Below are 143,510 nucleotides of genomic sequence, written 5' to 3'. Positions count from 1 at the left end.
TTCCAAAACTGAGGAACTCTGGGCCACTGAAGAACAAAAAGATTTTCCAGAAGAAATGCAAAGATGGTAATGAAAGAACTTAAGACTGTACCAAATGAGGGATGGCTAGCGGAACTGTAATGGTTTAACATGGAAAAAGGGACAACATGGGAGAATTTAAAGATAAAATTTATTTTTGAGTAGGTTCCAGTAGCTTCCCTGGTGGCTCAGCTGGTAAAGAATCCGCCTGTAACGTGGGAGACCTGGGTTCTATCCCTGGGTTGGGAAGATCCCCTGGAGAAGGGAACTGCTACTCACTCCAGTATTCTGGTCTGGAGAATTCCATGGGTCGCAAAGAGTTGGACATGACTGAGTGACTTTCACTTCACAGGCTCCAGTAAGTAGTTATTCTGAGGAATGTTGTATGGCTTGAAATTATGAATATATCACAATTTAAAAAAAAAAAAACCTACATAACTGAATCTCCTATATCCATTTGGTACCTTTTCCTGTACTGTTTCATTTCTTCCCAAATTACAGAAATATGAAGAAAACTTTCTTTATACACTTGTTACTGTAAGGAAATACTGTGCTGATTTTGCCAACATTAAATGTTTTATTATTATTTTGCTTTTGGGGGAATAGAGAATTCAAGGCCCTTAAAAATGTTGATTAGTACTATCATGGACAGAAATTTAATGTTTAATTTAATATTTAAATATTAATATTAAATTTTAATATTTAATATTCCTAGTGGTGAGCCATTCCAGAGAACCTTAGAAAAAATTCTTTTAAAAATGACAACCAGAAATTCCCTGGCAGTCCAGTGGTTACAACACGGATCTTTCAATGCCAAGGACCTGGGTTCAATCCCTGTATGAGGAACTAAGATCCCACAAACTGCCTTGGCATGACCAAAAAATAATAATAATATTAACCTTTTGGGCACATAATCTTTCCAGAGTAGGTGTAAGTTGGGTGACTGATCAGGTTCCCCTTGTTTTCAATGTATGTTCTTAGTTCTACTTGAAGGGAAGGTGAAGATGCCCTTTGCCATTCTATCAGTTTTGCTGTTTAACACTTGTATTAAAAATGAGAATTTAATCCAGTGCAATTGATTTCTTAGGAAATGATTTGAGCATGATGCAGATTTGGAATTTGTATGCAATTTTGTCTGTGAAAACACTGGGTGAATATAGAAAACTCCATGCAGCTGAACTTACTCTGAAACTACCGGTTTCCACCTAGGCTGTGCTTCTCATGGACTATTTACAGACAATGATTGAGTGGAGCAGAGAGTAAAGATCTAAAGCACCAGTTTCTAGGAGATGGGGACGCATCTGACATGTCACCTTGGCTCAAAAATTCCACACTAGCTTTGCTGAAAGTTTCTTAAAGTTGCATCAAGGTCTAAGACTTTTCCTGCCTAACCTCCCTTCTCTTCTCCACAGGGCTTAGACCTTCCCCTGCAGTCTGGCACTTCTAGCCTCCTCTGGCTCTCTTCCGCTTTTCCCTCAAGTATTTTCCTCAGTAAATCCTTTGTTCATCTTATTCTGCCTTTACATTTGTTTGTCAGAGTACCAAACCTAACACAAGAATCAAAGGGGAAAGAAGGGTGAAAAAATGGCCACATAATGATGGCAATTGTTGAAGGTAGACAATGGGTCTGTCTGACCATCCACTATACTCTCGAATGAATAGGAAGTCCATTATACTTCCGTTTTGAATCTGTGTTAAAACTTCCATAGTGAAAAATTCAAAATGGAAGGAAAGAAGCAGGGAATAGAGGAAGAGAGGAAGGAAAGAAAAGAGAGACAAACCCGAATGAGATGGTCACTCAGGCTTAAAAGACCTTGCTTTGTGACCACTGATTCATCACATGAGAACAAGAATTTTATTCTTATCATTTTTATTATTTTTTCGGCTGAATGGCATGCAGGATCTTAGCTCCCTGACCAGGGATTGAACCCTCAATCCCTGCAGTGGAAGGATAGAGTCTTAACCACCCGCTTGCCAGGGAATTTCCCCAAATGAGCATTTTAAATGCAAATGAACTATGGGGACTTCCCTGGCGGTCCACTGGTTAAGACTGCTGGCTTCCATTGCAGGGGTCATGGGTTCAATTCCCGATTGGCGAACTAGTATCCCTCAGGCTGAGTGGCATGGCTTAAACAAAAACAAAAAAAAAGAATTGTGAAGTCTTGTATATGTGGCCTTGAACAATACCCTTTAGCAGGCATCCCTCATTTCTCCCTTCTCCAAGTCCTTGGAAGTCACTAATCTACTTTCTTCTCTGTAGAGCTCTCTATTCCAGACACTTTATGGAAATGGAATCATACAATGCGTGCCTTTTATGTCTGGCTTCTTTCATGCATAATGTTTTTAAGGTTCATGCATATTGTCGCCTGTCTTATTCATTGTATGGATATACAACTTTAATACATCCATTTATCAGTTCACAGACATTTGAGTTGTTGTAACTTTGGTGCCATTATGAATATTGCTGCTATGGACATTTGCATCCAAGTTTCTGTGTGAAGATATGTTTTTAGTTCTTTTCAGTGTATATCTAGGAGTGGAATTGCATGGAGATACAACAGCCTGCATCTTTCTTGGACATATATGTCATAATATTTAAAATTCAATAAGTTGATCCTTATTATTCATGGTAATGATGATCTATACTGTCTCCACAAATAATTAGCTGTTGAGGCTCAGAGAAGGCCACCCCAAAATATGCATGCCTCAATGGGATATTGACTATTTTGATTAAAGTTACTTGAGAAACAGCTTCCTAAGTGATCAATGCATAGAGGAAAACAATAGAATGGGAAAGACTAGAGATCTCTTCAAGAAAATTAGAGATACCAAGGGAATATTTCATGCAAAGATGGACACAATAAAGGACAGAAATAGTATGGACTTAACAGAAGCAGAAGATATTAAGAAGAGGTGGCAAGAATACACAGAAGAACTATACAGAAAAGATCTTCATAACCCAGATAACCACTATGGTGTGATCATTCACCTAGAGGCAGACATCCTGGAATGCAAAGTCAATGGACCTTAGGAAGCATCTCTACTAACAAAGCTAGTGGCGATGATTGGATTTCAGCTGAGCTACTTCAAGTCCTAGAGAATGATGCTGTAAAACTGCTGCACTCAATATGACAGAAAATTTGGAAAACTCAGTGGCCACAGGACTAGAAAAGGTATTCCAATCCCAAAGAAGGGCAATGCCAAAGAAGGCTCAAACTACTGCAAAATTGTACTTATCTCACACATTAGCAAAGTAATACTCAAAATTCTCCAAGCCAGGCTTCAACAGTACATGAATCATGAACTTCCAGATGTTCAAGCTGGATTTAGAAAAGACAGAGGAACCAGAGATCAAATTGCCAACATCCATTGGATGATAGAAAAAGCAAGAGAGTTCCAGAACATCTACTTCTGCTTTATTGACTAGCCTTCAATAAAGTCAAAGCCTTTGACTGTGTCAGTTCAGTTCAGTTCAGTTCAGTCGCTCAGTCATGTCCTGTTCTTTGTGACCCCATGAATCGCAGCACGCCAGGCCTCCCTGTCCATCACCATCTCCCGCAGTTCACTCAAACTCACGTCTATCGAGTCGGTGATGCCATCCAGCCACCTCATCGTCTGTCGTCCCCTTCTCCTCCTGCCCCCAATCCCTCCCAGCATCACAGTCTTTTCCAATAAGTCAACTCTTCGCATTAGGTGGCCAAAGTACTGGACTTTCCGCTTTAGCATCCTTCCTTCCAAAGAACACCCAGGACTGATCTCCTTTAGAATGGACTGGTTGGATCTCCTTGCAGTGCATGGGACTCTCAAAAGCCTTCTCCAACACCACAGTTCAAAAGCATCAATTCTTCAGTGCTCAGTGGATCACAACAAACTGTGGAAAATTCTTAAAGACATGGGAATACCAGACCACTTGACCGCCTCCTGAGAAATCTGTATGCAGGTCAGGAAGCAATAGTTAGAATCAACGTAGAACCAGGACTGGTTCCAAATTGGGAAAAGAGTATGTCAAGGCTGTATATTGTCACCCTGCTTATTTAACTTATATGAAGAGTACATCATGCAAAATGCCAGGCTGGGTGAACCACAAGATTGCTGGGAAAAATATCAATAACCTCAGATATGCAGATGACACCACCCTTATGGCAGAAAGCAAAGAAGAACTAAAAAGCCTCTTGATGAAAGTGAAAGAGGAGAGTGAAAAAGTTGGCTTAAAAGTCAACATTCAAAAAACTAAGATCATGGCATCCAGTCCTGTCATTTCATGGCAAATTGATGGAGAAACAATGGAAAGAATGACAGAATTTACTTTCTGGGGCTCCAAAATCACTGCAGATGGTGACTGCAGCCATGAAATTAAAAGATGCTTGCTCCTTGGAAGAAAAGCTATGACCCACCTAGACAGCTTATTAAAAACCAGAGACATTACTTTGCTGACAAAGATCCATCTAGTCAAAGCTATAGTTTTTCCAATAGTCATGTTTGGATGTGAGAGTTGGACCGTAAAGAAAGCTGAGCACTGAAGAATTGTTGCTTTTGAAATTTGGTGTTGGACAAGACTCTTCAGAGTCCCTTGGACTGCAAGGAGATCCAACCAATCAATCCTAAAGGAAATTAGTCCTGTATATTCATTGGAAGGACTGATGTTGAAGCTAAAACTCCAATACTTTGGCCACCTGATGCAAAGAACTGACTCATTTGAAAAGACCCAAATGCTGGGAAAGATTTAAGGCAGGAAGAGAAGGGCACGACAGAGGATGAGATGGTTGGATGGCATCACTGACTCAATGGACATGAGTTTGAGCAAGCTCTGGGAGCTGGAGATGGATAGGGAAGTCTGGCGTGGTGCAGTCCATGGAGTCGCCAAGAGTTGGACATGACTGAGCAACTGAATTGAACTGAAGCCAGCCCATTCCTGGAGTCATCTCCCTCTCCTCTCTGTCTTGCTCCTTGAAGTCAAGTGGGCCTTAGGAAGCATCAGTACAAACAAAGCTAGTGGAGGTGATGGAATTCCAGTTGAGCTATTTCAAATCCTAAAAGATGATGCTGTGAAAGTGCTACACTCCATATGCCAGCAAATTTGGAAAACTCAGCAGTGGCCACAGGACTGGAAAAGGTCAGTTTTCATTCTGATCCCAAAGAAAGGCAATGCCAAAGAATGCTCAAAGTACCACACAACTGCACTCATCTCACATGCTAGTAAAGCAATGCTCAAAATTCTCCAAGCCAGGCTTCAACAGTACGTGAACTGTGAGCTCCCAGATGTTCAAGCTGGTTTTAGAAAAGGCAGAGGAACCAGAGATCAAATTGCCAACATCCGCTGGATCATCAAAAAAGCAAGAGAGTTCCAGAAAAACATCTACTTCTGCTTTATTGACTATGTCAAAGCCTTTGACTGTGTGGATCACAACAAACTGTGGAAAATTCTGAAAGAGATGGGAATCCCAGACCATCTGACCTGCCTCTTGAGAATCTGTATGCAGGTCAGGAAACAACAGTTACAACTGCACATGGAAATAAATAAATAAAGATACTTAAAAAGAGTATATGCCATATAATTAAGTATTTATCCCCCATTTCCGGTAGGAATTGTGTGATCAGGGCAACTAAATCATCTCAGGGCAACCAAATAATCTCAGCTAATGAGAAAAGTCTCGTCTTTACAAAAGAATGACCACTAATACAGATGTAGAAGAAACAACAGAGCTAGACAATAACCATTTTGGAACCCTTAAAGAAAAGACTACTTGAAATGAGGTCATCCATGAGTGTTGAAACCATCAGGTCAAGTGATGATAGAAGATAGGATGACAACATATCTGTTGCCAAATTACCACCCATTAACTATTTGCTGGAAAAAAGAAAAAGGTAAACCATAGCATTGCAATAATGGAACCTGGGTGTCACCACTCTAACTCAGTGATTAATGTTAGCATTCCCTTTTAGTCAACAAACAGACATGATGTGTTTCCTAATGTATTGGAATGTGAAGCACATAGAATTACATATGAAGTGTTCTTGCTTAAAATATTTAACCTGAATATAAACAAGCTATTGACCTGAATCTAAACCAGGTTTAGACCTAAATTCTGGTTTGCAGCATACACAAAAAGTAGAGAAAAATGTTAAAACAGTATCTAAAGAAAAAATTGGGCAAATCTAGAAACGGGATATTCTACAATTATCGTTAATATTTTAATGACATGAAAAAGTGATGGGAGGGCTTTATTAAGATAAAAGAGACTAAAGAGACAAAAAACTAAAACTCAAATGCAAAGCAATGGGTGGTTTTTAAAAATTAAATCTTACTTTTTATAGTTCAGTTCAGTTCAGTCACTCAGTCGTGTCCGACTCTTTGCAACCCCATGAATCCCAGCACGCCAGGCCTCACTGTCCATCACCAACTCCCGGAGTTAACCTAGACTCACGTCCATCGAGTCAGTGGTGCCATCCAGCCATCTCATCCTCTGTCATCCCCTTCTCCTCCTGCCCCCAATCCCTCCCAGCATCAGAGTCTTTTCCAATGAGTCAACTCATCTCATGAGGTGGCCAAAGTACTGGAGTTTCAGCTTTAGCATCATTCCTTCCAAAGAACACCCAGGGCTGATCTCCTCTAGAATGGAGTGGTTGGATCTCCTTGCAGTCCAAGGGACTCTCAAGAGTCTTCTCCAACACCACAGTTCAAAAGCATCGATTCTTCGGTGCTCAGCTTTCTTCACAGTCCAACCTTCACATCCATATATGACCACTGGAAAAACCATAGCCTTGACTAGATGGACCTTTGTTGGCAAAGTAATGTCTCTGCTTTTCAATATGCTATCTAGGTTGGTCATAACTTTCCTTCCAAGGAGTAAGCGTTTTTTAATTTCATGGCTGCAATCACCATCTGCAGTAATTTTGGAGCCCCCAAAAATAAAGTCTGACACTGTTTCCACTGTTTCCCCATCTATTTGCCATGAAGTGATGGGACCAGATGCCATGATCTTCGTTTTCTGAATGTTGAGCTTTAAGCCAACTTTTTCACTCTCCACTTTCATTTTCATCAAGAGGCTTTTGAGTTCCTCTTCACTTTCTGCCATAAGGGTGGTGTCATCTGCATATCTGAGGTTATTGATATTTCTCCCGGCAATCTTGATTCCAGCTTGTGCTTCTTCCAGCCCAGCATTTCTCATGATGTACTAGGCATAGAAGTTAAATAAGCAGGGTGACAGTATACAGCCTTGACATACTCCTTTTCCTATTTGGAACCAGTCTGTTGTTCCATGTCCAGTTCTAATAAGCCAGCAGTAAATGGCATGCTGAAGACAACTGGAAAATTTTTGATATCAATAGAATATTCTATGATATTAAGGGAATTGCAGTTAATTTTATTAGGATAATAATTGTATTGTGGTTATGTAGGAAAATTATTTGGAGTGAAGCATTATGATGTCTCTATTTTATTTTATGATCAACCAATCACTTTCCTCCTTAGAAAGGAAAAAATCAACCGTACTGATTTATTTCCTACAGGATAAAATTCAAACCCCTTCCTGTGGCACAGAAAAATGCTCAAACTCTGATCTCAGTTTACATCCCTAGTCACTTGCTCTCACATAGCTTATGTTCTGAAGTCACTAAATCTCTCAGTTTTTTCTTTGTCTATACCACAAGTCATTTTTTTTTCTATGCAAGCTGCCCTTCTTTACCTTCTCCATGTAACTGTTAAAACTGATGTCCATGTATATGTGTACCTTCACCCATAAATACATGGTCACCAAAACCAATATTAAATATTTTAATGGTGTTACATATTGGCCATTATAAATTTATAAAACACACAAAGCCAGAAGGATTCATATATATCATCGGGAAGAGATTGGAAATCAAACTGTGAGTGGTTGTTAAAGAGGACTTAACTGTAAGGTTTCTACATCTTTTTGATAAAAAGGAATATACTAGAAGAAAAATGACCAAATGGTAAAACTTAGATCAATTCAGGGTGCTTAGGATGAGTACTTGCATGTATCAAATTTTCTGTTTTTTAAAAAAATTGCGTATCTGCAGACTACATTAGTTTGAACTAAATTGAAATTAGTCCAATTTATCAGTTGATAAATTCAGGCAATTTTCTTGATTTCTTTTTAGCCTGAGTTTCCTCATCTTTAATATGGGGATAATAATAGTAGGGTTATTGTGAGGATTAAACAAGTTGATATGTGTGAAGCACCAAAGCATTTAGCCAGTGCCTGACACAGAGTAAGCACCTAATAAACATAAGCTATTATGTGTTGAGATGTGCTCTGTGGCCTAGTTCATGGTCAGTTTTGATTAATTGTGAGCTGGAATAGGATGCTTGTTCTATTTGTTCAACCTGCAGGTGTATACACACTTGGTCAAATTTGTCAATTGTGTTCACATCTTCCATATTCTTTTCCATTTTTCATTTGCTTAATCTTTCAACAGAGAGATGTGCTGTGGTCACACATCACAAATGATTGTGGATTTGTCCATTTATACTTACATTAATAATTCTCTTAATTTTTAATACATATATTTGAGGCTATGTTAGTAGGTACAAAAACATTGTAATTGTTAAATTTTCCTTGCTATTTGTTTCTTTGGTTATTAGGTGTCTTCTTTCTGTTATAGTTTATAGCACTTATTGCCTTTTTGGTTAAAGGGCTTATTTTAACATGGCTTCTTCAGCTTTTTTTTCAGTCAGTTCAGTCGCTCAGTCTTGTCCAAATCTTTGTGACCCCATGGACTGCAGCACGCCAGGCTTCCCTGTTCCAGCTCCCTCAGCTTCCTCAAACTCATGTCCTTTGAGTTGGTGATGCCATCCAAACATCTTATCCTCTGTCATCCCCTTCTCCTTCTGCCTTCAATCTTTTCTAGCATCAGGGTCTTTTCCACTGAATTGGTTCTCACATCGGGTGGCCAAAGAAAGAAACTGAAGTCACTCAGTTGTGTCTGGTTCTTTGCGATCTCATAGGCTATAGCCTTCCAGGCCCTTCCGTCCATGGGATATTCCAGGCAAGAATACTGGAGTGGGTTGCCATTTCCTTCTTCAGGGCACCTTTCTGACCCAGGGATCAAACTCAGGTCTCTCGCACTGCAGGCAGACTCTTTACCTTCTGAGCCACCAGGGAAACCCCAGGTAGCCAAAGTATTGGAGCTTCAGCTTCAGCATCAGTCCTTCCAATGAATACACAGGACTGATTTCCTTTAGGATTGACTGGTTAGACCTCCTTGCAGTCCAAGGGACTGCCAAGAGTCTTCTCCAACACCACAGTTCAAAAGCATCAATTCTTCAGTGCTCAGCTCTCTTTATAGCCCAACTCTCACATCCATACATGAGTACTGGAAAAACCATAGCTTTTACTAGACAGACCTTTGTTGGCAAAGTAATGTCTTTGCTGTTTAATATGCTATCTAGGTTGGTCATAACTTTTCTTCCAAGGAGCAAGCATCTTTTAATTTCATGGCTGCAGTCACCATCTACAGTGATTTTGGAGCCCAAGAAAATAAAGTCTGTCATTCTTTCCATTGTTTCCCCATCTATTTGCAATGAAGTGATGGGACCAGATGCCATGACCTTGGTTTTTCGAATGTTGAGTTTTAAGCCAACTTTTTCACTCTCCTCTTTCACTTTCATCAAGAGGTTCTTTAGTTCTTCTTCGCTTTCTGCCATAAGGGTGGTGTCATCTGCATATCTGAGGTTATTGATATTTCTCCCAGCAATCTTGATTCCATCTTGTGCTTCATCCAGCCCAGCATTTCTCATGATGTGCTCTGTATATAAGTTAAAAGAGCAGGGTGACAATATACAGCCTTATTGTACTCCGTTTCCAATTTGGAACCAGTCCAGGTACCGTGTCCATTCTAACTATTTCGGTTTGACCTGCACATAGATTTCTCAGGAGGCAGGTTCGGTGGTCTGGTATTCCCATCTCTTCAAGAATTTTCCACAGTTTGTTGTGATCCACACAGTCAAAGGCTTTGGCATAGTCAATAAAGCAGAAGTAGATATTTTTCTGGAAATCACTTGCTTTTTCAATGATCCAATGGAAGTTGGCAATTTGATCTCTGGTTCCTCTGTGTTTTCTAAATCCAGCTTGAACATCTGGAAGTTTATGGTTCACATACTGTTGAAGCCTGGTTTGGAGAATTTTAAGCATTAGTTTGCTGGTGTGTGTTCAGTTCAGTCCAGTTGCTCAGTCGAGTCTGACTGCGACCCCATGGACTGCGGCACACCAGGCCTCCCTGTCCATCACCAACTTTCGGCATTTACTCAAACTCAAGTCCATTGAGTTGGAGATGCCATCCAACAATCTTATCCTCTGTCATCCCCTTCTCCTCCTGCCCTCAATCTTTCCAAGCATCGGGGTCTTTTCAAATGAGTCATTTCTTTGCATCAGGTGGTCAAAGTATTGGAGTTTCAGCTTCAGCATCAGTGCTTCCAATGAATATTCAGGACTGATTTCCTTTAGGATGAACTGGTTGGATCTCCTTGCAATCCAAGGGACTCTCAGGAGTCTTCTTCAACACCACAGTTCAAAAGCATCAATTCTTTGGTGCTCAGTTTTCTTTGTAGTCCAACTCTCACATCCATACCATAGCTTTGACTAGATGGACCTTTTTCAGCAGAGTAATATCTCTGGGTTTTAATAAACTGTCTAGGTTGGTCATAACTTTCCTTCCAAGAAGTAAGCGTCTTTTAATTTCAGGGCTACAGTCACCAACTGCAGTGATTTTGGAGCCCCCCAAAATAAAGCCTGTCACTGTTTCCACTGTTTCCCCATCTATTTGCCATGAAATGATGGGACTAGATGCCATGATCTTAGTTTTCTGAAGGTTGAATTTTAAGCCAAATTTTTCACTCTCCTCTTTCACTTTCAACAAGAGGCTCTTTTAGTCCTGGCATGTGAGATGAGTGCAACTGTGTGGTAGTTTGAACATGCTTTGCCTTGTCTTTCTTTGGGATTGGGATGAAAACTGACTTTAACCCTTCCTGTGGCCACTGCTGAGTTTTCCAAATTCCACCATTTCCAAATGGTGGTCACACTACTGTGGTTATCTGGGTCGTGAAGATCTTTTTTGTATAGTTCTTCTGTGTATTCTTGCCAGCTCTTCTTAATATCTTCTGCTTCTGTTAGGTCCATAACATTTCTGTCCTTTATTGTGCCCATTTTTGCATGAAATGTTCCCTTGGTATCTCTAATTTTCTTGGGAAGATCTCTACTCTTTCCCATTCGTTTTCCTTTATTTCTCTGCGTTGATCACTGAGAAAGGTTTTCTTATCTCTCCTTGCTATTCTTTGGAACTCTGCATTCAGGTGAGTGTATCTTTCCTTTCCTCCTTTGCCTTTCGCTTATGTTATTTTCTCAGCTATTTGTAAGGCCTCCTCAGACAACCATTTTGCCTTTTTGCATTTCTTTTTCTTGGGGATGGATGGTCAGTTTTCTTTTAGTAGGTTTTAACATAATATACATTTTTTCATTCTTTCAGTTTTTTTAAGTCTTTAGTTTTAATGTTTTATAGTTTTATTTTTAAGTGGCTGAGTTTTCCTTTCTTTTTTCCAGTGTGATTATCTCTGTCTTTTTATAGGCAGAATCAATTACAGTTATTATGCATCTCATATTTTTGCACAAATGTCTCTAATTTTTGTGTTTATGTGTGTGATTTCTATTCTGATTTTCTCTGTTCTCTTTTCTCCTTTTAGTTTAAAAAATCTCCTCATGACTTGATCAAGCTTTTACTTTTCTCTTTTATTTCCCTTGACTGATTTGAAATTTTAAAATTCCATTTCTATTCCTTTAGTAGCTTACCTTAAATTTTTAACATGAATTACTCTATTTAACAGAAACACAAGTGAGTCATTATCTCGATTCTCCTATTGAACATAAAGGTTTTATATTGCCTTAACTCTAATTCCTCTCTACTAATTTGTTATTGTTTTACAGGATTTTAGTTCTCCCTTAAATAGTAACTGTTGTTACATTGGTTTTTACTCCCATTATTCATTATCATTATTATTATACATGTATGTAGGCAGTTATTCACTTAAACTTCCCAGTTCCTTTGCTCATGGTTCTTTCTTGTATCTTGATCCTTTCAGTAGAACATCTAGAAATTCTTCACCTGGACTTGTTAGTAGTCTGTTTTTATTTTAGAATGTCTTTAGTTGAGTCTTTTTTTTTTTTTTGGCTGCACCAGCTCTTAGTTGTAGCATGTGGGATCTAGTTCCCTGACCAGGGATCAAGGCCAGACCTCATGTATTGGGAGCATGAAATCTTAACCACTGGACCACCAGGGAAGTCCTGAGTCTTATTCTGCTTTGCCAATTCTCTCTTCAGCTATGTCAACCTGCTAAATATTGATAATTTAATTCAGGGTTTTAAAATTTAATCATTTAAAAACTGAGCAAATGGCAGTTCTGCTGCTGTTGCTGCTAAGTCATGTCAGTCATGTCCGACTCTGTGCGACCCCATAGACAGAAGCCCACCAGGCTCCCCCGTCCCTGGGATTCTCCAGGCAAGAACACTGGAGTGGGTTGCCATTTCCTTCTCCAATGCATGAAAGTGAGAAGTGAAAGTGAAGTCGCTCAGTCGTGTCTGACTGTGTGACCCCATGGACTGCAGCCCCCCAGGCTCCTCTGTCCATGGGATTTTCCAGGCAAGAGTACTGGAGTGGGTTGCCATTGCCTTCTCCGAAGTGGCAGTTCAGGTGTTCCTAATTGAAAGAAGATAATGCTAACAGAGTAAAAACAAAGACCAGATAAACCCTTCCATCTAAGTGTTTGGAACAAGACCAAAAGAAGGACCCTCTGCAGCCACAGAAATAACATAGCCTCCTTGACTAATATGAGTGCTTCTTTGCCAATGATAATTTCAGTCATGCTTTAATACTCCTGCTTTTCAGATTAAAATTATCAAGATACTCAGTCACCAAATTTCCTCCACTTCTTGACAACATCTGATTCAGAACCAATCTCCGCTTTCTTAAACCCTACATATTTCACCTAGTTCAAGCATAAATTCTATAGTTAATCCCTCTCACGACTGCTCTGGTGTACCTTCTCCTTTGCCCCAACAAGCTAGATAAAGTGTGTGTTTTTGACTACAGGTGTGTTCCTGGTTAATGTCTTTTTAAGCTCTAAATGTTCTCGTTCATTATTTTGTGATTCTGATTGTTCTGTCTTCAATTTTGATCATGTCTTTTCTGTCTTATTCCTTCTTTTATGGGGCTAGTTATTTTAAATATACTTAATTTTATCCAATTCAACTCTTTCCGACACTTGTCTTTTTAAATATTTGTTTATTTATTTGGCAATACCAGGTCTTTGGTGTGGTGTGTGGGATCTTTGATCTTCATTATGGCACATGAGATCTTTAGTTGCAGCAGGTGGGATCTAGTTCCCTAACCAGGGGCTAAACCTGGGATAACTGCATTGGAAGTATGGAATCTTAGACTCTAGACCACGAGGGAAGTCCACTATCCAATACTAGTCTTAACTGAAGTTGTAGGGATAGTAATACCATCCTGTAGTTTATTATATGCTAATTTTTGTTCAAGGTGGATTATTTCTCTATGTGTTTTGTAATTTTCACTGTAACCCCATCTTCATTTTGAAACTGCTTCCAGAGTGAGTTTGAGTTTGTTTCTGCCAGCTTGCACTAGGAATATTACCATCTCTATGCCAACTACTTTTTGGCATAAAATAAAAAACAGTTAATTTTTTTGGTAGGATTTTGCACAGAATATAAATACCTTGTAAAAGTGTGTTAGGTAAGATTTGACAAATGTATACATTTGCATAACTATCACCACAGTCCAGATATAGAACCTCTCCATCACCCAGCAAGCTTCCATGCCAGCCCAACTTTGAAGATATTTGGGGGATTTCTGGACCATGTAGTAGTATGAGGTATATATGTGAAGTCCTTGACTCCATGAGGCTTGGGTCTAGATTACAAATTTTCCAAAGAGATTTTCTTTTAAACTCTGAACTCAGTTTAAGGCAAACAGTCTTCCTTGTTATCTTCCTGTTTCCCCACCTCCATCCCTGCAATCCAGCCTTTCAGTGTGGTGTAGCTCTTGGACAGGCTGCCATTTTATAGGTATCTTAGTTACATCTTCCTGCCTTATAAGGCCCAAGGCCTCAAAGTCCTATCCCTGATGGACATTAAACTCAACTATGGTGGTTAGAAAGACTCACAGTGCTACTGCTCCTGTTTCAGCTACTAGGTCACTACTCTGGCTTATAGTACTCTGCTCTTCCCCTTTTTTGATTTATACATTTTATTGAAGTATAACATACATATAGAAAATCATACAGATTATAAATACTTAGCTCAATATCACAAGTGAATATACCTAGGTAACAAGTACCCAGATAAGGAAAAAGGTTACTAGACAGAGGATCCTGGTAGGCTGCAGTCCATGGGGTCGCTAAGAGTTGGACACGACTGAACGACTTCCCTTTCACTTTTCACTTTCACGCATTGGAGAAGGAAATGGCAACCCACTCCAGTGTTCTTGCCTGGAGAATCCCAGGGACGGGGGAGCCTGGTGGGCTTCCGTCTATGAGGTCGCACAGAGTCGGACATGACTGAAGCGACTTAGCAGCAGCAGTAGAAATTTCCTAATATTCTTTCCGACCAGTATCTCCTTCCAAGAAGAATCATTATTCTGACTTCTAACACAGATTAATTTTGCCTACTTTTGAATGTTATATAAATGCAAGCATATAGCATATATTCTTTTGTGTCTGGTTTCCATCGCTTATCATTGTATTCCTGTAGTTCACTCATATTGTTTCATGTACTTGTAGTTTGTTTATTTTCGTTGCTGTATGTTATTTCATTGCATGAATACAACAGGATTTATATTGTAGGTGGACATTTGGTTTGTTTCCAGTTTTCCCCTTTGCTCTTGGAGCCTGGAATTTCCCTTTCTTTCTTTCAAGCTCTGCTGTGTATTTAGTAGGATTTAAAAAGCACTTCCTGCTCAGTAGTCCTGCATGATCTGTGTCAAGACATGTTTTAGGTTTTGTAGATTGCCAAATCTTCAGACATATAAGTCATATATTTCATTTTTTATTGTTGAAATCCTTGATTCTCACCTGATTTACTTAGGCTGATGACTCATTTCTTTAGACTGCTGTTGGAAGAAATAGTCTTGATTCTTGTGACAAATAATGAACAGAAATAGCAGGATACAGATGAGATATGTAATTAATTTTTAGGTTTGATCTCTTGCTTGCGTGGATTACTACATATGCAAGGCTAGATAAATGTTACTAAGTATAAAATATTGAAAAGGCATTTTAAAGAAATGGGTAGTTGAAGGCAAACAAGAGTGAGAAGTGTGGATGAAGCTATTTGGGTGCAGAATCTCTTCGCTAGTTGACACTGGGAATTTGAAATGAGAGGGAACCTCTCTTAATGGCTCAGTGCTATGTTATAAAAATGTTGCCAGAAGAGCCACTCCAAAGTGGGCCTGCTTTTGCCCTCCAAAAATGATTGTTTCACAAGATCAGTGTTTCTCAACTGTGGGCATTTTCCCCCCCTCAGGGAATATTTTGAAATGTCTGGAGATGCTTGGTTGGCACAGTACTTGTATCTAATGGGTAGAAGCTGGGAATGCTGCTAAACATCTTACAATTAATTCACAGGACAGCCCCTCTGCCCATGCCCCCAATGAAGAATTTTCCAATGGACGTAGAGATTATCATACTAAGCGAAGTAAGCCAGACAGAGAATGACAAATAACATATGATATTGCTTATATGGAACCTGAAAAAAAAAAAGATACAATGGGGGGAGGGAGAAATTAGAAGAACAGGATTAACATATGATCAAGGACCTATTGTATAGCACAGGGAACTATATTCAATATTTTGTAATAATGCATAAGGGAAAAGAATCTGAAAAAAGAATACACACACACATATATAGTTATAACACGTCTAATTATAACTAAATCTTTGTGTTATACATCTGAAACTAACATGATATTGTAAATCAACTATACTTCAGTAAAGCAAACAAACCAAAAGAATTTTTCAGCTCAAAGAGTAAATAGTACCAAGGGTGAGAAACTCTGTTCCAGACCTAGGAACTAGTTGTTGTTCAGTCACAAAGTCATATCTGACTCTTTGCAACCCCATGGACTGCAGCATGCCAGGCTTCCCTGTCCTTCACCATCTCCTGGAGTTTGCTCAAATCCATGTCCATTAGGTCGGTAATGCCATCCAACAGTCTCATCCTCTGTTGCTGCCTTCTCCTGCCCTCAAGCTTCCCAGCATCAGGGTCTTCACAACAGGTAGCCAAAGTATTGGAGCTTCAGTTTCAGCAGCAGGCCTCCCAGTGAATATTCAAGGTTGATTTCCTTTAGGATGGACTCATTTGATCTCCTTGCTGTCCAAGGGACTCTCAAGGGTCTTCTCCAGCACCACAGTTCAAAAGCATCAGTTCTTTGGTGCTCAGCCTTCTTTATGGTCCAACTTTCACATCCATACATGACTACTGGAAAAACAATAGCTTTGACTATATGGACATTTATTGGCAAAGTGATCCCTGCTTTTTAATATCCTTTAGGATGGACTCATTTGATCTCCTTGCTGTCTAAGGGACTCTCAAGAGTCTTCTCCAGCACCACAGTTCAAAAGCATCAATTCTTTGGTGCTCAGCCTTCTTTATGGTTCAACTTTCACATCCATACATGACTACTGGAAAAATAATAGCTTTGACTATACGGACATTTATTGGCAAAGTGATCCCTGCTTTTTAATATGCTGTCTAAATGTGTTGTAGCTTTTCTTCCAAGGAGCCAGTGTCTTTTAATTCCATGGCTGCAGTCACCATTCTGCAGTGACTTTGGAGCCCAAGAAAATAAAATCTTTCACTGTTCCCATTTCCCCCCCATCTATTTGCCATGAAGTGATGGGACCAGATGCCATGATCTTCATTTTTTGAATGCTGAGTTTTAAGCCAGCTTTTTCACTCTCCTCTCTCATCTTCATCAAGAGGCTCTTTTGTTCCTTTTTGCTTTCTGCCATTACCATGGTATCATCTGCATATCTGAGGTTGTTGATATTTCTCCCAGAAATCTTGATTCCAGCTTGTGATTCATCCAGTCCACATTTCAAATGAAGTACTCTGCATATAAGTTAAATAAGGAGGGTGACAATATACAGCCTTAAGGACTCCTTTCCCACTTTGGAACCAGTTTGTTGTTCCATGTTGATTCTAACTGTTGCTTCTTGACCTGCGTACAGGTTTCTCAGGAGGCAGGTAAGGTGATCTGGTATTCTCATCTCTTTAAGAATTTACCACAGTTTGTTGTGATCCACACAGTCAAAGGCTTTGGTGTAGACAATGAAGCAGAAGTTGATGTTTTTCTAGAATTCTCTTGCTTTTTCTATGATCTAATGCATGTTGGCAATTTGATCTCTGGTTCCTCTGCCTTTTCTAAATCTGTCTTGAACATCTGGAAGTTCTTGATTCACATACAGTTGAAGCTTAGCTTGAAGGATTTTGAGCATTATCTTGCTAACATGTGAAACAAGTGTAACTGTACAGTACTGTGAACATTCTTTGGCATTGCTTTTCTTTGGGACTGGAATGAAAACTGACCTTTTCCAGTCCTGTGGCCACCTCTGAGTCTTCCAAATTTGCTGGCATATTGAGTGTAACTGTATCATCTTTTAGGATTGGAAATAGCTCAGCTGGAATTCCATCACCTCCACTAGCTTTGCTGGTAGTAATGCTTCCTAAGGTCCACTTGATTTCACACTCCAGGATGTCTGGCTCTAGGTGAGTGACCACACCACTGTAGTTATCTGGGTCATTAAGACACTTTTTGTAGAGTTCTTCTGTTTATTCTTGCCACCTCTTCTTCACCTAAGAAGGCTTTCTTACCTCTCCTTGCTAGTCTTTGGAACTCTACATTCAGGTAGGTGTATCTTTCCCTTTCTCCTTTGCCTTTTGCTTCCCTTCTTTACTCAGCTATTTGTAAGGCCTCCTCAGACAACCATTTCGCCTTTTTGCATTTCTTTTTCTTTAAGATGGTCATTTCTTCTTTTTGGTCACTGCATTCTATACAATGTTACGAACCTCCGTCCATAGTTCTTCAGGTACTCTATCAGATCTAATCCCTTGAATCTATTTGTCACTTCCACTGTATAATTTTAAGGGATTTGATTTAGGTCATACTTGGATGGCCTCATGGTTTTCCCTACTTTCTTCAATTTAAATCTGAATTTTCCAGTAAGGAGTTCATGATCTGAGCCACAGTCAGCTCCCAGTCTTGTTTTTCCTGACTGTTTAGAGCTTCTCCATGTTTGGCTGCAAAGAATATAATCAATCTGATTTCAGTATTGACCATTTGGTGATGTCCATGTTAGAGTTGTCTCTTGTGTTGTTGGAAGAGGGTCTTTGCTATGAACAGTGTGTTCTCTTGGCAAAACTTTGTTAGCCTTTGCCCTACTTCATCTTGTACCCCAAGGCCAAACTTGCCTGTTACTCCAGTTATCTCTACTATCAGTTACCTTTCAAGAAATAATAGCACTACAGTGGCACAGTCTATGATTCTATTCAAATTCAGGCACTCTGTGAAAGCCAGGTCATATGTGGCTCACTCTAATTATTATTATTTTTTGATATGTAAGAGGTAGATTTGAGAGAAACACATTCTACAGTCAGATTGTAAGCTATCTCAGAAGGCAATAGGCCACTCCAGTTCTTTTTAAAACTGTATTGATGGATTCTGGGGACTTCTTTGGTGGTCCAGTGGCTGGGACTTCATGTTTGATCCCTGGTAGGGGAACTAGAACTTAAAGGCCGCCCAGACCTGCTAAGCTAAGCTCAGCTAAACTAAGTCACTTCAGTTGTGTCCAACTCTGTGCGACCCCATAGATGGCAGCCCACCAGGCTTCCCCCGTCCCTGGGATTCTCCAGGCAAGAACACTGGAGTGGGTTGCCATTTCCTTCTCCAACGCATGAAAGTGAAAAGTGAAACTGAAGTCGCTCAGTCGTGTCCGACTCTAGAGACCCCATGGACTGGAGCCTACCAGGCTCCTCCGTCCATGGGATTTTCTAGGCAAAAGTACTGGAGTGTGGTGCCATTGCCTTCTCCGCTGCAGCCAAATAAATTAGAAACAAACAAACAAACAACTGTAATGATAGGTTCCGCAACCACCATCTATTCAGAGCTTGAGTGAAATCACTTGTATCTAATGCTAATGTAATAGGTACAGCAATTTATTGTTAACCATTAAAAGTTAAACAAAAATCACCAGTGATGTGTGTCTATATTTTAACTTTATTATTATTTTTAAAAATTTAAAATTTTATTTATTTATTTAGGCTGGACTGGGTCTTTGCTACAGCATGCAGATTCTTCATTGCAGTGCGCAGACTCAGTTGCATGTGGGGTCTTAGTTCCCTGACTAAGGCTGGAACCCGCAGCCCCTGCACTGGAAGGTAGATTCTTAACTGCTAGACCACCAGGGAAGTCCCTTAACTTTACTATTGAACATTCCAAGGCCACAGAGTAAATCAGCTGAATAAATGGCATTAGACAAAGAGACGTTGTACCTTGCAATTAGACTATATGTATTCTTTTTCTTTGTTGTTATATTTTTGCGGCTTGCTTTTTGGACAAAGGTAAATCTTGTTATTTGTCCAATGGAACTGATGGTCCGTATTTGTTTCTTCTTCCTCCAGGCAACACATACTACCATTTATTCTTTTGATTCATTTCCCCGGGAAAGCTGAGAAGAAATTTTATAATGATATTATTGATTTTGTAACTAGTGTTTTCATTGTAATTCTATTACTGAACCAATGTTGTGATAAATGGTCTGTTTATAAGGGGAACCACTTTTACAAGAAGTAGAAAATTAGACATGCTTCTGCTTTGCAATAACAATAAAAACCACAGTGAAAAAGTATTCTCCAGTTTATTCCCATCTGTATCAGCAGGGAAGCTTTAGAAGATGACTTTCTCCCTGAGGCCTTCTAAACACAGTTACTGCCTGTGAGTATCATGTCAAAATGCAGTGTTCCTCCAAATCCAATTCAAAACCAATCCATTTTAAATTAGAGTAACTGTGGGCCCTTTAAGAAAGTCAAGCACTTTAAACCCCACCCCTCTGCCCACTGGTAGCAGTTAAGTCCTCTCTTTGAATGCAGTTGGTGATAAAGCTAAGAGAAAGGCAACTTGTCTCCTGAGTGTTTCTAAGTAAGCTCTAGAGGTGGAAGCTTTAAGATACTATGGGATAGGGAACAATGGAAACTTGTGAAGAATGGAAGCCAGACTGGCTCTTAAAAGATTCTATCACAGTGCTGGGTGAAGTGGAAAGAATGTTAAGTCTGGGTTTCCCCCTGTGGAGCTGCTCCCTGATAGCTTTACTCCTCCATTTCACCCAGCAAGTGAGTTTTACAGAAGCTGTTTCCAGTTTAACGAGCTGTTTGTCTCCTCTAGCAGATTCCCAAAAGGAAAAGTCAGAGAGAAGATCAAGTTTCAGCGAAAATGATTAAACTGGTCACTTCTAACAGTTATTTACATTGGCTGAACGTTTCTGAAGAGCAAAGTCGACTCTTTTGTTGTTGTTGTTCCTGCTACACCAACAGTGACTAACTCAGAAGTTTAGTATTAAACTAAAAAATAATTAGAAATTTGGGGTTTGATTGCGGTTGGCATTTTGGAGCCGGCTGCCAGAAAGCAGCCATCTTGGTAAAGGATGATGTCATTTGGAATACTTGGAGGTTTCACTTTATTCCTGGGTACCGGTTTTCATTAGCCATTGAATAACTGTAATCATTAGGCTAAATTTAGTTTTAAAGATAATGGAGGAGCTGAAATAAAAATCATTAAAGCCACTTCTTTATCCTTCCTAACACATTATAAACTTTCCCCAAAGTTCAAAGCAATAGAAAAAACTTCACTCCATTTTCCCTCTATATTTTGCTTCCATATGTTTGTTCTTCTGTTGACTAAGCTTGGGTAATAAAACTAGTCTGGTCGGTTTCATTTTCTGATTTTCATACATAAGTGAAAGTTGTTTTGTGTCAACAGTGTAAAGTGTTAAGAATTATCTCACCTGCTGGGCCAATTTCCTGTAAGCCTTTGTTTGGGAGGGGAGAAAGGGAAATGCAAGTTTTGATTTTGAATTACTTATTCTTTAAAACTAGAACCCCGAATTAAACCACACTAGCATAATTAATCTGTGTTTAGTTTTGACCTACTTAAGTCTTCTAGGAGTGGGCAAGATGATGGGAAAGAAAATGATGGTTGTGTTGCATTCCCACTTGCATTCATCACTATTCGTATAGCAGAATGCTCTGCCTGCAGTTGCTTTGGAAAACTGGCACTTCAAAGAGATGTTTTAATCCACAAAAATTGTTTGTCTTTTTTTTCTTTTTGGATTAGATAAATGTTACTGTCTTAATCCTATTGCCCAACAGGTCCTGGCATTGTCTGCAAAATGCAGAGAGAAAAGAAAAAACTTGCACCTCGTTTAGACAATTGAGCGCAGGGTGGTTTATGGGATTATTAGGAGAAGTAAAGAGGGCGGTGTGTCTCTTCTGCAGATCTTTTCTTAACGAGGTTAACCTGTGGCTCCTGTCTCGTCGCCCTCCTCCGCTCCTCGGAGGGGAACTTTCTGTTCCGTGAGCGCTATCCGAAGCTTCTCAGGCAAGCTCACTGAGAGATCAAACTAAAAGGGCTGCGTGTCTGTTTGAAACAGATAGAGGGAGACAGGAGCACACTCGGTCAGCGGAAGATGGGGCCACGGAGTCGGCGGGGGCTGGATCCCCGAGCCGGGCTGACCTTTCCACGTGTCCCCAGCACCTGCGAGGCTAGTGGGGCATTAGGTTTCTTTTTCCCAGGAGCGGGCGCGAGCCCGGAAGAGGCTGGGCGGCCGCGGGCTTAGGTCAGGGGGCTGGGAGGCCCTCCCTCAGAACACGTGCGGTTGGCGAGCGGCTGGTGCGGAGGCTGGCCTGGCTTTCCCGCCCGGGTCCGGCCAGCGCGTCCCCAGCCAGCCGGCGGACGCCAGGAGGGCGGCGGCGGGCGAGTCTCGGAGCTTTCCGCCGGCTTAGCCGAGCGGCCTAGCGAGCGCGCCAGGCCCGGCTGGAGCGAGCCCCAGTGCAATACTGCCCGAGCCCGGGCGGGGTCTCTGTTCTCTGGCAGAGGAGGTCCCTTGGCAGCGGGAAGCTCCCTCTCTTTCTCTCGCCGCCGCTCCGAGTCTGCGCCCTGGTGCCAGGCGCCCAGCTCGGCGCTCCCCTGTGCTCGCCCCGGCGCCCACTCATTCGCAGCCCAGCCCTCGCCGCCGCCGCCTCCCTGCTCCTCCTCCTCCGCGTCTCCTCAGCCCGCCGCGGCCATGGCGGACAGCGCCAGCGAGAGCGACACGGACGGGGCGGGGGGCAACAGCGGTAGCTCGGCCGCCATGCAGTCGTCTTGCTCGTCGACCTCGGGCGGCGGCGGCGGCGGTGGTGGCGGCGGAGGAGGCGGCGGCGGTGGGAAGTCGGGGGGCATTGTCATCTCGCCGTTCCGCCTGGAGGAGCTCACCAACCGCCTGGCCTCGCTGCAGCAGGAGAACAAGGTGCTCAAGATCGAGCTGGAGACCTACAAACTCAAGTGCAAGGCGCTGCAGGAGGAGAACCGCGACCTGCGCAAAGCCAGCGTGACCATCGTGAGTGCCCCCCCGGGGTGCGCCGCGGTGCTGACCTCCGCCCGTCCCTGGGAGATGCTGCCTCCCGACCCGGGGCAGCCCCCGGGCTCTTCAAGGCTTCCGATGACCTGCAGCGAGCACACTCGCTGCTAAGACCCGCCGGCCCCAGAGGGTGGAGGGAGTGGGAGGTGTCCCTTCGGAGCCGCGCGGGTCTGCCCTCCCCGGGGTCCAGGCCCCTCGCGGGGTGCTGGAGGAGGCTGCTGGGACCACCCCCACTCCACCCCCACCCCCCACGTTCCCTTGTCGCCCCTGGGGGAGGAGGCTCCTCCGGGAGGAGCTGGAAGCTGGCGGCGTGGCTGGGGGGGGGGGGGCGGGGTGGGACTTTTTTCAGTCCTAGTTTGCTTGAGGGGTGCGTCCAGAATCGGGGAGTCCTACGCTGAGGGAGAGGCAGGAAGCCGGGGCCTGTTCCGGGGGCCTGGCCGGGGGTGCGGGGGGTGTGCAGCTGGGCTGGGCACTTGGTTGGCATCAGAACGGCGCTAGCTGGATCGCCCGGGGAGGGGGCGGGAGAGAGTGGCCGGGAATCCGGGAAGTGCAGTTTTTCTGGCCAGGATCGAGAGGGAAGGGCGGGTACCGGAGCTGATGCTCCCACCTCCGTTGGAAGTCCTTTCCCTGGGTGGGGGGTGGCGGCGGCCGTGTACTGCTGGGAGAATGCAGCATCTTACACCGGCTTGGACGGAGCGAAGGGTATGAAGCCTGGACCGGCTGAAACCGGGGTGAAGGGAATCGACTGACTCCTTCGCCGAGCAAGAGGGAGTTGTTGTTTTTTGGTGGTTTTTTTTTTTTTTTTTGCGTGTGTTTGCTTCCTTGGCGGTGGAGTGTCTGTCTGGGGGATATTTTGGTTCGGCGTCTAGATACTTGACGGGAGAACGGGCTGTCTGTTCTCTTTCCACCTGGTCCCCGGAGGCTCCCCCAAAGAGGATAAGATTAGGTGTGTAGGTCCTTCTCGTGTAGCAGGCCTTTGGAAAGGCCACTATTAGCTGTGATGAGGCGAAACATAACTGGGAAAAGTACAACGTGTGCTCTCACCTACTATCCCTGCCGGCTAGCCACATCATTGACATGCAGAATCCCCATACTGGCAACCCTGTTGAGATCAAAACAGTTTCCCAGCCAGGAGGAGAGAGGAAAATGTCAAGAAAGCAAGGGGATGAATTGCCATAGTTACTCCACAATAGCTGGTTAGGTTGAACCTTCAGATGGAGAAAAAATCGTGCATTCGGGGATGGATGGAAGATCACAACTCTGCAAAGGAAATGCGGCAAGTTTAGGATGTCCCTGTACCAGAAAAAAGTCTTCAGTGGAGGATGGACTGTGTGTATCCACCAACCACCCCCCCCCCCCCACCCCACCCAACCCCCCGCCCTCTGCTGGCTTGCACTTGGGGACTGGATGGCATTCTGAATTTGCTTAGAAAGCAGGTTTTCACCAAAGTTTCATTGGGATGGGCAGCCTAAATAGAAATCGATTGCTGAAAGACACCCCGCATGCTCCGATCCAGCTCTGGTGAATGGCATTGGAGCAATATTCAGACTGTAAAGTTCTTGAAGTGCCCTTTTGGTAGGATGGGGAGGAATTTGCAGAGGCAGCCACTTCCAAGCCTTTTCTGAAGCTTTCTTGGCTGAGAGAGATGTCTTTGGTGAGTGGAGGTTTGAGAAGAGGGGGAAGTTGGTGGAAGCAGTTTATTTAAGATTGGAGTTAGTAAATGAGAGGGTGAGTCTGGTCTCTTGGAGAATGTGAACCACCGAAAGTTGTAAAACTTGCATAAAATGGAACCTCTGGCTTCTTGCATACTGTTTTTGTTTGGGAAGGAGGATGGCGGGGTGGAGAGACTGTGAAAGGGTTAGCTGTTTGACACTTGACCATATTAAAAGTAGGTCTGTAAATTGCACACAGTCACATTCATTCCTAGTGTGTAAGATCACAGGCCACTGAGCCCTTGGCACGAAGAGTTGTGCGAGGTGGTGGCTTCCTTGGAACTAACTCCCCTCAACTAAAACTGACATCTCACCAAATACGCTTTGTGAAAACTTCTGAGGCCTCACTGAGTCAAATTTTAGAATTGCTTTGGATGACAGCCTATAGGTACCAGAAACCTCTCCATTCTTTAATCTCTGATGAATATATTCAGGGAGATAAATAAAAAGTGCTTGTGGTTTATTGAGTTCCCTGATACCTGGCAGGTGTTACTCAGGCAAATGCAGAGTAGAGATTCCTTTGAGGGTTCTGTTGGAGTTGACTGACTTAGGACACAGATTGTGGTGAGTGGGTTTGACCTTCAGGGTTTGTAATTTGGGAGGAAAAATGTGTGTGACTACATGAAGTAAGTCTGTGGATGTAAGGATTCCGTCTAATGTGCAACACTGCCATAGTCTGTGTCAAAGTTAAGCTGCATGAAATTTGCTGCTAGCAATCCAGGAAGTTTGTGAAAAGACTTAAATATTCAGTTAAGTGAAGGCCTTGGTAGATTTCTCACTAATTTTATTTGAAGAGAAGATGGTACCAGAATCTTATATTTGTCTTCATGGCTCTTACTAGTTTCTCTAATTATGATATTAACTTTAATATTTTTGAGCACAGAAGGTGATTGTGGATGTCTTTTCCTTGAACGTATTCAGCAAGGTACCTTGCTGATCAGCTACACCCTGGGAAGAGAGAGGTGTTGCTTTTTTTTGGGTGAGGGGGAGTAGTTTTAGGTTAGCAACGAACTTAAGCAGAAGGTACCAGGATTTCCCAAATACTCCCTGCCCTTCTTCCCCTCCTCCATTATCAACATCCCCCACCTGAATGGTACATTTGTTAAACCGATGAACTAACTTTGAAGCAACATAATCACCTAAAGTCTACCCAGTTCACTCTTGGTGGTGTGCATTCTATGGGTTTGGGCAAGTGTACAATGACTTGTAGCACCATGATAGTGTACAAAGCAGGTCCAGTGCCATAAAAATCCCCCGTGCTCAGCCTTTTCATCCCTCACTAACCCCTGGCCACCACCAGTCTTTTTTCTGTCTTCCATCAGTTCAGTTGCTCAGTCGTAACCGACTCTCTGCAACCCCATGGACTGCAGCATGCCAGGCTTCCCTGTCCATCACCAACTCCTTAAGCTTGCTTAAGCTCATGTCCGCGGAGTCGGTGATGCCATCCAACCATCTCGTCCTCTGTCGTCCCCTTCTCCTCCTGCCTTCAGTCTTTCCCAGCATCAGGGTCTTTTCCAGTGAGTTAGTTCTTCACATCAGATGGCCAAAAGCATAGTTTTGCCTTTTCCAGAAAGTCATATAGTTGGAATCATACAATCTGTAGGCTTTTCAGATGGTTTTCTTTCACTTAGTAAGATACATCTAAGTTTCCTCCCTGCTTTTTCATGGCTTGGTAGCTCATTTCTTTTTTCTGTTTTGGCTACGCTGAGTCTTTGTTGCAGCACGCAGGCTTCTCTAGTTGAGGTTCAGGCTTAGCTGCCCTGCAGCGTGTGGGATCTTGGTTCCCTGACCAAGGATTGAACGCATGTCCTATGCATTGGAAGGCGGATTCTTAACCACTGGACCACCAGGGAAGTCCCTCTTTTCTTTTTAACATCCAGTGATATTTGTTTGGCTGTACCACAGCTTACTTATCCATTTAACTACTGAAGGACTTGACTTGGTGGCTTCCAAGTTTTGGCAGCTATGAGTAAACCTGCAGTAAACTTCTGTGTGCACATTTTGGGGTAGACAGAAGGTTTCTGCTCATTTGGGTAAGTAGGGAGGAGCTAATTGCTGGTAGTATGGTGAAAATATTTTCATTTTGTTAAGAAACTGCCAAACTTAACAAACTTAACATGCCAAAATGTACCATTTTGCATGCCCACCAGCAGTGATGAGAGTTCCTGTTGCTCCACGTCCTTGCTGGTTTTGGGTGTTATCTGTCTTGGATTTTGTCCATCCTAGTAGGTGCGTAGTGATATCTCATTATTGGGCCCTCATTTTTTAAGCCAAGTCCAAAGGCTAATAGAAGTTCTTAACCAGCAGTCATTTCTATCTCTTTTGGTATGTAGGTGCTTCTTCTAGTCAAGCTACCCTTTTAATAAAGGATCGGTTTCATGGTCTGTATTCTCCACATCTGTGGGGAAGAATCAACTGTACAAGGCCCTTCATCCTTGTCTACAAGTGTCCACTGCCACAGCTTTCCCCGGTGTGTTTTATTTGGGTTAGGGGTGGAATGGAATGTTTTGAGTGATTATCCAATTTCTCCCAGTAAATCAGCAGTGGAGCCAGACTGGTGATTATCAATCATAACTACTTCTTTGGAGTGGAGAAAATAAACCAAACCAAACAAAAAATGCTCAGTTACACTGTTGAGTAGCTTTCAGATGTTAGGCTTGATCTTTCTGACTTGTCCTGTGGGTTAAAATGTAATAGGAGATTATCTGAGTCAACATAGAGGAATCCAGGGGTCGCGGTCTCTGGGAAGATGAAATGTAATTGTGGGCAGTAATTGAATGGCTTCTAAGTTCTGGACTAGTTTCTCCAAGTATAAGCAGGGTCTTATTCCTGGGATGCTAGTTCACCAAGGTGTGTTTTCTGGACCAGTTCAGACCTTTGCCATGTGTTTGGTTTGGAAGTAAAGGCCCATGACAAATTACTAGAATTTAAGTGTCTTTCTCTATCTATAAAATTCGTCTTTCATTATAGAAGTTGAGGGAAATAAAGGAATACAAAGATCTTTTGAAGTTATAGAAGAAAAATGTGTTGGTATGGCATTTAGATTAGAAAACTTGGCTATTTTAAATACCAACAGTGTAACAATTTCATTAACCAATAAAAGCCACCATATAGTTAACGTTGTGGATTTCGGATTATTTACTCTGGAAGCCCAATACACTATTTTCCATTTCTTAAGACTTTGTTTTGGCAGATTATGAAGCTGTCAGATCAACATTGCCCTTATAAAAAGGGGTAGTGTGTGACTTTTTTTTCCCCTTGCCTTAATTTTTTTTTCCCCCCTTAGATTCTAGTGAAAGCACCCAACTTTAGGTGCAACTTTGAGAAAAGTATGACCTCACAGTTAGGTCTGATTATACACAAATCCAGTCTTCTTACAGAGGCTATTCTTAGATTTCTTCTGTGTGTTTCATATAATCTCTTTGTATTTGATTTTTTACAAAGCCCTACAAAAGTGTAGAGGAGGTCAAGACAGTCTTTTCTAGGGCTTTTATTTATTTTGCTGAGGATGGGGAATAGTTCAGAGAATCACCAGTATCTGGTTTGTGCTGACTCTTGTTCAAGACCAGAGACACTGGGCTGGAGCCGAAATCTGAAGGGACTGTTGATTGCTCAGACTGTCAATGGCTTCCATTGCCCTCTGGCTCCGTGAACTTTCTGTGGTTTACCAGGCTCTCTGTGATCTGGCCCCTGCCTGCTTCAGAGACACACCCCTCACATTCTCAAAGCTCTCACTCTACTGAACTGCCGGCTCCTGAATCTCAGTAGGTTTCTCTGGCTTCTCTAAGATGTACCTCCTTGCCCTTAAATGTCCTTCCCTACCCTTCAACCTGTAAATCCAAACAGACTGTACTTCCTTCTGACCTCTGTGTGCACTAGTACCGCCTCTTTGCCAGCCACACGCTGGGTTAGTTGCCCATTCATGAGACCGCTTCCTCTCCAGACCCCCAGCATGTAGGTCTCTCCTTTGGGAGCAGAATTTGCCTTGTTCACGTCCATTCTTCAGTGCCTGGCATGCAGTAGACACAAGAGTATGTTGGGCTGACCTCAGAGGCATTAAGTTATGAAGTTTTGTTTTGTTTTCTCTTGGGCGAGGGAGCCAAGACTGTCTCCAATCCTTGTGCTCCTAGAGCTGCTCTCCTAACTGTGTCAGCAACAACAGCAAACACCATCTTCACCATCCTTCTATGGATGAATGGATACACTGTATACTTTGGGGGGCCACCTCAATTAGTGTGTGTCCCAAACCTTTGCCTTCTGATTATGGGTGATATTGTGGGCAACCTTGGAGCTCATACCTAGGCATTTGTGATAACGTTTTCACCTCTAAAAGGGGACACAGTGTCTTTGGGTTCACTTTTCCAAGGGTTGTTTGAACAAGGCTTAGAGGAGAAAGGGCTCTGTTGGAGGGGTTCACATTTGCCACTTCCGTTTTGTTGATGGTGACAGGTCACTCCAGGCATTCCTCACAGCCTTATTTGATGTTGAAATGCCCCATGGTTGCTTCTGGAAAACAGTCTGTGGGCCATCACATCGAGGAGGTATCAGTGCAAATAGCGGGCACCTGAAGCTCCAATTGGGGCGGTACCTGCAAACAGGACGGCGAGATTTGTTGAATCCTGGTGGATTTCCTTGTGTGGTTTGCAGAGTGGATTTTGGGGGGGTTGATAGTGTCACACAATGTATACTTGCATTCTTGTTTTCTTCTTCCTCAAATCCTGCGTTGCAGCATTTACTCCTAGAAATGCTGATCTGAGCCTTTGGATTCATACAGCCAGGTTGAGGAAGGAGTAAGGTCACCTTCTTTGTTCCCTCATGTACTTTGTCCCTCAGTGGTTAGGTGTTGCTTTTTGTTTTCAATCATAGGCAGTTAGTTGCTTTTATTAATAGATGGATTGAATGATCGTCAGAGCTGGCGATCACAGGTTCAGGGTGTTCCTGCTCAGTGGTGGTTGAAATTTTCCTGACAGTGAAACGAATGCTCTGAAAAGTATTTCTAATAGTCAGGATCTTGGAGAGGTATTAACTTGCAGACTCTTCCTACCTCCCCAAGGCTATCAGATTTTCTTACCTTTTATGCTTGTCAAGCCCACAGCTATGGATTTTATCCCAGTGCTCCAACTCATAAATTGCAAATATCACTTTGTGTAGGTGTTCTTTTTTAGGGAGAACTAACAAAGGATTAATAGTTTGATGGTTGTTTAGAATGAATTCACCCCCTTATTATTATTCATCCCTAGATCTGAGGCATGGGGTGCAGATTAGTGCTTAAAATTCATTTTGATACTCACTTGTTTAACGCTGGGAAATTTTCACCTCTTCAGTAAGGCACAGAATGACGAGTCATAAATACAGCCTACAATAGGCAGGATTCAACCTACAAGTACTTGGGAACTGCCTACCGGGTGTCAGATGCTCCAAAATACCCAGAAGGAATGTAAGGGCTTCTCCAGCAGGATTGCACTTGACTGGTGTTCAGCTTGGCCTTGGCTGGTTGCGGCAGGGAATTCAGAGCAGAGAGAACTGGCCTTCCCTCTCCAGCACTTTGCAGCCCAGAGAGTTGTGAGGTGCGGAAATAACCAACATACAAGTGGAAGCCAGAAAGGCGGTCCAGGCTGACAGGTGCCAAGGTTCCAGGGAGGGCTGGCTTACCTTCCACCTTCCAAAATAAAGTTCATCTCTTATGGTGAATACCTTTAAGGGAAACAATGTGTCGTATTCACTCACAGTTTAATTAGCTTAGAGTTTATTTTGTAAGGCAGCGATGGAGAGAACTGTTGCTCAATTTGTCTGTATCCAGGTGGCACCGAAAGGCTTTTTGTTTGTTTTTAATTTTCTTTTAATGTGGTGATGATTGAAAAGAAATGTCAGTGATGTTTTTAATTTCATAATTTACATCTGCCCATAGACAGAAATTATCTGGGTGGTTTTTTCATCTATTCCTATTACACTCCGGGGCCCACCCACTTTCCTTACACAGACATTATTGGATAGACCAAATTTCTTAACTCTTTAATGGTAACTGTGAAAACAAAGCCTTCTTAAGGTTAAAATGGATTAGAGATACTAGTTTATGGGCAGTTGCAAACTCCGGTTTTGTAAAAAAGCAGTGTTGATGGATGGGATAATCTTGCACACGCATCTGCTCCAGATCAGACCAGCCTCCATGGGTGCCAGGTGTGTGTCCCGAGTGAGCGGGTTAACACCCTCCGGGGCATCTCAGGCCACTTGGGATCAGATGAGGCCATTCGGTACTGAGTAGCAGAGCTGGGATATTTAGCCAGACAGATGTAGCTCATAATTCAAAAAAGTTTTCCATAGAAGGAAGGAGGAAAGTGAGAGAAGGAAAACAGCATGGGCTAAGGGTGAGGCTGAGGAAAGTTCTTAGAAATCTACTACCTGCATTAAACCCTTCCCATGTTTATTTCACTAGTGAGCTGAGTCTTGGGCAGTCAAGGATTTTGAGAATGAATTAGAAGGGCTAAAATAGTCCTGAGAGGATGGGGAACACATGTATACCTGTGGTGGATTCATTTTGATATTTGGCAAAACTAATACAATTATGTAAAGTTTAAAAATAAAATAAAATTAGAAAAAAAAAATAGTCCTGAGAGAAAAATTACTTGGTGTTTTAATTATAGAAAGAGCTTCTCAACGTATGAAATTATTTGCATATAAACAATGTTTTTTTTTTCCCAGTTATCTTAATACACTAACTCAAATAATAACTTATTCTATTGAGATTTTTTTGTTTGGGTTTTTTTTTGGTTCTTCACTAGGCAGGCCTTAATTTATCTAAACAAAGACATTTGCTTAGAGTCAAAGCATTGTGCCTCTGCTTCGTTTAGTAACCTCTGATTATAGAAACACAAAAATTTGAGAGAGAAAAAAAATCGGCTAGATGATTTTAAAGTCTTTGTTAACCAGAGTACAATTTTAAGTGTATATGCTATAAAGTAGCAGTTTGGACTTCTTTCGGTCCAGGTGACTACCTGGTGAGGTACCATGTCTTTTGAAAAACGTTATTAACTGTTTCACATCATTTTAAACCTTGAGTGCATGTAGCTTATCATTTTGAAGTACTGAAGATACAATGACGTTTTTTGGTGGTAATATATACACAATATAAGTGTTGCCCCTTGAACCATTTTTCAGTATACAATTCAGTGACGTTAGTTAGATTTACAGTGTTAGGCCACCATCACTACTATGCATTTCCAGAACTTTTTCAACATCCCAAGCAGAAACTGTTTACATTAAACAGTAACTCTTCATTTCCCTCCTACCTCCAGCCCCTGGTAACCTCTATTTCTAGTTACTTGAAAAAAATTTTTTTTTTTTAATTTTTAAAGGAAAAATGGAGTCTGGTGTGCAAAAGCAGCTAGCTGCTTTTTCTTGTCTTAGTGTTGAAGTTGTGAATTAGGACCTAAAGCTTTAATTAAAATGCTGGTTGATATCTTGCTCCAACTTCAAGTGTTATTGCCTCCTGGCTAATCCGTATCTGGTTCTTTTTGGTCATTCAGCAAACATATGGTACCCTAGCTCTAGGCTCCACGCCATAGGTCTGAATCTGCTCTCAGAGGGGGCACCCAGATGTGGAGAACTGGGGAGGGACTAATGCACAGGGAAAGGTTGTCTTCTGGGAAAGAAAAAGGATTTAGCCCTAGCACCTTGTAGATGATGTTTGCCATTAAGAAAAAAAAAATCTAATGTTTAATTTCCTTGATAGCATTGCAGATAAACCATCCTTTAAGAAAGTCTGAAAAAGAAAAAAGATGCTTGAAATTCTTCCTTATCAGCATTGAACTACTTGCAAGTAGTTGCTATGACAACCACCCATGTTTACCCGGTGCTTATTGTGGCGTGGGTACTGTTGGGAGGGGTTTACTTATATCCTGATTTAATCCGCACCTCTGATGTGTAGCCTTACAGATTTGCAAATTTACACCCAGAGACCTTCTACAACTTGCCTGAGGACCTGTGGCTAGAATGGGAACTCTGACCTCAGAGTTTAAGCACAAGGCTACCCATAAACAAAGTTATGAACAGTTGTGTCTTGATCCTGTTGGGGGCGTTTTTCTCTTAGCTGTGTTCCCACACTATCGTGTTCCTTCATTTAGAGTAGTCAGGGCTGCCCCATTCCCGCCGCACATTCCCAGGATGCCAGCCCAGGCCTCAGGGAGTGTTTCCAGGGTTGCAAACTCTCTGCTTTGGAAAAGAAACAACGATAAAGAGGGTGCCTTCAGTGCGTGGGGTGTGCAGACTTTCTGACTGACTGGCCTCCAGTGTTGGGTCTGGGTCTGTTGCACCCCTTACCCTGTCTCGTGTTACTGCAGACTGTGCCACCTCTGCTGATAGCTGTGCCATGGGGGCCCCCCTCCTCCGCTCTCCCGCCTCATCCAAGGCTGGAACCAGTCTCTTTATACTTAAGGTATAACCTCTACTTAAAAATAGTCTGACGAGCACAAGAGGAGTGGATTTTTTTCAGCCACTGTATTGATCACCCGCTGTATGCCAGGCAGTGCGCCACGGATAGCAGCTGCGAGGAGAGCTGGTGGAAGGCCCCTGACTCAGGCCGGGAGAGGGGCGGCCGTCACGGAGGGCTCTCTCTCAGGAGGTGGTGTAGAAATGAGAACCTGAAAGATGAAGTTCATCTAGGCGCAGGCGGGAGTGGTGGAAGGAGGAGGCCTTTCATCAATGTGGGGAAAGAAAGGAAAGTGGGGGGTGGTGAGCAGGGCCTGGCTGCCTCTGTTCTTGGGTCCCTTCTGGGGGCTGATGACAGAAACGGGCAGGGACGGGGACACAGTTGGAACGTTTCTGGATGTTCAAAATCTGCTCTGGCTGCTTAGTGGAGACATTTGTGTTTTCCTTCTAAACTGTGTTGTCATCTATAAGATGATCTGTCTTATCCCATGGTAATAACAGCTCGGTATTTTGGTCTCGCTCTGTGCCTGGCGCGGTTCTAAAACACCTTACGTTCAGGGCCTCACTTGATGCTCACTGCAACCCCTTTGCTTCCTCTGTGTCCTGGATGAAGAAACAAGGTGGAACAGCCTCGGAGTCCTGGTGGTGGTGCCGGGAGCGGCGGGACAGTGATTTGAGCCAGGTAGTCTGTGACGGTAGCTTGACCAGCATATAAAACCTTGCCATTTGAAGCATCATTTGCCTTTTTCCACAGTCTTAGCACAGCCACTGCTCAGTAAAGTTCATGGAATGTATTTGGGGGCTGTCCAGGTTTACTTTGGTTAAACTCGCTAGTGGAGTATAGCATACAGTAAAGCAGGGGCCCCCAGCTTCCCAGCCATGGACTCACAGCAGCAGCGTTAGATTAGAAACACAGTGCTCAGTAAATGTGATGCGCTTGAATCACCCCAGACCAACCCCCCACCCCACCCCACCCCGGCCCTGTGGGAAAATTGTCTTCCACGAAATGAGTCCCTGGTGTCAAAAACGTTGGGGACCACTGCAATGAAGTCTCCAAGCTTTGAATGCACAAACTGATGCAAAAGTGCTCAGTGAATTTACCCGTAAATTCACCAGTGTAAATCACTACCCCACTTAAGATGCATCTAGTATCAGCACCCCAAACACCCCCCCAAGTTCCCTTGTACTCTGTTCCACTCACACCACACCCCCAGAGTGACTTGTTCTTACTTCTAACTCTGTGGATTAATTTTGTGCTTCTTTTTGAACTTTATATTGTAAGTAGCTTTATACAGAATGTATTTTGTATGCGTGCAGATTCTCTGGTTTCACATCCTAGTTCCTACATTGACGAACGTTAAACAGCGTCCGTGTTACCTGTGGCAGTGGTTCTTTGCAGCAGCTGTGCAGTATTCCACTGTGGAATTGCCTTTGGCTTAGCTTTGCCCCTTGCGTAGCCCCGCCTCCTTCCCTAGTGTTGATCACTGGACATTGGGAGGCAGCACGGGCCCTACGGAATGTGGCTTCCAGTTGAGGTTCTAGCTACATTGGTAGTTCGTTATGCTGCCCTCAGAGCCTTTGAGCCTCCATGGACTCACCTGGTAAAACCATAGTCTCTAGGGTTAATACTAGTCTTGCTTCCACCCACTGTCATTACGAGGATCAGATGAAACAGTGCACGTCAAAGTGTTTTGATAATTTGTGAGTTATTCTTGTAGAAAATAATATTAAAGATGATTCGTAAACACCCACCCCACAAATGTACATACATGCTTTCTCTTGTTCTCCAAACTGTGCTTCAGAATCAAAAGTGTTCTTGATAACCCTGTTTATATGTAATATGATGGTGCAAAAAAACGTCTGAATTGCTGAGAGGGGGCGATCTCTCTGGAAACCTCAGGCTGGGGAGCTGTGCAGTCTGACTTCTCAGGGCCTGTGTTTTTCTGGTGCTTGGGGATGCCTGGGAGCTGGGCTGATTTCCTAGGGTTTGATGAGTCAGGATAAAACTGACCTGTGTGGCTGTGCGTAAGTAATGAGAGGCAATCAAGTTTCCTAAAAGACCCATTTTTTCTTTAGGCCGGTTGTCGGGCTCTTTCCATTATTTCATGAAAAAAGACCCAATGTGCACCTTTGCCCAGTTTTCTGCCTTTAGCGCCGTGGGCAGCAGGCAGACAGCCTGCTTCTCTGTTGTGTGACTTTTGACCCTTTTCCGCGGGGGTGTGGGTTCCAGAGGGTGGACTTTGATGGCGAGACATGCGTTCCACTCCTGCTTAGCGGCTGCTCTGAAGCACAGAAAGCACAACAGGACTCTTTGAAGCTGCCCGCCTTTGCAGGCTTGCAGTGCCCCTGTGCTGGAGGGACTGCGTGGCCTGGGAGCCCAGGGCGGGTCTGTGGAGGTCTGCGGTGGGACTGGTTTTCTGTCTGTCACCTCTGGCTGTCTCTGTAGCAGTAGCAGTGGCAGCCTAGGGGTTTTGTGAAGGTTGAAGGAACGTGCTTTTCACCAGGGCACTGTTGGGCTTTTAGTGGCCTGGTATGAAGGCTTTTGTTGTCATGAGAGGGGGCAAGAAGACAGTTGGTGTATTTCAGGAAGTCATAAACAAGTTGAAGTAAGCCTTCTGGGAGCCAGGAGTGCCCTTCCGCCTTTCTCACCTGTCTGCTTCAGCCAAGGCTGCTGGGGTCTCTTGGTTTCTCCCTGCCTTCTTCCTAGACCACTTGGGGGGCCTGCCTGTCAGATTCTTTCAGGTTGAAGGAGATCAGCGTTGATGACTTTGAATCCCTGATTTGTGTGCTTCTTTCTTGGCCCCGTGCCTTGCAGCTCTGGGTACTTGGAACCTGATGGGGATGTGAAGAGGCACCTGGGGTCCACCTGCCAGCCCACACTTAAAAGCCAGTAGGCTGCACTGCTTCTCATAAGTCCGGTGCATTCTGTTCTCAAATTCCCATGGGTTCCACTGCTCCCCCTTCTTTGTTCTTTAGCTTTAAGTTGATGTGTTGCAGATTAGCATCCTCCATAAGGCTGTCTGTGTGAATCATCCCTGTTTTCCTTTTATTCATTAACTCTTTTCTATTTTTCCACACCGGGGTTCTTGGAGACAGCTTGGTATAATGAAGACTCGGAAGCCAGATAGGGTTGCCACATTCAGCAAAAATACAAGATGAGGAGCCATGTTTAAATTTCACGTAAATGATGAGTAGTTTCTTAGGGTATATGTGTTCCCACTGTGGAACATATATGTACTAAATGGAATATATATGTACTAAAAAAATTATTTGTAGTATTTGTCTGAAATGCAAACTTAACTGGGTTCTTGATTTTTTGTTTTGTTTTCTTTTGCCCTGCCTCTTGGCATGGGAGATGTTAGTTTCCCAACCAGGGGTGGAACCTGACCCTCCTGCATTGGAAGTATACAGTGTTAACCACTGGACTGCCAGGGAAGTCCCCGGGCATCTTGTATTTCACCTGGAAATCCTGAAACCCTAAGATTTAGAAAAAAAAAAATCTCAGTTCTGCTCCGGCCTCCCTCTGTGATCACATGGCATCTTATGTGACCCCTAAGCCACTGTATCTTCTCTCAGAAGGGTTCATGGTCTCTCAGAACTCAGGTTTGAGGGATACCTGATGAGGCTCATGGAAGCCCTCAGGACGTGTTCAGTATCTTCCTTTTCTGCCTTTATGCAGTGATGGTGGGTTTGCTTCTTGCCTGTCTTCCTTTTCCTCCTCTCCTCCCCTGTGAAGCCAGCCCACTGTCCTCTCCTTTAGTGTGGCTATTTTGTTTTGGTTTTTTTTTGGCTGTGCCGCCGGCATGCAGGATCCTAGTTCTCTGACCAGGCATGAAACCCATGCCCCCTGCAGTGGAAGCACAGGGTCTGAACCACTGGACTACCTGGTGTAGCTTTTTGGGTCTTCTCAGGGTGTCACCTCCTCTCCTTCCTCAAGCTGCTCTGAATTCGCTTTCACTTTTTCTGCCCTTCCTCTACCAGCTTCCTTTTTTCTTTTTCCCTGGAAGCCGTCTTTGACCGTACGTCTCAAGTAGCTCCCTTTATTTGGCTGCATGTTACCGACCCTCTTGTTCAGTTTCTCCTTTCCTTCTGAGCCTATAGTGACTCAGGGAGAATGGGACCCTTTGGCCTTACTGGGGGGCCAGGCAGCACACACACATCCTTTCAGAGCCTTGGTTTTCGTCTCGGTTTGCTGAGAAGGCTTGTTGAGAATTCAGGGGTTGCAGGCTGGCGGGCTGCCTTTGGCCCACAGGTGAGTAGTTTGGAAAGCCCTTGAAAAGAGAGGTCTTAAGGAAGGAACGGCACGGATGCTCTCGCCTGCCTTGGGCAAACCTCCCTGTCAGCTTCTCAGGCTGATTCATTTTGTGCCCTGATGGCACTTGGGTTTGAGACTGCTGAGCTCTGCTGCAGATAATGACTGATGCAGCCAGCATGCAGTCCTTCACGAGTTGAGCTCTTGAAACAAAGCCACAGGGCACAGTTGGTGCAAATTTACAGATTGGGAGAGCAGAGGTAGAGGGAGGTACCTTGCCAGAGTCATTGGATTGGCAGCCCTTGTTCTGAACCACTGTGCTGTATTTCTGTGACCAGGTGCAGCTGTGAGGGTCTATGAAATTCCTTGCAGGAGTTCAGACTAGAGCACAGTTTGCTTGTCTTTTAGATTCATAATCTCCAGTCCTTGCCTTAGAGTCTGTATTCTTGGGTAGTGAATCCTTAGATTCTGTTTCCTCTCAAGGATCATTCTTCTTTTTCTTCGTATCCTGAAAACCGGCTTCACATCTTAGTGGGTGTTGAGCCACAAGACAAAGCCAAGCCAGTGATCCACAAAAGGAAGGATTTATTTGCAGCAAGTAAGGAGAACACCTGGGATCTTCCCCAAAGCAGCGACTCCCCAGTAGCAAAACTGGGGAGGTTTTAAGCTAAGGGTACATGCATATTCAGGGCTTCCCAGGTGGCTCAGAAGGTAAAGAATCTTATCTGCCTGCCAATGTAGGAGACCCAGGTTCGATCCCTGGGTCAGGAAGATCCCCTGAAGGAGGAAATGGCAACCCACTCTAGTATTCTTGCCTGAAAAATCCTATGGACAGTGCAGCCTGGTGGGCTATGGTCCATGGGGCCTCAAAGAACCAGACACAACTTAGCGACTAAACAACAGCAACATTTATACTTGTGAAGGGGCTGGGGCAGAGGATTCAGTGTAGAATTGGGGCATGGTTTAACAAAAGTCTAAGCTTTAGTTCATTGAAGTTGTGAGGGTCAGAAAAGGTCAACTTCATCATTCCATCTTCCACTGGGTTGAGGCCTTTGTTCTTGCAGAACTCAAAGATCAGTATCAGATTGTAATGAATACCCCTCGAGGAGGAACTGGGATTCTATATGTCGCTGGATTGTTGTCTCTTGACTGCTTTTCCTTTGTTCCTGCTTCCCTCACTTCCCTTAAGATCTTTAATTACTGAGACCTGTTCAAGTAAGGTACTATGTATGGCCAGGCTTAGATCACAGAGTGGCTTAAGCCAAAAATGGCTTCTCATGTCAAGAGAGCCGTGGCTGGTTCTCTTTCTCCAGGAACCCCCTACTCTTATCTGCATACACTGTAAAGATGTTTCCAAGAGTTTTCTCTTCCTGTGCCTGGCATCTTTATAAATGATTAGGTATCCTTGGCATTCATTTAAGTAAGTTTAGTTTGGGGGCACCTACTAAGTGCCAGCTATATGCTTGAGGTGTCCTTTGAGGAGCAAGGCAGGGTATAAGTAGTGAGCGAGTGCCCTGCCCTGGGTGGAGGACATCTAAAGCCAAAGAAGACTTTGTGAAGGAGCTCAGAGGCTGCTAGGAAACTGGTGAGAAAGTGATGACCATAGCATGGTTGAAGAAAGATGGAACCTGTTTAGGGTTCACACAGGAAAGTAGACCCTGTAGAGTAGGAGGGAGAGAATTCAATCTGGGGAGTTGGTTATCCTACTGGTAGAGTTGCTGAGAATAGAACTTACCAGGAGGTGCAGTGAGACAGCCCAGGGGATTGGAGCAGCAGGACACCACTCCTCTGGAGGACAAAGGGTGGAGGTAGTGTTATCAGAGCCCAGGGTAGGGGTCACTCAGAGAGCTGGAAGCACGAGGGCCTTGAGACCAGAATGCTGCCCAAGGTGGGGAGGAGAAGGGAGAAATTCCCCCACCCTCCCTCCTTCCAGCCTCCAGCCTCTTGCCTGTACTTTTCATTGGCTGAATTTGGCTGGAAGCCTGGAAGTCTCTGACTTGAGGGAGCAGGGAGAGGAAGCCTGCAGAGGTTTCCCCCTCTCCTTTGCCGAGCAGGACAAGGGCAGTGCAGGACGCTTGGGCCAGACCAACGAGGACTGGCTCAGCAGAAATGAAAGTGCAGTGATGACGGTCGATCGGGGTGGTTGCTGAACGCTTCACAGATGGCAGGATGTTGGAGCACTCGGAGGTTTTTGTTCCCTCTGGAGGAGGGTGCGAAGGGCATTCCAGGCATTGCATGGACCAAGGCCCGGCAGCCGGAATCGCAGGCTGCACTTGTAGCATCGCAGGCGGCTCCGAGTGGCTGCAGGGGTGCCTGTGGTCTTGTTCCCGTCCCGCTTTCTTCTGCCTCAGAAGCCACTTTCCCAGAGTGCTTTCTTCTGTCCGTGGTGACACAGGGAAAGCCTGGGTGGGCAGCTCTGCACCCCGAATATCCTCAAGACCCACTGCCTCCTTCACAGAACACAAGTGTTCCACAGTGCTCACACCTCGGGCGTTTCACAAGTTCCAGACAGCAGCAATTCAGGGCTGAGGCGAGTTACCTCTGATACCTGGGACCTGTCACACCCCCAGGGCTCTGATGAAGATGCAGATGCTTGGGAGGAAACAGAGCTGTTCGTGTTAGTGACTTTCAGCGACTTGTCTCCAAGCCCTGAATGGCTGGCACTCAGTCATGCTGTTAGAATACGTTTCTCACATCCCCCTGCTGTGAAATTCATTTTTTATGATGATAGAGGATATTGTTGAAACTTTCTTTATTATGAAAAATTTCCAGCAAGCACAAAAGTAGAGTGAACATACAAACCACCCGGCTTCACCGGTGACCATCACAGTCAGTCTTCAAGTGGTTTCACTGGGAAAGTTTCATTCACATCTCTGATAAGGGTTTTATAACCACCACACCATTATCTCACTTATATAAAAAAGTAGTATTTCCGCTAGTACATTTATGTTTGGAAAGTCAACAGCAGAGAATTTTCTGGAATCATATGTGTTATCCTTGCTTCCCCTCTGCTTTGAAGCTTTACCTGTGTGACCCGAGGCTGTTCGCCCTAGATGGAAATGTCTTTCTCCTTAGTGTGCTGCCGGCAGGCTCTGGGACCTTTTACCTGCTGCCCTGTTTTTCTCGGTATAAGCATCTCAGTCATGCTGCCGCTGCCTCTCCTCAGGAAGGTATGTGGACTGGCTTCCCACACAGGGGTGTGAGTCTCAGGTCACCCACCATCCTTGTATATGTAGGGTGAGAATCTTGGCATGCATTTGCAGCTCTGCTGCAGGAAAATCTTAGTCTTCCCCTGGAAGCTTTGAGCTGGGAAGCGTCTGCCGAGCATCCTGGGAGGAATCATGCTGTACATAGCAAGGTGGGCCGGCATCGAGGGCTTCTAAAAAGTCTGGCACAGTGTCGGGTGTGAGGCCACTCAGGATTCGAGAGCACCAGACAGGAAGCCGTGGGCAGCGTGTGCAGGCAGATGGCTTCTGGACAGGTAGAAAATGAGCATCCCGGTGCAGAATCTCCAGCTAGAAATCTGCAGCTCGTGCAGCATCCACAGAGTGGTTCCAACTCAGTTATTTCTCTGGACTCTCACAGCAAAGTCTCCTCAGTGGGAATCTCACCTGAAAAATAAAGGACCTGGGGCTCAGGGGAAACTGAAATTCCTGGCCAGGGAGGAGTGCTGGTAAGTGGAGCAGTGGGATTGCAAGGTAGCCGCCTGACTCCCAGGCAGAGGTGCTTTCCATTTGGTCAGCTCTTCATCAGAAAAGGGGAAAAAAGGGATCTGTTCGTTCAGCACTTAGAAACAAGGGGAACTTAAGGGAGCTTTGACAGTAATTCGTGAAGGAGAGTGAGGTGACCAGTAGCAAGTGTTCTTTTACCAAAAATTACCCAAATACTTGCCAGATCTCTTGCCAGCTAGGACCAGTCCACGTGGGTAATGAAGCCTCAGTGGGGGTTGGGGCAGGATGGCCAGGCCCTTCACTTATGTGAGTCTAGGAAAAGAAAGGGTGGGTGGTCCCAGCTGTTGACATCCAAGGGATGATCCGCATTATTTGACTCTGCTCTTATGTCAGCTCGTGTTTAAAGTGGGCCACTGACTTAGGGGGCTTGGGCCTCTGGTTACTTTCAGAGCCACTGCCCTTTGTGGGAATCGTTTGACCTCTGCAGGCAATAGCCTTTCACCTTTCAGTGTGTGATTCCCAGACTTTGCTCTCCAGATAAGTCACCTGGAGAACTTCACACATCCTGATACCTGGTGTCACATCCTTCAAAGTCTGGGGATCAGAGCCAGGCGTTATTTTTGTTGTTGTTGTTGTTTAAGGTTCCTAGGTAAGTTCAAAGTTGCTTTGGACTCAGCAATAAAATCTAAAAGTATACGTTTGTGAATATATATCAATCTCATCTGAGTCTTGAGGGAAAAAAAAATGTGTGTGTGTGCTCAGTTTTGTCCAACTCTTCTTGGCCCTGTGGACTATGGCCCGCCAGGCTCCTCAGTCCATGGGATTCTCCAGGCAAGAATACTGGAGTGGGTTGCCACTTCCTCCTCCAGGGGATCTTCCTGACCCAGGGATCGAACCTGCATCTCTTGTGTCTCTGGCATTGGCAGGCAGATTCTTTACCACTGCTAGTGCTACCACCTGGGAAGCCCTGAGAAAAACATACTGCCCCTTTAAACAGTTCTTTTGTGTGTTTTTCCCTATTGGTTATTTTTTCTCAGCTTTATTGAAGATGGAGTGGATATAAAACATTGTGTAGGTTGAAGGTGTTGATCTGAGACACTTTAAATTGCAAAATGATTAACTGCTATAGCATCCGTTAACTACCTGCATGGCGTCAGTCATGTAATTACCTAAAATGTTCTTTGATTTTTTCCATTGTGTTTTTTGAATAGCAGAGGCAGCCAATTATATGCTTTCTCCTTTTTTACACAAAAGGTGGTTAACTGAGTCTTTGTTCAGTGCCTCTCGCACTTAATTATATTTTGGAGATTTTTCGTAAGGATCCACTGACTGCTTCCTCATTCTTCTTTACAGTTGCATAGTAATCCATTGTATGACTGGCTCTTACTCTTGGGTACCTCACTTGTTTTCAGTCTTTGGTCTCAGAAACAGTGTACGATAACCTTGAACTTGGATCATTTTCTACATGCCTAAGTATTTCTAAGGGGATATATTGCATTTGTTAATGCTTACCAACCACATATTGTACACTGGCCACTCTCCTAGACCATTTTCTTGTATTGGCTCAGTCCTCACATTAGTCTGTGAGGTAACCAGTATTATTACCTCTATTTTACAGATGAGGAAACTGAGTCTTAGAGTAGGTTGGGTGATTTGCTCAAAGTCACAGCCCAGAGAGTGGCAGAGTCAAAATTCACACTTAGGCAAGTTAATTGCAGAGGAGTTCCTTCACTCTGAGATACTGCCTTTCTGGGTAAATTCCCAGATGTGACATTGTGGGGTCAGATGCACTATGCATGTGTAATTTGAATAGATGTTCCCAAATTGCCTTCAACAGGTCTTATACTAATTTATTTACACTTCCATGTGCAGGGTATGAGAGAGGGTGTGTGTGGCCCGAACCTCATTTTTATCAGACTTGAATTTTTGCCAGTCTGGTAGATCAAAAATGTGATGTTGACATAGTCTCTCTGTATTTCTCTCAAGGAAAAACAGGTCAGTGTCTTTTCATATGTGTGGAAGAATATTTGGACTTCTTTCCTGTAAATGCCTAGTTATAGTCTTTCTCATCTCTCTTTGGGGACGTTGGTCTTCCTCTTAACCCATTTTTCTCAATACTTTGTTTATTACAGAGAATTGCTTCCCCCCTTTATTTTTTTCTAATTTCCAGTTGCAAAAAAATTTCCCACTTGTCATTTATCTTTTGACTTGGCTTTGGTGGGTTTTTTTTTAAGCCACAGTGAAACATGTTTATGCTTTCTTAATGCCATTTTTAATTTACAGGAATTACTGTTATGATATTATGGTAAAACTACTGTATATTTATGCTTTTGGGAAAAAAAAGTAGGACAGATGATTGCGATTTTGTTTCAATAGTAAACAGTACATTTAAAAGGGATTCAGAAGACATCAAAGAAGAACACATGCTAGATACTCTTGAGTTCCATTAAACTTGAATTCATAGCTGAATAATAGAGGTACAGCTACTGGTGTGCCTCATCTTTTTTAAAAAAGTTTTTATTGGAGTGTGGTTGATTTAACAATGTTCTCCACATCTTCCTCTACAGTATCACTTTATATTTCATGTAAGATCTTGTATTAGGAGAAATCGTCTTCTATGAGGGACTGGTCAATTCCTGAATTATGTGCATTTTGGATATTCTTACTGTAGCCATTTCCTCTCTCCAGAACCTTCTTAAATGACTTGCCGTCTAATTGGCATTATTTCTCTCTCCTGCTCAGTTTCAGACTGTTTATCTGGTGGTTTTATTTTACTCTGCTGTATTTTCCATTTCCCCTGCTTTAAAGAGAGGTTAGAAGCTCTGGACCTTAAATTTAATCATCTTCCATATTGACCAATTAGCAAGTCATCTTTGTTCGTCTCACAAATATTTTTGAGGATAGGCCTTGTGCCAGCTACTGTACTGGGTTTTAGGAGACAGTCCTTTGAGTCTTGGAGCTCATATTCTAGGGGGAATAGACATCAGACATCTAACTTTAAGTTATAGAACTAAAACTGTGAGAGATGCTTTAAAAGATACGCCTGTGGTTCTCAGAGGATATGATAGGGGAACTGAACAAGTGTGGGGCAGCCCGGCAGAGTTCCCCAGAGACGGCGTGTGGGCTGCCGTCCTCTGAAAGATGAGTAAAAGTTAGCTACGCAGAGGATTGGTAAAACATGTTCTGGGCCAAGATAACAGGCCATGCAAAAATCCTGAAAGCAACAGCAGCAGGGTGAGTTTGAGGAACTGAAAGATGTGTGATCAGAGCACGATCTGGATGTGGGCTGAGGAAGGATCTGGAAGTAGGTGGGGCCATGTTGATGAGGTTGACAGTCTGCCTCCTACGCTACCGAGTTTTCCTTTGAATAAACCTTGACCACTTAGTGAAATCTGTAAGATGTCCATTTGAAGAGAACAGACCTACTCGTTAGCTTTGTCTTCAAATTTCTGAGTTGGAGAATACCTTCAATGTTGCTTATTGCTAATCTGATGCTCACTTTTACAGATGACAGTCCAGGGAAAGCCGGTGACTGGTAGGAGTCCATGCTGGTAGCCAGTGTCAGAACTTGAACTTTGGTCTCACGGTTTGTAGACGGTGCTCTTTGTACTCTGCACTTCCTCTTCCCTTAGAGAACATGTGTTCTGTCTAAAAATGGAAATGTGTTTTGATGTGTAGTTTTTTCTGATTTTCATGAGAACACTTATGAAGGTATGAAAAGTAAATCCTTTAAGAAGTTCATTGAATGACATTTATTAAAAAAACACCATGCAAAAGGGGAGACTGCCTTCTAGATGGAGAGATCTACTGAGACTATGTACATGCCTCTAATCTTACAGCTTCTGTATATGCTTTATTATCTAGAGCGTCTAATTCAAGTAGCAGTGCGGGCATATGTGTCTTTTCAATCAGGAATAGGTGTCTATTCTAGGGTCTGTGCCAATCTAGAACATTCTTTGGATGAATGAATTTGGCCTGCAAAAATGGCATTTTAATCCATCCTTTTTTAGTTTTTCTTCAGGACATGTTTTTGTCAATCATCTTCATGTTTCAAAGACCATATGTAGCCAAAAGATTTACTGCTAATCAAGCAAACCTCCACTTCACTGAAGGACTAAAGAAGGAATAAAGATGGGAGGACCATCAGTATGTAGCAAATGTGTCCAAAAACGGGTTTTGTCCTTCCTCCCCCTGGTTCACACTTGATTATGTCCCCCTTTGAAATTAAAGGATGGGTAAGCCTGCTCTGTGCTTTTTTTGTACAAGGGAAGGAAAAAGGGGAGATAGTCAAGGGTCTGTTCTTCCTACATCTATAAGAGTCTTAGGTCCTTAGGTGGTGGAGGGCTCTTGCCTGTCCTCAGTGGGATTCCTTGACATCTTATTGATGTGTTGAGTTCTGTAACCTGCCCCTTGAGTGAGTCAAAGCCTCAAGACCTTCCCTTATTGGACCCTGTACATTTATCCTCCTGTAATGCAGGAGTCGCAGGAGACATAGGTTTGATCCCTGGGTTGGGAAGATCCCCTGGAGGAGGAAATGGCAACCCACTCCAGTCTTCTTGCCTGGAGAATCCCATGGACAGAGGAGCCTGGTGGGCTGAGTCCATGGGATTGCAGAGTCAGACACGACTTAGTGACTTAGCACACACATTTTTGTGCTGTATTTACCTCTGAAGTGTCTCGTGTGCATGTTTCAGGTCTTGGCTGCTTACGTGGGGAATGGAAAGGAAGTCTGGAAGAAAAGGTGGATTCAGTGGTGTTAGCAATGAGGTAGGCCAGAGGCTGGCACCAGTGGGGGAGGTTAAGGTGAGTGGGGAGGAACAATTAATTTTAGGGTCTTAGATAGGCAGGGGTCAGACATAGGGAAGTTCCTTCCTGTTGGGATCAGCTGCCTGGGGGAGTGGGTAGAAAAGAGTCAGGTTATTTAGGAAGTGGTCTGGTCAGCAGAGGGCACAAGGAGCCTGGACAGGACTTGCTTATCAAGGTGGGAATGTAGGAAGCTGGTTTTTGTATTTCTGCCCAAGGTTGTCAAATCTCTGCTTAAGTCTATAGATGAAGACAACCAGCAGTGTCCTCCTGGCGTTTTTCCATTTTGTATTCTGTGTTCTTTCTTTTCTCCCTTCCACCATTAAATATTATTATTTTAAATATTATTGACCATTTTGGGTGTGCTGGGTCTTAGTTGCAACTAAGACTATGCTCCCAACGCAGGAGCCCCAGGTTCGATCCCTGGTCAGAAAACTGGATCCCTCATGCCTCAGAGACGATTGAGGATCCCAGTCGTCGCAACTGGGACCTGTCACTTGGGATCCTTGATCTTCACTGCGGCATGCAGGATCTTCAGTTGTGGCATGTGGAATCTAGTGCCCTGACCAGGGATCGAACCTGGGCCCCCTGCTTTGGGAGTGCAGAGTCTTAGCCCCGGGACCACTGGGAAAAGTCCTGCGTCATTAACTCGTACTAACTGCTCATGCTTTGTCCCCAGGGCTGAGCTCTCTACTGCTGTTCGCCTTGTGGAGGTCATCTGAGGCCCCTCTTTCACTGATCGAAAATGCACAGGCTCCATGTTCACACTGAAAAAACATACATGGTTTTATTATTTTTTTAAGAAAGATGGGTTTAAAAAGTTACATAGTTGGTGCTTTTAGAAAGCAAGCCACATCAAAATCAAAGATAGGTCCCCCCTGTTGTGGACCCTAGTCTGTTCTCATAGACGTAAATGCTGACACTGGTTTCTTAGGCAGTTTCTTAAGGTATTTTCTGGATGTTTTATACAGATGCACTTGTGGGCCTCTGTGGTCCCCCTTAAACCATACACAGGAGTGGGAGCGCACTGTACGTGCTGTGCTGTCTCTGGGAACAGAGAGACAACAGAGACAGCTTTTTTTCACTTAGCAGCATGTCTCATGAGTTCATCCCTGTTGGCCATAGAGCTGCCTCATTCTTAGAAAGGGCTCTCTATAAAGGGTTCCAGTCCATGGGGGTTGCAGAGTTGAACACGACTGAATGACCGAGCACACACTCATTCATAAGGGTTCCATGAAATGGGAGCTCTGTATTTCTGCAACTCTTCCTCTTTCGATTGTTTCCAGGCATTTGCTTTTTTACAAACAAAACCACAGTAAACATTCTTTTCTTTGATTTTTTTTTTTTTTTGGCACCTGTAATAATATTTGTTTATTTAGCGACACTGCACTGCTTATGGGGCTTCCTAGGTAGCCCTAGTGGTAAAGAACCTGCCTGCCAGTGCAGGAGATGTAAGAGACATGGGTTCAATCCCTGGGTTGGGACGATCCCCTGGAGGAGGGCGTGGCACCCCACTCCAGTATTCTTGCCTGGAGAATCCCACGGACAGAGGAGCCTGCAGGGCTACAGTCCATGGGGTTGCAAAGAGTCGGACATGACTGAGGCAGCTTTAGCACGCTCAGCTTATGGGATCTTAGTTCCTCTACCAGGGATTGAGCCTGGATCCATATCAGTGAAAGCCCGAGTTTTACCCACTAGACTGCCAAGGAAATTCCCTACAGTAAACATTCTTTTTAAAATATATTTGCATAAATCTTAGCAATAGTTGGTGAGTATTTATGGAATAAATATCTAGGGGTTGGAATTATAGATTCAAGCAGTATGGGTTCTTTTTTTTGAGTAGGTTTTTTTTTTTTTTTTTTTAATGTTTATTTGGCTGTGTTGGGTCTTAGTTTCGGCAAGTGGGATCTTAAGTTGCAGCATGGGGAACCTTCTGTTGTGGCTCACGTGCTCTCTGGTTGTGGCAAGGCCTCAGTAGATGCAGCACACAAGCTGTCTGGTTGTGGCACATGGGCTCCAAAGCGTGTAGGCTCAGTACTTGTGGCATGCAGGCCTAGTTGCTCGGTGACATGTGGAATCTTAGTTCCTCGACCAGGGACTGAACCCGCTTTCCCTGCACATCAAGGCAAATTCTACATCACTGGACCACCAAGGGAGTCTGAAAGAGTATGTGTTCTTTATACATATATATATATGTGATTTCATATATTTATTTTTGGCAGTGCTGGGTCTTGCTGCGCAGACTTTTCTTTCGTTGCAGTGAGCAGAAGCTACCGTAGTTGCAACGTGTGGGCTTCTCATTTTGGTGGTTTGTCCTGTTACGGAGCACAGGCTCAGTAGTTGTGGCGCACAGGCGCAGTGGCTTCACAGTATGTGGGATCTTCCTGGATCAGGGGTCAAACCTGTGGTCTTCTGCGTTGGCAGGCAAATTCTTTACCACGGAAGCACCAGGGAAGCCCGAGTTCGAGCGTGTGTTCTTAAATGCTCTCGTGTATTCTCTTGGGCAGTTTTAAGTCACGTTTTGCTGATTGTCATCTCTCTGCACTTGTCATCCTTTCTTCTTTTCACTCTCTTGTGTGTTTTGGCCTTTTCTTTATCTCTTTCCTTTATTCTTTGTCAAGTTTTGAAGGGATTGGTTTTCCTTCAAAATAACTGCCATGTTACTTACCTACCTCACCCCCAAACTTAGCACTGAAATTCTCAACAGCGTAGAAGTCAGTGAGAGAACAGAGATAAATTGAACACATGACTTTTATGACCAAACTCTCCTTTTACTAAGAACCTGTGAATTGCTAGATACTGAAAGTTCAAAACTGTTTTTGGAATACCACGCAAGACTTGTCACTAGTGTGACCTCCTGCTTCAAGTGACAGAAAGAGGTGATGGTTTTGTAAAATGCTAGGAAACGTTAGGAAGTTTGTTCAGAGTTTGAGGCTCTCTCCAGAAGTTTGAAGGTTTTGAACTCTGACATTGACACATTAAACTTCATCCGGTGTGTAGCGTGTACAGAGTCAGGGTTCAGGCTCATTTTTTAAATTTGTATCGGCGTATAATTGATCTACACGATAGGTTCAGTTTCACAAAACGAGCTGTACTCCCATCTCCATCAGGTCGGTGTCATGATAGGAGTCTTAGCTCTATGTTCTCAAATATATTTTAGGGTGTTTTAAAGTGGATTTCCTCATTAAATACATAATCAATTGAATTCACTCCAAAGTATATAAATTGAACCAGTAAAAGGAACACTCTTAATGTTACGGTTTGGTCAGACAGGACTTATAATTTGAGCAACGTCTCAGTAAAACTTTCTAGTTAGTTAATAATAGTTCCTATCATTAACTTGTGCTTACATGTGTTCAGTTGACAGAAAAGGAACATGCAAAGAGAGGGAGAAGGGAAGCCTGGATTTATAAAAACAGAGCCACGTGAGGTGGTGGCTCCCACGAAAGTGCTCGCACCGCTTCTAGTATCGCTCGTGACAAGTCGAGTCATCAGCTACGTCCGAGTGTGTCTGTTTTTGACCCTTTGTAAGATGTCAGTGCTGTCCGCTCACTTGGCGATCGTAAAGTGGTGCGTTTATCTCCCTTCCCAGTCCCCCAGCTTCGCTATCACATTTACATTCATGGCTAAACTTCAGTCTTTTGCAGAACTGATGTATATTGCAAAGACTCATAGTGTCTGAACTCAAAGCCTAGGATGCTGAGGGCATTGCTGGAACAGAGAAATGGAGAGAGAGCGCCATGCGTAGTGAACCCCGCCAATTACTGACTTGACATGACCCTTTAGAATCCCTGTTACTCACTGTACTCTGGGGGTAACAATATATCCCTTTTTTCCTTTTTCCTACTGAGTTACATTTTTTTTTTTTTTAATTAAAATGTAGACAGATCGGGGAATTCCCTGGCTGTCCAGTGGTTAAGACTCTGTGCTTTCACTGCTGTGGGCCCGGGTTCGATCCCTGGTTGGTTCCACAAGCTGCGCGTCCAAACAAAAAATGTAGATCAGGGCAATGGACACCTTTATACTGCTCGCCTGAGCTCAGCGATTTTTAACGTAGGATTCTATCACACGAGCCGCTCCATTCCTCCCTTCCTGTCTCTGTCTGTTTCCTTTTGCCCAGCCATCTGAAAGGAGGTTTCAAATGTCAGGCCACTTCATTCCTAAGGAGTCAGCGTGCATCTCCCAGGAGCAAGGACATGCGAGCGAGAATATTTTTGAGGCTGCTATCCACCCTGTCGCACTGTGTCCCCTTTCTGGGGACTCAAAGATGACACTGTTTTCTTCGGTCTTAATACCAAGTAAAGCTCTTCAGCTTTCAGGCCATACCAACCGCTGGGCTGCTAGGATAGTCAGGACTAGAGTTTCAAAATGCATGCGACCTGTCGATTAGCATCTGTACAACTTTTAACTTTGTTTGACTCTTAAGCCTCTTTCCCCGCCCATGACCATTCATATCTCTTTTCGTTTTAAAAATCTTACATGTTTATGCAGAGAACCCCCATGAACCTGAGAATGAATTGGTGAATAAAAATTAACTTGGGACTTCCCTGGCAGTCCAGTGGTTAGGACTCAGCACTTTCTCTGCTGAAGACCCAGGTTCAATCCCTGGCTGGAAAACTTAAGATCCTGTGAGTTGCGCAGCATGGGCCCCCACCCCTACCCCACCCCTGCAAAGCTTAACTCGGAGTGAATCTGAAATGGCGGTGTGCCCTCAGCCGGTCCCTCCCAGAGGAACCTCATTATCCAGCCTCCTCATGCCGCTTCTGGGTCCTCAGGGCAAAGGGGGTGGAATTTCCCCCACCTAAAGTCCCACTACTTTCTTTTTTTCTTTTGAATATACCGCCTCAATGCTCATCTTAAAGGCATTCTCATCTTAAGTGTCACAGGACGTGTCACACTGCAACGCACCCACACCCACCTCTCAGAGAAATCCCCAGGCCTCATGGTCTATTTGAGAGAGCTCTGGGGCCTGGAGTGAGCATCCTTTGAGGGTTGCATCTGTGAGAAGTGAAGATAATAGGAAGGGTCTTGACTGTATGGTACAGACGGCACTGTGCAGTTTTGAGAATGGGGATGGGTATCGCCAGAATGAGTAGAGATGGTCAGAAGGTACAAGCAGCTGGAGGAGCTTGCTGAGACCTGCTGAGCAGGACAAGAGTCCCAGGTCAGGGGAAGGGGAGATAAAGGGATTGCAGATGGGGTTGGTCAGATTGTGGGGTTGATCTGCTCGGATCATGCCAGAAGTGACCACCCTCCCTGAGTGTAGGGAGGGGACCCTGGGCAGAGACTGGATGGTGGGACATCCAGTTGGAATCCACCGTGTTCTGTTCACCAGGCTGTATGCAAGCGTCATCTCGTGTAGTAGCCCCCACTGGAACCCTGTGAAGTATAAGGAGCTTTCCTCATTTACGGATGGGAAAGTTTACGCTTAGAGAGGCTCAGAAACTGGCCTTAAAACGTGGACCTGTGCTGCCTCCAGAGTCTTAGTTAAGTGGAGGCTGCTCTGTGACATGCTGCTTCATCTTTCCCTTAAAAAAAAAAAACAAAAAACTTCCTTTGAAGTATAACTTAAATAATTTACACATACGCTAAATGTACAGCTTGACGAATTTTCACAAGGTGCTTGTATTGATTGAAGGCACTTGTATAACTGCTTTTGACTGCACTGGGTCTTGGTTGTCACGTGCGGTCTTCGTCTGGTTGTGGCGTACAGGCTGCAGAGCACACTGGCTCAGCTGTTGTGGCTGGGGGGCTTTAGATGCTCCACTTGCTTGTGGGATCTTGATTCCTTGACCAGGGATTGAACCCACCATTTCCAATGAGAGCAGAGTAGAGTCAGTTGAAAGCTGTAATTGGAAAAGCAGCAGCAGTCATTGACTTCAGCCGAGAGAGGGGATGTTAGGTATTTTGTGGGTTTCACGGTGATCTTGTTTCGTCTCATTCTGTCATGGTCTCAGAGTGACCTTGTTTGATGGGGATGTTCTATGAAATTGTTCACGTCCTACGGGAGAACATGATGCCCTGGCTGTGTCACATGGGTTTGTAATGTTGAGCTTTGGCTGTGAGCCTCAGATCACCTCATGGATACTGGGGCCTCTGTTTTGTTTTGTTTTGTTTTTCTCAAGGAAAACTTCTAGGCTTTTGTTTGCCATAAATCTGCACTTTATGGGTGCTCTTAACATAGGATTGACCTTTGGTAGATACTGATGCCTTAAGATGCTGGATAAGAATTCTAAACAGAAAGTATATTTAGAACACTGCCCTTTGGATTCTTGTTTCCAGGCTTCTTAAGTGACTGGGTTGCCCTATGTGGACTGGTTTTTAGGGGTTTTAGGTAATCCACGTGAAGTCACATGAGCCTTTGGCAGTTGCTCTTTCACACCAGACCCTTCTCTCCTTACCTGTTGAGTGAGGGCAGTTATAACAGTGACCCAAATTTCTTAATGGCTCTCTGTGATGTCATGTTCTAGTCTCATGATTGTATGATACCTGCTAATTTATACAGTAAGTAAGTAAAGTCGCTCAGTCGTGTCTGACTTTTTGCGACCCCATGGACTGTAGCCTACCAGGCTCCTCCATCCATGGGATTTTCCAGGCAAGAGTACTGGAGTGGGTTGCCATTTCTTTCTCCAGGGGATCTTCCCGATCCAGGGATTGAACCCAGGTCTCCTGCATTGCAGACAGACGCTTTACGGTCCGAGCCACCAGGGAATTTATACTGTACTTGCCTCCAAAAAGAATTTGAGGTGGCCAAAGTGATATTCCTTCCCTCTGAGCATTCCAGCCACATCTTTCCCCCCCTTTTTTCTTTCCTTTCCCTTATGGCCTGGCCTAAATGAACAGTCATGATTGTGAGACAGCTCTTTGCCTGCAAAGAAAAAAAATTTTTGGAAGTGGGGGTGGTTCTTCATCTAAGAAAACTACATCTAAGGATATCCCATGGAAGTACTGAAAAAATTCATTGTCTTTGCTTTAAAATGTTTTTAAAATTTTTTCATAATTTTTTAGCTTAAAAAATTGAAGTGCAGTTGATGTACAATACCATGTTTCAGGTGTACAGCATAGAGGTTCACAACTTTTAAAGGTTATACCTCCGTTTTTAGCTATTATGAAGTATTGGCTGTGTTCTCTGTGCTGTATAGTGTATCCTTGTAGCTTATTTGTTTTTATACATAGTAGTTTGTGTCTCTTACTCTGCTATCCCTAACTTGGCCTTACCTCTTCCTTCTTCCCACTGGTAGCCACTAGTTCTCCATACGTGTTCTGATTGCTTGTTTGCTTTCCTTTTTTTTAATACTTATTTTTATTTGGCTGTACCGGGTCTTGGTTGCAGCTCGAAGGATTTCTTGGTTGTGGCATGTGGGACCTTAGTTCTCTGAACAGGGATCAAACCCAGGCCCCTTGCATTGGGAGCATGGAGTCTTAGCCATTGGACTGCCAGGGAAGTCCCTGAGGGCTTTTCAAGTCAGGAGTGAGCAGAAGTATCTTACTTGGATGAACCCTGCATTCTGGTGGTTCACGAAGTGTTAGGGGCTTGTATGTCACGTGGGATCCTCTTAGACTCCTGCCCTTTCACAGGGGCAAGGGACGGGGCTTGATGAGCATGTGCTTTTCTAATTTTCTTGTCTAACAGAGCATTTTACTTGCTGATCCCCGGCCCCTCCTTTGCTGCTTCAGTGCTTGTAAATGTAGCCTTATCTGTGAGCTGCAGCTGTGTGTTTCGTGGACCAGCATGGGAAACCAGCTTTGCGAGTGGCGAGTTTTACCTTGCATCATCCAGCATGCCCATATTCAAGAAAAGGGAGGGGAAAAGAGAGGAGGACTTGGAGCAATTGAATAAGAGCCTCAAACCAATGCAAGGAGGTGAAAGAAACAAGAGGGGAGCTAGAAAGTAGATATTTTGGGAGTTGTGTGGTACTTTGTGTGCATGTTTTGATTTACGTTTTAATTTTATTTTTGTCTAAATACATGGCTGTTTATCCCATTGAAATGCCTTGAAATGGCATCTAAATTCATAAATACCCAATTTAGTTGTGTGTACTTTTCTGATATTTCAATCTCTGTATTCCTGTATTAATAATTACTGATTACTATACTTTTATAGTAGGTTTTACTGTGCCCTATAGCAAGTCCTGACATCATTTTCAGTACTGTCATGGCTGTTATGACTTTCCCCCTCCATATCACAGCCCTTAAATCCTGTGAGAGTTTTAGTTTGAGGAGAATTAACATCTTAAAAAATCTCCTGTTTGTCCATTGATGAAGGTTCATATTTCTTTAATCTGCTAGTGAGGTTTTTGAAACTGTTTTCCTTCATTTAGGTTTTGCAGACTCTCCATCATTTTCCTTTTCGGGAAGGTCCCCTGGAGGAGGAAATGGCAACCCACTCCAGCATTCTTGCTTGGGAAATCCCATGGAGAGAGGAGCCTGGAGGGCTACAAAGGGCTACATGGGGTTGCCAAGAGTTGGACACAGCTTGCACACACACACACACACACACACGCAGTTCTTATTTCTTTAACCCTCTAGTGAGGCTTTCAGAAGTGTTTTCCTTCATGTAGATTTTGCAAATTCATCATCTTTTTCTTAGGTACCTTGTTCTTGCCATTATGAAGAACTTGCTATTTTACTTTGTCATAGTCAGGAAGGATTTTTGTGTATGTATGTTTTTAGTGTGTTTTTCAACAATTATTGGTTGGTTCTCTTGGTTTCTAGCTGGATGACATCTGAAAATGACAGACTCCTTTCTAGCAACTTCTAATCTTTTACTGTAGAATCAGTCCATACATTTAACTGAACATGTTGGCTATTTGGGGCTTTCTAGGTGGCGCTAGTGATAAAGAGCCCACCTGCTGATGCAGGAGATGTAAGAGACATGGGTTTGATCCCTGGGTCAGGAAGATCCAGGAGGAGGGCATGGCAACCCACTCGAGTATTCTTGCCTAAAGAATCCCATGGACAGAGAAGCCTGGCAGGCTACGGTCTATAGTGTTGCAAAGAGTTGGACACGAATGAAGTGACTTAGCACGTTCAGCTATTTACACCTAGTAAACAGAAGAGAGTATAGATTTCAACAGTACTGGCTCCTCTTTCTTACTGCATGAACATTTCTAGGCCCTGGGTCGGTCTCTCCTTCCCTTGGTTGGTTACTGATATTTCCTTGTACCTTTCCACAGGTACATGTGTTTTTTTGCTTGTTTGAAACAAACATATCCCATCCATATCATAGTCAAAGGAAAACTGACTTTGTCATTTCCCACTCACAAGCCTACTTTGGAAGCTAACCTAAGTGTAAGAGCCCCCACCCCGCCCCCACTCCGCACCGTATTTCCGGTTTAATTGTGTTAAGATGTTCTGTACAGAGTTGAATAATACTGATGAGGGCCGGTGTCCTTCTCTTGTTCCCACCTTCAGTGCTTCAACTGGGAGTGCTTCTAGTGCTGTATTGATGAATACATTGTCTGACAAGAGCGTTTGGGTAGAAGCCTGGACACAGGATTTTGCTTTGTTTGGTATCTCGTGTGAGCTGAATTTTTGGTGAATGTTTTGCATCTGTTAATATCTTAAAAATCTTAATATAATATAATGAAGTACAGTAATATAACACCTCACGTTGAACTATCCACTTGTTCTTGAGATAAACTTTACTAGGTAAGATTTTTCATTTTAATACATTGCTGTATTCATATTCATTCTGCTAATATTTTAGTCAAGGTTTCCTTACATGTATTATATAGAAATGGCCTTTGGCTTCTTTGTTGTACAGTTTTGGAAGCGGGGTCATTTTGGGTAGCTTTCCTTGATTTTTTTTTTTTTTTTTCCGGTTTGTATAACATGGCAGTTGTCTTTATCGTAAATATTTGGTGGAACTTTATGTAAAAAAAAAAAAAAATCTGGCATGGTATCTTTTCTAGATAGGAGAGACTTTGAGAAACATCAGGCGATTTCATGGTGGGAAAATAGTCCTGGCAAGTAACCTATTCGGGATGCAGGTGGGCCTGTCACACATCAGTAACGATGCTTTTTAAAAAATGACAGGTGTGGCCACACATTCTTGTCTGTATTGAGACAAGAATGTGTGTGTGTTGCTCACACATGGTTGGGGTCATGAAAATGCTCCTCAGGGCTTTTTAGTAACCACTGTTTTTTCAGGATTGCAGAATTTACCTTAGTATTTTGGTCAGAGTAAATAGTACCAGATTTATGTCCACGTATCAATATTCTTTGCGTAATTATCATCAGCCATATTCAGAATACCATTTGGCAGACTTGGGCTGGTCAGAGCTTTCAGCTTGGTTAGTTTTGGCCAGTTCTGTGCCTGTGCAGGTCTCAAAACATCCAAATGAGTACAGGATTTCTTTTCTAACATACTACATGATCTATGTGTTCCTTAAAAATACTGGATTCTGCAAAATCACACACTAAAGGTATCAGGGCTTACGGGGACAATAGTGTTAAGGCAGGCCAGCTGCTATGTCATGTAACCGGAGAACTAACCAGACAGTTTTGGTAACTTGGGAGATGTAACTTGGACTTGTGGAGTAGTTTTCAATAGATCAGCAACTTTCAAGTGAGCTGCCAATGCTAGGAGTGCCCGCTGTGTGCCCAGGACTCAGCCTTTGGAGATAGAAAGATAAAAAAGGTCTTTGTCCTTGAAGTTCACCTGGACAAGAGTCTTTGAACTTCTATGGTCTTCTGACCTCTTAGTCCCTCTGCATGTTCTTCGTCACCCCTTAGAATTTGTCTGTCTCAGGCCTTCCCTGGTTCAGGCGTGAAGGGGCCTGTTACAGTCACCCTCGATGAGCAGACCCCTGCCTATTTTCAGTATTTTCATATTTTCAGTATTTTTTTTCTGGAGGATAAACAACTACTTATTGTAGAAACTGTGAAAAACAGATCCATTGTACAAAGACTGTGTCATCAGTGCCACCCCCCAGAACCCCCTTTACTGCTGTGGGTTATGTGCTTCTATCATTTCTAGTGCCTCCAAGGATTGATGTGGATCTTTTCAGCAAGCAAAATGGGGATCGTGTTGTTCATCCCACCCTGTTCTTCTGCTGTTGAGTGCCTGTGACAGTCATTGCTTGTTCTTAATTATGGTCGTGTAATTATTCCTTTGTTAGAAGAACAATCTGTTTGCAATAACAGATTACACATACAGTGTATGTAGCGGTTTGGTGGTGGTTATTTGCAAAGTTGTGTCCAACTCTTTGCAACCCCATGAATTGTAGCCCACCATGTTTGTGGTTTTGGACAATATAAATGCATTTTCTTACAGTTCCGTAGAAGTACAGCACAGGTCTCCCTGAGCTAAAACCAAGGTGTGGCAGGGCTGCCTTCATTTCTGGAAGTTCAAGAGAATCCATTTCTGCCTGGTCCCACTTGTAGAGGCTGTCTCTGTTCTTTGGCTGGTGGCTCCTCCTCCGTGTTCCAAGCCAGCAATGGCAAGATAAGTCCCTCTCATTTGGCCTCACTTTAACCTCTTCTCTGCCTCTATTTACCATTTTAAAGGACCCTTGTGATTACACTGATCTCACTCAGATAACCTAGGATAACCTCCTTATTTTAAGGTCAGATGATTAGCAACCTGGATTCCATCTCTTCCCTTAATTCCCCTTTGTCATGTAAGTTACATATTCACAGGCTCTGGGATTTAGGATGTCTGTGCCTGTGGGGCGGGGCGGGAGGCATTTCTGCCCTTGCTTGTCTCCTGTGGTTGATGGATTGGTTGTTTGCGTTAGTGTGGATGACAACTCAGTGAACACTTTCATATGTACATCTCTGTGTATCTCTGGTTAATCCTATGGACCACCTTCCTGTAAATGGAATATTTCAAAGTGATCATTTTCATACGCTTGACCAAAAAAAAAAAAAATCAAGGTATTAAAATTCCAGTCTTGATTGGGTAGGAGAACAGGAGGCAAGTTTAGTGCTAAAGAGAAATTTTCAGAGCTGGGAGGAGATCATTTTGTCCCTCTGTTGCATCCCACTTAGAGTGTATGGTTCTGTTTCTCATTATAGCTTTTTTGTATTCCCTGTGGCTTCTGACGCGTGTTAGACACGTTTATTTGGTATCTATTTGCTAAATAAACAAGGAAGTTACACACGTGCACACACACACACACACACACATACCACCATTAAACACCTTTTTTTCACTCCATTCTTTTCTAATATTAAATCTTAGTACATTTACCGTGGTTAATTCTTTAGTGTTTTGGACACTGCCAGCTGTTTTGTGTTTAAATGTAGTACTGTCTCAACATCATGGAAATGGGGGACGTTGGTTCTCATACCAAGCATGTACTTGGATGATTTTAGTTGTTCTGTTTTGCAATTTTTTATTTTTTTTTTGCCACACTGTGAAGAATCCAGAATGTTAGTTCCCCGACCAGGGATCAAACCTGTGCCCCTTGTAGTGGAAGCACTGAGTCCTAACCAGTGGACCGCCAGGCAGTTCCCCTGTTTTGCTCATTTTAAAGGCTAAACGTGTGTCCTGTGTTCTCATTCCCTCCTTCTTTCTTCTTCTTTTTTTAATACAAAAAGTTGATTACAAGAACTCCACAAATTTATTTAAAATACCACTTGTCAGAACGAATGATACCAAGCGTTACTTTGATATGGTCAGAATAAAACGCTTGAAATGACCCTTACAGCCCTTTTTCCTTGGGACCAGATGTCTTTGAGAATTAAGGCTTTTGGGTGGGAGGAATGAACGTGTCTTCATTTCCCAGGGCTGCCATAACAAAGTACCACAAGCTTGGTAGCCTAAAACTGCAGAAATTTGGGACTTCTCTAGTGGTCCAGTGGTTAAGAATCTCCCTTCCAATGCAGAGGACACAGGTTCAAACCCTGGTCAGGGAACTACCATATGTTACAGGGTATAAGCCTGCATGCAGGGAAGACCCAGTGCAGCCAAAATGAAAAAAAACACACACACACACACAAAATGACCGAAGTGTATTCTCTCACTGTTCTGGAGGCTGACAGTCTGAAATCAAAGCATTGGCAGGGCTGTGCTCCCCCGGCAGCCTTGAGGGAGGATCCTTCCTGCCTCTGCCAGCTTCCGGTGGTTCCAGGCGTTCCTGGGCTTGCAGCTGCAGCATTGCAGTCTCTGCCTCCGCAGTCACATGGCATTGTCCCTGTGCGTCTGTTTCCCCTTCTTGTAAGGACACCAGTCATGTTGGATGAGGGCCCATTCTAATGACCTCATCTTAATTTCATTACATCTGCAAACCCTCTATTTCCAAATAAGGCCACACTCAGAGGTACCATGGGGTTAGGCCTTAAGTGTATCTTTTTGTGGTGGGGGCGGGGGGGGGGCACACTTTTCAACCCATAACTGGGTGGGCTGTGGAAAGGTCACGCTGAGCATCTGCCACATACAGCACAACACGTCCATTGGGTTGGAACAGTGGTCCATCATCAAACGCACAAGCAGGCACGCGCAGCCCGCTCGAGGGCTCATAATAAAGCTGCAAGCAGCCTCATGTGCTGCTGGGTCAGGCCTCGCCACCAAATGAACTCAGGTCAAGCTGGTTGGCTTCGTGCCCAATGGGTGCAGCTTTTGGTTTTCAAAATCTCCTGGATTTGGATTGACAACTTAATCAATCCTTGATTCCTAACAGTGGGTTAGTGAGCTTTCTGGGCACTTCTGTCAAGGGAGAGTTACTACACATGGACTAATTTTTTTTTTTTCCCTCCTCCTGTCTGGAAAGTGACTCAACCCGAGGTATCAAGAAGCTGACTTAGTTTGACCACCACATCTTCATGTCCAACCAGAATAGAAACTTTATTCTGAAAATTAATCCCTTGCTCGATGTTAAACCTTCTGTCTCCCTCACAGCAAAGCAGATACTCTCCAGATACCAACAACCCCCAAGTCACAAAGCCAGGCAGGCTTCTGTTGAACCAAAGCATCGTGCCTCTCCCCTCTCCAGAGGGGCTGGCATCCACAGAACGTCAGCACAGAAGCCAAACCCCTAGCTACCTTAGAAGAAGCAAGCAGAGCATGAGTGGGAAGTCAACTGGCTACCACCTCCCCGCCAGCAACAGCAGAGGAAACAGACACAGCTTTGTAGCTGCGAAAGTAGGAAGCAGTTTGCTTACATCCCCACATCGTAACTGCTTACTGAAAGCTGCTAGAAGGAACATCCAGAACAGTATTAGACATTGCTGAAGCATGTTCATTGTAACAGTCCTTAGGGCAGAAGTATTGAAAACATCTGGAATGTCAGGGAGATGCTTATCAGTGAGATGGGACATTCGTGATATCAGAAATCTTCAGAGGAACATTTAGTCACAAAGAAAACTTACAATATAAGTGTGGGGAAGGGATGCAGTATCCCTATGTGGTGAAGTAAAAGTTGCTCAGTCGTGTCCAGCTCTTTGCGACCCCATGGACTATACAGTCCATGGAATTCTCCAGGCCAGAATACTGGAGTGGGTAGCCTTTCCCTTCTCCAGGGGATCTTCCCAACCCAGGAATTGAACCAGAGTCTCCTGCATTGCAGGTGGATTCTTTACCAACTGAGCTATCAGGAAGCCCTATAACATGAACCAGTTTTAATCAAATACATAAGCATAAGGTCTAACAGGGATGGATAACAATGCTTTTTGTAATAGACTGCTTATTTACTTCAGAGTCTTTTCTGCTTCTCTGTAATAGATCTGTTCTTTCTTTTTTCTTTCCCCTCCTCCCAACTAAGTCCCTTGGTCCAGGGGCCTGCTATCTTTGCGGGGAAAATTGTATTCTCTTATATTCAATCACAGCACTATCCTCATTGCAGCCAGGTATCAGCTGAGTTTGGGTGATGTCATAGGAATTACTGTTCCAAGCAGGATGCCTTGTACCCCCAGGGCAGGATGGTGATGGAGAAAGAGAACCTGATGGGGAAGAGAGATATTTGGCTCTGGTTTTTGCTTCCCTACTGGACAGCCCGATTGCATGGCCTCTGTTCCTCCCATGACAACAGGTTTTCCCTAGAGTCCCTCTTGAGTAAGTGACTGATTTTTCTCAGCTGCTGTGTCATAAAGGATTATCTCCCAATTTTACAGAGGGGGAGTGTCGGCTTAGGGGAGAAGGAAGCTTGCTGAGGTTCATTAGACGTTAACAGCAAAGCCAGGACCAGTTCTGAGGTCTTCCAAGGGCTGCTGCAGTGTTTGCCAACTGGACTGCTGGCCAGAACCTCTGGCCCCCCTTCTCAGAGCTGGCCCAGAGTGCTGGGGAAGGGGCTAGGCATCAATAGTTTTGACTACCACCACCTCCCCCGCCCCTTTTTAAAAAAATGATTATTTGGTGATGCTAATGCCATCTTGGGCTTCCCTGGTGACTCAGATGATAAAGAATCCGCCTGCAATGTGGGAGACCTGGGTTCGATTCCTGGGTTGGGAAGATCCCCTGGAGGAGCGCATGGCAACCCGCTCCGGTATTCTTGCCTGAAGAATCCCCATGGACAGAGGAGCCTGGCAGGGTACAGTCCATGGGGTTGCAAAGAGTTGGACACGACTGAGCGACTAAACACAATGCAGTCTTGGTACTGGATTTTGGGAATCCCTAAATTCCCGAAAGGACTGCAAGGCAGTCCCTACCAGGGGTGTGTGTGTGTATATGTACATACACACATACAAATGCAAGATGAGTATTTATTTTTATAGTACTTGAGTGCTTAGTATGTACAAGGCGATGCTCTTAGACTAGTGGATGTTGTATGACAAATTAGTCACCTAACAATTCTGAAGGCACTTTTAACATTTCTGGGGTGCACTTTTATTAATTTTTAAAATATTTACAGTGATTTGGATGTGTGATATTTACATACATTTGTATAATACACTTTTATAATTTATACTTTTTATTAAATGAGTGCATTTTACATATCCTTGTTACATATACCTTTGTTCATGGGATCATAACGCTTATGCTGTAGCTTTCTGTCTTTTTAATTTGGGGGAGATTTTCTTAGACCTGCCTTAGACCTGCCTCTCCTCTCATACTGATGTTTTCATTTCAGAAATTGTGTTAGTTACAGTAGATGCTAAACTGCTGGAAGGGAGACCCCCCTTCCCAACTTCGGTGGCTCCGCGTGTCTTTTGCTCCCACTGAACAGCCCAGGGCTCCATGAGGTTGTTCACTTACCAGTGGGGCACCGTGAGGGTTGGTAAACCTGGCCTCTGGGGTGGGAGCCGGCTCCTGCCTGCCAGGTCTGCTTCCAGCCTGTGGGAAGCAGACGTGAGCCTGGGTGAAACCTCTTCCCTTTTTAAAGATGTGCCTCCAGAGTTACTGCCTGCCACTTCCATTTGCCTCCCGTTGGCCAGAAATGAGTCTCATGGCAGCACCTAGCTGGCGGAGAGGCTGGGAGGTGTAGTCCAGCTGGGGGACACGAGTTCAGCTCTTACGTGGGAGATAACTGGTGGCATGAGGAGGAAGGAGAGAGTCCATCACTTTACCGTCGGGTGCAGCGTGAGCATGGTCAGCGCCGATGATGGGGAACGGGATGGAAGTCCAAGCTGCCAAGCACAGGCTACAATTTGGCAGTGACAGTGTCTGTGAGAGCTGACGTTGGGTCGTGAAAGGCTGGGAAGGGTCTGGAGACACTGGACTGTGAGATCCTCCAAGAGCAGAGATAGTACCTTCCATCATTTGTTCTGTCCTGAGAACCTTTCCTAATGCTTTGACTATGAGGTAGCCAACCGAGGAGGGGAGGGAGAAAAGGCCCGAAGATGAAGAGGAGGTTTTTCCTGCCTGTAAGTGTGTGCACCTGTTGATCCAGCGTCCGAGCGGTTGCCCTCTGCCAGGTGTGGGTCTAGGCTCTGAGCCCACGTTAGGCCCCAGCAGACCCAGCCCTGCCTCATAAGCCCATACTCTAGTGAGGAGTGACAGGGGGGCAAACAAGAGAGGGAAGAGAAAAAGAAATCCCAGTGGATCCTCTGATGAAAAGAAAGCAAGGTTATGGGGCGGCAGATGACTTAGGGCTGCCTCTAAGTTTGGTACAGAGCCAGCCTCTTTGGGAGATGGGAAATGACAGGTGGCCAACCCACCGTGGGTCAGAGGGTCTAGCGTAACTCCCACCACAGGAATCGTGACCATGGCCTGGGTGTGGATAGGTTTGCTGGTGTGGCCCATGTACTGTGAGCTTGGGCAGAAGAGGCAGGCAGAGGCTCCATCACAGGTGGGAGGACTGGTGGATTACGGGAGGAAATCACTATTTCTGAGGATGGTGAGAAGTCTATGGAGAGCTTGAAGTAGGGCAGTGAAGTGATCAGTTTTCTGCCTCTGATACCACTATGGATGCCAGCTGGAGTGTAGATTGTATGAGAACAAGAGTAGAAGAATCAGCAGGGTCAGCAAGGTGGCTGTTGTAAACATGAAGAGAACTGGTGGTGGTGGCTGCCCCTTAGGTAATGAGAAGAAGGGAAAGGGACATTCTGGATCTGTTTCAGTTAGAAATGGGGCTTTCTGATAGATTGCATGGGCACATAGCAGGGAAGAAAAGGAAAACCAAGGTCCACTCAAGAGACGTGTTTGGTTTGTTTGAGGTGCCTTAATGAGCTCCAGAGTCTGGAGGTAGGGGGAGATTTTTCTGGCTAAGTGGTCTCAGGTCCATCTTAGGTTGCACTTAAATTTAGGTCTTTGGGTTATAGCTTATACCATTGCACTGAGATCATTAGGGCACAGTAGGTGTGAGGTGTGCTCTGTTCTATGGCTCCCTGTGGCCTTAGAAAGATGAAAGGGCATTCTTTTTATTTTTATATTAAAATTTTTTAAAATTAATTTTTATTGGCGTATAGGGGAGAAATATCAATCACCTCAGATATGCAGATGACACCACCCTTATGGCAGAAAGTGAAGAGGAACTAAAAAGCCTCTTGATGAAAGTGAAAGTGGAGAGTGAAAATAGTTGGCTTAAAGCTCAACATTCAGAAAACGAAGATCATGGCATCTGGTCCCATCACTTCATGGGAAATAGATGGGGAAACAGTGTCAGACTTTATTTTTTTGGGCTCCAAAATCACTGCAGATGGTGACTGCAGCCATGAGATGAAAAGATGCTTACTCCTTGGAAGAAAAGTTATGACCAACCTAGATATCATATTCAAAAGCAGAAACATTACTTTGCCAACAAAGGTCTGTCTAGTCAAGGCTATGGTTTTTCCTGTGGTCATGTATAGATGTGAGAGTTGGACTGTGAAGAAAGCTGAGTGCTGAAGAATTAATGCTTTTAAACTGTGGTGTTGGAGAAGACTCTTGAGAGTCCCTTGGACTGCAAGGAAATCCAACCAGTCCATTCTGAAGGAGATCAGCCCTGGGATTTCTTTGGAAGGAATGATGCTAAAGCTGAAACTCCAGTACTTTGGCCACCTCATGCGAAGAGTTGACTCATTGGAAAAGACTCTGATGCTGGGAGGGATTGGGGGCAGGAGGAGAAGGGGATGACAGAGGATGAGATGGCTGGATGGCATCACTGACTGGATGGACGTGAGTCTGAGTGAACTCCAGGAGTTGGTGATAGACAGGGAGGCCTGGCGTGCTGCGATTCATGGGGTCTCAAAGAGTTGGACACAACTGAGCAACTGAACTGAACTGACTGTTAGTTTCTACCATATAACAAAATGAATCAGCTGCATGTATACATATAAGCCCTCTTTTTTGGATTTGCTTCCCATTTAGGTCACTACAGAGCAGGGGATTTTTTTAGATATAGGGTTATCAAGAGTCCCTAACACCACCCTCTGGTTTGATGGGAGAACTCATAGTATTCAGAATGTAGTCATACTTGTGGCTAAGATTTATTACAGTTAAAGCAAAATTAGCAGAGGAGAAAAGTACACGGAGTGAAGTCCAGGGGAAACCAGGCATGAGCTTCTGGGAGTTTTCTCCTGGGAGAGCTAATCAGGATGTGCTTAATGCCCCAGCAGCAAGCTGTGACAGCACCTGTGAAATGCTGTCTACCAGGGAAGCTCACCAAGAGACGCAGCACGGATGCTTCTTACTGGGGACTGGGCCTGTAGGCAGCCTCTGCTTAACATACACCAACATTTGAGACTCCTTCAGGAAAGCAGGTGTTCATCACAAACCAATTCTTTTCAGTTTTTTTTAAGTTGACTTATGGCTACACTGAGTCTTCGTTGCTGTGCATGGGCTTTCTCTGGTTTCAGCACGCAGAGGCTGCTCTCTGGTTGCAGCACACAGGTTTCTCACTGTGGTGGCTTCTCCTGTTGTGGGGCACAGGCTCTAGAGCGTGTGGTCTCAGGAGTTGTGATGCACCGGCTTAGTTGTTCCCCTCCATGTGGAATCTTTCTGGACCAGGGATGGCATCTGTGTCCCGTGCATTAGCAGGCAGATTCTTAACCACCGAAACACACCAGGCAAGTCCCACAGACCATTTTGTTTGAAAATTTTTGACACAGTAGAGCCACTTTCATCAACTTGATGGGAACCCACCCCAAATCCAAGTTCTCAGTCACCAGCCCAGAGCTACCTTTGCAAACAGTCTTCCAGAAGATAGAAGTTTGGCCTGCCGCATTAACTCTTTTCTACACAGCATGTGACTTTTCTTATCCTGCAGTTCGTCCTTGTAGACTTGAATCCATGTCCTCGTTGACCAGCTTAAGGCAGACCTGTCCCCCTCGTCTCCTTGACATGTCTTTCTGTAGCCCTGAAAACTACCCCTTTATTCACTGTCTGAAGGAGGAGGGGAGAAGAGCTTCCTGTCAACACCCAGAAGCAATACTTACACGTACACACATGACGCGTGTACCACCAGGATACATGTGGTCTCCTTGTAGCAGCAATGGCAGCAGTAGCAAAAAGTGGCTCTTCTGCAGTTCTTAAAGATCACCTGTCACTCACCTAGCATTTTGTTACCTTGTTCAGGCAAGGAAATTACAGGGTGTCTCCTCCCGAAGGTGAACTGCTTTGTGATGCTCAGGCACTGTGACAGTGCAGGTGATGTTGGTTTTAGTAATTAGTGGGTATAGCTTCTGGAGCTTGGTTGGTTCTACATCTCTTGAACCAGTGAAAGACATTGTTCTTGGATCCATGGAATGACTAGGCGCTTGGGAGCTAGTCCAGGATTGAGGATTGAATTGTAACCCTGATATTTAGTAGTTTGGATCATTGGGCAAGTTGTTTCACCATTCTCAGCTCCTCTCTCCCCTTGTATGATGTAAGGCTGAAATGGTGGAGCCAAGGTGTGGATGAAATGAGAGACTGTATGAAGGAGCCTGCTGCAGTGCCAGAAATATAATCAATGCTTCACCATTGAGTGCTGTTATCATTTATTATTGAAAGAGAGTCCATAGAGTTAAGCATTCATTTATAAATATATATACAAACACATATATATGTATATAATTTAAAATTTGTATCATCATATATGATTACGCTCCTCATTATGCAACAGGTGTATGAGCGCTCATGTACCAGGCCACTTCTTCTGTTACCATAGTGCATAAAATACTTAGCTTTTTCTTCTGTGCATCTCAGTTCAGTTCAGTTCAGTCACTCAGTCATGTTTGACTCCATGAACCGCAGCACGCCAGGCCTTCCTGTCCATCACCAGTTCCCAGAGTCACCCAAACCCATGTCCATGGAGTCAATGATGCCACCCAACCATCTCATCCTCTGTCGTCCCCTTCTCCTCCTGCCCTCAATCTTTCCCAGCATCAGGGTCTTCTCCAATGAGTCAGCTCTTCGTATCAGGTGGCCAAAGTATTGGAGTTTCAGCTTCAACATCAGTCCTCCCATTGAACACCCAGGACTGATCTCCTTTAGGATGGACTGGTTGGATCTCCTTGCAGTCCAAGGGACTCTCAATTGAGAGCCTTCTCCAACACCACAGTTCAAAAGCATCAATTCTTTGGCGCTCAGCTTTCTTTACAGTCCAACTCTCACATCCATACATGACCACTGGAAAAACCTATAACCTTGACTAGACGAACCTTTGTTGTCAAAGTAATGTCTCTGCTTTTGAATATGCTATCTAGGTTGGTCATAACTTTCCTTCCAAGGAGTAAGCGTCTTTTAATTTCATGGCTGCAATCACCATCTGCAATGATTTTGGAGCCCCAAAAAATAAAGTCTGTCACTGTTTCCACTGTTTGCCCATCTATTTGCCATGAAGTGATGGAACCGGTTGCCATGATCTTCGTTTTCTGAATGTTGAGCTTTAAGCCAACTTTTTCACTCTCCACTTTCACTTTCATCAAGAGGCTTTTGAGTTCCTCTTCACTTTCTGCCATAAGGGTGGTGTCATCTGCATATCTGAGGTTATTGATATTTCTCCCGGAAATCTTGATTCCAGCTTATGCTTCGTCCAGCCCAGCGTTTCTCATGATGTAGTCTGCATATAAGTTAAATAAGCAGGGTGACAATATACAGCCTTGACGTACTCCTTTTCCTGTTTGGAACCAGTCTGTTGTTCCATGTCCAGTTCTAACTGTTGCTTCCTGACCTGCATATAGGTTTCTCAAGAGGCAGGTCAGGTGGTCTGGTATTCCCATCTCTTTCAGAATTTTCCACAGTTTCTGTGCATCTCAATCTGATTTTAAATCCCTTGGTTCTTGCAGGCTATTTTATATGGCCAAGATCATTCTGAGGCCAGTTGCTAAATGTATGGGTTAAATTCCTCTGTCTGTTAAATTCTCCAGGCGAGAATACTGGAGTGGGCAGCCATTCCCTTCTGCAGGGGAACTTGCCAACCCAGGGATTGAACTCAGGTCTCATGTATTGTATGCAAACTCTTTACCATCTGACCCGCTCAATCTCATTTTAAATCCCTTGGTTCTTTAGGCTATTTTATAGAGCTAAGAGTATTCCAAAGCCACCTGCTAAATGTTTGGATTAACTATATTACTTTTCTTTAATTGCTGGAAGGATTATCTATCTCTCCAGGGCAGGGGCAATGTCTGTGGTATTCGCTGCCCTGTCCACATAGAGCTTACTGTGTAGGAGATGCTGTGTCATGAGTGTTGGATTGCAATTTAAGAATCTAATGACTGTAGTTTGCTTTTACTTGTCAGCGGTTCTGACAAGGGAGTTTATTATTGGGGGAAGAGAAGCTTCTAGAAGTAGCATTGAGGCTGAGCACTGCTTGTGTCACAACAGTGGGGACACGGTTCGAAACTCAGGGTTCCTGTATTCTATAGGATCTGGGAAATGTTACAGTAGGAAATAAAAAATTTTGAGAGGGAAAAATGAGAAAATAATACCAAAGAAACTTTTTGAAAACTATCTTGAACAGCAGTCTTTTGCCAAAGAAGGGGCAGGGATGTGAGTATGGTGCTATACCCCCAAACCTGAACTTTAAGAGAGAGCCACTTGGAAACCAGATAGGGTGGCCAGATTCGGCCAAAACAAACACAGCATGAGGAGCTGTGTTTATTTTTTTATTTTTGGTCACACCCCTCGGCTTGCAGGATCTTAGTTCCCAGATGAGGGATTGAACCCAGGTCCCTGGAGTGAAAGTGCAGAGTCCTAACCATTGGACAGTCAAGGAGTTCCCTCACGTCTTTCATTGGATTACTGCAGCTGCTAAGTCACTTCAGTCGTGTCCGACTCTGTGTGACCCTATAGACGGCAGCCCACCAGGCTCCTCCATCCCTGGGATTCTCCAGGCAAGAACACTGGAGTGGGTTGCCATTTCCTTCTCCAATGCATGAAAGTGAAAAGTTAAAGTGAAATCGTTCAGTCGTGTCTGACTCTTAGTGACCCCATGGACTGCAGCCTACCAGGGTCCTCCATCCATGGGATTTTCCAGGCAAGAGTACCGGAGTGGGGTGCCATTGCCTTCTCCGTTCATTGGATTAGTTATGGGATATTCTCAGATTGTATAGAAGCCATCATCTTTTTAGATATTCTCACTCTCTTTTTCTCTTTCCTGTTTTTCTTCCTAGTCTTATAATTAGTTGTGCTTGAAATCTTTTCATTTTCCTTCCTGTATCTATTGATATCTTCCATATTTTTGGTCTTTTTGTTTGTACATGTTTTAGGTAAAATTATTGTACGGTTGATGAGAATTTGGAGGTCTGAAGCCATCGCTTATCATGAGAGTAGGGCAGTTAGTGTCTGTGTGTATTGTCAACAGTTTCTGTTAACCGACTTCCAGTGTTTTGTGTCCTTGGCATGTGGTTTTTGTTTCGGAGCTCAATGTAGGGCCCTTCCACCTTTACTTTCTCTGTTTCACTTAACCATTTTTTGCTTTTTTAACATTTTATTTCTTTACTGGTCTGCACTGGGTCTTAGTTACAGCCCACGGGATCTTTAGTTGTGGTTATGTGGGATCTAGTTCCCTGACCAGGGATCAAATCCTGGCCCCCTGCATCAGGAGCATGGAGTCTTAACTGGTGGACCACCAGGGAAGTCCCTGGACATCTTTTTATGACAGTACATACAAACCATTTTTTTTTTTCCTTAATTCTTCCACTGTATATTATTTTTCTGTGCCACAACTGTGTCCATTTCTCCTTTTTTCTTTTTAAAAATTTGATTGAAGTATAGTTGCTTTACAATATTTTGCCAATTTCTGCTGTACACCAAAGTGAATCAGCTATATGTATACATACAGTCCGTCTTTTTTGAATTGCCTTCCCATTTAGGTCCTCACAGAGCACTGAGTTGAGTTCTCTGAGCTGTACATTAGGTTCTCATTAGTTATCTGTTTTATAGTGTGTATCTATGTCAATCCCAATCCGCCAGTTCATCCTACTCCTTCACTCCCCCTTGGTGTCCGTGTGTGTGTGTTCTCCACGTCTGTGTCTTTATTTGTGCTTTTGCAAATAGGTTCATCGCCCCTTTTAGCTAAATGAAGTGAGATTCCCTAAGACTTCACTGTTGTCTCATGAATCATCCTGTACATACGCCCTCTTCAAGCTCTTCTGCTAAATGTCTCTCGAGTGCTTACTCATGCAAGGTATGAGCATGGTAAGCTCTTGATGTGAATTGTGTGAATTTCTCTTCATAACCAACCTGGCGGGAGGTGCCATTATTTTCACTTTCTAGAGGAGAATGTAATGGCCCAGAGAGGTCCCGTGACTCAGCTGGGGTTTCACAGCTGGAGGTGGGCATAGGCACCTTATAAACCAGGCAGCCTGACTCCAGAGTCTGACGGCATGTATGCACTGTCCCCCTCGCCCACCCCAAGCCATGCTGTTCAAAGTTTGGCCTATGGACTTGTTCTGTTTGTCACTGGCCCAAGGGGAGACAAATTCTTAACCCATAATCCACTGTAAACATTTAGTAACTTCCCTAGCAATTTCTCATTGCTCTGTATCCAAGCAAGTGACCAGGGCGCTTATCTTCCTGAACTGGGCATGGACCGGTTTGGGTGTTGTTGAATTCATGGGGCGAAGCATGTCTGTAGAGCTGTTTCTGCTCGTGTCCAGTAGGACACGCATGGAGGGATGTGTTGCCCCCTGCGGACTGGTGGTGAGGGCTGGTCTTTCACTAAGCTGGTTTGAGAGGCCTTGCAGCTTGATGAAACTGGCTAACCATTAAGGTCCTTTTTAACATCAAGATTCTCCGAGTTCTTGTCCTGAAAGTCCCCTTTGTTGTGGTTTCCGCCCTTGCCCTGCAGTCCTGGAACAATGGCCTGAGCACAGTGTCTGGGGCAGCTTAGCACACTTGTGAGGGCTAATAATGACTCCTTTCTGGCCCTTGTGTACTTAGTGATCTGCTGACGATACTGGGAGGAAATAAATAATATAAATGCTTTCATCTATCAGTTATTAATTGCTTTTACTGAGGGCTGGTACACAGTGTGTGGAGGAAGCATGAGATAACCTGGTGCTTCCATGGCCTAAATAGAGGATTATAATTCTCAGGCATGTAATTGACATCACTTCCTTAGTTCTTCTAATAGAAGAACCACAGGTGTGGGCCTTGGGCTTGTCGCATGTCCTCCCTGTCACCCACCACTGCAGTGTGTATTAGTCGCTCAGTCTTATCTGACTCTTTGTGACCCATGGACTGTAGCCTGCCAGGCCCTCTGTCCATGAATTCTCCAGGCAAGAATACTGTAATGGGTTGCCATCCCCTTCTCCAGGGGATCTACTGGCACTTAAAACGTTAGCCCGTGCAGGACCATGGCAGGATAGTAGTTTGTTCTGATAAACCCATGGGTATGACCGATGTCCAGGTTAATCTTGTAAGAGGTGCCAGCCATCTTACAAGTCATGAGCTCCACCGAATGCCAAGCATCTCCCAGAACAATCGATACAGGCAGTGGTGTACCTCATAAACGAGAGCAGAGAGAGAACACAGTGTTACTCAGTTTCCTGGCTTGGTATTGGTTTCTGCCATCCTGACAATTTGGTTTCAGATGCTTTATCAAACTGAGGTGTTAAGATCGTTAAAATTTGAGTTGTAAGTTACTAAGCAACAGAACAATAAATTTAAATAATTAGAATAATGTATGTAAATAGGTTCCTAAATTTAAGGAATTTAAATAATTAAAATAATAAATACCAGCCTGTCTGAATTTTTAAAAATTAGAGCTCCAAGGTGTTTTTTTAAATCAGAGGATAACTGCTTTACAATGTTGTATTGTTTTCTGCAGTACAACAACCTGAATCAGCCATTAAGTGTGTATATGTGTGTATATTCCCCTTCCTTCTTGAGCCTCCCTCCCAACCCCCAAGGTATCTTAGTATTATGATTTTTTGTAATTAAAGCAAACAGCATTCAAATTAAAGGTAATTTTGTAAAACAGTTGCAAAATCTTGGTAGGCACTTGAGCTTTCTCTTCATTATATCCTTTACCTGCGCCTGCTGTCAGATAGTTGGAGAAGGAAATGGCAACCCACTCCAGTGTTCTTGCCTGGAGAATCCCAGGGACGGGGGCGCCTGGTGGGCTGCTGTCCATGGGGTCGCACAGAGTCGGACACGACTGAAGCGACTTAGCAGCAGCAGCAGCTGTCAGATAGATAAATGCCTGTATTTTTTTTTTTTTTTTGCTTTGGAAACCATCCTTTTCTTACTCTTAACAGATTATGAGTTGCATCATCTTACATAATTTTGGTCTTGGTACTTGGAGTTTCTTGCCAGCAGTGAGTGCTCTTGTTGAGAGTTTTCAAATTCTCCTTTCTGTACTAACCCTTGGTCTGCAGAATATCACTGATAGAGAATAGAAGCACTAAACAATCACGGGGGAATCTCCTATCAAATCTGTGCCCTGCTCATAATAGCAGTGGGTCAGAATGATTTCCTTATCAGCACAAAATTGTGCTCATTTGAGTATGGTTGCCTAAATAAATATGTGGTGACTCAGGAGGAAATAATTGTTTTCTAAGAATTTTTTGATGGATGTTTACTTTTCCCAGTTTGTTGTTTACTAGCTAAGTTGTGTCTGACTCTTTGCAACCCCATGGACTGTAGCTTACCGGGCTCCTCTGTCCATGGGATTCTCCAGGCAAGAATACTGGAATGGGTTGCCACTTTTTCCAAAGACCTTGGTAAATTGCTCCTGTGTCTCCCCAACCCGTCCCTTTCTTTGTTTCGTTTTCTTTTCTTTTTTTTAATCAGACTTTTGTAGAATGAGTAAAGAGTGATGGAGACTGAGAATTGCTTTGTACTCGTCGCATCAGCAGAAGTCAAGTGAACCCTGCTGGGTGGGGGGCAAAGTAGCAGACACTGATAAATGAATAAGGTAATGCTAGCATTCACTCAACTTCTGAACATAGCAGTTAGAACCTTATCGAACATGAAAATATAATCACATTTTAAAAATATTAGTATAGTTGCTGCACAATATTATGTAAATTACAAAGTGTACAATATTATGATTAACAATTTTTAAAAGTTTATTTATAGTTATTATGAAGTACTGGCTATATTCTCCATGTTGTACAATATTTCCTTGTAGCTTATTTTATGCCTGATTGTTTGTACCTCTTCCTTCCTTCCTTCTGTAGTCACTCTCCCCACTGGTAACCACTAGTTTGTTCTTTATATCTGTAATCACAGATTTTTTGATTTCCCCCAGATTTTTGCAGTCTTCAACTCTGCAAACATATGCAAAACAAAGAGTTTGTAATTGTTGGCTCATATTTTCTTTTGAGAGTTTAGGGAGTTATAAGCTAACCTTGATTGATTTTTTTTTTTTTTTTTTTAAGTTTTGAGAAGAGAGTTTGATTTTTGAATTTGGATGTGTTTAGGTATGCTGAGATTTTCAAGCATTTCAGATAAAAGGGAAATAGATTGATAAAACTTAGATTTCGTGTCAGCCTGTTTTTATATCTGTCCTGTCCACCTGTCCAACCCCAAGCTCCTTGCAAATAACACTTGGCCTGTTTTGCTCCTAGGCTGTGGTCTACCTAGCTCTTGGCTTCTTTGGGGGAGATAAATTGGAAAAGTGATTGCTTTTACAGCCTAAACAAAAAGGCCTGTTTTGGAATGTGTGTGTGTGCATATGTGCTAAGTCACTTCAGGCATGTTCAGCTCTTTGCGACCCTGTGGACTGCAGCCTGCCAGGCTCTTCTTGCCATGGGATTCTCCAGGCAAGAATACTGGAGGGGGTTGCCATTCCCTACTCCAGGGGATCTTCCTCACCCAGAGATCGAACCTCTCTCTCTCTCTTGCGTCTCCTGCATTGGCAAGCAGTTTCTTTACCACTAATGCCACCTGGGAAGCCTGTTTTGGACTTAAGGGGAAGAAAAAGCCAGGATTTGAGATGAAGATTGAGATTAATGCCTAAAGAGTAGGGGGAGAGCTGCAGGGGAATCTAAATGGATGCTTCTTGCTTGTCTGTGATGCCTGGCACCTACTGCGATGATCATGTTTGCCCATGGTCGTCAGTACACTAGAGCTGAGTCTTTAAACAATTTTCTCTGGAGCCGTATTGGATATAACAGCCTGTCTTTTTCCCTCATTTGTGAGTTAATTCCTAAAAATGCTCTGTGACCAGTTGGAGAAAGGGTGAACTAGTTTTCTGTTTGGGGACCTGAGTCTTATCTCCCAGATAGATGTTTTTTCTCTGTGTGTTTAGATGCTATGGGAAGCAGAGTAACAGTCCCCAGTGCAAAAACTTAGTGAAAGGAGCTCTGTGTCAGGCCTGGTTAATCCCTTGTTAAATTAGACAGACTTTAGCCAGCCTCTATAGAACAGTTCCTCGTGTTGTTGGTGGGTCCTTGGAGGGCTTTTCCTATTTCTATTGCCTAGAAATAAGTGGCTATTCTAAAATGGTGACAAGTTTAGTTGGCTTAAAGCCTGAGTCTCTCACAACCATCACTTACTTTGGAAAGCACTGACAGAACAGACTTAGCTTGCCCCCAATCCTTTTTATTTTTAAACTTTTAGGGCCTGGCCTCTTATTTTCAGCTTCTCACTTCTAGGTCCCTGTGCAAAGGGAGTGGTAGTCTGCTGGGCCGTGGAGCCTGGTTCTCTGTTCCTGGACTGTGGGTAAATTTACCAGTCATCTAAATAGAGAATGCCAGGTAACACACAAGAAGTTGAGTCTGATCTGATAATGAAGTGAGTTTATGGTAAACATCCTTTTGAAATTTAAGTGCAGAATCACCTGCTAAAGGCATTACAGTTCCCCTCTCTACCTTTTCGTCCTGTTCCTTTTAGAATAATCAAGATTCAAATCATATAGAACTTTGTCAGTCAAAACCAGAAAAACAGGTAACTTGAACAGATTGCGGGCTTGGATGTGTGTGTCATATATGCCCGAAAGAAATGCTTTGGATTCCTGCCCAGTGCACTAGTATGAGATCTTAAAGTCTGAGAGTTTTGAAGCCAAGTTGGGGGTCAATTTAAAGGGGAGAAGAAGTGCGCCGGTCCTGGGCTGTGCTCCCTTGACCATTGGGTAAAGAGCATGACCTTGAGAAGCACTGATGAGTTACAGAGCGTGTAAGGGAACCCTGAGAACCTCCGGCCTGCTCCCCGGGTGCGCTTGGCTGGTCATAAAACCTTATTAGCTGAGTGATGTGTTCTTTGTTGCTTACCTCTCCCGGCCTATGCCAGATGGTGTCTTAAAGAACTGGAGAGCCAGACTTCCTCCCCAAGCTTCCATTTTCTATGTAGCTCTTTTTTCAGTCTTAGTACTACATACACGTGACTTTCTTCGATAGATTTGCTTGGCAGGCAGTTCCAGGCACTGGCGTCCTTCCTGCCTATGATGGGGAGCAGGGAGGATGAACTCCTCAGAAACCAGGGCTCTCCAGGTGGGGGTGACAATCCCAGCCAGCCCAGCCAGGCGAGTTAGGAGTGGCTGTCGGACCTTTTACAATAAAAGGTGGCGATTGTTTCAGGTAGGTCCCCTTTCTTCTCTTGCCCTCTGGCTGTCTTGTATAAGTGACAGGTGTTGGAGGCTTGGAATTGCTGCAGTTCTTTCCTTCCTGGCCTTGGCAGATGAAATAGGACTGCGTTACTGGGGACTCATGCATCAAAATGTTGCAGCTTAAAAGATATTTTGAAGAGAGTTGAGTCCATTTGGAACAAGCCCCAGTTTTCTATAAAAATTAGTTTCCTGCAAGGATGACTAGGTTTTTCTGTTTATTCTGTTAAAACACAAGTGGAGGGGGGAATCTATGGGAGAATATTTTCATCTCCATTGAATGATGCCTGACTCCCTTTTCTTCTGTTTTTAACATTTAGTAATGCCTGTCCTTGCCCTCACCTCCAAAATATTCCCAGTAGGGAAATAAATAAGTGAAAAATGATGCTCCTCTCATCCATCCTTGTTTTCATCCCCTGGACTCTTTGCAACAGCTACTTTTTAGCTGTTTGCTATATTTCCTTCCAATAAGTATTTAATGAACATGTAAATTCATCTATATCTATCTGTATTGCTTTTCAAATTGCATATCCAAACCCTTTCAGTAACATCTTGAAGAGGTGACACAATTTTACTTTTGGTAAACGGTACTTCTTTGCTTCAGTAAAAGATGTTACCTAGGTGTTTTAACTCTGAACCCTTCAAATGAGAAGACTATGGAGAGTTGTCATGAATTGATACACATACCACAGCATTGGACCCGTCTGCCATAGGAGAAGGAGCTTTCTGTATTCTGGTGATTGATTTGGGATAGCTTCTAAAAACTGCAAACCATCTTTGTTAATTTCTTTGAAATATCTCCTTAATAGGGCTTGCTGGTGGCTTAGACAGTAAACAGTCTGCCTGCAATTCAGGAGACCCAGGTTCGACCCGTGGGTTGGGAAGATCCCCTGGAAAAGGGAATGGCTACCCACTCCAGTATTTTTGCCTGGAGAATCCCATGGACAGAGGAGCCTAGCAAGCAGGTTACAGTCCAAGGGGTCGCAAAGAATCAGACACAACTGAGCGACTGAGACACTATCCATTTAAGATGATAGTACAGAGAGTCCCTTTGGGGTAACAGATTTACTTTTATGGTTGCTACTCAATTCCTCTGTTTTGTCATCTTGGGGTATATTGGTTCAGTTAAAAATAGAGCTCTAATTAAAATGGGCGCCCTCTCTGAAAATAAGAACTATATTTCAATTAGTAAATTCCTATTTGCTTAACGTATTTTTGTTTTGTTTTTTTTTCTTTTTTTGAAAATTTTAACAGCAAGCCCGGGCTGAGCAGGAAGAAGAATTCATAAGTAACACTTTATTCAAGAAAATTCAAGCTTTGCAGAAGGAGAAAGAAACCCTTGCTGTAAATTACGAGAAGGAAGAAGAGTTCCTCACTAATGAGCTCTCCAGAAAATTGATGCAGGTAAATTACCTTTTCTGCCCTCTTATCTTCCCTGCCTGTTTTCTTCTCCAGGGGAAAAAAAATGACTTTGATCTAGCACTTTGCTTGAAACATTTGCTGATGAGGTTGTAGCTAAAATTCTTTAGAGATTAAAATACCTAAGTGAAGATGGCAGCAGTGTAATACTCAAGACTGTGGTTCCCAGCTCATCTGCTTAGGTGAGGTAAGGTATTTTATACTCTGACCATTTTAAGAAATTGCTGATGAGCCTGAGGCCTTAGCACAGGAGTCAATGATGTATGCAGTATTTTGGGATTATGAGAGTTAACGCCAAATGTGAGATTTCTTTCTCCTTTTATGTTGAATCTATAATGAATATATGGACATTTTTGGCAACCAGAAGTAGGTCTTTTATACTAATATATGAAGATACAAAGGGAAATGCCACTTTGAGGAGAGAAAAATATATGTATCTGTGATAGTCAGTTGTATTCAGATGGGTGAGTAATATGTTACTGAACAAATAACAAATGTTGAAACTTAACATCAATCACTAATAGTGTATAGAAGACAACACACAAAACATACAGAAATTTTTATTTTTCTAGTTAGATTTTTCTACCTTCCCCTCCTGTTTGTTTTGTTTTCCTCTCCTTGAAGCTTACTAGTAAATTATAAAAGTAAGATTTGTTTAGGGCAAATACCATGCAGGTTATTTAGTATGAACTTGAGAACAAGTGGGACATTGAGTTTTCACTATTTAACACAACATGTCCAAAATAGTGAATAGGTATAAAATTATCCAAAGAGGACTATTATTGGTATTTTTTTCAGATGGCTGTAAAAGGTAGAAATCTTTCCTTGTATTTTCTATTCACTGGCATTACTAACAATTTCACTCATTAATTTGATCGAAATATGTATTCTAATGAGATTATAGCAAAAGGATATTTGGAGCCTAAATTCTTCTCTTACCTTCTGACATATCAAATGTTGGAAGAAGATTCCAGAAACTTTAGTGTTAAGACCATGCAATGGTCCAGGTACCTTTTACCCCATCTTTTTATTCTTATTTTCCTACCTAATTATTGAATAAAGATACCACTATAATCTTGTGCAAAAATTTATTTATATGGTAGCTGTTGGAATGTGAAGGATAGAGATCCTCGGTCAGTATTATCTAGTGGAGATTTATGGTGGAATTTCTGTGCTGAAATGTTTTCTTTATTCCTGTGCATTCTGATTTAGAGGAAAAATGAGGCAGAAGATTAGTTTGACTTTTGACTCTTATCGTACCTTGGCAGCATTAGACTAATTATTCTGCATGTTGCTTCCAGAACTCTAAGGATATGATTATGGCTTCCTTTTCTGTGTTTTGTGTGTAATCAGATGCCCTAATTTTTAACACTTCGAGAAACATTTTTTTGTTTTCAATTTGCATAGTCATTGGTATTTGGAACCTTTGATTAAAGTACATTATAAAGCAGTCAATATCCTAGCCAGATCATGCTTTCTTTTTCTCTAGAAAGACTCATTTTCATTATGAGTTGTTCTGTAATGTGTAATTTAGCATCTCATTAGCTTCTTTTCATGACCCACCTACTTTCCAAGGATACTGATGTCCCTTGAAGCAAGCTACTGGATAGAGTGAACACCTAAGAGCCATGTGCAACAGAAAGAGGTTAATTATAGTAATATATTTGGCATAAGAAGGTTTGAACTTAAAATTTAATAAATAAAGCTATAACTTGGAGAAATGTAGTTTGTTTGTTTTTTTTTTTCAGATTATTTTTTCAGAATTCTTATATTAAAATAAATAGTTTTACTTGGTCAGGAGAAAAATTTTCATATATTAAAAACTTAAGTTTTTTGAGGGGCATGGATCTTTCTAAAGAGACTGGGTAATACATTAATACAAACTGGACAGTGTGAAAAAATGTTCCCAAAGTAGTTTGTAATGTGGAGCCCTGGTCTTCACATGGCTGGGTCTTATGTTCACCCTCAGTCAAAACAAAGTGTTCAGTATGAGGATGTAAGTCTGTTGTTTGGGGAGTTCTAGGTGATCTGTAGCTTATTAGTAATCCCACTTGCAGAACCTGGGCAAATGGATGGTCAACATGTCTCTGTTGACCATGCAGGGAACCAAGCGGGGAGACATAAATCCCCGCTTGGTTCCTAGGTTTTATTTTCATATATTATATATGCATATATATATAGAGAGAGAGAGAGAGAGAATGTGTGTGTGTGTGTGTGTGTGCGTGCTTAGTCTCTCAGTCATGTCTGACTCTTTGTGACCCTTTGAACTGTAGCCCACCAGGCTCCTCTGTCCATGGGAGTTTTCAGGCAAGAATGCTGGAGCAGGTTGCCATTTCCTCCTCCAGGGGATCTTCCCAACCCAGGGATTGAACCCATGTCTCCTGTGTCTCCTGCATTGCAGGCAGATTCTTTACCCAGAGTCATCAGGGAAGCCCTATATCAGGGAATTCCATATGTGTATATAGTAATAACGGAGAAGGCAATGGCACCCCACTCCAGTACACCTGCCTGGAAAATCCCATGGATGGAGGAGCCTGGTGGGCTGCAGTCCATGGGGTCGCTAGGAGTCGGACACGACTGAGCGACTTCACTTTCTTTTTTCACTTTCATGCATTGGAGAAGGAAATGGCAACCCACTCCCCTGTTCTTGCCTGGAGAATCCCAGGGACGGGGGAGCCTGGTGTGCTGCCGTCTCTGGGGTCACACAGAGTTGGACATGACTGAAGTGACTTAGCATAGCATAGCATAGCATATAGTAATAAAATACAGGAGCCTCTGGTTTGAGTTCTGGGTCGGGAAGATCCGCTCGAGAAGGGATAGGCTATCCACTCCGGTACCCTTGGGCTTCCTTCATAGCTCAGCTGGTAAAGAATCCACCTGTAATGTGGGAGACCTGGGTTTGATCCCTGGGTTAGGAAGATCCCCTGGAGAAGGAAATGGCTCCCCACTCCAGTATTCTAGCCTGGAGAATTCCATAGACTGTACAGTCCATGGGGTCACAAAGAGTGGGACACGTCTGACAACTTTCACAAAAGAATATATAACATAGATGTAAAACTCGCCATTGCAGCCATTTTTTAGTATATAATCCAATGGCATTAAATACACTCACATTGTTGTACGACCATTCCCACCACCCATCCCCAAGAACTTTTTCAAATTGAAACTGAATCCATAAGAAATAACCCCTTATTCCATGTTCCTGGTTCTTTCTAAGACTTTTGAAAAGACACGGATGGCAGATAGTGTGAGGTTGCGGTCTCTGGCAAGTTCCAGAGCTGTGCCTACTGTGACATGAATAGTGATCCTGCACTTTACACCAGGGATCAACTGCACGCCGTTTTGTGGTAAGTCCCTGTACCTTTGGGCAGCTGGAAGGCTCTTGTATAACCGCTGGAAAGACGGGCTGTAGGCCTACTGTACCCATCCCCCAGGCTTTCCTGAAGGATTTCCGCCAGTCCTTTGTTGCAGTCTCACATTTTCTGCCACCCAGTGTGGTAGAACTAATCTCCATCTGGAAGATTTTTGGAGTAATTGGTACCAATATACTTTTCCAACTGTGTAATTACTTTAATATGACTCTCTAGGATGCTTGCTTCTGGATAAGAACTTGTTATGATAGCCTACTAAGAGAAACTGTGCTGCCGGAGACACTGACGGACAGAGGAGTAAATTGACCTGTTCACCAGGGAGGTGTTTAACATTTTTCACCAGAGGCCGCTTAGAGGCTATTTATGGAGCAATTTTGGTTTTGTTGCTTGTGCTATGGCTGTTGTCTTTTAGTGAGTGTGGCTTTTATGTGCATTTCAAAGGAATTCTTTGGTCTTAAGAACAAAATGAGATTATTACTATAAAGGAGATACCTCCTTTTCCATCTGCTGTGATACAGATGGTGTCAAATACCTTTAAAAACTGAATCAAATGTATTTAAGTAGATGAATAGAAATCTCTTTTTCCTGTTAAAAGATCATGTTTGGAAGATAGGTTCAACACCTCCAAATATGTTAATCCTGTCTAAAGCAAACAAAGAAATATGCACAAAACAGCATGCAGTTTTTCTCCTTTATTTTTGTATACATCTGCTAGATAGATATCTTGGTTTTGCAAAGACTCTTGTCTGAAAAATCTGCTTCTTTCTGAGCCTGGACCATGGGATCGATGACTTGACTGGTAAGAACTGTCCTAAAAAGGAGCCTTCTAGTCTAATGCCAAGCCTACACTAGGACTAAATTCAGCTCCTGAATGCCTTGAAGAGATGTTTGTTGCTTAATCATAATTTGTAATTAAAATGTATAAGGAATGTTTTGTGATCAAATTCTTCATCAGAATTTGATTCTTAATATCTATGCTAGGGGAAAAAAAAGTCTAAAAGACTATTCTCTGGAATGCTGGCTATAATTGGGTGCTGAGCTTAGGGATGTTAATTTTCTTGTGCTCCTTTCCTTCTCAGTTTGTAGAAGCAACACGCATTACTTTTGTAATTAAAAAATATCTTACTTCCTAAGAAGAAAAATTTAAAAATACCTATTTTGTCCTTATGTTTTGAAACCTCCAGCTGTATCACTGAGCTTGAGAGCTCACAGTCTTGCAGTTGTTACCAAAGTAGACTGGGGTCTGCTTGCCCGATGTGCAGCAAAGCTGACCCACTGACGGGGCTGTGGTGAAAGAAAGTACAGTGTTTACTGCAGGGCGCCAAACAAGGAGAATGGGCAGCTTGCGCTCAAAAGACATGAGCTCCTCGATGGCTTTTCAGGAAGGGTTTTGAAAGACATTGAGGGGAGAGAGACACAGGGTGCATGTTCAGCTCATGCCCAGTTCCCTGGTGGGTTGATGGTGAGCAAATAGTGATGTTTCAGGAATCTCAGCCATCAGTCTTCTGGTTCCAACCAGTCTGGGATTTATGTGTACTGGTGGTCAGCATGCAGCTAACTTCTTCCACCTAGTGGGGGTTTTAATATCTGCACAACAACTCAAGGACATGGCTCAGGATATTATTTACAGCCCTGAGGAGGAAATAAAATAAAGGTCTTTGTCTTTGTTGTATGACTTAGCTATTTGTCTTGCTTGACTATTTTCTCACTTCTCTAATTAAATCTGCTTTGTAACCAAAGAGCAAATTTAAAGCTTTTCTACAAACGAGAGGCAGGGGCGGGGATAAGATGGAGGTCTATCCCTGGGGTGGTCCTGCAGGGTCTTACTCGGTTTCACTGTCGTAATTGCATCTGTTTATCATGGACCGCATAGACTGCAGTGCAGTGGAGCCCCTTGCAAAGTCAGGAAGATTCTGGACTACCCAGATTGTTCATTTAGAGCTAGCATAAACAAAATGCTCTTATGATTGGCTTAACTGTCTTGTCAGCTGTGATACGATTCATTCCACTGGCCACTCTTTAAAAAAAAAAACACACAAAGCCCCCTGATTCCTCTGGGTAACAGTTAAGCACCAGTCACCAATACCAACTGGAAGACCTATTGTTGCTGAGATGGATAGTGATTTTAGCCCCTGTGGATTTTCTCACTTGCTTTTATGTAAGCCCAAGGCATCAGGTTCACTTCCTGCTCCTGGGAAGCTCTGTTCAATTGTTGCCTACACTTTTCTCCACCAATACTGCTGCCAAAAGTTAATGAATATTTTTTTTTTCTTTATTTAAAAGCCTGGAACAGGACTGAGATAGGAGTACTGAATATTATATATCGCTCTGAATGTTTTCACTCTAATCCAATTTTCAAATTTTAGACCTTAAAATAACAAATAAGTTTGTAGTCTTGTACTGTAGAGTCATATTTGAAATTGGATCTAGTCTTCAGAAAACAATGCCACTGTAGCTATTAATATAATAGAAATGATTGTACTCATTCTCTTACTGAGGAGACACATCTTTCTTATTGATGGCGGAAGGCACTTAAGAACACAAGTTTTCTGGATCTCTTGTTAAGTGGCACGACTTATTGTTACTATTATTGACTTGGTCCCTGAGGTGAGAATGCCTCCGGGAATTACAGCAGTTGCAGTTTCCTAGCATCTGTGGAAAGATGATATATGGAGGGAAGGAAGGAAGTTGTGGGCAAAAACCGCTGCTGAAGCCGCCATTGCCAAGTGATACAGAGCTGAGTCGTTCAGAAAGCTGATCTGTCATAGCATTATTCTTCCATCTGTGTTCACACAGGAATGAAACAGAGTAAGGCTTGCGAGAAGTCCCTGAATCTGCCCATTGACCTAGACAAAGGCTTACTTTCCTGTACCTCTTCTCTCCCCTCCCCTCAACCTGGAGTAGTAGTTTCTCCTTCCATTCCCATCTGAACAGAGGCAGGTTTTCTTCTTTAGTCCCTTCAAGGCTGTGTCTGTGGAGGGCAGGCTTGTCTACAGGCTCGAGGAGTGAGCGTAGATGCCTAATTCCCTTCTCAAGCCTGTACGCCAGAATCTGAGGCTGCCTTCTTTTACTCCAAGTTCTCCAAGTCACTAAGATGGCAGTGCAGTGATCTTGTTTGTTCAGGCAGCAGAATCACATGTCAGGGTGATAAATATGTATGAAACCCTGTTTAGTTCATTTTAAAGGCACCGAGGCGAATGCTGCTGTCGCATCCATTCAGGTGAAGACTTGTTCTCCTGTGGCAGGGAGACCTTGAAATATGTTCTTCATTAAGCTGGCTCGACCAGTGGCCCTCTTGGCTTTTAGTTTTTCAGGGCTATTAATGCTGAGCAGAAAAATTGGCTATCACCTAATAGCTAACAGAACATTTGGGGCGAAGTTGAGTTGTGGGTTTTTTTTTTTTTTGTCGTCCTCGTTGTTGTTTTTCATTCCACATTATCTGACTCTCAGCTGTGTGTGTTCTTTGTTTCTTTTCATGGAACAGGGGGCTTATACATTGTGTTCACGATACATCTGCAGAGGGCTTCTGGGATGTGTTTATTGCATTTTAAATGCCACAACCACCAGAGGCCAAATTATAAGGCAGCATTTTCCTGGTAGCAGCATGCCAGAAATCTCTCAGTCCAACGTAATTTGCATTATGATTAGAAAATACAATAAACTTGAGGCAATTCTTTTAGTCTTCACAAATCACTGAGGGTTTGTTTTTTTTTTTTCCAAAATGTGTGTAGTATGTTACCATTGTGGCTGGAGTTAATGTGCCAGCCTGGATTCCCCAAAGTACAAGAGCAAGGGTCAGGGCTTAGCAGCTTTCCAGGTTGACTTCTTTGACAAAATATGGAGAAATGCAGGTAGAAAGTAAAAGTAGGAGAAGGAAATGAAAAATACTGAGATGAAGCTGGAATGAGAAGTTGCTTTACTCACTAGGGTAGGGGTAAGTAAGCATTGTTATTTCTAGTTGAAAAGGTGAATCTTGGAGATTGAAAGACTTGTCTGCACTGTAGATGGACTTGAACCATTGCTGGAAATGCTGTGCAAATGATTTTAAAGCTTTGCAGTTAGAAATGTTGCAGTGTTCTGCATTTCTTGGGTAATTTTTTTTTTTTTTTCATTTTAAAAAGTTTACAGTCAGCCCAGTTATTAATTACCTTAAAATACAGAGAGATATCCTACTACTAATTATCTTTACTTTCCTTTTTCTTTTTTCCTTTTAATTTATGATAAGGTCTCAGCTTTGAGTACATTCTTTCTTTGGGTTAAATATTCTCTACTCCTCAAAGAAGAAAGGGTTAATTTTTACAAAATGGATTTTTTTTTTTGCAGGTTGAGTCCAGAGCCTCAAGAATTCCTTTATCTTATTCATGGAGCATCTTTTTTTCAAACCTTCCTCCTAACTAGATTTTTTTCAAAGGTGTTAATATTTTAAGCAGCATGCTGCTGCTGCTGCTGCTGCTGCTGCTGAAGTAGCTTCAGTTGTGTCCAACTCTGTGTGACCCTATGGACTGCAGCCTACCAGGCTCATCTGTCCATGGGATTTTCCAGGCAAGAGTACTGCAGCATGATGCTATTAGGAATCAAATCTAGGAAGGTCAGACTTAGCCCCTGAGGTGTTCTAAGTGGGCAGGAAGCCTCATGTACTGGAGCCCTCCACTCAGGTGAGAGCTTGTCCTCAGTTTTGAGGAGGCTGACGAGAAAATAACATCCAAAAAATTCTGGAAGGGCCTACCAATTTTTTTTCCTTGCAAAAGTTAGGTATACTTTTTCCCTTTTTGAAAATCACAATTAGTTAATTCAGGCAAGCTTCACTGAAGATAAGTGGAAGGATTAACAAGATCATGAAGAACTGCTGGGGGGAGATCTGGGGAAGGTGGAAATCGAGAGGAGACCCAGCACCCAAGGCTCCCTTTTTCCTGAGCACATTTGCTAGTTATTTGTAACAGAACAGCTAAGAAGCTGAATTGTGCTTTTGGCAGTTGTGTAGAGCTGGGGTTTCAGAAGTCCGAGCTCAGGGCTGGCTAAAGGTGGGGACAAAGATAAATCACCCCCGCTTTAATCTGGAATCATGAAGAGCTATACCGTCGGAAAAGAGTGAACCTTTTTTTTTTTTTTGCTTCATTTGGATGAATCAGAGAACACAAAACTTTGGTTTTGGATTAAGGCAGACCGTGCTCATCCCAGCCTGAAGGAGGGGGAGTGTACATGATGCTTAGCGTGTGTGGGAAGGCTCTGTGGGAGGCGTCTTTGGAGCTGTCCCAAAGTTCCAGAAATTTGGAGGAAACGGCTTCAGGTACTCTAGGCAGAGGATACAGAATGATCAGGACTGGGCTTGGGGTGCAGTGGCTCTTGTTAGTGGGTGACCAGCAGGACATGGGGTCTGGAAGCCCCTGGACCAGAGTGATCTCCGGACATGTTTGCCCAGGATGATGGGTTTCTTTTTTATTTTTTTGATGTGGACGATGTTTTAAAAGTCTTTGTTACGATATTGCTTCTGGTTTATGCTTTGGTTTTTTGGTCGTGAGGCATGTGGTCTTTAGCTCCCTGACTAGGGACCAAAGCTACACCCCCTGCGTTGGAAGGTGCAGCCTTAACCACTGGACTGCCAGGGCAGTCCCTTCAGGTTTTAAAATGTGGGTTGTTTTTTTTTTCCTCTAGGAAAAGAGTCTTTAGAAAAAGACATAAGGTTGGCCTTTAATCATAGTTGCCAGCACCACTCTCTGTGCTGAGATTCATCATTGTCAGATGCCTGGACCCTGAAGGCATTTGTGTGTGCAAACCTTAGGCTGTCCCTGGGGCTGAGTGTGAAAGTATGGGGAACTTGCATGGGGACTGGATCGAAGGTGGACTTGAACATCGTAGCGATGAGTTTGGGCTTACTCTGCAGGAATGAGGGAGCCATTGTAAGGTTTTGAGCAGGGTGTTGAATGAATAGAAAACCCTACTAGTTTAGTTCAGCGTGATCTACACACTGGACCTGGGGTATCGATTAGGAGCTTTGGCGGTGGCCCAGTGAAGAGGAGTAAAAGACTTGAGCCGGAGCACAGAAAGCGCAGGATGTGTTGGACAGCTGTTCTGGGGGCTGACTTAATGCCACTTGGTAACTGATGAGATGTGAGATATTGACTGAGAATAACAGTGCCAGTAACAGAAGGGGGAAGGAGGTGGGCTTAAGTCTGGGCCCAGGAGGCGTTTAGTGGTGATGCGCTGAATTGAAGGTGGGAAGTTGATTTTCTGCTCAGCAGAGCTGTTCAGATTGGTTTAGAGACTCAATATTGTGAGAGACAGTTCTTTTTTTCAAAACCTGTGTTAACTACTTGGAACAATAAGTCCCCTACACATGAACCTTTAAGCTGCAAACTTTAAAAGATGTGAATGTTTGTTCACTTGTTCATTCACGTGAGTTAGTTCTCATGTCTAGGGTACATTGTCACACACATGCTTCCTCTACAAGTGGTCGTGCTTTTGTGTACTTGCTGTACAGTTCTGTATAGAGTACAGTATCTTTATTTCAAGCCAAAGATGTCTGGAAGCAAGGATAAAAGCAGCACTATATAGCTGATTGTGTTAGGTACCTAGGCTTACTTGGTCAAATTGGACTTAAGAACACGCTCTTGGAACAAAACTCGTTCACATGTAGGGGGCTTACTGTGTTAACTACATGACAATTATTTTTGGCAATCCAGTGATTTAATGTAGTCACTGTTCTATGGTGGCCTTTACTTGGCTTAGTGCAGATGGCTCTAATTCTTGGTAGTTGTCAATAAATGAGGGATGTTGGTTGCAAAACTGCAGGTTGTACAGAGAATGGTTAGCATTGACTGGTGTAAATAGAACTGGGGGCATCTTGCGTTTATCCTCGAGTTGAATCGAAAAAGCTGAGTCCGGGGCTGGTGGCAAGAAGGCGTGCCTCCCTTGGCTCTGGGTGGACTAACAACAGGCCCAGACTTACAAACACACTTCGCCAAGCCTGGGATTTGGCAAACCTGCTGCATGCTGGGTGGGTGGGCTGGCGTAGCAGCCAACCTTCACGTGTGCCTGCAGTGGTGCCTGTACCTGCTGGCGAAGGTTTTGCCCAGAATAAAAGCCATTCAGTGAAGAGTTTTGGAATCTCTGATATAAGAAGCCTGGTTCACTGAAAGTGGCTCCAGAAAACTTTGGAAATTATGAGAAAGACAACAATTATTGGTAATTCAGTGATGCTTAAGGCTAGTCTGTCGTTAGATCAACTTAATGCTGTACTCATGTTTTTTAATGGGCTGGAAATTGGCTTTGGGATTTCATATGTGAGTGGATACAATGAGAAAATGCTCACATTTGAGTGCTTAGAATTTTCCAGGTTTGTAGTTGTGTTTTTGCATATGGCTTTTTCACTTATTTTAATATATTTTTCATGCTGAATCCCAAGGAGCAGATCTTTATTTATATAACCCTAATTCCATTGTAAATGTGCTGCTGTGGATCGTCAGTTATGTAATTTCCATTCTACAAGGTTTTTTTGTTGTTAATGGTGCAATATATTGCACAGTTAAGAGTTCTAAAGCTCTTCCATAATCTGTGAGATTGACTTTGTAAGTATATTTACAGGAAATGCTGATTCTGACAACAAATTTTAATCTACCTAAGCATTTTACTTTAGATATATTAAAGGCAAGCAAGTGAGTTTTTTTTTTTTTCCAAGCACATTAATAGAATTTACTTGCCTGTTTACTTCTCAGTTTGATTTTTGTTCCAGTTTAGGATCTCTGACCTGATTAGTAAGATTAAGAATTGCTTACGACGTTTAGACCTTTGATTAAAAATTTAAAATCATGTCTTAAATTTTATACCCATCTTGAAGATGCTACTCAGAAATGAACCTGGAGTTTAGTTTTTCTGATAGGTCCTGAAAGGTAAAAGTGAAAGTGTTAGTCACTCAGTTGTGTCTGACTCTTTGTGACCCCATGGACCATAGCCCACCAGGCTCCTCTGTCCATGGGATTCTTCAGGCAAGAATACTGGAGTGGGTAGCCACTCCCTTTTCCAGGGAATCTTCCCAACCAAAGGATCCAACCTGGGTCTCCTCCACTGAAGGCAGATTCTTTACCACTGAGCCACCAGGAAATCATCTCTGATATGTCCTGGGTCACCTAAACCAGTCTTCCTTTTATGGTTTTTGTTTATGGTGTCATGGACTACAGCTTTAACACAGGCAGGTGGAGGGAATTCCCTGGCAGTCCAGTAGTTAGGGCTTCATGCTTCCACTGCATGGGGTGTGGGTTCTGTCCTTGGTTGGGGAACTAAAATCCTGTATGCCGTGAGGCGCAGCCAAATAAAAAAACTGAAATAAAATAGATGGATTCAGGGTGTTGGTTCAAGTCCTGTTGGGGCCAAATAGCTTGAATTTACATGGTATCTGTTTGAAACAAATAATTTCTGAAATTTTCTCAGGTTCATTGTCACGAGGAAAACTCTGTGGTTGTTAATTCCTCACTATCTCTTTCTCTGCCCTCTCTTCTTGCCCATCTTAACTCTCTTTTCGTGATTGTTCTGGGGGGTTGTTTTGTATTTCTTGCTGTGTTTCTCTTTTTCTTGGTGGTTTCTTGGTTCCAGGGAAGAACCAGACTTTCTGTGTCTAGTGTTCTGTTTGGAACACTAACTCTGTGCCCTGCCCCTAGATTGCCTGTCATCCGAGAGATGACAGAACAAAACAGGCAGCACTCCAGGTCTGTCTTTGGGGGATGTTGAAAACTGTGAGTGTTTGGCTGAGTTATATCTGAGGATGGCTTGATATTTTCCAAACGCTTCGTATAACCCAGGGACCTCGCTTGAGTTCTGGTAACAACAGCTTCACCATCACATTTTCCTTTGGGTACAGCTCTTGAAAGGAAAAAGCCTTTTAAAATTGAGAGCTTTTATAGATTTCATTACTAGCTGAATCAGTATTCTTAAAGGAAATACCTTATCAGTTACTGACGGTATCAGCCCATCTGTCTGTATATGAGTCTTTTCCTCTAGGACAATGAGAATCTTACCTTTGCTCAGATTAATATTCTGTGACAAATTGCTGCCTGGGTTGGGGGAGAGATTTTTTGACATTAGATTGCATCCTTTATTGTTTTGGGCTTCCCTGGCAGCTCAGATGGTAAAGAATCCACCTGCAATGCAGGAAACTCAGGTTTGATCCCTGGGTTGGGAAGATCCCCTGGAGAAGGAAATGGCTACCCACTCCATCCAGTATTCTTGCCTGGAGAATTCCATGGACAGAGGAGACTGGCAGGCTATGGTCCATGGGGTCGCAAACAGATGGACACAACTGAGCGATTTCTCTTTATTATTTTAATTTACTTAAGAGCACAAGTATAACACTAAAAAAAAGGGAAGAAGGAGGCTCTTTGAAATAAAAGTGGCAGCAGTTGAAAACATATTGGAGAGATTTCCCTGGTAGTCCAGTGGTTAAAAATCCACCCTGCAATGCAGGGGACGCAGGTTTGATCCGTGGTCGGGGAACTAAGATCCCACATGCTGTGGAGCAACTAAGCCCGTGTACCACAACTCCTGAGCCCGTGTACCACAACTCCTGAGCCCGTATACCACAACTCCTGAGCCCGTGTACCACAACTATGGAGCCCGCGCACCACAACTAGAGAATCCTTGTGCAGTGAAAAGTCACGCATGATGCAGCAAAGATCCTGCGTGCCACAACTGAGAATGGTGCAGCCAATATTTAAAAAAAACATATTGGAGGAAAACACATCTAATATTTAAAGAAAACTATGCAAAAAGTTTAAAAGTTTTAAGACAGAAATTCATTTTTCTAAAACCAGTAGATATCATTTAAGCTTAGCATTCATAAACTATTTTAGGGCAAAGATAAGGTCTTAACTATAGATTTCACTCCCTTCTGCCTCTACTGTGCAGGTGGAAGACACACCACACAGGTGATTTTTGTAGAATGCAAGAGTCAGATGAAGATGTACTTGTTCTGCTTTTTTTCCCTCATAACTGATGCCTGTCCCATTGGGAGTCTTTGTGTCTGAAATGCTGAGAACTGTTCTCAGTCTCTGACCATTCCTCTTAGTTCTTTTAATTACTGCTTGATCTTCCAGAACCTGAATTTTAATGAGCTAGCTAAAAATAGACTTGTCACTGTAAGCACCTCTTCACATCTGCTTGCTTTCTGAGTCCCTGCAAGGTTGACCAGCTCTTTTGGAGTTGCATATAAAAAACAGTCGGAGGAAACCCAGCATCTGTTTAGTCAAGGTTTCCCATGTTGAAAGACAATGTCAGATTTTGAACATTTTGTTTTCTTTTTAAACACCAAGTATGGTACTTTTTGGAGAAGGCAATGGCACCCCACTCCAGTACTTTTGCCTGGAAAATCCCATGGACGGAGGAGCCTGGTGGGCTGCAGTCCATGGGGTCGCTAAGAGTCGGACAAGACTGAGCGACTTCACTTTCACTTTTCACTTTCATGCGTTGGGGAAGGAAATGGCAACCCACTCCAGTGTTCTTGCCTGGAGAATCCCAGGGACGGGGGAGCCTGGTGGGCTGCCATCTGTGGGGTCGCACAGAGTCAGACACGACTGAAGCGACTTAGCAGCAGCAGCAGCATGGTACTTTCAGAGCAATGGAAATTGTTTCAAATGAGGAGATGATTAAGTATAACCTTTGGGGTATTTAGGCCCACTGAGCTCTCTCTTTTGTCCAGTGCACCCTCTACGGGTTCACAAAGAGACATAGCTTTCCCTGGGCGCACATCCACGTCTGTATTTAGCCATTTAACCTTCCGAACGCCAGGGCCGCACTAGGCACTTGCGGACGGAAGAGTGTTCAGGCAGCCCCTCAGGTTTGCTCAGGATCTGGTAGGAGGACTCTGGTTTAGAGTTTAGAGCATGGTTTGGGCCCCAGGCTCTGCCACGTTCCAGCTGAATTACCTTGGTCTGGTAACCTGTTTTATTACAGTAGATATGGGGGTTGTCATGCTTGCCTAACACAAGCATGGTATGCAGCACCTGCCTGAAGAAATGGTTTTGGAGGTAGAATTAGGGAGCAGTGGTCATCTTAGACCTCAAAATCAAACTGTGTGCTTCATTGTTTTTAATAGCTTTTGCTTAATTTGCCTATGGTTCTGAAAAATCAGGCCCTGTGGCTCATTCCTATTCCCCTACTATGAATCAACAGCCCCTCCCAACTGAGAACATTGTAAATAAGGCACAGTGATTCATGAGAACCCCAGTTGTGTGTCACTGAATTTCTTTTATTTTCTTTTGAAGTTTGGAGTACATTTTTTTTAAGATTTCTTTTGTAATAGCACCATAACCTTATCTTTTAATTGCATAAATAAGAGGCTTTCCCTCTTGGTTTTCAGAAAAAATGTAGAAGGTGTGAGGTTGGTGTCATTGCAAGAAGTTAATTATTCGTACTGATTTTTGCCAAGTATGCTTACTAGTACACTCGTAAATAGCATTCAGAATACTTGACCAGGTATTTTTGGTGATTGTAACTTCTCTTCCCTCTCTACATACATTGTATGAATGCAAGTAAATGGCGTGAATGCAGGTAAACTGTAATTCATTTAATAAAAACTGACAGTTGCAAATTTTCTATTTTTTAAATAATTTTTATGGCCAAGGTATAAAAATTTTCAAGTCTCCAAGGGTTATATATGGGCTGAAAAGTGCGTTTCCTTCCTTTCCTCATCCCCAGTTCTTCCCTACAGAGATGACCACTTACATGTTCTTCAGAATTTAAATAGGCATTTCATCATGGTTTGATGTTCTGATATACATATATATACATACACGCATATGTATATGTGTATATACACACACACACATACATGTGTACATGCATACAGACAAGTGCCTCTGATTATGCACTATAATTTTTGGTTATAAGTTAGAAGAATCAGGAGCAGGTTGTTAGGTGTACATTTGGATATACGAGCAGAAATGAGTAAGGTAAGTTTTATGATGACCTCCTATACTTGGTTTAACCAGCTTTTAGAACCAGCATTATCATGGCTTTTGAGTGTCTTGATTTCCACATCTGTGTTTTTTTTTTCATTTTCCAGTTGCAGCATGAGAAAGCTGAACTAGAACAGCATCTTGAGCAGGAGCAGGAATTCCAGGTCAACAAACTGATGAAGAAAATTAAAAAACTGGAGAATGATACCATTTCTAAACAGCTTACCTTAGAACAGGTAAAAATGTATGGTTCTCTCTCTGTATCCTTAATTAGGATAGTTCTTTTTTTTTTTTTTTCTCTCATATCGACTGTTCTTTCAAACTTTAAAAGGTCCTGTGGAATATCAGTGAAAAACATTTTTCACCTTTGTCTTCACACAGTGGGGACTTCTATCTGAAGCATGCCTTGACAGTTCTGCAGAGCACATCCTTACTCCCTCGTGCTCTTTTGTTCTTTTCAACCACAACTAATAAGGTTTCGAGAGATATGTTGTGATGTACTGATTTATAGGCCGGAAATGTTAGGTTCCTTTTGCAAAAGAGGGAAGAATATGTTTTGAACCACAGGATCCCTTCTGTGAAAGTTCTTGAGACAGTGAGACTGTGGAGCAAAAAGTTCTCCTTCAAGGGTTCTTCAGAACAATTAGCATTTTTGTCTTTGAATTATTAGCAGCCTTGTATGAACCTTGTCTTTTCCCACCTAGATTTATTGATATAGGTATAGAGTCCTAGACTCGGTCACTCATCCTGGTTCAGCCACTAATTCGTTTTGTGACCTTGCATTAACTTCATCAACTTCGCGGGGGTCCAAGTTTTCCATGTGTAAACAAGAGAAGCACAAGCTCCAGTCAGGAGTGGCGAGCTTAGAAAGGTGTGAAAGGTAGAAAGCAACGGTGCACCGTCCGTCTGTGTGTCGCCCTTGGTAGACATTTGCCTTAGGAGGCCAGGCTGGTCCTTATCTGCCAACCCAGAATCGTGGCCCACCATTATCCGTCCTGCCGGCTGGTGTGCCAGGCAGAGGTTCCTGTTGTCTCCGGCCCAAGTGCCCCTAATGCTAATTTATTTAGCATTTATTAGCATAATTTATTTAGTATTCCCACACTAATTTATTTTCCTGAAGTTGGAAGAGATCAAGCATAATGTACTGCTTGCTACCTGGCTTCCATGTAAAATTCAGTGTATTGACATTTTCTAGCTCTTCATGATTTGGATCCCAATTATCATTTTGATGATTTGGCCAAGGCTTCTGTGCAAAGTTGTCTGATTTATCGCAACTTTAGCATCTTTCATACATGGAGCTTAGTCCATGCTAACTGGTTTTTGAATCACCCTTAGGACCATTCTCATTTCATCACTGTACATGAGACTGAATCTTTGTGGGATTATCAGGTGTAAGAGAAAGTGAGAGTTTATTTTATACTAATTGAACTGACTTTTATGTTTTTGTATTATTCTTCTATCTACCTATATCAAAGGATGCGTTACAGTGATTTCCAAGACTTTGGATAATGCTCTTGAAATTTTTTTTCCATTCCTTCTAGGTTAAAGAACAAAAAAGTTCCATTTCCATGGGCTGGCTATTTTGCAAAAATCCAGAGTAATCTAGTCCTACTATTCCTCTTTGGAATTCAGATGCAGTTTCCAAATTTAGAAGACTCCTCCACCTCTCACAGCTTAAAAACATCTTGTTCCGAAGTTCTCCTGTTTAATTTCCAGGATAGATGGTAGCCAGTTCCATTCACATTAGTTTTGAAAATTCTTGTGTAAGCCCCTGACGTCCCACAAACTTGTTACTGGTAATTGTTAATCAAGATGTAACCAAGTGGCCAAGTGGAATCCTCACCCTGGTTGGCATTGTGAGAACTTTACTTGGTCGGCACCTTCTCTGTGTTGGCTGTCAGTAACGGAAGCAGCTTCTGCCTTTTATTTGCTCATAGGTCCCAGAGGAGACTTTGGAACCCTGACCCCCAAAGTTTAGCTGTGGCCACAAGGTGGAGTAGTGGCCTAGTCCGAAAGAGAAGGGAGAAAGGATGGATGGCTTCCCCGTGTTAAGGCTCATTGGAAACTTCAGTAACTAAATGCTTTGAAAACTAGGCACAAGTTATACCTTCTTCCCAGTTAATGATTTAGTCCATTGTAAGACTCAACACTAAAGAAATGGATTTCCACAATGGAGCGTGTACACTGTAAAGTCCTTAACTGGAAACTTAACTTCAGATGTGGGATGAAGTGAAAAAAAAGTGAAAGTGTTTGTGGGATATCAAGTCTGTGTTTTTTTTTAATTAAAATTTTTTTTATTGGAGTATAGTTGATTTACAGTGTCGTGTTTCAGGTATACAGCACAGTGAATCAGTTACACATACCTCCACTCTTTTTTAGAGTGTTTTCCCATTAGAGGTCATTACATCAAGTCCTTGTTTTAATTAAGATGGAGAAATGTAACATCATCATAAAACATTGCCCCCTTTCTTTTGGGTGTGTCAAGGATGATTAAATGTTGGGGATTTCACTCTATTTTGTTTAGCTACGAGTAATTTTAGTCTGTGTTTGGAGAGAACGTTTCTGTTCTACAGTAGAAACAAGTCTCGTCTGTGTTTCCATGGGTGTGCTCTGACCCTCTCTTGTGGCCATCTTTTGGGATTGTCATCTGTATTATAATATATACTATATATGTCATAGTCTGTATAATATAATATATCCTATATTAAAGTTACTATAAGAAGAGCCAAGACAGGTGTTATATTACTCAATATGAGGATATATATGTGGTCATGCCTTTGCTCTTCTCTCTGACAACCCATTTTTAGAACTAAAAGCTATTTGAAGGCATTTATCCTTTGGGTCTGGTGCCTTAGCTCTGCTTTGTTGAAGAGTTTAAATAAAGTGTGGATTTGGACAGGTTACTGGAGAGCTGTCATTTGTACTTCAGAAGGCAGTGTAGGGTCGGGTGGGTTCAGGGCATGGGTAATGGACTTGGATAGACCCAAGCCCAGCCTTGCTGCAGGAGCAAGGAAGTGTGAGGAGACGGAAATGGGAACGCTACGCAGTGAACAGTGGATAGAGGTTCTGCATGGCGAAGAGGTCCTGAGAACACAGAGAAGATGGCGAAGACGTAAAGTTGAATCCGTCTTCTTTGTTACTGGGCAGGGGAAGAGATGGGGTTTCGACAGTCTGCACACGCGGTGTCTTTGAGGGCATACCCTTGCCTTTAAAGTGCGTGTCTTGCAGAGGCAGCCACGGAGCTGTACTACGACTCCTGCAGGCCTCAGAGTTGGAAGGTGCCCAAGTGGTTCCCTTCAGCCACTAGTCAACGTCAGGTGACTGCAGAAGTTTGAGAAGACCCCAGCTTCCAGGGGCAACACCCACTTCTCCCAGTGTCCATCACCATATATAACTTTATCCTAGAAGCAAGGCTTTAGAATGAATTTCAATCCTCAGCACGAAATTTCTTGTTGCTCTTGCTCTCTTTATGTATCTGTTTGTGGCTGCACTGGGTCTTCTTGCTGCGTAGGCTCTCTCTAGTCGAGGGGAGCAGGGGCTGCTCAGTCGCAGTATGCAGGCTTCTCATCGCAGTGGCTCTTCTCGTTGCAGCATTTGGGTTCAGTCGTTGTGGTGCACAGGATCAGTTGCTCCACGGCATGTAGAATCTTCCCGAACCATGGGTTGAACCTGCGTCCCCTGCATTGGCAAGTGGATTCTTAACTACTGGACTATCAGCAAAGTCCATTATTTTTTTGTTCACTTTTTAAAAAGGTAATAAGGAAACATTTAGCATATTTTAAGTTTCACAAATAAGAAAGGAACAGTGTCGCTTTCTAGCTCCTAGTACAGTGGTTCTGAGTGAAGAATATAAGACTGCCTCTCTGCCTTACTTGTCCAGCGGGTAATACAAGCCAGCTGATGTCACAAGCAGTCCACATACAATTCTGGTGCTGCTTATTTTTAGTGGCTGCAATGACTAATTCTAGTGAGTTGCACAGATCATCTGTTGTCCTCGTGACTTAGCAGCTAATTGAGTGGCTAGTGGCTTGTGTTCAGGTCTGCGTCTTTGATTGGTGGATTTTTTTTTTTTTAAGTTGGAATAAGATATTTCCTCAGTTCATGGGTAATTTGGGCATAGTGGGTTTAGTTAGAATTCCATTCATGCTGGCGGCTGCCCTGGCAGGCTCTGTTGCAGGAGCTCTTCAGAGAACAACCATGTTGCACGAGCCTTCATTTGCATTAAGGAGAGGAAACTTGGGGCCTCCCGGGTAAAGAACCTGCCTGCCAATACAGGAGACGCAGGTTCGACCCCTGGGTGGGGAAGATCCCTTGGAGAAGGGAATGGCAAACCACTCCAGTATTCTTGCCTGGAGAGTCCCAGGAACACAGAAACCTGGTGGGCCATGGCGTCGCAGAGTCCGACACGACTGAAGCTACTTAGCGCACACGCGTGCACAGAGGAAACTTAATGACCCCTGTGCATGTTTGAAGTTTGATTTCACAGACTCATCTCAAATTATGGAAGTCTTAAACTTTCTAAATTATAAGACTAATCCATTGCGCTTTCCAGAAAATGTGGAAAACCTAAACATGGAAGTAGAAACATGAAAAACATCACCTCGACGATAGTCCCCCCCAACAGCTGCTGTTCATATTCATCATCATCTTCCTTACCTTTGTCTTCTTTTTCCTCCAACAATAATGTTGTGAACAATGCACACTGTTGTCTAACACTAGTAATAACACTAATAATAATGTGTCTAACAATAGTAGAGAAAATTAGAAATACCAAGGGATAGTGTTGTTAACAATATATAGTGTTGTCTAACACTAGCAATAACACTAATAAGTGTCATCTAACAATAGTAAAATTAGAGATACCAAGGGAACATTTCATGCAAAGATGGGAACAATAATGGACAGAAATGGTATGGACCTAACAGAAGCAGAAGATATTAAGAAGAGGTGGGAAGAATACACAGAAGAACTGTACAAAAAAGATCTTTATGACCCAGATAACCATGATGCTGTGATCACTCACCTAGAGCCAGACATCCTGGAATGTGAAGTCAAGTGGGCCTTAGGAAGCATCACTATGAACAAAGCTAGTGGAGCTGATGGAATTCCAGCGGAGCTCTTTCAAATCCTGGAAGATGATGCTGTTAAAGTGCTGCTTTCAACATGCCAGCAAATTTGGAAAGCTCAGCAGTGGCCACAGGACTGGAAAAGGTCAGTTTTCATTTCAATTCCAAAGAAAGGCAATGCCAAAGAATGCTCAAACTACCACATAGTTGCACTCATCTCATGCACTAGCACAATAATGCTCAAAATTCTCCAAGTGAGGCTTCAACAGTATGTGAACCATGAACTTCCAGATGTTCAAGCTGGTTTTAGAAAAGGCAGAGGAACCAGAGATCAAATGGTCAACATCCATTGGATCATTAAAACAGCAAGAGTGTTCCAGAAAAACATCTGCTTCTGCTTTATTGACTACACCAAAGGCTTTGACTGTGTGGATCACAGCAAACTGGAAAGTTCTTAAAGAGATGGGAATACCAGACCACCTGATCTGCCTCCTGAGAAATCTGTATGCAGGTCAAGAAGCAACAGTTAGAACTGGACATGGAATAACAGACTGGTTCCAAATTGGGAGAGGAGTACGTCAAAGCTATATATTGTCACCCTGCTTATTTAACTTCTGTGCAGAGTACATCAAGCGAAATGCTGGACTGGATGAAGCACAAGCTGGAATCAAGATTGCCGGGAGAAATATCAATAACCTTGGATATGCAGATGACACCACCCTTATGGCAGAAAGCGAAGAGGAACTGAAGAGCCTCTTGATGAAAGTGAAAGAGGAGAGTGAAAAAGTTGGCTTAAAAGTCAACATTCAAGATCATGGCATCCGGTCCCATCACTTCATGGCAAATAGATGGGAAAACAATGGAAACAGTAAGAGACTTTATTTATGGGGCTCCAAAATCATTGCAGATAGTGGCTGCAGCCATGAAATTAAAAGATGCTTGCTCCTTGGAAGAAAAGCTATGACCAACCTAGACAGCATATTAAAAAGCAGAGACATTACTTTGTTAACAAAGGTCCATCGAGTCAAAGCTATGGTTTTTCCAGTAGCCACATATGGATGTGAGAGTTGAACTATAAAGAAAGCGAAGCTCCAAAGGATTGATGCTTTTGAACTATGGTGTTGGAGAAGATCCTTGAGAGTCCCTTGGACTGCAAGGAGATCAATCCAGTCAATCGTAAAGGAAGTCAGTCCTGAATATTCATTGAAAAGACTGATGCTGAAGCTGAAACTTTGGCCACTTGATGGAAAGAACTGACTGATTGGAAAAGACCTGATGCTGGGAATGATTGAAGGCAGGAGGAGAAGGGGACAACAGAGGATGAGATGGTTGGATGGCATCACCAACTCAATGAACATGAATTTGAGCAAGCTCTGGGAGTTGGTGATGGACATGGAGGCCTGGCATGCTGTAGTCCATGGCATGACAAAGAGTCCGACGTGACTGAGCAACTGAACTGAATAATAGTGCATTATAATTTGCTGCCCTGCTTTTAATTTTGTAAAGTAAAATATTACAACCTGTGTCTTCACATTTTAGACAAGGTACACAGCCAGACATAGTCACAGTAGACCCTGAAGTCAACTTGATGGGGATTTGTAGCAAATCTTTGAAGATGGGGGGGTCACCTGAAGGTCAAGTACAGACATCCTGTGCTGTTTTTGCTTAGTCATTCAGTCATGTCTGAATCTTGTGACCCTATGGACTGTAGCCTGCCAGGCTCTTCTGTCCATGGGATTCTCCAGGTAAGTATACTAGAATAGATTGCCATGCCCTCCTCCAGGGGATCTTCCCCACCCAGGGATTGAACCCAGGTCTCCCACATTGCAGGCGGATTCTTTACTGTCTGAGCCACCAGGAAAGCCCTACCTACTGCTTATCAGGGAGAGGTGGAGAAAAGCCTCAGAGCATACTGGAATATAAGTGAGAGTTTGTGGCTTGGTAGTAAACAAACCAGGGGCAGTGGTAGGTGGTACTCAAGGAGCTTCAGCAGGCTCTCTTTTCAGCTGATGTGTAATTGAGGAGCTGTCAGAGTGTGATGAAGCCAGCTGAGGGGCCTCCCCTCCACACCTGTGAGAGCAGACGTTGAGCTGTGTCAGGGACACAGATTAAGTCCCTCTGCAGGATATGAAATGAAGGAAGTCCTTCCTTAGGCCTTGTTTCAATTAAGTACCAAGACTGTGTTCCATCTTGTCAGGTATTATTTTGAAGCACCCAGATAACATTTGCCTTGTGCATCAGTTTGAATAGATGATGGCAGGGACAAAATTAAAAATGAGTTTTCTTTATAAAGAAAGAGGCACCTCACCATGATCCAAGCATGTATGTCCCTGGTCACGCACTGGTGGAAAAGCCGTTGCCTGTGAACTTGTAGGGCATGGGTGTGCTACGTACTGTAAGGGTAATAGAATCCAGAGATACTGTACTGAGACTTTCTAGTTGCTTGGAATTAGAATGGATGAAGTCAGTTCTTTATAACTTTAAACTTTTTATTTTGATTGGGGTATAGCCCATTAATACTGTTGTGGTACTTGGGAGTCACCCATGTATATACATGTGTCCATTCTCCCCCAAGCCCTCCTCCCATCCAGGATGGCACATGACACTGAGCAGAGTCCCATTGCTGTACAATGGGTCTTTGTTGGTTATCCATCTTCAATATAGCAGTGTGTGCATGACCTTCCCAAAGTCCCTAACTGTTCCTTCCCTCCGGCAACCATAAGTTCATTTCACGAAGTCCATTAAAAAAAAAAAAAAGTACAAGAATTTGGTGGGCAACTTAGAAAAAGTATTCTCCTTAGCTAAACATGTGTGGCAAATGGCTAAATCCTGTATCTATGTGTTACCCACCAATTCCTAATTTATCCCTCCCCCAACCTTCCCTCTTTAGTAATGATGTTTACTCTGTCTGTGAGTCTGTTTTTGTAAATAAGTTGATTTGTATCCTTTTTGAATTCTGCATGATACATGATATTTGTCTCTCAAAGAGGCTTATTTTAGATGATGAGCTGAAGGTAGCCCCTGATGTGACAGTGTATTTGCAGCGTGCACTGTGGTATGTGTTCTTTCCTGAGGATTTCTCCACTGCGTTCTTGATGTAGCAAAAAAACCCTGTATACCCAAGACTTTGAAACCTGCTTGCTTTCCACTGATGGTGATTATTTGGTAAAAGAGTCCCCTAGAATTATGAACCCACTATGCAAATTTGTATAATATTGCACTGATGTCAAAGTGATGGAAACTTAAGCCTGGAAACCATATAAATGACTAATTATATATGTATCTGTTTCATAAAAGACCTTGATTTTTCATTATCACTGAACAAAAGCAAAATTTATTGAGCTGGTAAACTATGAAAGTGTCACTTTTCATATATTAAATATTAATAAGGTATTACTATTGTCCTAAAGTTCTACCCATTTCAAAGAACAAATCTAGTTTTTATACAGATGCACAAGCTGTGGTAAAGAAGGTTAGTAACTCAAGGCTGTCTGGAAGATTCTCAGTCTTCCAGATAAGTAGCTGAGCCTTCAGTATAATTTCTCCTCTTAGAGTGTATGACGGAGAAGGCAATGGCACCCCACTCCAGTACTCTTGCCTGGAAAATCCCATGAATGGAGGAGCCTGGTGGGCTGCAGTCCATGGGATCACTAAGAGTCGGACACGACTGAGCGACTTCACTTTCCCTTTTCACTTTCATGCATTAGAGAAGGAAATGGCAACCCACTCCAGTGTTCTTGCCTGGAGAATCCCAGGGACGGGGGAGCCTAGTGGGCTGCCGTCTATGGGGTCGCATAGAGTCAGACACGACTGAAGCAACTTCACAGCAGCAGCAGCAGCAGCAACAGAGTGTATGAATTCATTCTGTGTTTTATGTATGTGAATTAATATCCTAAATTAGGAAATTGTTAATTTGTAATATTGTCTTCCCATTTTTTGTTATAAGCATAGTAAATGTTCATTAAAAAATTGTGTGGGGCGGACTTCCCTGGGTCCAGTGGTTAAGAATCTACCTGCCAATACAGGGGATTCGGATTCGATCCCTGGGTGGGGGACTAAGGAATGTGCCATAAGGAGCCACGCCTGTGAGCTGCAACTAGGAAGCCCAAAACAGCCAAAACACATAAATATTTTTAAAAATTGTGTGGGAGCAGGAAAAGATGTGATGATAAATTACCACCAATATTATTAATACTTTAACCCAAGGGCTAACCCTATTTATCTTGCTATTCTTTGTGATTTTTTTGTGTCTTTTTATCAGTATATATATTTTTTCTGTTCTTTTTTTTTTTTTTTGGCCACACTACACAGCATGTAGGATCACGGTTCCCTGACCAGGGACCATACCTGGGCCCTCAGCAACACAGTGGAGTCCTAACCACCAGACAGCAAGGGAATTCCCTTCTCTGTGTATTTCTGGTGTACACAGAACAGGCAGTTGTCATGGGCTGCCTTCCAAAATTGGGTTTTTAAGTCAAATGTTTGGAGTTCAAAATATATTTTCACATAGGAATGATGGTAATTTGGTGGTCAGACTAAAACTTTTCAAAGTAGATTGAGATGATCCACTAAAACCTTTCAAAATTCTGTAGTTGAGCACATGGTCATGCTACAATTCTCATCAGGCTTTTTTGCCAAGTATTCCTTCCCTGACCTCTGCGAGCATCCTGGTTCTCTCTAAGTGGGAAAATGCTCTCCTGAGAGAGAAGTGTGGTAATGTTGGAGCTGTCTTTTGGCTGCCCCCTGCTTTTTCTGCTTTTTGGGTGGTGAGTGTCAGTCCACTGAGAAGGACTGTGAATTCAAATGAGCCAGCTCTACTTTTATACACTAAGTTTATCCATTAAAGAAGTTATTTATTTGGGAAGCATAATAACTCTTGGTGCAATGTTAATTAACTTGCAATGGGAGGAAGAGCTACTGAAGACAAGTAAGGAGTTCGGCTGACAGTCCATTGACCTGACTTAATTACAAAGCCACCCTCCAAATGAATATTCTACAAATCGGCTGTATCCACTGGTGCTGCGTGCTCATAGACAGTGTAGTCAGCAGGGGCTTGGGTTTGCCTGAGAATTTGATGTTTGGTAATGGAAGAGTGGGTACCTGTGACATGAACACTGAATTTAAAAGGAGACAGGGAAGACTGTTACAGATGGAGATCAGCATTGCAAAAGCAGTGAATGCAGCACTGAGCTGATGTTTCCATTCCAGCAAGAATTTCTGACTCAGTACCCTGTCAGTTTAACACACACTGTCAGATTTGAGGGTTGTTTGATATCACGGCAATGCAAGCACTGAAAATCTACTTAGGTCTGAAACAGCAGTACTGGTTTGTACTCTTTGGCTATAAATAAATAGGCTGTGGGATTAGATGGACAGGAGATGGAAGGGCAGCGCTGATAAAGAACTTCGGAAGGTTCTGAAGTTCTTCAGGTGGCAACCAGCTATCAGTCTACTGCCCACGTGAACCCAGGCCTCCAGAGGGTGAAACTTGGTTTCTACTAACAGGCTCCCAGGCGGCACTAGTGGTAAGGAACCTGCCTGCCAGTGCAGGAGACATGAGAGGCGTGGGTTCAGTCTCGGTCGGGAAGATCCCCTGCAGGAGGACGCAGCAACCCACTCCGGTATTCTTGCCTGGAGAATCCCGTGGACAGAGGGGCCTGGCAGGCTGCAGTCCATAGGTTCGCAAAGAGTGGGACACAACTGAAGTGACTTAACAGACACACACACACTCTCTCACACATAGCTGTACTAACTGGTACCAAAAAGGAGCTGAGATTCATGTTCAACTTCTGTTTTTCCTGCTTTCTTATCTGCTCCTGCATACTCTTGGACTCACTAAGGTACCCCCTGCTCCACTACTTCTAAGAATTACTGGATAATTTACCCCAAATCCTATTTGCCCCTCCAGATGCTCTGAACTTGCTGGTTAGAGGGGACCCAGCTTCTCTGGTCACCATGGTGACTGATCCCCATTCCTTTCCCTGAATCAGTGGTTCCTCAGCTCTCAAATGAAAGAGTGGATTTAGATGATTTCTTTTGCTGCTTTTGTTTCTAAAAATCTCAATGGAACTAGCACAGACTGAGACAAGTGCCATCTTGAGATTGACAGAGAATGATAGAATGGGTGGCCCTGGAAGGGACCTCAGATGTCATTGAGGCCAGCCTTCTCATTTCATAGATGAGGGCAGGTTGCGTGCGTGCATCCTAAGTCGCTTCAGTCATGTCCAACTCTCTGATCTTATAGACCATAGCCCGCCAGGCTCCTCTCTCCATGGGATTCTCCAGGCAAGAATACGTGGAGTGGGTTGCCATGCTCTCCTCCAGGGGATCTTCCCCACCCAGGGATCAAACCTGCATCTCTTAACGTCTCCTGCATTGGCAAGTGGGTTCTTTACCACTAGCGCCACCTAGGAAGCCTGAGGGCAGGTTCAGTTCAATTCAGTTCAGTCGCTCAGTCGTGTCCGACTCTTTGCGACACCCTCAAAACCACATGCCGAGTCAGTCATATGTGGGTAAAGACAGCTTTGTCTTGATTTTGTTTTTTGGAGTTACAGATTTGCATGGTGCATAATTACTCTAAAAATAAGCCGTTGGGCATTAGTTTCTCTACTAGGCATCTATACTACAAAACGATGCCTTGCTTGAATTTTTTCTCACCTACCAAGTACCCCTTGTCATGTTTTAGTTAAACATGGCAATAGGGTCCTTAAAGGGTAAATGACTTGGCATTTTGTTTCTTTAAATAAACGACTGTGAATTGTATCAGTACTTCAAACCTTGGCCCAAAATGTGGTCAGAGGGTCACAAAGATTCATAGGAGTTCTGTGAGGTGTTCCTGGGTTTTTCCTCCTTGCGGGGAAAAGGAGCTGTTTAATATCTTGAGGAGCTTTTGTGCATTAGCCAGCTCCCAGCTTCACTGCACAGGATGCTTCCAGCTTAGGCTGATTCCTCTCCCTTTGCCCATGCAAAGAAAATACAGTGAAGCTGTATTTTCTGTTGACTGTGTGATCTTGGCTCATTGACTGGTGGAGTAAGGTATGTCTGCTTTGGTTGCTGTAAAAGGCTGCATTTTGTCCATGGAATGGGTCTCACTTTATGTCTACATAGGCTCAGTGAGGATGCCTCTCACCTGCTAAAGAAGTGTGAAGTCTGCTATTAATACCTGGACAGCTGTGTAGCTGTGCAATCAAAAATAATCTGTTAAGTCACTAGTTGAAAAGATAAATTCCAGTTGGTTGAAGAGACAGCATGGGGGCGGTAATATAACATTGCCCCCTTTTTAAAAAATGATTTCTGTTAAAATTACTTAATATCCCAAGCAGATAGACAAGTATACAAAAGTGATAGCACACATTTCCTTCTTCTTGATGCTGTGAACTCTGTTGATCATGGCACTTTCTGTCCCCATCACCAGCCCTCTTTTTCTTCATCTCTCTCTCACTCTCTACTAAAACATATAAATGGTTTCTTTTAATGTCTTCACCACTACTAAAATATATTGGGCTGGCCAATAAGTTCATTTGGGTTTCTCACAAGCTGTAATGGAAAAACCTGAATGAACTTTTTGGCCAACCAAAAAAGTCCCCAGAGAGCAGACCTTTCTGATTCCTCAGTTCAATTCAGTTCAGTCGCTCAGTCGTGTGCGACTCTTTGAGACCCCATGAATCACAGCATACCAGGCCTCCCTGTCCATCACCAACCAGTTTTCTGCTAAGTCACTTCAGTCGTGTCCGACTCTGTGCTGCTCCATAGACGGAAGCCCACCAGATTTCCCCGTCCCTGGAATTCTGCAGGCAAGAACACTGGAGCAGGTTGCCATTTCCTTCTCCAATGCATGAAAGTGAAAAGTGAAAGTGAGGTCGCTCAGTCGTGTCTGACTCTTGGCGACCCCATGGACTGCAGCCCACCAGGCTCCTCCGTCCATTGGATTTTCCAGGCAAGAGTACTGGAGTGGGGTGCCATCGCGTTCTCCGCTACATCCCTATTAACCTGTGTCTGCTGTTGGTCTCAGTGTTTGCATGTTGCTCTGTGTTGGCTCAGACAGTAAAGAATCTGCCTGCAATGCGGGAGACCCGGGTTCGATCCCTGGGTTGGGAAGATCCCCTGGAGAAGGGAATGGCAACACACTCCAATATTCTTGCTTGGAGAGTCCCATGGACAGAGGAGCCTGGAGGACTATAGTCCATGGGGTCGCAAAGAGTCAGGACTGATCGACTTAACACTTTTACTTTCTATGTTAATAGATTAAATTAATTGCTTCCCCAAATTGCTTCTTTTTATGAAGTAGAATGCAGTGTAGGGTTCCCTCTACAACCGTTTGCCTTCCCCTAAATCACATTTTCCTTCTTCCCCACCTCCCCAGAAGTAACCAGTATTGTGAATGTGGTGTTTATCCTTTTCACACATGTTTTTATATCTTAGGACACATTTCTATGTACCCATTAACCACTTGGTAGAATTGTCTTCAGTGCTGGAGTTATTTCTGTAAATGGAAGTATAACCTTTCTGGTTTAATGTTGAAATGCATGCAGGACTAGGGAGACAAATCCGCTTATGTCCTGAGACAACTGGCAAGCAAAGCTCCTCAAACTCTCTTTAAGGAAGACTTTCCATGTGTCTTGAGTAACTGCTGAAGCAACCACTGTGATTGACCTACCAGAGAGCAATTAAGTGTTAACATCAAAGAATGAACGTATCTCAGTTTTCTCAATTAAAGTTTAAGAACTAAATGCACTTAATGTGTCTGTGCCAGAAAATTGACTGTTTCTTTGCAGTTTTCTCCATGGAAAGGGATCCTAGTGTTCCAATCAAAAAATCTAATTAACAAAGTTTAAGTGGCCTACAATTCTCAGTAAAACTTCTTTCTTTTTCTCCAGTTGAGACGGGAGAAGATTGACCTTGAAAATACTTTGGAACAAGAACAAGAAGCACTAGTGAACCGTCTCTGGAAGAGGATGGATAAACTTGAAGCTGAAAAGCGGTGTGTTGAGTCTTGCTGTTCTGTGTAGTGTCTGTAAATGTGTGTGTGTTGGATGTGGGGTCGGGGGACCATGCTGAATGTGACCAAGGAGTAACAACGGGACATTTTAATGCCTTAGTGGACACACGCTGTTTTAATTCGACAAATGGGGAAAATGTTGATAGCCTGTCCTCCTAAAGTAGGGGAAACCACTAGACCATTCAGGTATGACCTAAATAAAATCCCTTACAATTATACAGTTGCTGCTGCTAAGTCGCTTCAGTCGTGTCTGACTCTGTGCAACCCCACAGACAGCAGCCCACCAGGCTCCGCCGTCCCCAGGATTCTCCAAGCAAGAACACTGGAGTGGGTTGCCATTGCCTTCTCCACTGTGTGAAAGTGAAAAGTGAAAGTGAAGTCGCTCAGCCGCGTCCAACTTGTATCGACCCCATGGACTGCAGCCCACCAGGCTCCTCCATCCATGGGATTCTTCAGGCAAGAGCACTGGCGTGGCTTGCCATTGCGTTCTCCGACAATTATACAGTAGAAGTGACAAATAGATTCAGGGGATTAGATCTGACAGACAGAGTGCCTGAAGAACTATAGACGGAGGTTTATGACATTGTACAGGAGGCAGTGATCAAGACCATCCCCAAGAAAAAGGAATGCAAAAGGGCAAAACGGTTGTCTGAGGAGGCCTAAAAATAGCTGAGACAAGAAGAGAAGTGAAAGGCAAAGGAGAAGAGGAAAGATATACACATCTGAATGCAGGTTTCCAAAAAATAGCAAGGAGAGATAAGAAAGCCTTCCTCAGTGATCAGTGCAAAGAATAGAGGAAAACAATAGAATGGGAAAGACTAGAGACCTCTTCAAGAAAATTAGAGATACCAAGGGAACATTTCATGCAAAGATGGGTACAATAAAGAACACAAATGGTATGGACCTAACAGAAGCAGAAGATATTAAGAAGAGGTGGGAAGAATACACAGAAGAACTGTACAAAAAGATCTTCATGACCCAGATAACCATGATGGTGTGATCACTCATTTGAGCCAGACATCCTGGAGTGTGAAGTCAAGTAGGCCTTAGGAAGCATCACTATGAACAAAGCTAGTGGAGGTGATGGAATTCCAGCTGAGCTCTTTCAAATCCTAAAAGATGATACTGTTAAAGTGCTGTACTTATTACGCCAGCAAATTTGGGAAACTCAGCAGTGACCACAGGACTGGAAAATGTGTTTTCATTCCAATCCCAAAGAAAGGCAATGCCAAAGAATCCTCAAACTACCGCACAGTTGCATTCATCTCACACGCTAGCAAAGTAATGCTCAAAATTCTCCAAGTGAGGCTTCAACAGTACGTGAACCATGAATTTCCAGATGTTCAAGCTGGATTTGGAAAAGGCAGAGGAACCAGAGATCAAATTAGAAAGCAAGAGAGTTCCAGAAAAACATCTGCTTTATTGACTATGCCAAAGCCTTTGACTGTGTGGATCACAGCAAACTGTGGAAAATTCTTAAAGAGATGGGAATAGCAGACCACCTGATCTGCCTCCTGAGAAATCTGTATGCAGGTCAACAGGCAGCAGTTAGAACTGGACATGGGACAACAGACTGGTTCCAAATCGGGAAAGGAATATGTCAAGGCTGTATTTTGTCACCCTGCTTATTTAACTTCTGGGCAGAGTCCATCATGCGAAATGCCAGGCTGAAAGAAGCACAAGCTGGAGTCAAGATTGCTGGGAGAAATATCAATAACCTCAGATATGCAGATGACACTACACTTATGGCAGAAAGTGAAGAAGAACTAAAGAGCCTCTTGTTGAAACAGGACAGTGGAAAAGTTGGCTTAAAAGTCAACATTCAAAAAACTAAGATCATGGCATCCAGTCCCATCACTTCATGGCAAATAGATGGGAAAACAATGGAAACAGTGAGAGGCTTTATTTTTGGGGGCTCCAAAATCACTGCAGATGGTGACTGCAGCCATGAAATTAAAAGACACTTACTCCTTGGAATTGGAAGAAAAGCTATGACCAACCTAGACAGCATATTAAAAAGCAGAGACATTACTTTGCCAACAAAGGTCCGTCTAGTCAAAGCTATGGTTTTTCCAGTAGTCATGTATGGATGTGAGAGTTGGACTATAAAGAAAGCTGAGCACCAAAGAATTGATGCTTTTGTGGTGTTGGAGAAGATCCTTAATAGTCCCTTGGACTGCAAGGACATCAAACCAGTCAATCATAAAGGAAGTCAGTCCTGAATATTCATTGAAAGGACTGATGCTGAAGCTGAAACTCCAATACTTTGGCCACCTAATGGGAAGAACTGACTGATTGGAAAAGACCCTGATGCTGGGAAAGATTGAAGGTTGGAGGAGAAGGGGATGACAGGGGATGAGATGGTTGGATGGCATCACTGACTCGATGGACATGAGTTTGAGCAAGCTCTGGGAGTGGTGATGAACAGGGAAGCCTGGCGTGCCGCAGTCCATGGGGTCGCAAAGAGTCCGAGCAGCTAAACTCAACTATCCTTCTGTTGGTCCATCTTTATACTCCCCTCTTACTGTCCTAGTAGAATGTCTTATTGAACTTGCTTCCCCCATTATTTTCTGAAGTGCTTAGGATGTGTGCTGTGTACCATGACTGATCACATATCTCTAGAGTGTACTTCATTAGGAAGGCTGAGATTTTAATAGCGAAATGATCATCTTTGTGTTTTAAGACTTACTAAAGTCTATAAAACTTTGTTTTTTATAGACTTACTTGTACATATTTAAGGTTAGTGTTTTTACTGTTAAATATATGTACATGGATATGAAAAACTCAGCAACACATGTAATCTTGAATCCCTTTGTGCAAGAACTGGGGTGGGAGTGCTTCCCTGGTGGTCCTGTGGTTAAGACTGAGCTCTCAATGCAAGGAGCATGGGTTCAATCCCTGTTTGGGGAACCAAGATCCTACATGTTGTGCCACACAGTCCCCCACAAAAAAAGATGTGGTGGGGCCCTTAGATTTAAGCACTGTGTGCTTTGGGGTGGGTGGAACAGGGCTAATGGCAGGGAAGTTCTGTAGATGGGATGTGTGTTTGGGTGTAGAAAGGAAACTTCTTGAAAATATTCATTCACCTACTTCACCAGGAACTTTAGTTTACTGACCAGAAATATTTGCCATAAATATTTGGTTCGGATGAATAACCATAGATTGAGTTTGTCTCAAGATCTGCAAAACAGATTCAGGTGTGGGTTGTGCGTTAGTTGCTCAGATGTGTCTGACTCTGTGGCCCGTGGACTGTAGCCCGTCAGGCTCCTTTGTTCATCCAGTTCTCTAGCCAAGAATACTGGAGTGAGTTGCCATGGCCTTCTCCAGGGAATCTTCCACAGGCTTTAAAAAAAGTGAAGATCCAAGGTGTACCTATATGGAATTATTGAAGCAGTAGTTGAATCAGTTTTGTTTTGCCTTATTATAGTAGTACTAATTGAATCATGGAAAGTTATTTCATCTAATAGATGGAGAGACCATTACAATATTTAACCACCTAGTTTTCTCAGCAAGGGATAAACTCAAAGGTAAAAACCAAACTAAACCAAAAACTTCCCAGCAGTTTATAAAAAGGAGGCAGAGAGGTCTGCTGCCAGTCAATCTTTCTTTGAAGAAAGCAGTAGAAGGTTTTATATATATATAAATACCAGATTATTGCATGGAACTTTATGAAATTGTCATTTTGTCAAATATTAGAGCTTTATGTACTTCAGACTAAAAATATTTGATAGAGAAGGTGGTACCACCCACTTACTAACCCAGTACATTTTTGGTTTTGTTTTGTCTTTAACTGTTTTTCCTTTTGCTGTGGCCAGAAGCAAAGGGCCTTCCATCCAGTTGGCCTTGCCCTTGTTTTTTCTTTTTGAAAATATTTATTTTTTAATTTGACTGTGCCAAGTCTTAGTTGCAGCAAGCAGGGTCTTTAGTTGTGTGTGGGATCTACTTCCCTGACCAGGGATCGAACCTGGGCCCCCTGCATTGAGAGTACAGAGTGTTAGCCACTGGACCAGGGAAATCTTAGGGTTGGTTTTTCAGGAGGGAAGTTGAGAAGTGTATCTGTCTATTTGACACAACCCTCCAAAAAGATTCATGATCTATAGTTCTTAAGTTTCAACTAAAAGCACTGAGAGGAAATTCCTCCAGGGTCTCCATTCCCTCAAGCCCAACATGTGGACCATTTAGTCAGCAAATCATCCTGACTGCCCAGGGTATGCCCGGCATGATAATGAGAAGCCAGTGTTAGAGATTTTTTATGTAAGGCTTAATTACCAGCGGCCATTTAACAGGAAGAAAGGGAAGGTGGATTCTTCAGCTCTGTCCTTTGACTTGACTGTCAAGTAAGGGCGATTAAAAATACTGGAAGATGGGCAGAGGAGTTAATTTAGTGAATTTTGGTGATTAATATGAGCATGCTATTAAAACAAACCTCCCAGCTAGAATGTGTTGTTTTGTCTTTATTTTTCAATTACTAAGAATTTATTTATGTATTTTATTTTATTTTATTTATGTATTTTAAAAATAGATGATGGTGAGCATCAGATCAGTGTTTTATGTTTTAAAGACAAACTGTTTTTCATTGTTGGATTTTTCTTTTCAATGAAGAATCCTGCAGGAGAAATTGGATCAGCCGGTGTCTGCTCCCCCATCGCCTAGAGACATCTCCATGGAGATCGACTCTCCCGAAAACATGATGCGACACATCAGGTTTTTAAAGAATGAAGTGGAGAGGCTGAAGAAGCAACTGAGAGCTGCCCAGTTACAGCGTACGTAGGCTTGCTGTCACTGGTCATCTGTCCACAGGAGTAATCCACTCACCAAGGAGAGAGTTTTATAAAATACGTGTATTTCCCATTGAATTTGTATAAATTAAATTCATATTGTGTTTCATTGCCAGTACATAATTATATGTCTGTCATCCTGGAATAGTTTATTTTTAAAAAAATTACAGTGGGGCAGGGCAAATAGTTAAGAATACTAGAAAATCACATAATTTCAGGAGGGTCCAGGATCAGAGGCACTATTTCTTTTCTTTTAATTAATTTTAATTGGAATATAGTTGATTAACAGTGTGTGTTAGTTTCTGTTATACAGCAAGCAGAGTGAGTCAGTTGTCCATTTACATACATCCACTCTTTGGGGGATTCTTTTCCCATATTGGTCATTACAGAATATTGAATAGAGAGTGTCCTGTGCTATACAGTAGGTCCCCATTCGTTATCTATTTTACATGAGAGGTAGTACTCCTCCCCAGCTCCCTGGTGTTCATCCCTTAGATGGTGCTAACACGAGCGATGCTGGAGGCCTCAGCGCACTCTGGGAGCATTAATGCAGAGAAGAGTATTTATCTTCTTTACTACCAGAATTGGGCCCCAGCTAACAGTTGTTCATGGTACTTGCCGAATCAATGCTTTTGAAGTATATTCTTTTTATTTTTGGAAAGCAAAGGAACTAATTTCTGGATGCATGATCGGTCACTGTGTATTTGCTTGCATTTCTCCTATTTCAGCTTTTAGACTGTTCAGATGTATTTGAATAGATAATACAGTACAAAATATGCAGGGAAAAAATAAGTCTCTTTCACCCCTGACCCCCAGCCCCCCAATTTTCACAATTAACACATTTTTAATACAGTCCTCAGATGTGTGTGTAGACTTCTTTTATATAAATAGTAGCACAATGAACATACTTTTTTTTTTTTTAAGTTTTCTCTTTTCACTTACTATCTCTTGCAATTTTTCCCCTGCCGATACATACAGAACTGCCTTACTCCCCCTTTTAAAGGCTGTGCAGTATTTGATTGTATGGATATGCTGTAGTTTATTTAACTCATCCCTTATCAACAGACCCCTTTGAGCTGCCATGCACAACCACAGAGAACATCTCTGTACACATATTTCGATACCTGTGTAAGAATACCGTCAGGGTAAACTCCAGGGCATGGATTTGCTGAGTCAGATGAAATGCACATTTAAAATTTCAGCGATTCTTATCTTTATGTTTTCTTCTCTGAAGTGTATTGCAAGCTCTCGTCCAGCGCTGTGTCTGGGAGGGGACATCAAGGTCATCTTGGGAACCTTTAAGAAATAGTGTGTTATGTGTCCTATTGTTAACAAATGAGCACAAACTTAGTCATTTATTTTATTTCCAACAAAAGATCTCACATATTTATTAGTAAGATAGAGTACTAGCTGAGAGACACAACAGGAGAACCAGCCATTCCATCTCTTCTATAAAACACGTGCAGGCTGTTGAGACAGCAGTTGTGTGGTTAAGATGCAAGTGACCTTGACACAGCATAAATGTGTGCCATTCGTGTGTGAGGCTCCTTAGACCCAGCTTCGTTCTTCTCCCATGTCTTCCCTCGGAATTGTACCTGATTTTATTACCACTTTTCATTCAAATCCTTTGGGAAGTGGGATAATTCTGCTTTTGTTTCTCGGCCAGGAGTCGCTTGACCCCGAAAGTCTCATGAGAAGAAAGACATGGCGAGGAACAAATTCAACCACACGTAGGATGGTGAAGAAGAAAAAAGAGACAGACTCACTGATTTAAAACAACACTAATTTATTATGTTTTAGTTTTTGGAGGTCTGGATTCAAAACAGGTCCACTGGGCTAAAATCAAGGTGTCAGCAGGGCTCGTTTCCTTGTAAGAGGCTCGAAAGGAGAAACTGCTTGCTTGCTTCAGCTTCTAAGGCGTCTGCATTCTTTGGCTCATGACTCCTCCTTTGCATGGGTACCGCTCCCACCTCTGCCACCCTTGTCACATCTTTTCACTCTGACCCTCCTGCCTTCCCCTTAAAGACCCTGGGGCTGCATCAGACCCACCCAGATAATCCAGGATGAGTTCCCATTTCAGGGTCCTTAACCTCACCATGACGACAGGTCTCTCTTCCCACATCAGGCAGCATGGCCACAGGCTTCAGAGAGTAGGATGTGGACATCTGTAGGAGGCCACCATCCTGTCTAACCCTATACAGGCTTCTGGGCTTACTCTAGGGGTGGAGCCTTGTCATCTGTATTTTTTTTAAATAAAGGCAATTCTGATCATGTACCCAGTTTGAGAATCGCCATGGATGTGTATTCCGTGAAAACAAGTCAGAGAGGGTTCTCAAGTATTGGTTGTTTTAGGTTTGGGTGTTTTTTGAGTTTTTGCTGTGTTGCACAGGCAAAGGTCTTTTAGCCCCTTTCTGAAATCTTTCAAGTGCTATTTTTCTTTCCTGTGTATACTTGCCTTGTTGTTCCCCAGACAACATTTTTGGAAGAAATTTGGGAAGGGTATCTTATTTCTTCTACTTCCTTCCTACTGCAATGTTTGGTCCCCGGAGAGACTGTGGATATCAGCAGAGGCATCTGTAAATGCTGTTTGGATTTTGTGAGGACAGGGAAAGCTGACCTGAAGCAGCTGCGTGTGGCTCCTAGCTGCTCACAGTTGTTTAGGTTGGGTTTAGAGGATGAGTTCATGAGACTTTCCTCATACCTGCATCTGTCTCCTTGGGTCGTATAATCTAGTCCCCTTTGAAAGCTCCTAGGGCACTAGGGCCTTTTCCCATTAAGTCAGGCTGAGTCTGAGCTTGAACCTCTCTCCAGATGGCTCTCAACTCTGGATGAACGTTAGAAGCCTCAGGGGAGTTTTTGTAGACCAGTGGAGAGGCTTCATCCTTGTGGATTTTAATTTCAGTGGTTTGGATGGGATCTGGGCAGGAGTATTTTCTTACCATAAACTTGAAAGGGAACGCAGAAGGTACAGGCCTTGGGACTTCCCTGGTGGTCCAGTGTTGAGGATGCTGAGGACATGGGCTCAATCCCTCGTCCAGGAATTAAGATCTCACATACCAGCCAAAAAAAAAGCCAGGTACAGGCCACCTTAGGATCATATAGGAACCATCTTTTGGGAGACTAGAAATCACCTTCAGTTAACACTATTTTTGACTGAATTTGTGAGGTGGCTGAAGATGGTAGAGGTATAAGCTGTGACTTCAAAGCTTTAGGGAGCTCAGTGTGGGAGAAAGAGGATGACTCCTGAGAGTAACTGAAGTGTTGCTCAGTCATGTCCAACTCTTTGCAACCCTATGGACTGTAGTCCACCAGGCTCCTCTGTCCGTGGGATTTCCCAGGTGAGAATACTGGAATGGGTTGCCATTTCCTTCTTCAAGGGATCTTCCTGACCCAGGGACTGAACCCAGGTCTCCTACATTGCAGGTAGATTCTTTACCATCTGAGCCACCGGGGAAGCCCTGAGAGTAAATCCAGCCCCGTGAAATCAGGTGTGGCGACCTGCCGGTAGAGGGCAGCCAAGGAATGCCACGGTCTCAGCCATCTGTACCTGGGTCTCTCACACCCAGAGGCTGTGGGCCTGGTGCCTTCTCTGTGCCTCTGGCTTCTGGGTTAATTGCCAAACTGCCAGGCAATCTTTTCAGCTATCGCTCCTGGTGACTGATGTTCTTGTCTATAGCTTATTGTTTAAGGATTCTCCCCTGCTGGTTTCCCCAGATGCTAAAGGATTGCCATTTTTCTTTGAAAGACAGGGTTTCCTCTTAAACAATTATTCTCAAAGCCTCACGAATCCTCAGTTCTCTCCTATTTATAGAAAAGAAAGGCAACTTTCTCTGACAGCTGCCCCTCTAGTTCTAGAAACAATAAATATTCCAAGAGGCTGATAGAGCACTTCCTGTAGAGCAAGTGAAAAATTCTGCATCCCCATATTTGGGATGAAATACCTTTAATCATTTATATTAAAAGTGTACTTTGTAAATATTTTCCCAGCATGCCTTCAATTAAGGAGATTTTTGCATCTGGATTAGACAGCAGGGTTTCTGGTTAGATTGAAAACAGCTGAGAGATTTAGTGTTTAGCGCACATAATAGTGTTTGATAATTTGGGTGTTTTCATTTGAATTTCTAAAATAAGGATTTTCAAAAACTTGGATGTATTCTGTCATGATGGTTTCTTGGAAATCATTGAGTACTTATCAAAAGTCATTATTTGCTAAAAATGCCAGACCTCCATTGAGTTATGTAAAACTGGAACTAATTTGGTAGACTTGGGAGTCAAAATAGGTTCAGTTTATGGGAGAGAAATTGTCAGTGTAGCAGTCACCACCTTGCTTCCTTCTTAAATCTGAACCAGACTGATAATATGGGGTAGTATCCTGTAGGACTATCTGTTAGACGTGGTCATGGCCAATCTAAACTTGTAAGTACTTTTCAGAAAAGAGAAGTAAATGGAGATTGTACTTTTCCCAAGTTCCTTGGCTGAGACAGGGGAAAATGAAGGAGCCAAGAAGATGGGTAGACACTGAGTTTTGTATGAAGTTTCGTTACTTAGTAGCAACACATTCTGTCTGGGGTAAACCAGGAAAGGAGGGAGGTCTGCCTAGGGTAAACCGGGAAAGGGCTAGAGGGTCATGTTTTACCTTTGGTGGCAAGGATGCCACAGAATCCTGCAGAGTCACTCCGGAGGGCAGACAGCTCAGCAGAAGGGGATTCCAAAGCCCCAGGAAGATGTTGGTTGCACATTTCCGATTCCTCCAAGAGATAATCTGGTTGGTTCAGCCTGAGTCTATAGCATCTAGCCCTGGGGCCGATTAGTTCTGACTGTACCACATGTGGAGCAGCTCCTGCGGAAGGGGTACTTGTCATAAGCAAGAGCCATCCCCAGAACCTGGCTGCACGTACGTCTTGATTTGCTGTCTGCCTCCAAAACACTGTGCATCAGTGAGGAGACAGTAACACATACACCAAAAATTAGACTGATGGGAAATGTTGATCTAATGTTGGAAATGTTGATCACATAGTGCTTACTACGTCGGTTTCTGGTTTTATAAAAAGATTTATTAACTGTTAGCAGGTTTTCCATGTGCAACCCCGCCCCCACCGCTTGCACTGGGGGTGTGCTAACAAGTGTGATCTCTGGGTGTGCTCCCATAGATGACGTGCCCCACCGTGTCTGGTGTTGACAGGCAGCAGAATTGGTGCCCTGAGGGGAGCCCATGGGCTGAATTTATTTCCCTATCTAAACCCCTTCCCCTCTCCACTCCAGCAAAGTAGTGAGAGCTCTGGTAACCACTCAGGCCAGACATAGCTCCAGCATGTCTTTCTCGACATAGAGCACTTTAGAAGGCGAGGAAGCGGGATTGATGCTGCCTAACCCTTTAGCACTACTTTTCACATTTTTTTCCCTAAGTGCAGATCATTGGTCAACCTTGGTACTTGGGATAAACTTGAAATCCAGGTGTCTGTGTGTGGGGAGTGAGAACGGCTGTCTTATTCTTGGTCTGTGGCACAGCCTTGTCTTTTTAAGAGTGAACTATGACTGCACGGACCTTGGTTTAATCGAGAACTCTGGCTTTTCAGATTCCGAGAAAATGGCGCAGTATTTGGAGGAGGAACGTCACATGAGAGAGGAGAACCTGAGGCTGCAGAGGAAGCTGCAGAGGGAGATGGAGAGAAGAGAGGCCCTCTGTCGACAGCTCTCTGAGAGCGAGTCCAGCTTAGAGATGGATGATGAAAGGTACGTGTGTGTCCCGCAGACCTCGTGAGAACGACAGCAACAAAAACCAGCCTCCAGCCCCGCTTCACCTCCTGTGAGATGTGGTAGGAGATGGCTGGAACGTTTATTTATTGTCATGATGAATACTGTCACCTCAAAGTGATTGCCGAGAATGGGATAAATGAAGACGATTGACCATCCTCCTTAAACACAGGAAGATCAAGAAAGTGGCCTTTCCCAAATTACTGATAGGAGAGACATGGGGCAGGTCATGCGTAGAGAGGCAGCATCAACGTGTTGTTGAATTCATCTGATCCTATGTCATGTCTCTTTAGAGCATGCGTGATTGTTATTTAGTTGCTAAGTCACGACCGACTCTTTAGCGACCCCATGGACTGTAGCCTGCCAGGATTCTCTGTTCATGGGATTTCCCAGGCAAGGATACTGGAGTGGGTTGCCATTTCCTTCTCCAGGGAACCTTCCTGACCCAGGAATTGAACCCACGTCTCCTTCTTTTGCTACTCTGAGCCACTGGGGAAGCCCTTAGAATATGGGTGGGAGCATCTGAGTTCACAGAAAAAATGAGCAGGCCATGCATGGTTCAGCCTGAGAAAGCAGACGTGTCCAGGGGGTGAAAGAATCTGCCAGAGATGGGCGAAAGTTGTTGAAAGCCAGAGGTTTTGCTTTTACACACTTGGAGACTTTTCAGCCTTTTTGCTGAAAACGAAACAAATACATTTATCTGACCAGGCCTCAATATCAAGACCCCTCGTTGTCCCACTGAGAAATGGGTTGGAATAAGAGAGTCATCCTTTGGTCAGCTAGTCAGATTTTCCTTTCCTTCCCTACCCGCCCTCCTGCTCTGTACTTTGAAGAGAGGTGATGGTTAAGACAACCACCATCCGACAGGATGGGGCAGCCAGTCTACGACCAGGGTCTGCCAATGGCTGTGATGACTCATACTTGCTGTTGACACCAGAGTGTGTTGTTTGAACACATGTGGGCAGTTCTAGCAGATCAGCACTCCATTTCTCTTATTGAACAGACCCAGGGGGCTAACAGGCGTTCTGATTAATTCACTGTGGGCAGTGATAGTATTATCATTTCACAAAAAATGTATGATTTTTTTATAATGAAGATCTACTTTTATCATCTAAAATAGTTTAATAAAAACAGACTTAAATCTGTTTTTAAAACTATCTTCCTTGTTTGAAAAGAATAAAAGTGAGTCTTTTTTTCTCAGAAGTTTATATTCTAAAACTCTCATCCTTAACTCTGAATGTCACTGATCTGTTTCTGACAGTGTCTCATTCTTCCTGAAATTCTTATCCTCTTAAAACCATTTTGACTAAAAACATCAGCTAGAATATTAATTAACTTACTACTTTAGCAATACCTGAAGACATGGAGCAGAGGATGTGTTAATATACACAGCACCCTATGCTTGATTGTTTTTTTAATTGGGATATAGTTGCTTTATACTGTTGTTAGTTTCTACTGTACAGCTAAGTGAATCAGCTGTTTGTATACACTGTTTGTATATCTCCTCTTTTGAATTTTGAATATGACACATTCTGAGGGACAAGTTCTGACTACAGTGACAACACTAAGGCTACTTCAGGCTTCTGGACAAAAATCGTTTTTCCCCAGAATTGGTATTTACTGCAGAAGCTTTGCCTTGCTTTCTTGCTTTCTTTTTTTTGACTTGTCCAGTGTGCATGGTAGCATCAGAAAGAAGGTTTGACTCCCAGCCCCGCTCTCCCACTTTTTCTTTAATGTTGGAGTATAGTTGATTTACAGCATTGCGTTTGTTTCGGGCATACAGCATGGTGATTCAGTTATACAAATCCAGATACCTGGGCTTCCCTGGTGCCTCAGATGTAAAGGATCTGCCTGCAATGCAGGAGACCAGGGTTCAGTCCCTGGATTAGGAAGGTTTCCTTGGAGAAGGGAATGGCTATTCACTCCAGTCCTCTTGCCTGGAGAATTTCATGGACAGCAGAGCCTGGTGGGCTACAGTCCATGGGATTGCAGAGAGTCAGACATGACTGAGCAGCTAACACCTATTCATCTGTCTCTTCTTTTCCCTGTAGCTCAATACGGAATATTGAATGTAGTTCCCTGTGCTGTGCCGTAGGTCCTCGTTAGCTTTTTTAGGTTGGATTATCAGGAGTCAAGTACAGCTGCCCAATAAAGACACCTGCTGTCCCTACTGGGGATAATATCACATTTGGGAGAAAGAAAATAGGCACTTGAGACTTGTATATCTTTAAGTCCTTAAAGACCAAGAAGTGGTCTTAGTAGCCTTGCTGGCTGCAGAATTACAAGGCGTCTGATCTAGCAGCACCATGGTGGGCTACACTAAGGAGAGCAGGGAGAACTGGTGGTGAGAGCTCACTAACAGGTGCGTGCCAAACGTGGGAGCCTTGTTTTCTTCGAGTTGACTAAACCGGCATAGAAATAACTGTGTTCAAGTTCCTCATGTGAGCTGATTAAACATCAGGGCTGAGATTGCCTCTAGGGTAGACATGTCTGCACGTGTTCCTTCCTTTGGCTGGAAAGCCTGGGAAGGATCACTTCTTAGAGAGTCTCTCAAGCAGAAATTCGCCTTCGTCAGCTCTTTGTGCTTGTTTACCAAGTGAGGTCTAATATGATTTCTGAATCCAGGAAGAAGTCTGATGCGCACGGTGTGACCTACTGAGATACTCACCCGAGTGTCTTTTATTACATCCCCCATTCAAACATGTGACTGTTCGTTAAGCAAGGCCTGCCTTGTAAACAATTGACATCCACTTCAGGGAACCACGTACCTTTAATTTGATGACATACATCTCAGAGGGCTTGTTTGGGTTGGCTTTTCAAGGAACAATTCACATGTAGCCATTATAGCATTTACATGTAGCCATTGAGCCCCATTGGTAGCTCAGACCATAAAGAATCTGCCTACAATGTGGGAGACCTGGATTTGATCCCTGGGTCGGGAAGGTCCCCCTGGAGAAGGAAATGGCAACTCACTCTAGTATTCTTGCCTGGAGAATCCCATGGACAGAGGGGCCTGGTAGGAGTCACAAAGAGTCCAACATGACTGAGCAGCTAACGTACACACACACAACCCACACTCACATATGGAGTGTTGTAAGTCCATGGAGTCACAAAGAGTCCAACACGACTGAACAACTAACATACACACACACCACACACACTTACAACATGGTTGTGTCTCATTCTTGGGACAGGGGCAGTGAATTCCTACGTAACTGTTCCGTGATGGAGAAAAGCCTGGTCCTGTCTGTGACCCGGCTGTCACCAGGCCTCCATCCTGAGTAAAGACAGCCTGGATTCCCTCGCTCACACCCCTGCAGAGAGTGCTGTGCCAGGCAGTGCAGCAGCGTGGCTCTGGCGCCTGCATTATACACGTGTCCTCGTTGCAGCGGCACTTTCTGAACGCTCATGAGTTCTACCTCATGATGCAAACGTCTGACATTTTCTCGGGGAAGCATTCTGAGGAACTGCTGGGATGCAGGCGGTGCTAACCATGTCATCCTGCCTCTTAGGTATTTTAACGAGATGTCTGCACAAGGATTAAGACCTCGCACTGTGTCCAGCCCGATCCCTTACACACCTTCTCCCAGTTCAAGCCGGCCAATATCACCTGGTGAGTATGTGTTCTCGGCTGCCTCTGCGACTCATTTCTGCTGTATTTATTAGCTACCCCGGAATACGTTCCCTCCCAGCATATAAAAGTCTTGTAAACAGAGAGGGGTCATGTGTTGTCCAGAAACACCAAAAAAAAAAAAATGATCAATACCATCACAACAGAGTCTTTGCTTCAAATTTTTAAGCACAAATATTGTAATGCCAGCTGGTGGTTTTCTTCAGTTTTTCTGGAACCAAAAAATGTAATTTAAGTCTACAAAACCTTTGTGAAAAGACTATCTTTGACTATAATTTTAGGTGCCAATGAATTGACAAGAACCTTGGGTAGATTTTTCTGAGATGCATCAAAGCTTATTATGGGTTCTCTCTTCTTCTTATGGGTTCACCATCTCCGTTTTACCCTCAGAATAATTAATGCAGGTGTTGTATTAAAATTGAGGGAGCAGTGATGTGGAGGTTCCGCAGCTACTGGTCAGATGGCCAGGAAGTGGCGAGGCAGGGCGTGTCTTATTTCCAAGGCCTGTGTCCTTCCGAGCACAGGCTGCCTCCTGCTCTCTGCAGTGATGGTGAGTGGGCCTCGGCCCTGGGACACAGACCGGGCGAGAAGGAACTGGCTTTGCTTCTGTCTCTGGCTTTGCTCCTCAGAAGCCTTCCCCTCAAAGGCAGGCTTGTCTTCATCTGACCCCGAAAAACTCTCTCCCCGGGGTCCCTGGCTCCATACCCGCACAGCATGGGATTCTCGGGCCAGGAGGGCAAATTAATGATCCAGCAGGGAAGAAAGAGGAAGGCAGGGGAGGGAGGGCAGTGAGCGGAGGGAGGAAGGAAAAGGTAGCTGGCCAAGGGCTTGTGTCTTGTGACTGAAGTGTCCAGGCTGCTCTTCTTGTGCTCGCTGGTAAACAGATTTTCAACAGAGTTGGGGGGGAAATGTTGGGGGTGGGGGAAGGGAGCTGGAGGGACAGTTTCACAGCAGAATAAAGTGAGGTGATGGCTCAAAAGGGTAGCAGCAATAAAGGTTTTGTGGTCTGGGACAGTGAAACAGCTTCACATTAGGGTGTCATCTCATTTCATCTGTTGTAATAATGGGACACCAAGCATGGATGCCCTTCAGGTTGACAGAGGGGAAGTGCCGCAGCCGGGCAGGTGGCTGAGGATAGCAGGAGGCAGAAATGGCTTGGTGAGTTTAGGATCCAGCCCAGCACTGTGCTGTTATGACTTTTTGTAAGAGGGGTCACACACTTTTTGGTTTTGTTGGCCTGTCTACTTTTGCCCAAGCCATGTGGCGTGCAGAATCTTAGTTCCTGACTAGAGATCAAACTCATGCTGCCTGCAGTGGAAGTGCAGAGTCTTAACCACTGGCCCACCAAGGACATCTCTAGAAGGGTTATTTTTAAAAGCCCAACACAAAGTGTGGCAGCTTTTGTCCACTTGGGGCCAGCACGTTCTCGGGCATCTGACAGGGTGAAGAGGGGCTGTTTGCAAATCCAAAGGACTTTCTGTTGTGGATCTTCAGCACAATCATCACTTGTTCTTGCCCCAAAGGATGTTCCTGAATCTGTTTCTCCTGCTCTGCAGTGGCCTTGAGATCTCTCCAGAAGCTTCTCTCCTGAGCTGCCTCTCAGGTTTCCCCAAAGAGCATTTGGGTTTCACTACCAGGAGGATAAAGGTCTTCTTTGCTTTCTGATTTATTGATGGGGAAGAAAGTCGTGAGTTAGGAAGAAGCAAGAAAGAGGAAGGCTTTTATAGCTCATACTGATACTGATTCGTATTAAGTATAATTTAGTGTTCTCTTTGTTTTATTTAAACCTAAATGCATGTGATTTCTAATTCATTAAATGTAGTGTTGTGGTCACTGAAGAAACCGGAAACGAAAGTGAGACCTTGGTTGGGAGTATTAACTTCTATGGTAACAAATGCTCTGCAGGAAGATGTATTGCCTGCACAGAATTTTGGCTTTTGCTGTCCCTGTTGCTGTAACATGAGGCTTCCTTGTATAGACAAGCTAGTTGGTTATCCATTAATACTACATCATAGTAAGTAACAACTAGATTTTTTCTTTTTAAATTTCAGCCAGCTTTAGTGAGAACATTTGTACCATCTTTGAAATTCTAGAATATCATCAAAGTAGATTATAAACTCCTTTTGGCAGTGGAATTACTCCTATTCTCTCTAGTCCATTGCATGCATAATATATGAGCAACATCTGAATTTTCAAGTTTTCTTTTCACTTTATTTTTTATTGAAAGAATTTGTGGTTCTCAATATTATGAATATCTAATCACTGCTTCAGTGGAACTGTGCTGTTCGTAGTTTTCATTTCCATTTTAAGTATTTTGGCTCTTCTTCCCTTACCATTTCTGGTTAACATTGGCAGTCTTGTATTTTCATTAACTTGTTGGAATATTTTGAGGGCTATCTCACAACTTGATTGAAAGGAACGTTTCCCAGAACTGACAAAAAGTTCTCGCTTATATGTGGACTTGTACATGTGGATTATACAGAGTATTATTTTTTCCAGCAATTTTTTTGAAGTTGTTCACTATTTTATATAGCCTAAGAAAAAGCCATTCCCACTTAGCATGTTTTCATGTGCCTACAGTAGGCATGGGGGATAATGAAGTTGTTAAAAGGATCTATACTGCACTGGCAACAAGCACAGCTGCTGCCCCTGCCCTGGTTTCTAATTCCTGTCTCCAGGTAAAAGAACTGAGGCTCTTTGGAGAAATGTATGTTTCTGGGGCCTGGGGCAGGGAATATATGAGGTGAATGTGGACATTCCAGTTCTGCCAACATAGTAAGGAGAAGCGCAAAAAACACAAAGATAAGGATAGTTCCAAGAGACACAGGAGCTAGCCGAAAGGGCTCCCAGAGGCCAAAGCTGGAACATTTGAACGATAAGCAGTGTAATGGTAGGTTGTAACCCAAACAGAAAACAAATATCCATCAGTTCACACTGATCTAAATAAATGGCTAAGTGAATAGACAGGGAGAAGAGATAAATCTCTCATTACAGAAGAATGCCAAATAATTGATGCAGATAGTCTGTCCTCATGGAAATGGAACTAGCTCCCTGATCTCTAAATATGGACTGCAGATGAGGACTTGCAGAGAATGTCATGTGAGAAGGAAGGGGAAAGAGTACCTTTATAATGGAGAAACGTCACAGGTACTGCCTCAGCCAGGAGATCAAGGTCAATATCGACAGTGGTCAGTCATGTTGGTAGTATGTACCCTTGATATGAGGGCTTCCCATTTGGCACCAGTGGTAAAGAACCCGCCTGCCAATGCAGGAGACATAAGAGATGCAGGTTCGGTCCTTGGATCAGGAAGATCCCCTGGAGGAGAGCATGGCAACCCACTCCAGTATTCCTGCCTAGAGAATCCCATGGACAAAGGAGCCTGGTGGGCTACAGTCCATAGGGTCACAGAGAATCAGACACAACTGAAGCGACTTAGCACACACACAGCCTTGATATGATGTGATGAGAAGAGCCCTTTACCTCTGCAGTCTTCCTCCCCAAAGCTCATCACCCCACGTGGAAAATGTCAGACAGTAGACGGACACTCTGTCTGTAAAATACCTGATCAGTACACCTGAAAACTGACGAGGTCATAAAAAAACAAGGAAGTTTGAGGAACTATCTCAACCAAGAGGTGCCTAATGAGACATGACAACTATGCGTAGAACATGGATTCCTGAAACAGGAAGAGGACAATAGGGAAAACCTCAGGAAATCCAGATAATGTATGAACCTGAGTTAGTAGTAATGTATCAACATTGGTTTGTTAGTTGTGACAGAAGTACCACAGTGGCATAAAAAGTTAGTAATAGGGAATCTGTTGGAATTCCCCAGCAATCCAGTGGTTAGGACTGCACGCTTTCAGTTCCAAGGTCATGGGTTCACTCCCTGGTTGAGGAACTGCTGCTGCTGCTAAGTCGCTTCAGTCGTGTCCGACTCTGTGTGACCCCATAGACGGCAGCCCACCAGGCTCCCCTGTCCCTGGGATTCTCCAGGCAAGAACACTGGAGTGGGTTGCCATTTCCTTCTCCAGTGCATGAAAGTGAAAGTGAAGTCACTCAGTCGTGCCCGACTCATAGAGACCCCATGGACTGCAGCCCACCAGGCTCCTCCGTCCGTGGGATTTTCCAGGCAAGAGTACTGGAGTGGGGTGCCATTTCCTTCTCCAATGCATGAAAGTGAAAAGCGAAAGTGAAGTTGCTTAGTCGTGTCTGACTCTTAGCGACCCCATGGACTGCAGCCTACCAGGCTCCTCCGTCCATGGGATTTTCCAGGCAAGAGTACTGGAGTGGGTGGGGAGCTAAGATCCTCCAAAGCATGTGGTGTGATCAAATAATGATAATACGGAATCTGAGTGTGTGAAGTGCAGGAGCTCTCCCTATACTTATTTTCACCACTTTTCTGTAAACCAAAAACTATTCTAAAATAAAAACTCTATTTTAAAGCTACTAAAATAGAGAAGATCACCTAGTCATGGAAGGTACAGGGAGAAGAGAAAAGCCCTTCCATCTGATCCAGAAGTGACTGTAATATTTAGAGGTCATGTACAGGAGGAAACCTGGCAAAGGAGATTGGGAAGTTGCTCCCAGGGAAGGGGAAGGAAACCAGTATCCGATATCACTGAGGTGAAGACCAGCCTTTCAGCAAGAAGGGAGGGGTCAGCTCTGTCCTCATTGCCCCAAGGTCAATTGCAATAAAGGCCAATTGCAATAAAGGCCAATTGCAATAAAGAACGGAGAATAGCAATACAGCTGGCAGCGCAGGAACGCTGCCTGCCTTGGCAAGAGCAGCCTTGATGGAGTGATGAGGACAGAGCCAGATCAGGGAGGGCTAAAGGAGAAATCTTATCTCTAGTGCGTCAATGTTCACAGAGACAGTGTTTTCATGAATGACTTGTAGAACTAAAATAATATCCAAAGGAACAGAATCTTCAAACTTCTGCCTTTTGTTTGGTTGTATGGTGGTTGGTTTTTGTTTTTTTTTTTCCTTTCAGTTCAGTTCAGTTCAGTCGCTCAGTCGTGTCCTGTTCTTTGTGACCCCATGAATCGCAGCACGCCAGGCCTCCCTGTCCATCACCAACTCCCGGAGTTCACTCAAACTCATGTGCATCGAGTCAGTGATGCCATCCAGCCATCTCACCCGCTGTCATCCCCTTCTCCTCCTGCCCCCAATCCCTCTCAGCATCAGGGTCTTTTCCAATGAGTCAACTCTTCGCATGAGGTGGCCAAAGTATTGGAGTTTCAGCCTCAGCATCAGTCCTTCCAATGAACACCCAGGACTGATCTCCTTTAGAATGAACTGGTTGGATCTCCTTGCAGTCCAAGGGACTCTCAAGAGTTCTCCAACACCACAGTTCAAAAGCATCAATTCTTTGGCACTCAGCTTTCTTCACAGTCCAACTCTCACATCCATCCCATCTTTTTTCCTTTAGCAGAGGTGCATTAGAGGGAATTTGGGGGCAGTCGGAAGAAGCAGAAATAATCATAAAACCATCCAGAATCCTTATATCCAAAGTGTTAAGATTTTAGTGTTTTCAGGTGTCTTCTCTCCCCATGTCTCCCCTCCCACATGTCTTGCAACTTCCCTTTCGGTAGTTGATTTTCTATTGTTTATGTATACATTGGTATCTTCATTTTGCTTAGTGGTATTTTGTCATGAATTGCTTTTAATGAATCATTTTTTTTTTAATTCACAATCTTGAGCTAGTGGACAATGAAGTATAAATCTTAAAATTTTTACTCTAGGCAATGCATTTCTGTAGTAGAGCAAGAGCAATTTATTCCAACAATAACTTCATAAAGCCACAGTATTCTGTTTAGGAGGCATTTTCTATTTAGATTTTTTGGGGGATTTTTATCCTTTATTATATTCCTGGGCCTGAGGGTCAGATATATGATGATTATAACTTAGGAGAAAAAGAAAATTTTAAGACATGGTCTCTGGCCTCTAATGCTTATGATCAACAACAGGGCCTAAGAAAACATAAGAAATAAAATACTGTTAATGCAAGGCCAAATATAATGAGTTTCATGTATTTTATATCCCCTAAAATGTTAAGTTGTGGTGCATCCATACTCAATGACATATTACCCAGCACTAAAAAGGAATTAACTTGATATATACAATAACTTGGAAGGATCATAGGGGCATTGTGATGAATGAAAAACTAATCTCAAAGGATTGTATACTGTATAATTTCATATCTATTAATATAGCATGCTCAAAGTGAGAAAATTACAGTGATGGAAAACAGATCAGTCCTTGCCAGGGGTTAGGATTAGAGAGAGGGCGTAACAGTTAAAGGGACAACACAAAGAAGTTTGCTTGTGGTTTTGTAATGATTGTGTGTGCTGATTGTGGTGACAATTACTTGGATCAGCACAGGTGATAAAGTTACACCTGTACGTGTACACACACACACACACACACACACACACACAGTGAGTTTGTCTCTTAGTCACTTGTTCTGGTTTTGACAATGTGCTGAGGTTATGTAAGACATCATTGAGGGAAGCTGGATGAAGGGTAGACAGAGATCCTGGAGTATTTTTGCAACTTCTTATGAATCATGAACTATTTCTAAATAAAAATTTATGATAAAATTAGAAGGTATAATTAAAAAAAACTAATTTCAAGAAAAATTCAAAGGAGAAAGAGCCACCAGCTTAGAGAGCTTTTGAGACGAGCCTTGAAGGAGAGGTTGTTGTTGCTCAGTTGCTAAGTTGTGTCCAACTCTTCGTAACCCTGTGGACTGCATGCAGCCCAGGCTTCCCTGTCCTTCACTATGTCCCGGAGTTTGCTCAGACTCATGTCCATTGAGTCGGTGATGCCCTCTAACCATCTTGTCCTCTGTCGTCCCCTTCTTCTGCCTTCAATCTTTTCCAGCATCAGAATTTTGCCAGTGAGTCAGCTCTTTAGAGCAGGTGGCCAAAGTATCGGAGCTTCAGCTTCAGCATCCGTCCTTCCAATGAATATTCAGGGTTGATTCCCTTTAGGATTGACTAGTCTGAACTCCTTGCTGTCCCGGGGATTCTCAAAAGCCTTGCCCAGCACCACAATTTGAGAACATCAATTCGGGAAGTGGTTAAATACCTGTTTCTTTGGGGAGGAACATTGGGATCTATAGAGCTTCTCGTTTTCTTCGTTTAATATCCTGAAGTCGCCAAGTTTTCCGTGGTGGCTTTCTGTTTGCCTTTGTGGCTACAACAAACACGGCGGTTTGGTCTTGTTATTATTGGTGTATCTTTTAACACCTTCCCTTTTCTTGCATCTGGTCTTTACCCCTTCACTCTGTTTTTTCCACTCTACTCTTACTTCGTCTGTCTTCTACTTTTGTAATGTCTCAGTTGTACTCCTCTCAAGCCTGGACTTTTTTTTTTTTAGTGGAGGTAAGAGCACTTCACATGCGATCCACCCTCTTACCACCTTTTTAACTGTTCTGTACAGTACTGTTAAATAGATACAGTGTTGTGCAGCATATCTCTGTAACTTATTCTTCTTATAAAATTGAAACGTTATACCCATCAAATAATAATTCCCCCATTCCCTCTACCCCCACCCCCGGTCACCCACCGTCCTGCTCTCTGCTTCTGTGAGTTTGACCTAGATCCTTTGTGTATCTGTTGTCATGCAGTATCCATCCTTCTGTGACTGGCTTGTATTAGTTAACATAATGTCCTCCAGGTTCATCATGTTCTTTAAAAAAAAACAAAACAGAGTTTTCTTCTTTTTAAAGGCTGAATAATATTCCACTGCATGTTTACATCATGTTTTCCCTATCCATTCGTCTGTTGATGGAACTTCTGGGTCGTGTCTATGTCTTGGCTACTGTGAAGAGTGTTGCTATGAACCTGTGGGTGCAAATTTCTTTTCAAGATCCTGTTTCCAGTTCTTTTGGATAAATACCCTGGAGTGGGATTGCTGGATCATTTATGGTAGTTCTATTTTTAATTTTTGAGGAAGCTCCATAATGCTTTCTGTAGCATTCGCACCCATTTACATTCCCATGAGCAGTGCACAGGGTTCCCTTTTCTCCACATCCTTGCCGACCTTTAGAAATGTTTATTTTTATTTTTTTTAATAGCTATGCTGACAGATGTAAGATCATATCCTGTTGTGGTTTGGATTTGCTTTTCACTGATGATTAATGATGTTGAGCATCTTTTCATGTATCTATTGGCCATCGGTTTGCCTTCTTTGGAAAAGTGTCTGCTGAGGTTCTCTGCCCATTTTTTATCAGGTTATTTATTTGCTTTTGCATTGGATGAGTTCCTTACATATTTTGGATATTATTCCATATTATTCCCTTATCTGATACATGATTTATAAATATTTTCTCCCATTCCATAGGTTACCTTCCTGTCGATTATTTCCTTTGCTGAGCAGAAACTTTTCAGTATGCTGTAGTCCCATCTGGCTATCTTTGCTTTTGTGGCTGTGTGTTTGGTGTCATATGTAAGAAATCATTGCCAAGACCAACGTTATAAAGCTTTCCCCTGTGTTTCCTTATAGGAGTTTTATGGTTTCAGGTTTTATGTGTAAGTCTTTAATTCATTTTGAGTTGATTTTTGTGTGTGGTGTAAGTTAGGGCTCCAGTTTCATTCTTTATGGATGTGAATGTCAAGTTTTCCCAGCACCATTTGTTGAAGAGACCACCCTTTTACCATCACATATTCCTGGCACCTTCATTGAAATCATCTGACCATTTATGCGTGGACTTATATCTGGACTGTCTAGTCTGTTCTAGGGCTTGACTTTTATATCCTTTGTTATCCTTCCATCAGGCCATTTGGTAAGCCCATCACTCCTCTTACCCGTTTGCATTTTTGTGGATGAATAAGAACTTCTACATTTTTTTTTTGGCCTCAAGGCATGTGGGATCTTAGTTCCCTAACCAGGGATCGAACCTGTGCCCCCTGCATTGGCAGCTTGGAGTCTTGACCACTAGACCACCAGGGAAGTTCCAGAACTTCCCTATTTTTAAGCCTCCTAGATGCTTAAGACACCAGAGAGTTGAGTCCAGAGTAGTACTCACAAGTTGTTGTTATATTTCAGGTCTCTCATATGCAAGTCACACAGTTGGTTTCACGCCACCAACTTCACTGACTCGAGCCGGAATGTCTTATTACAATTCTCCAGGTCTTCATGTGCAGCATATGGGAGCATCCCATGGTATCACAGTAAGTATCCACGCAGGAAGCAGCACTTGACGCCTGATGGTGGTAGCGACTGGTATAGCGACGTGGGAGCTGATGTTGATGGCCCTTGGAACTTTACCGTTCTTATTCCTTCAGTTCATCCTAAACTTCTAGATATCTCCCAGCAATCCGATGCCGCATTGTGGTGTTGAAACTGAAATCCTTCTCAGGAGGCAAAAACTTGACCTTCACTTTCTTTGAAAGATTGCCCTTCATGAAATGTACTTTGAACTCTGGCCAATGCCGTGATTGAATTCTATGCTCCTTGCCATAGTGAATTATTGTTGGTTGCCATCACATCTGAAAGTATTTATTGTCTGCATCTTCACAGTTCGCTGACCCTCAATATTCTTCCTGAAATTAGATTCATTTCTAGTTTCATCCAGAATTTTCTTTCCTGAAATTAGAAGGAACCTTATGTGTATCTGGTTCGGACCCTACTCAGCGGAGTGTTTTCTTTAGAGCTGGCTATGTAGTTGAATAAGAGGCTTGTTGGAAATGTCACTAAAAGAGATTTGAGAACAGGGTAGAATGGAGGGTGTTCCCAGTGAGGGAATCTTGAAAAGAAGAACCCTATTCTACAAAAAAAAGAGTGTGTAAGATATTTCTGAAGCTGTTTTGCTGGTTTGATGAGCTTTACATAAAAGCAGGCATTTTTGGTTGAGCCATAGCTTTCAGCTTATTTGAGGGATTGAAGGAACTAGAGGCATACAACAGAGAGAAAAAGTTTAAGGGGAGGATGTGACAGCTGTTTTTTCATTTTCAGACAGTCTCATTGAAGGCCCCAAGTCCAGTCGTTTGATCACATGTCATGGTGATTTTGTGTAGCCTTTTCATAGGTGTCAGTGCACACTCTACCTTGTTGAAGTTTTCATGACGAGTTTGAAAACCACTGGGGAGGGACAAGGACATGGCTGGTGTTTTGTCTCCGTGGGTCCACTTCTGGGCAGCCTTAGCCCCGAGTCAAGCTGGGTTAGGGGTGAGCCTGTATGCCTGGTCTGACCTGCTGTTCCTGTCCTCTCTACAGAGGCCTTCACCGCGGAGAAGCAACAGTCCTGACAAATTCAAACGGCCCACGCCGCCTCCGTCTCCCAACACACAGACCCCCGTCCAGCCGCCGCCGCCTCCACCTCCACCACCCATGCAGCCCGCGGTCCCCTCGGCAGCCACCTCGCAGCCTGCCCCCTCGCAACATTCGGTGCACCCTTCCTCCCAGCCTTAACGCATGTGCTTAGTCCAGACCCCACCTGGGGACTCGTTCATACAGTGGAGCCGTCGACTTGACGCCAAAGGCTTCCTTCCCTGGCATATTCGGATCTGACTTATTTGCACTGAGGTTATCTAGGCTTCACCATTCATTGTGTTGTAAATGTGTGTCGGAAACGCAGCCAGTGTTGTGGGTCTACAACACTAAACAGACGACTTTTTTCCATCGGTGTTCTACTTGAATCTACATGTGCGTCCATTCCCTGGCTGGGACCTCGGCTTTTCGACTCTTTGGTAGTTAAGCAGCAGTGTGCAATTTTTCGCTTGGCCCCCAGAGCTTCATTTTCCTGGCTTTTAGGTTTGTAAAATAAAAAGGGATCTCTTTTTTATATTTTTTTCCATGAATTTGCAGGAAATTACTGAGCTGTTATGACTACCCCCCACCCCCCATTATAATGGTGTTTACCAAGCAAACCAATAATTCAGCACTACAGTTCAGACCTTTGAAAATCTAGCTCTCAGTATAGAACAGAAAGTTAGCTGGATCAGTGCCCAAGATCATGTTTAACAGAGCTTTCTAACAGATACACTTTGTATGGGGTATGTTCAGTATATCTCAACACCCACATCTCTTGTAAAAGAGGTCACCTAAAGTATTGGCTCACATGGCTGTATCTTTTCCATATACGTGGGATGGATAATTATTGTATATCTAGGTGTGATTCTGTCTTTACCCTTGATGTTAACCTACCCACACTAGCCCCCTCTCCTGTGAGTTGCTAACTACCCACCGGTGGTTGCGATGGCTGATAAGAACGTGCCGTGTGATTTCTGCTGCCAAAGGCAGTGTGATTGTAACAAAAACAGCTATTTTCCCTTTCCATTCTTTACTTGTGTTCCCCTAAAATAGACTTCGAACAGATATTTTAAAGGTGCAAAAATACTATTAGAAAAGACTTTGCAATGAACATTATAGGAATACCTTGGTATAATGGCCACAAAATACTTTATCTCTTAGCAGGAAAGAGCTGTAGAGGCAAGTAGCACATTAGCCTTGAGGACTGCTTATTTTGCCCAGTAAAAACAAGTGCAGTGTTCAAAGAAATATATCCTGAATGCGTTATTTTCATTCATTCAGCACAAATAAATTGTTTGGTTTCACTTTAAAGTGGAACACTGAGTCACTCTTTTCTTAACACTTGGAACACCTTTATTTTGGCTTTTCAGCAGTTACTGTTTTGTACTTTGGTAGTAAAGTGATTTTTACCACCTGTGTTTGCATATTTATATATGCTGTGGACGGAAATAACTTACTAGAGAATGTATATTTTATGATGAGAATGTGTATCTGTTGGATATAATCGGAGAACTGAAAATTAATTTATCCATAATTTTTAAGAGTCCATGTTTTGTGACTACCACCTCTCATAGCTAGCTCTTTACTGACCACACTCCTAAGTATAAGGAACCATAACATTGTAGATACTTAATATTGTACAGTAGAGAAACCTCCATTTTTGCCTTCAAATGCATATTTAAGAGTTACAGAATGAGAAAAAGTCTTGTTGGCTAATAGTGTTTGACTAGCATCTTAAGAACTTGAAAGTAAAAGCAACAATAGGATTTTTTTTTTCCAGCTCTTTCAGTTTCCACCCCCAAACTGAGAGCATTGCTCCTCAATTGTTTGAAAGAAATCATAAGTCTATATAAATTTTATTTATAATGTGTAATATACATAATCATAGTACAGTTCTCAAATACGGGGAAGAAGTTTGGCATTTGATTATTGAGGCTTGAGGTTTTTAATTCAATCAGATGGGGTCCTGTCTGACCTGGGTATTTCACCAATGGCTCACTGTCCCTCCTGGTATCTGGCCATTTTGAGGAATTCTGAGAGCAGGCAAACAGGTGTTGCCTGCATGGTACAGTTCTCAGTTTTTCTTAGAGGAGAAATATGATCTATGTTTACAAGAATTTTCTACAAGACTGTAGGTTTCAGTGCTGTTGGATAGAGGGTCTTGCATTCAAACAAGAGAGTCTAAAATGTAATGATCTTCCCTCTGCTTGCTAGCAATTTAGCGATCTCCGGAAAGCACAAAAGTTAACACATTGTCCTATGGTGACTGAAAAAGCACTTGGAGGAGCAAACAGTTCTGATAAATGCCTTCTAGAGACAGTCCTTAACATTCAGATTTCTACAGGAAGGTGACGCCAGTTTCCCTAGACTCGTCATTTCATTGCAAAATGATACACAGCTCCTTCAAATAGCACTTTTTCACTGTAAATCTGTTGCCTCTCCCAGTGGACATTCTGGATTGATAGAACAAACACTACTCTTCTGAACTGATGCCATTCTGGGTCCTGTTGGAGTGTTTTGTATCCCCGTGGGGAGCCTGTCACACTTGGGGAGTACCTGCTAGGGCAGCTCCTTGGCAGTTGTTTAGCCCCCAAGGACCCCAGAGATTTCCACGTCAAGAGCACAGAGGCAAAAGCCCCCTCGCCCACAGGAAGCTGACATACCTGGAGCATGTCTTTGGGGGGCTGAATGCAGTTTCTGCTGTTCCTGTTGCCCACCCGCAACCCTGGACTGACTCCCAGAGGCCTTGGAAGGCAGGTGGGAGGCACAGCAGGTTCAATAGCTTCGTTTTCCTGTCTCACTGACAGAGACCCTTGGCTATCACTGTGCTGCTAATAGAGTAAGTACTTGTCGCCAGATGACCATGCCTTTTATTCAAAACCAAATTACTTTCCCTGACACCTGATGCCTCTCTGGGCTCTGAACTGCTCTCTGTCATTCAGCATGCTGGCTTTCTAGACAGACTTCTAGTGATGTGGCAGATGGTGGAAGTATTTAAGATTTGATCTAACTCACTCCTTTGTTCTTTGAAAGGAGTTTGAAATTTTGAGCTCCTGAGAGCCTGACCACAACCATGGAATGAATGTGTGACCAGAATGTGGCTTTGACACCAAGTGCTGCTGCCGCCCCTTTGTAATTGGCTTCTCACTGATTTGACCAGAAATAATGGATAATGTGAATTTTTGTTAACTGTTCCAATTGTAGAAAGATAGAATATGTTATCGCCCTTTGTTAGGTAGACATGAACTTTTCCTGCACGAAGCCTTGCTTATAGAGGATGCCCTTACAATAAGGCAAGAAAAAGCATAGTAACTTGTGCTTGGAGAGCTCACTATTTTTATCTTATCGATACAGAAGAAATAATTTCTGCATAACTTGATTCTTCTATCTAGTACTTGTATTATAGGTAACCAACACTGATAACTTTGTAGTGATGACTACCAAAGAAATGCATAGTAAAACAACCTTTTATTTCCAAATTACTAAAGAGCCAGCCATTGACGCTGCTACGTGAGTTCCATGCTCAAGAGCCATTGTAAGAGATTAAGGGGTTTTTAGGTTTTGGGGTTTTGTTTTGGTTTTGCTTTTTTTGTTGTTAGGGGTGTTTTTTTTTTTTTTTTTTTAGTTTCTTTCCTTTTTCTTTCTCTCTCTCTTTTTTTCTTTTTTGGATAAAACACACACAGCTGTTAGGATAAAATTTTAGGGAGCATGTTCCAGAGTGCTCAGCAGTTGCGGTTAACTGCCAAGCCCTGGTTGCCTCTTGCTAGGCAATGGAAGGAATCTTCTGTTCATGATAGTGTGGGTGATGTGTGTGTGCAAGCGTGTGTGTGTGCATTCATGCCTTAACTGGGGTTACTGCTCAACTTTAGTTCTTGACCTAGTCTGCACTGTCGTCTAGATTGTATTGTACATCTCGATCTGAACTTCATCCTGGCAAAAACAAAGTTGCAGGCACAACAGTTTGCGAGTGCATTCCTCCAGCAGAGTGTTGGATCAGGTTGACCCTGAGCCTTCTTTGGACTTTATTGGGAACTAGGCATGGAAAGCAAAAGTGGGCCGTCCCGAGGAAAGACATCAGCGAGGAAGAGGAGAGAGCCAAGTGCTAGCATGTCTTCGGCCTCTGCGTATCTGTGCACACTGTATGTCGTTCATAATAGCTTGTCTACAACTTGACTAGGTTGGAGTTCTGCTAATAGTGGCAATCTTGACATTTCTTGGTCAGAATTTAGAGAGATGTAAGACTTCCAATTAATGTCTTATTTACTTCTTTATGTTGATTAGCCTTTGATACATGTGCTGAATCAGAACCTAAATAAAGATAATTTTTTAAAATGAACCTCTTGAGCCTTCTACCCTATCTCTTTCTTTCTGGTCTTTGAGTCAGAAAATGAATATTGTTTCCCTGTGGCTCCTGATAGATATTCGTCTCGGATTCTGAATACTGAAGGCTGCCTTAGAAGGTAAGCTTAAGAAGAGGAAACAAAAGAGACTGGTACTGCTCTGTTTCTTAATCAGGATGCTGGTTATCTGGATGTACTGAGGTTTTGAAACTACATTGAACTGTGAGTTTATGATCTGTGCACTGTACTATATATGTATATGTGTTGCATTTCACTTGAAAACCATAAACCTGGGAGATTATGAAAAGGAAAGAAAAACCGCACTCATTCTCAAAATGTTACCTATAAACAATAGATACATGTATATACACACACGTGCTAAGTAGCTTCAGTTGTGTCTGACTCTTTTCGACCCTATGGACTGTAGCCTACAAAGGTGATCAGTATACTTGAGAGCAAGGATTTGAGTGGGTGTGGCTCTGTAGTGCCTTTCTCTTCCTCAAGAAGATAAAATTTCTGGTCTCAGCAAGAGTGAGGAAGGAACCTCATTGTGGGGCTCCCTGCATTGTAAGTGGAGGGATGGGTGTCCTGAGTCCAAGCAGTCTACTCTGTTAGGGAACCTTTGCAGCACTGTGAGCACACAACCTGGTTATGTAATTTCATTACACACACACACACACACACACAAAATATATGTACTCTGTCGCTTCAGTTGTGCCTGACTTTTTTTTTTGGTAAAAAAAATTTTTTTTTTATTATTATAATTTTTTTTTTTTTTTTTACTTTACAATATTGTATTGGTTTTGCCATACATCCACATGCATCCGCCACAGGTGTACACGTGTTCCCAATCCTGAACCACCCCCCTCCCACCTCCCTCCCCATACAACCCCATGGACTATAGCCCTCCAGGCTCCTCTGTCCATAGTATTTTCCTGGCAAGAATACTGCAGTGAGTTGCCATGCCCAGTCCAGGGATTGAACCCCTGTCTCTTACATCTCCTGCATATAAGGTTGGCAGGCAGGTTCTTTACCACTAGCACCACCTGGGAATCCCATATACATGTACACACACATACATAGTCAGGCTTGGGAAAATACATTTGGTATATATTCTTAAATCCATCTGTAGGGTTTCTGCTTCCTAGTTGTAGGAAGCAGAGCTTTAGGATCAGTTCTAGGTTTAAGTACCAGTTCCTTCACTGGCTCAGATGAGAAAGAATCTGCCTGCAATACAGGAGACCCAAATGCAATCCTGGGTTGGGAATATCCCCTAAAGAAGGAAATGGCTACCCACTCCAGTATTCTTGCCTGGGGAATCCCATTGGCAGAGGAGCCTGGGGGCCTACAGTCCATGGGGTTGCAAAGAGCCGGACACGACTGAGTGACTAAGCAAAAATGATAAGAGTTTTCAGTTTGATTGGTTATTTGATGAGTTGACCAAAATCTTTTCATGGCAGCGAAGTTTTAGTTGTAACTTGAAAATATTGACCAAGAAATTACCCAGGACCTCTGAGTTCAGGACTTGGCTTCATTTGCCAGCTTCAGTTTTCTAATCTGCATGTTGGAGATAGCCATTCTTATTTCAGGTAGAATTTGAAGAAAATGGGATTTCAAGCAGAGTACTTTAACAACACGTAAGTTACAAAGTTTAAGCTATATGTGCACTTCTTTTTTTTCACATGGTGCTTCTAAAATCGAAATGATTTAGAAACTTTTTTGGTGTTTATGTAAAACTATAGGTAAATCTGGGCCCTTGCTTTAATGTATAAGATATTTGAATTAAAAAAAATACTTGGGGAAATACAGTTGTTTTCAGTGACTAATGTATTGATACAATTCAGACCCAAACTTTTAAACATTTTCCTAGAAATAGAGGGAGAAGTCAGTACTTGGTAAATATTTATTGTTCAGTGGCTAAGTCGTGTCCAACTCTTCATGACCCTGTGGACTGCAGCATACCAGGCTTCCCTGTCCTTCACTCTCTCCTGGAATTTGCTCAAACTCATGTCCATTGAATCAGTGATGCCATCCAACCATCTCATCCTCTGCCACCCCCTTCTCCTCCTGCCCTCAGTGTTTCCCAGCATCAGGGTCTTTTCCAATAGGTCAGCTCTTCACATCAGGTGGCCAAAGTATTGGATCATCAGCTTCAGCATCAGTCCTTCCAGTGAATATTCAGGACTGATTTCCTTTTCGATTGACTAATTTGCTGTCCAAGGGACTCTGAAGGTATGGTTTGTGTCAAATGTTTATGTCAACATAGACACTGAGTTTCTGTCCTTTAGAACTTTTCTGTCTTTCATATCTCCTCTAATTCCATATTACATTGAATTCTTTTGAACTAAATGTATTAGCTCTTTTTCTAAAGATCTTATTTTCTGATACCCTACTAATGATTGAGTGTAACTTTTAGAAACTACTAATTATGCTAAGGGATTCCCTGGTAGCTCAGCTGGTAAAGAATCTGCCTGCAATGCATGAGACCCCAGTTCAATTCCTGGGTCCAGAAGATCCACTGGAGAAGGGATAGGCTACCCATTCAGTGTTCTTGGGCTTCCCTAGTGGCTCAGCTGGTAAAGAATCTGGCTACGAAGCGGGAGACCTGGGTTCTATCCCCGGGTTGGGAAGATCCCCTGGAAAAGGAAATGGCTATCCACTCCAGTATTCTGGCCTGGAGAATGCCATGGAGTTGCAAAGAGTCAAACATGACTGATTGACTTTCACTTTCAATTATCCCAAAAACAGGTCTGAGTCATTAATCTGAAGATTTTTCATATTAAAAATCAAGAAAGAAAAAACAAGACTCAGAAGTGAAACAGATGATAGAATTAATAGACAAGGATGTGAAAACAGCCATTATAATCATTCTTCACGTGTTCTGGAAGGCAGACTACATGAGCGTGATGAAGAAAATGGAACATATAAAAAAGATCCCAATTGAACTTCTAGAGGAAAAAAAAGTACCATATCTGAAACAATGTAAAGCAACAAAAACTTGTCTTCACTCTTTTGTGGGGTTGTATTTGTGCTCTTTAAATGTTCCTTTGAAAGGCAACTGCTGAAATTCAAGTCCAGTTAACCTACTTTTCTTCCACCCCTCTCCCCTGAGATGGCTTTGTCTGGGTGCTGGTTAAATGCTTTTGGGAAATTATTAACCTTGGGAACTGCCTGACTACTGCTGTTCATCACTTTAATGCTGGGCACGAAGCCTCAGATTTACCATAGCTAGGTGGAAGAAAAAGTGTCTTGTGATTTCAGTCTGGTCTCAATTCAGTTTTCTGGGTTTTGGCTTCTTCACCTGTAAAATAAGAAGGAGATTGTATTACCAAGTCCAAGCTCATACTTCTTACCAAATGACCGGCCAGTGAATCAAGAGACAAGGTGTTGTGGCAAGGAACAGCACCTTTATCTGGAAAGCCAACAAACTGAGAAGATGGTGGACTCATGTCCCAAACAACCATGTTACCCGAGATAGAAAGGGATGGTTGTGGGGAGAGGGGGTTGGTTGGTTGTTGCGAACTATTTGGTGTCAAGAATCCTTTGTTCTTGCAGCTGTCCATGTAGGTCAGGTCACTCTGTTCCTGTAAACCTCCGACAACACAAATATTCTCTATTCTGCAACTTTTCATCTCTATGTGATGAGAAAAGTGTTATACCTTTAACGGTCAAAGCCTTGAGAATGGGCTTTCCTATATATTTCAGGCTGTAGATGACATTATTTTTACAGGAGATGGAGAACCAGCATGAGTAAGCATAGGCAACAGAGCCCAAGGGTTCGAGCTAAAGGAATAGACTCAATGTGGAGTCAGATTTGTTCTCTGTTACAAATGGGATTGTTGGGATCCAGTGAACATTGTTAAAACTTGGGAGAATGTAAGTCTTCATGTTGTCACTTCTTAACTGTCTCTAGTATTTCATTCATTCTTGTAGTTGTTCGGTCGCTCAGTGGTGTCTGACTCTTTGCAACCCCAGGGACTGTAGCATGCCAGGCGTCCCTGTCCTCTGGTGGTCCAGTGGTTAGGGTTCTGCACTTCCACAGCAGAGGGGCCTGGGTTTCAATCCCTGGTCTGGAAACTAAGATCCTGCATGCCGCATGGTGCAGTCAAAGGGGAAAAAAAAAGTTGAACCATAATTTAATCCATTTAAGGCCTTTTGAAGATAAAACTAGGGTTCAGCTGATAGGGTACTTTCAGTCTTCCACAGAGTCTTATGTTTCCAGCTCCTCACTGATGTTCTAAAGAACATAGGAATGAAATTTGTGCTGTGTGCCGAAGCCTCGGCAGAAGACCCTGTTTCTCAAGACAACAAAACTGTAATCTGTGTTGAAATAGCCTTCCTAGAATGTCCTTTGTCCCTTTTCACACCGTCTCCCAAGACCCAGCAGCAGTCTTCTCTTTAATCAGCAGATCATTTTCATGATCTACCTGGAAGTTTGCTTCTTCCCTAGTCACCTCCTTCCACCGCCACTGGGCAGCTACTAATCTGTTTTGTGTCCCTATGATGGCCACCCCGTGTTTGATGAGGGGTGCTGGAAAGGTGTGTGAGGGATCTCAGTAAAATGAGGTGGGCCAGGGAATGTGATGTATTGCATCCGGTCTGCTACAGGTGGCCTGGGGGCTAAATACCTCTAACCACCTGGTCCCACCACTCAATGGCAAATAGATGGGGGAAAAGTGAAAACAGTGACCAATTTTATTTTCTTGGCTCCAAAATCACTGTGGACAGTGACTGTAGCCACTGATATGGTTGGATGGCATCACTGACTCAAACATAAGTTTGAGGAAATTCCAGGAGATAATGAAGGACAGAACAGAGGAGTCTGGTGTGCTGCAGTTCATGGGGCCACAAAGAGTTAGTTGGACATGACTTAGAGAATGAACAACCAAAATCATTTGATTTGGCCCAAGTATGCATGAAAAACATTTTCCCCCCAAAGTGGAGAGATGTAATGTGTTGTTTTTTTTTTTAATATATATTTATTTATTGGGTTGCCCCAGGTTTTAGTTGTGGCAAGCAGGATCTTTAGTTGCAGCATGTGGGATCTAGTTCCCTGCTGCTGCTGCTACTAAGTTGCTTCAGTTGTGTCCGACTCTATGCAACCCCATAGACAGCAGCCCACCAGGCTCCCCGTCCCTGGGATTCTCCAGGCAAGAACACTGGAGTGGGTTGTCATTTCCTTCTCCAATGCATGAAAGTGGAAAGTGAAAGTGAAGTCACTCACTCAGTCGTGTCTGACTCTTTGAGACCCCATGGACTGCAGCCCACCAGGCTCCTCCATCCGTGGGATTTTCCAGGCAAGAGTACTGGAGTGGGGTGCCATTGCCCTGACCAGACATCAAACCCAGGACCGCTGCATTGGGAGCATGGAGTCTTAGCCACTGGGCCAACAGTAATATGTTTTATTTTCCTTTTTCCTCTTTTTCCCCAGCTTCATTGAAAAATAACTGACCCATCACATGGTGTAAGTTTAATATATATTGCGTAATGATGACCACAATAAGGTTGGTGAACACATCTGTCACCTCACATAGTTATTTGCAGTTTATGAAATTTGGAATACCTTTGAATTTACAATAAGGGAGATTTTTCTTTTTAAAAAAATCCAGATTTCTGATTACTCAAAAAAATAAGAGCTCAGCAGGGCCTCGCCCCTCCGTTGCTCAGTCAGCCAGGCTGAGCAGAAGCTATGCCCAAGGTGCAGAGAACATCTGCCCCTTCAGGTGGGCCCTGCAGGCTTTGAGTTTCTGAACACCTGGCATAGGGTCCTCAAGGAATGAAGGCTAGAGCTTGTGTGTGCATGAGAAAGAAAGGAGGGGGAAGAGTAGAAGAGTGAATGAGAAGTGAAAATTGAAGCCCTGTTTGGAGAGAGGCTTACACCAGAAGCTCCCAGCAGAAGTCCAGCTAATAAGGTGGTTTGTAGACGCACAGTGGGCTTTGGGAAATTAGTCTTTTATTTATGTATGTGTGTAATTTTGGCTGCACTGGATCTTTGTCATGGTGTGCGAGCTCCCTAGTTGCAGTGCAGGGGCTCAGTAGTTGCAGCAGGCAGGCATGTTACCCTGTAATATGTGGCATCTTAGTTCCCTGACCAGGGATCAAATCCATGTTTCCTACGTTGGAAAGTGGATTCTCTACCACTGGGCCAACAAGGAAGTCTCAGGAAATCAGTCTTGCGAGCCTCATGGGGAAGATTGGACAGGATTTGAGAAGATATGAAAGTATTCCTGGATTCTCTTAGCTGTGCTGCCATCTAATTTGCCCCTTGCTCTCTCCAAATACAACAGACAGCATGGTTTCAGCAGGCTGAGGACGAGGATGTGCCCATGGATGGAGAGCTGTAGAGGAGAGGCAGAAAGGGATGTTGAGAAGTGTAGCTGTCTACCTTCTGGGAGAATAAGCCTTGGTTTGTATTGCTTACCAATGGTCACCGTGTAAATTCTCCCCACCGTGGCTGATTTCACGTCAGCAACATGAAGTCACTAAACTTGGAGAGAGAGGTATAATAGTAACACCATTATATGGTATTTCTACTGTACAGATATATTAGGGGTTCAGTTCATTTCAGTTCAGTTCAGTCGCTCAGTCGTGTCCGACTCTTTGCGACCCCATGAATCACAGCACGCCAGGCCTCCCTGTCCATCACCATCTCCCGAGTTCACTCAAACTCACGTCCATTGAGTCGGTGATGCCATCCAGCCATCTCATCCTCTGTGGTCCCCTTTTCCTCCTGCCCCCAATCCCTCCCAACATCAGAGTCTTTTCCAATGAGTCAACTCTTCTCATGAGGTGGCCAAAGTACTGGAATTTCAGCTTTAGCATCATTCCTTCCAAAGAAATCCCAGGGCTGATCTCCTTTAGAATGGACTGGTTGGATCTCCTTGCAGTCCAAGGGACTCCCAAGAGTCTTCTCCAACACCACAGTTCAAAAGCATCCATTCTTTAACTAACCTTAAATACATAATAATAGTAAAATTATGCTGAAGCTGAAGCTCTAATACTTTGGCCACCTGATGCAAAGAGCCGACTCCTTGGAAAAGACCCTGATGCTGGGAAAGGTTGAGGACAGGAGGAGGAGAAGGGGCGACAGAGGATGAGAGGGTTGAATGACATTACCAGGTCAAGGGACATGAGTTTGAGCAAACTCTGGGAGAGAATGGAGGACCCAGAAGCCTGGCATGCTGCAGTCCATGGGGTTACAGAGTTGGACATGACTTAGTGACTGAACAACAACAAATAGTGAAATAGAGTAAAATAATTAGGAAGTGGAATGGTTTAAGTATTTGTTACCTATGTGTTTTTTTTTAACCTATGAGTTTTGTGGTTTGGGGGGCCATAGGGCACCTTAGTTGGAGAAGGAAATGGCAACCCACTCCAGTGTTCTTGCCTGGAGAATCCCTGGGACGGGGGAACCTGGTGGGCTGCCATCTCTGGGGTCACACAGAGTCAGACACGACTGAAGTGACTTAGCAGCAGCAGCAGGGTACCTTAGTTGTCCCACCAGGGATCGAATCCATGCCCTAACTACTGGAAGTGGAAGCATGGAGTCCTAACTACTGGACCACAGGGAAGGCCCTTAACCTATGTTTTTAATACAATCTTTTATCTTAAATAATTGTATTCTAATAGTGTCTGTGTTTAACAACCAGCTCACAAAATTCCTGGCAGTTGAACAGTCAACTCTCTTCAGACTTTTGAGCTAGCTCTATGATACCTCTGGGCCAAAGGTCAAAGCAGGCTCCTGTATCAGAGGCCTCTCGTGTTTACAAGTCCCACTGCAAGGAGTAATGAGACAGGAAGTGATTTATTTGGGGGCGTTCAAACCCCAAGCACAGGTGCAAGCACTGAGCAAGGCTGGATCTGGACTTGGCAGAGGACAAACGGTTGAGGGTGAGATTCCCTTTCGAATCTTAAGGCAGCTGCGGCAGCTGCCCTTGTGGGAAAGATCCCAAGATTAGACCCAGGCACACTGGCCTCAGTCACACTCAGGTGGCCCAGTCTCTGCAGTCAGTTGTCCCCGTGTTCTGCCTTTGCCTTCCCTCCCCACCATCCTAAGTTTCAGCAGAGACAGGAGGTTGGAACTTCATTCTGCAGAAGCAGGGATGTTACCAGAGGGGCTGAGGAGCTCTGTAGGGGGTACGGGTTGTCCCTCGGCTGTACTTGAGACTGGCCTCCCCTTGTCTTGTTCCTCTCTGTCTGGGTCAGACTATAAACTGAGCACCACACGTAAAATTTAAATAACTTGCCCAGGGCTTCCCTTATGGCTCCGTGGTAAAGAATCTTCCTGCCAATGCAGGAGACTTGGGTTCGATCCATGCTCTGCAACAAGAGAAAGCACCGCCATGAGAAGACCAAGCATTGCAACAAAGAGTAGCCCCCACTCACGGCAACTAGAGACAAGCAGTGAAGACTCAGCACAGCCAAAAATAAATAAAATTTTTTGCCCAGAATCACACAGTAAGTGGCAAGACCAGACCGTCTGGCTCCAGAGCATGCAATCTTCACAACTTGATGGAAAAGAAATGTGGCAATTGAGTGGGTGTATCATTCCTAATGACAAGAAATTCCAGAGCAGTGGTCGTTTTAGCAGCTGCTAAAAATCCTTGGGGAGATGTTGGGAATATAGAGCAGAGAAGTGGGGTTGGGGTTGGGAGTGCTGGTTCAGATTGGAGTGAAGGGAAGCCTGTGAACATTGGTACACCATTCATCTCTGTGTTTAGGGCTGGGGTGGGTAGAGGGAACTGGGCTCTCAGAAACAAAGAGGCCTCCTCTCTCCACTTCCAGGAGAGCACCCAAGAGACCAAGGCCGCCTAGATCAAAGCAGAAGTGGATCGAACACCTCCTGGATAGTTGATGTTAAAGGATTGTTGTTAATTTTGTTTTCCTTTAAAAATTTTTTTATTAGAGTACAGTTGCTTTACAGTGTTGTATTAGTTTCTGCTGATCAGCAAAGTGAATCAGCCACATGTATATATACATATATATATATATATATATATATATATATATATATCCTCTCTTTTTTGGATTTTCTTCCTATATTGTTGATTTCTTTTCCAGCTGTGATAATGGTATTATATAGCTATTTCCCCCCC

The 143,510-nt window shown here is 43.3% G+C and overlaps 1 protein-coding gene across 1 annotated transcript; it reads left to right on the top strand.

The window, feature by feature from the left end:
- Nucleotides 1–22,254: 22,254 nt before the first annotated feature.
- On the top strand, nt 22,255–134,411 carry CCDC6 (coiled-coil domain containing 6). Its single transcript, XM_024986913.2, has 9 exons — nt 22,255–22,696; nt 76,110–76,259; nt 91,695–91,823; nt 105,530–105,633; nt 110,254–110,414; nt 116,006–116,162; nt 119,696–119,796; nt 128,870–128,994; nt 130,040–134,411. Exons 1-9 carry the CDS (start codon nt 22,385–22,387, stop codon nt 130,232–130,234), a joined length of 1,434 nt encoding a protein of 477 aa, XP_024842681.1. The 5' UTR covers nt 22,255–22,384; the 3' UTR covers nt 130,235–134,411.
- Nucleotides 134,412–143,510: the final 9,099 nt, after the last annotated feature.

The sequence above is a fragment of the Bos taurus genome, chromosome 28 (assembly GCF_002263795.3).
Source record: "Bos taurus isolate L1 Dominette 01449 registration number 42190680 breed Hereford chromosome 28, ARS-UCD2.0, whole genome shotgun sequence".
Classification (NCBI taxonomy): domain Eukaryota; kingdom Metazoa; phylum Chordata; class Mammalia; order Artiodactyla; family Bovidae; genus Bos; species Bos taurus.
This window is presented reverse-complemented; position numbering and strand designations above follow the sequence as displayed.

What these genes read in the sequence shown, in the direction of transcription:
- CCDC6 (XM_024986913.2), top strand. Translation starts at nt 22,385, where the DNA reads ATGGCGGACAGCGCCAGCGAGAGCGACACGGACGGGGCGGGGGGCAAC. An exon ending in TCTCCAGAAAATTGATGCAG is followed by an intron (nt 76,260 to 91,694) that starts GTAAATTACCTT and finishes TTCATTTTCCAG; the next exon opens with TTGCAGCATGAGAAAGCTGA. An exon ending in AAGCCGGCCAATATCACCTG is followed by an intron (nt 119,797 to 128,869) that starts GTGAGTATGTGT and finishes GTTATATTTCAG; the next exon opens with GTCTCTCATATGCAAGTCAC.